This window comes from Bubalus bubalis, chromosome 9, assembly GCF_019923935.1.
Source record: "Bubalus bubalis isolate 160015118507 breed Murrah chromosome 9, NDDB_SH_1, whole genome shotgun sequence".
Classification (NCBI taxonomy): Eukaryota; Metazoa; Chordata; class Mammalia; order Artiodactyla; family Bovidae; genus Bubalus; species Bubalus bubalis.
Window position 1 is genome coordinate 79,008,256 of NC_059165.1, and position 144,179 is coordinate 79,152,434.

General features: G+C 38.1%; 1 pseudogene; it reads left to right on the plus strand.

Moving 5' to 3' along the window:
- Window positions 1–36,896: 36,896 nt before the first annotated feature.
- On the plus strand, window positions 36,897–67,105 carry LOC102389758 (annotated as a pseudogene).
- Window positions 67,106–144,179: the final 77,074 nt, after the last annotated feature.

Consider the following 144,179-nt stretch of genomic DNA (forward strand, 5'->3'; position numbering starts at 1 on the left):
GTCATTTCTAAATTCTTCTAGAAGAACAGAATGTCCGAAGGCAACAATTTATTTTTATAATCAAATTCCATCTCTCTTCCGCTACTTATGCTTCCAGCATAGTTTGGGAATCTAGTTACTTTTTAAACATGTCCTTGTTAATTTAATCTAAACACCACAATTTAAGGAGTTGAAATTTTTAGTCTGGTTGTGAATCTCTATTGCCAGAGAATGATATATGTGATGATGTCCATTTAAGGAACTGGGAAGAGTTGCTATTACTGTATGTAAATTGTAAAAATATGCAAGACCAACTAAAATATGATTCAATTTATATAAAGTTTAAAAGAATGGACAAAACTGCAAGGGACTATTTTTGTGAGTGAAGGGGGATTGGTGGAGCAGATGCCATGTCCTTTCTCTCACAGAACATTATATTCTCCTCTATTTCTCTGCCTCATTGCCCTTAGGAAAAATCAGGAAAATTCTTACTGAAAACTTAATAGGTATAATTTCTTTAATTCATTTTTAATTATGCCATGTTCCTGGTCCTGGCTTCAGTATAAAGAGAGAATAATGATACACTCATCATACCCCTTATTGTTTATACTGGTAAAGAGGATATTAAGGTCTAAGTATCTGCCTCAATGCAAGCACCTATCAGTGAAGTATGAACCCAAGAGGCTGATTTTCCCTAAATCTGTTCTCCTTGTGACATACAAGCCGTAGTATCTCTGATACACTGGCCACAGATGACTGAACCAGAAGCTGTGTCCAAATCAAGGGCAAAGAAGCCTAGGTTGGTCATGGAAAAGATTACCTTTCTCTGAGGTAGCTTGGCCTAACATTCTGTCCAGTAGGGGTGTTATATATGTGATAAAGCCTGACAGAGAAATAATCAGACAGTCCAGCATTTTTTTTCTCTCTCTCCATGACTATTTCACAGTTTAATTCTGGGAATTCTCAGTTTTAGAGTGACTAATATCTAAAAAATGGGACTGTGGTTTGTAACATTTCTTGATCCCTCATGATCCTATGCAGCTTTGTAATAAGCATTCTCACAAAGAAATGCTGGTATATATTCCTCCTCATCACCCAAAAGAGCCTAGTTAGCAAAAATACTGACAAATGTATTGACTTCTTATGATCAAAGTCCCAAAGATCGCCCTCAGTTTCAGTGATTCATTAGATGGACCCATAGGCCTCAGCATATAGTCATATTCGTCGCCATGATTTATGGTAGTAAAGGCAGATAAAATCAGCAAAGAGGAAAGGCATATGGAATGTAGTTTGGGATCAGCAGATGCAAACTATCAAATATAGGATCGGTAAACAGTAAGGTCCTACTGGATAGCATAGGCAACTATATTCAATATCCTGTTATAAACTATAATGTAAAGGGATATGAAGAAAGAATATATACATGTATAACAATTACTTTGCTATACAGCAGAAATTAATACAACATTGTAAACCAAGAATACTTCAATAGCTTTTTAAAAAAAAAAAAAGAAGAAGAAACTTCCATGCTCAAGCTTCCAAGAATTCTCTCACAGTGGAATTACAAAGATATGCTTAACATCTAACATCCAATTGTGACAACATGTATAAAATGTTGCCAAAGATGACACAGACAGACAGAAAGATAAACCATGTTCTTGAATTGAAAGAATAAATATGGTCTAAATAACTATGCTACCCAAAGCAATCTACAGATAGAAATGTAATTCCCATCAAATTACCAATGATATTTTTCACAGAATTGGAACAAAAAATTTACAGTTTTTATGGAAATAAAAAAGACCCTGAATAACCAAAGCAATCCTGTTGAAGGAAAATGCAGCTGGAGGAATCAGGCTCCCTGACTTCAGACTATGCCGCTGCAGCTAAGTCACTTCAGTCGTGTCCAACTCTGTGCGACCCCATAGACGGCAGCCCACCAGGCTCCTCCGTCCCTGGGATTCTCCAGGCAAGAACACTGGAGTGGGCTGCCATTTCCTTCTCCAATGCATGCATGCATGCTAAGTCACTTCAGTCATGTCTGACTCTGTGCGACCCTATGGACAGCAGCCCACCACTGTCCATAGGATTCTCTAGGCAAGAATACTGGAGTGGCTTGCCATTTCCTTCTCCTGACTTCAGACTACACTATTGATATAAAGCTACAGTCATTAAAACATTATGGTACTGGCACAAAAAAAACCAGAAATACAGATCAATAGAACAGGATAGAAAGTTCAGAGATAAATCCAAACACCTATGGTCACCTAATGACATAGGAGGCAAGAATATACAAAAGACAGTGTCTTCAGTAAGTGGTACTGGGAAAACTGAAGAACTACATGTAGCAGAATGAAATTAGAATACTCCCTAATGCCCCACATGGAAATAAACTCACAAATGATTAAACAATCTAAATGTAAGGCAAGTTATGGCTATATCTTTACTAGTTATATGCTAGATGGCATCACTGACTCGATGGATGTAAGTCTGAGTGAACTCCGGGAGTTAGTGATGGACAGGGAGGCCTGGCGTGCTGCAATTCATGGGGTTGCAAAGAGTCAGACACTACTGAGTGACTGAACTGAACTGAACTGAAGGAAGCATTAAAATATTATTCATGTGGACTAGAATATTTTAATGCTTCCTTAGCATATATCTTAGTTCTAGATTATTTCCTGATGGCATCAGTGCAGTTAATCCAGATGGCTAATATTAATTAATTAATTAATATGTAAATTTTTGTGAATGGGTCTGATAATAATTGTGGCTCTGAAGGGTTTTTTCAGTATTTTAATGGTGACAAATCAAGAGCAAGTACTTCCTATATACCCAGCTGGCTAAAGCTGATACCTGTTTTAATTTTCAGTTCAGTCAACTCAGTCATGTCTGATTCCTTGCAACTTTTAATTTTAAGTATACATTATTGTCACATCCCAATCTGGCCTCAAGGACATCCTACATATCTCTCAAATTATGTTTCCTTACATATCAAGTACTTGCAGGCACCCCTACAGACTTCTGGCATTACTTAAGTAGTATAAATCACTAGAATACAAATACATTACCCATGGCTTCATGACAATTAATTCTCCATGCCTGAATCATTGCCATCATACTTTAATGATCATGGCAATGATTCAGGCATGGAGAATTCTAACAAAATATTGTTTATGTAGACTAGAATAGGGCTCCCCTGGTGGCTCAGTCAGTTAAAGGGTCTGCCTGCAAGGCAGGAGACCCGGGTTCAATCCCTGGGTCAGAAAGAACCCCTGGAGAAGAAAATGGCAACCCACTCCAGTATTCTTGCCTGGAGAATTCCATGGACAGCGGAGCCTGGTGGGCCATGGAGTCCCAGTCGGACACAACTGAGTGATTAACATTTTCAGACTAGACTAGATGATGCTATGTTAAAAATTCTTGCTTGATTATCTTCTCAACTTGGAAAATCTCAACATTCCCATTTGCGGAAAATCATAGGTGTATAGCTGGGACTTAGTGGGTCATCCTGAAAGGGAGGTCATGAAGCCAAATGTGGTGCTTCAATCTGGGTTCAGGGCTTAGACCTTTATAATGCTCACTTCTCTCGCTTTTACAGCAGAACCCACTTCACACTGGTCCCTCCTGTCCCAAGCTATTTGACAATGAGTATGACCTTATAACTTCTAAGTTTATTTTTTTAAGACCTGCAGAAAAGTTGCAATTGTAATTTTGATGGTTAATAAAAATTACTTTATGAATTATTTTTATAAATTTCTTTTCCTTAATAAACGTAATAAATTAGAAATTTTTGTTCAGGCCCAGTTGATGATTACAAACATAATTATTAATTATTTTTCATGCCAATAAATTAAATGTTTTCTGAACAACTGCCAGGGATTCTATCATTACTAAATGAAGAAAAACCATTAGCAAAAGGAGCTCCTCACACTTTTCTTTTAACCTAACTTTTAGTTTAAATAATGAGAAACATCCTTAATAATTAATTACTTCAAGAGTATCTGCTAATTAAATTGGGATTTATACCCATGCATTCTTCTCTTCACTAATCAGGCTTCTCTAACAGGTTTATAATCTTTATTAGCCATAGAAATATGCTCTCCCTTATAAGAGCACAAATAAGCAGCATAAAGATAGTTAATTTTATAAAAGGACCTTAATCAAGTGACAATGACTAACAGCATTCACTAAATTAAAAAAAAACAAAACTGACTTTAATTTTGTTTCATCTCACAGCAATAATTATACTTTCAGAATGAAAGTGAAAGTTGCTCAGTTGTGTCCAATTCTTTGTGACCCCATGGGCTCTATAGTCCATGGAATTCTCCAGGCCAGAATACCAGAGTGGGTAGACTTTTCCCTTCTCCAGGGGATCTTCCCAACCCAGGGATCAAACCCAGGTCTCCCTCATTGCAGGCGGATTCTTTACCAGCTAAGCCACAAGGGAAGCCCAAGAATACTGGAGTGGGTAGCTTATCCCTTCTGCAGTGGATCTTCCCAACCCAGGAGTTGAACGGGGGTCTCCTGCATTGCAGGCAGATTCTTTACCAACTGAGCTATCAGGGAAGTCTACACTTGCAGATAGGAAAAAATTAGCTCTTATTACCTAGATACCTATATTTACTATTACAACATACTATAATAGTATATCTTTCTTAATAATAATAATATATCTTTCTTAATAGTATATCTTTCTTAAATATAGATATCTAGGTAATAAGAGCTATTTTTTCCTTTTGAAAATTTTCTTCAATAAGAAAATAATGAAGTAATCTTAAAGGGTCAATAAAAAATTCTCTAAGGTCACAACTTTAATTGAGTGATCTAAAGTTTTATAATGCCATCACTATGAATCTAACTGACTTCAGCTATTCACAGCATTAACTGGGAAATTCTCTGCCTTTCATTCAACAAACAGCAAAATTTTGAGTGCCAAATTGCAGAATCTGAAATTATTCTGAAATAACATCTAAAATCTAAATAAAGCTAAAACATGACTTGAAATTTTCTGTCTTGGTAGAAAACTTAAGAAGTTTAGAGAACAAGTGATAATCTCAATTTTGAGTTTTATATTATAATGTATATATTTATTATATATAATATATTATATTTTATATTATAAAACTTTGGAAGAGGAAGAGGACATAGCAAATGATCAACCACTACAGTCGTCAATGCTATAAATGGCTTTTCAATTTAGGAAGTGCACTAATTCACACCTCAGGTGTCTTGAGACTCCAAGTAATACCAACTCCAGAGTGCATGCTCCATAGAGGAAGAAAGCATTTTCACATACTCTAGACTCCACTTCTAAAATCTTTTCATAAACATTTAGAAATCCTCTAGCATATACAGTCTGAAAAAGATGACAGACAAACTAAGGAGAGCCTATCTTTCCACAGCCATTGTCCTCACCATAACTCATGGCTGTCACCAAATAACACTGCAGAGTGCTTGCAAACATTGCTCTGTGGCTCCAGAGCCATACAAAAGGAAAATCACTTTCCCAGGTTAAAAAAAAAAAAAAAAGTCAACTTAAAGAAAATGAAAAAAATAACTAGTTTTACAGGTAGTCCTTGAAGAACTCAAGTTTGAACTTAGTTCACTTACACACAAATATTTCTCAATAGTAAATACTATAGTGCTACGTGGTCTGTAGTTGGTTGAACCTGTGGAGAACCTCAGGTACAGATATAGAGGGCCCACGATAAATTACACAGGAATTAAGTTGTGAAATGTCAATAGTATAACTATTGCTGGAATGATTTGGTGAGTTAAACACCATGATGGAAAAATATACTTTCTTAGAAAGAAACAATATTAAAAATGTGGACAGGATGGCTCTAGATATCAGAACACCTCAGATTCACATGGTGTGTTATTCATCTAAGATTAGAAATCTTAAGGAGTGAATAAAAAGAGAACACCAAATGGTATTACTGACTTTATAAGACCTTTCTCTTTTAACTCTGTCCAGGATAAAAAGTTTGAACTTAGGAAAAAATTTCTCTTGACTTCATTACCGTTATGATAAACCCTTCCTGGAGTCTTTCTCTTCAGTCTCCAAACTAGAAATACACCACCTTTTACTTAGCTTTCAGATGGCTTTAACTATGGTTGTTTTGTTTTGCACTTTAAAACCACTACCCTTAATAGCATAGAGGCAGAATTAGAATTGAGTAGATTTTCTTTCTCAGTGTTACTGCTATGTGTCCATTTTTTTTCAAACGCAAGTGATCCAATATATATTGTTTGCTTTATTCCAAGGAGGCCTTTAAAACCAATTAAATTATTCCTGTATGACTTCCTGAAGGTTTAATTTTGGCTTTCCTTTTATTATAGTTACTAATGCCACTCATGGTGGAGAGGTCTGACAGAATGTGGTCCACTGGAGAAGGAATGGCAAACCACTTCAGTATTCTTGCCTTGAGAACCCCATAAACAGTATGAAAAGGCAAAATGATAGGATACTGAAAGAGGAACTCCCCAGGTCGGTAGATGCCCAAGATCAGTGGAGAAATAACGCCAGAAAGAATGAAGGGATGGAGCCAAAGCAAAAACAATACCCGGTTGTGGATGTGACTGGTGATAGAAGCAAGGTCCGATGCTGTAAAGAACAATATTGCATAGGAACCTGGAATGTTAGGTCGATGAATCAAGGCAAATTGGAAGTGGTCAAACAGGAGATGGCAAGAGTGAACGACAACATTCTAGGAATCAGTGAACTAAAATGGACTGAAATGGGTGAATTTAACTCAGATGACCATTATATCTACTACTGTGGGCAGGAATCCCATAGAAGAAATGGAGTAGCCACCATGGTCAACAAAAGAGTCCGAAATGCAGTACTTGGATGTAATCTCAAACCACAGATGATCTCTGTTTGTTTCCAAGCAAACCATTCAATATCACAGTAATCCAAGTCTATGCCCCAATCAGTAATGCTGAAGAAGCTGAAGTTGAACGGTTCTATGAAGACCTACAAAACCTTTTAGAATTAACACCCAAAAAAGATGCCCTTTTCATTATAGGGGACTGGAATGCAAAAGGAGAAAGTCAAGAAACACCTGGAGTAACAGGCAAATTTGGCCTTGGAATAAGGAATGAAGCAGGGCAAAATCTAATAGAGTTTTACCAAGAGAACATATGGGTCATAGCAAACACCCTCTTCCAGCAACACAAGAGAAGACTCTACACATGGACATCACCAGATGGTCAACACCGAAATCAGATTGATTACATTCTTAGCAGCCAAAGATGGAGAAGCTCTATACAGTCAGCAATAAGACCGAGAGCTGACTGTGGCTCAGATCATGAACTCCTTATTGCCAAATTATTGAAGAAAGTAGGGAAAACCACTAGACCATTCAGGTATGACCTAAATCAAATCCCTTATGATTATACAGTGGAAGTGAGAAATAGATTTAAGGGACTAGTTCTGATAGATAGAGTGCCTGATGAACTATGGACGGAGGTTCATGACATTGTACAGGACAGGGATCAAGACCATCCCCATGGAAAAGAAATGCAAAAAAGCAAAATGGCTGTCTGGGGAGGTCTTACAAATAGCTGTGAAAAGAAGAGAAGCGAAAAGCAAAGGATAAAAGGAAAGAAATAACCATCTGAATGCAGAGTTCCAAAGAATAGCAAGAAGAGATAAGAAAGCCTTCCTCAGCAATCAATGCAAAGAAATAGAGGAAAACAATAGAATGGGAAAGACTAGAGATCTCTTCAAGAAAATTAGAGATACCAAGGGAACATTTCATGCAAAGATGGGCTCAATAAAGGACAGAAATGGTATGGACCTAACAGAAGCAGAAAATATTAAGAAAAGGTGGTAAAAGTACACAGAAGAACTGTACAAAAAACATCTTCACGACCCAGATAATCACGATGGTGTGATCACTCACCTAGAGCCAGACATCCTGGAATGTGAAGTCAAGTGGGCCTTAGGAAGCATCACTACGAACAAAGCTAGTGGAGGTGATGGAGTTCCAGTTGAGCTATTCCAAATCCTGAAAGATGATGCTGTGAAAGTGCTGCACTCAATATGCCAGCAAATTTGGAAAACTCAGCAGTGGCCACAGGACTGGAAAAGGTCAGTTTTCATTCCAATCCCAAAGAAAGGCAATGCCAAAAAATGCTCAAACTACCACACAATTGCACTCATCTCACACACTAGTAAAGTAATGCTCAAAATTCTCCAAGCCAGGCTTTAGCAATACGTGAACCATGAACTTCCAGATGTTCAAGCTGGTTTTAGAAAAGGCAGAGGAACCAGAGATCAGATTGCCAACATCCACTGGATCATCAAAAAAGAAAGAGAGTTCAAGAAAAACATCTATTTCTGCTTTATTGACTATGCCAAAGCCTTTGATTGTGTGGATCACCACAAACTGTGGAAAATTCTGAAAGAGATGGGAATACCAGACCACCTGACCTGCCTCTTGAGAAACCTATATGCAGGTCAGGAAGCAACAGTTAGAACTGGACATGGAACAACAGACTGGTTCCAAATAGGAAAAGGAGTACGTCAAGGCTGTATATTGTCACCCTGCTTATTTAACTTACATGCAGAGTACATCATGAGAAATGCTGGGCTGGAAGAAGCACAAGCTGGAATCAAGATTGCTGGGAGAAATATCAATAACCTCAGATATGCAGATGACACCACCCTTTTGGCAGAAAGTGAAGAGGAACTAAAAAGCCTGTTGATGAAAGTGAAAGAGGAGAGTGAAAGAGTTGGCTTAAAGCTCAACATTCAGAAAACAAAGATCATGGCATCTGGTCCCATCACTTCATGGGAAATAGATGGGGAAACAGTGGAAACAGTGCCAGACCTTATTTTTTTGGGTCCAAAATCACTGCAGATGGTGATTGAAGCAATGAAATTAAAAGATGCTTACTCCTTGGAAGGAAAGTTATGACCAGCCTAGATAGTATATTCAAAAGCACAGACATTACTTTGCCAACAAAGTTCCGTCTAGTCAAGGCTATGGTTTTTCCAGTAGTCATATATGGATGTGAGAGTTGGACCGTGAAGAAACCTGAGTGCCCAACAATTGATGCTTTTGAACTGTGGTGTTAGAGAAGACTCTTGAGAGTCCCTTGGACTGCAAGGAGATCCAACCAGTCCGTTCTAAAGGAGATGGGTCCTGGGTGTTCTTTGGAAGGAATGTTGCTAAAGCTGAAACTCTAGTACTTTGGTCACCTCCTGAGAAGAGTTGATTCATTGGAAAATACTCTGATGCTGGGAGAGATTGGGGACAGGAGGAGAAGGGGACGACAGAAGATGAGATGGCTAGATGGCATCACCAACCTGATGGACATTAGTTGAGTTAACTCCAGGATTTGGTGATGGACAGGGAGGCCTATCGTGCTGCAATTCATGGGGTCACAAAGAGTCAGATACGACTGAGTGACTGAACTGAACTGAACTGAATGCCACTCTTTACTCCTTTGTTTTGATTATGTATTCCTCCTTCCAGTTTGTCTATATCTCACTTCAGTTATAAATTACCAAATCACTAAAGCAAAAAAAGGGAACATAATTATAAAATGAAAGAAAATCATCAAACCACAAAAGGAAAAAGAAAAAGAGGGATAGGAAGGAATACAAAATCAAGGGGAAAGCAAGTTTAAAATGGTAATAGATGCATATATATTAATAATAATAATAAATTTCAGTGGACTAAATGCTTCAATGAAAAGGTACCAAGTAGAAGATTGGATTTAAAAAAAAAAAAAAAGCCTACAATATGCTTCCTACAAGAGACCCACTTTAAGGTAAAGACACATAGTTTGAAATGAGGGGATAGAAAAAATATTTCATGCAAATGGAAATGACAATTAAGTGGAGATCACAATACTCATATGAGACAAAATAGATTATCAAAGAAAGTCTATAAATAAGAATAAAGAAGTGAAGTCATTCAGTCATGTCTGACTCTTTGTGACACCATGGACTGCAGCCCACCAGGCTCCTCTGTCCATGGGATTCTCCAGGCAAGAATACTGGAGTGTATTGCCATTTCTTTCTTCAGGGGATCTTCCTGACCCAGGGCTTGAACCAGGGTCTCCTGCATTGCAGGCTGTCTGTACCATCTGAGCCACCAGGGAAGCTTAAGAATAAAGAAGGACACTATTGAATAATAAAAGTATCAATACAAGATGATTTAATGCCCATCAACATATATGCATGCAATATGCTGCTGCTACTGCTAAGTCACTTCAGTCGTGTCCAACTCTGTGTGACCCCATAGACGGCAGCCCGCCAGGGTCCCCCGTCCCTGGGATTCTCCAGGCAAGAACACTGGAGTGGGTTGCCATTTCCTTTTCCAATGCACCCAATATAGGAGAATCCAAATACAAAAAACAAATATTGAAAGGCATAAAGGGAGAAATCAACAGAAATACAGTAATACTAAGAGATCTGTCTCATTAATATCAAAGGGCAGATCTTCTAGACAGAGAATAGATAAAGCAACAGAGATCTTAAATGATTCAACAGTTAGACTTAATTGATATTTTCAGAATATTACATTCAAAAAAAAAATAGAATACACATTCTTTTAAACTGCAAACAAACCTCAACAAATGTGAAAGTATAGAAGTTATCTCAAGCATCTTTTTTGGCCACAATAGCATGAAATTAGAAATTAACCACAGGGGCAGGGGTGGGGCACAATTACATGGAGACTAAACAACATGCTACTGAAAAAAAAAAATCAATGGGTCAATAATAAAAATGAAATCAAGGAGGAAATCTTAAAATACCATTGTCATTTTAAGAAAAATGAAAATGAAAACACAACCATAAAAAAATCTATGGGATGCAGCAAAAGCAGTTCTTAGAGGGAAGTTTATAGCAATACAGGCCTTCCTCAAAAGAAAGAAAAAGAAAAATCTCAAACAGTCTAACATACCACTTAAAAGAATCAGAAAAAAAGAATAAACAAAACCTAAAATCAGAAGAAAGAAGCAAATAATAAAGATCAGAGAGTAAATAAAATAAACACACAAAAATATAGAAAAACAATAGAAAAAAATCAGTAAAACCAGGAGTTGTTTCTTTGAAAGTAGAAACAAGATTGACAAATATCTGGCCAGGCTTACTATGAAAACAGAGAGAAATCAAATAAACAAAATACAAAATGAAAAGGGAGACAAAACAATTGATACTGCAGAAATATATATATATATAAAAAGTGAATACTAAAAATTTGACAACCTAGAAGAAATAAACAAATATCTAGAAATATGTGTGTGTATGCTTAGTCCCTCAGTTGTGTCTGACTCTTTGTGACCCTATGAACTGTAGCCTGCCAGGCACCTCTGACCCTGGGATTTCCCAGCAAAGAATACTAGAGTGGGTTGCCATTTCCTTCTCCAGGAGATACTTCCTGACTCACATATGGCCCACCAAAATTGAATCAGTAAGAGACAGATAATTTGAACAGACCAATTACTACACATGAAGTAAAATCTGTAATTGAAAAACTCCTTACAATCTCACGTACAGGACCCATAGATTTCACAGGTAAATTCTACCAAAAAAGAAGAACATATACCAATCCTTCTCAAACTCTTCCAAAAAACTGAAGAGGAGGGAACACTCCCAAAGACATTCTATGAAGCCAATATCACCCTGACACCAAAACTAGACAAAGACACCACCAAGAAAGAAAATTACCGTCCAGTATCTCTGATGAATATCTATGCAAAAATTCTCAACAAAATATTAGCAAATAAAATCCAACAATACACAAAAAATTATCATACACCACAACCATGTAGGATTTATCCCAGGTTCACCAGACTAGTTAAACATATGTAAATCAATGTGATACAGCACATAAACCACAGACAAAAACCACATGATCATCTCAGTAGACTCAGAAAATGCATTTGACAAAATTCAATATCCATTCATGATTTTTTAAAAAACTTATCAAAATGGGTTCAGAAGGAATATATCTCAAATAATAAAAGCTTCTTACAATAAACCCATGGCCACTATAATACTCAAAGTTGAAAAGCTGAAAGTGTTCCTGCTAAAATATGAAATAAGACAAGGATGCCCACCCTCACCTTTTCCATTCAACATATACATGGTAGCCCCAACCATGGCAATCAAACAGGAGAAATAAAAGGTATCCCAACTGGAAGGGAAGATGTAAAACTGTCATTATATGCAGGTCATATGATACAATATATAGAAAACCTTAAAGACTCCACATAACAACTACTAAAACTGATAAGTGAATTCAGCAAGGTAGCAGGATACAGATTAACATACAAAAATCAGTTGCCTTTCTTTGTACAAACAATGAAATATCAGAAAGAGAATGCAAAGAAACAATACCTTTTATAATGGTAATCCCAAAAATAATATACTGAGGAATAAATCTGACCAAGGAGGTGAAAGGCTTATAGCTGAGAACTATAAAACCTTAGTAAAGGAAAATGAAAATTGACTCAAAGAAATGTAAAGCTATCCCATGCTCTTGGATTAGAAGAATTAATATTGTTAAAATGGCCATACTACCCAAAACAAATCTACAGATTTAATGAAGTGAAAAGTGAAAGTCGCTCAGTCGTGTCCAATTCTTTGCAACCCCATGGACTTAGTCCATGGAATTCTCCAGGCCAGAATACTGGAGTGGGTACCCTTTCCCTTCTCCAAGGGATCTTCCCAACCCAGGGATCTAACCCAGGTCTCCCACATTGCAGGCAGATTCTTTACCAGCTGAGCCACAAGGGAAGCCCAAGAATACTGGGTATTCTATAGGGATAGGGTAGCCTACCCTATAGATAGGGTAGGGTAGCCTATCCCTTCAGCAGTGTATCTTCCCAACCCAGGAATTGAACTGGGGTCTCCTGCTTTGCAGGTGGATTTTTTACCAACTGAGCTATGTGGGAAGCACAAATTTAAAGAGAGCTCTATCAAATCATTTTATAGAGATGAAAAATGAAGACAGTTTTCACAGAATGAAAATAATCTTAAAATTCATATAGAACCATTTAAGGTTAATTAGGTCTTATTTGTTTATTTTTGCTTTTATTTCCAATATTCTGGGAGGTGGGTCATAGAGGATCCTGCTGTGATATATGTCAGAGAGTGTTTTGCCTATTGTCTCTTCTAGGAGTTTTATAGTTTCTGGTCTTACGTTTAGATCTTTAATCCATTTTGAGTTTATTTTTGTGTATGGTGTTAGAAAGTGTTCTAGTTTCATTCTTTTACAAGTGGTTGACCAGAGTTCCCAGCACCACTTGTTAAAGAGATTGTCTTTAATCTATTGTATATTCTTGCCTCCTTTGTCAAAGATAAGGTGTCCATATGTGCGTGGATTTATCTCTGGGCTTTCTATTTTGTTCCATTGATCTATATTTCTGTCTTTGTGCCAGTACCATACTGTCTTGATAACTGTGGCTTTGTAGTAGAGCCTGAAGTCAGGTAGGTTGATTCCTCCAGTTCCATTCTTCTTTCTCAAGATCGCTTTGGCTATTCGAGGTTTTTTGTATTTCCATACAAATTGTGAAATTATTTGTTCTAGCTCTGTGAAGAATGCTGTTGGTAGCTTGATAGGGATTGCATTGAATCTATAGATTGCTTTGGGTAGTATACTCATTTTCACTACATTGATTCTTCCAATCCATGAACATGGTATATTTCTCCATCTGTTAGTGTCCTCTTTGATTTCTTTCACCAGTGTTTTATAGTTTTCTATATATAGGTCTTTAGTTTCTTTAGGTAAATATATTCCTAAGTATTTTTATTCTTTCCGTTGCAATGGTGAATGGAATTGTTTCCTTAATTTCTCTTTCTGTTTTCTCATTATTAGTGGATAGGAATGCAAGTGATTTCTGTGTGTTGATTTTATATCCTGCAACTTTACTATAGTCATTGATTAGTTCAAGTAATTTTCTGGTGGAGTCTTTAGGGTTTTCTATGTAGAGGATTATGTCATCTGCAAACAGTGAGAGCTTTACTTCTTGTTTTCCAATTTGGATTCCTTTTATTTCATTTTCTGCTCTGATTGCTGTGGCCAAAACTTCCAAAACTATGTTGAATAGTAATAGTGAAAGTGGGCACCCTTGTCTTGTTCCTGACTTCAGAGGAAATGCTTTCAATTTTTCACCATTGAGGATAATGTTTGCTGTGGGTTTGTCATATATAGCTTTTATTATGTTGAGGTATGTTCCTTCTATTCCTGCTTTCTGGAGAGTTTTGCTCATAAATGGATGTTGAATTTTGTCAAAGGCTTTCTCTGCATCTATTGAGATAATCATATGGTTTTTATTTTTCAATTTGTTAATGTGGTGTATTACATTGATTGATTTGCGGATATTGAAGAATTCTTGCATCCCTAGGATAAAGCCCACTTGGTCATGGTGTATGATCTTTTTAATGTGTTGTTGGATTCTGATTGCTAGAATTTTGTTAAGGATTTTTGCATCTATGTTCATCAGTGATATTGGCCTGTAGTTTTCTTTTTTTGTGGGATCTTTGTCAGGTTTTGGTATTGGGGTGATGGTGGCCTCATAGAATGAGTTTGGGAGTTTACCATCCTCTGCAATTTTCTGGAAGAATTTGAGCAGGATAGGTGTTAGCTCTTCTCTAAATTTTTGGTAGAATTCAGCTGTGAAGCCGTCTGGACCTGGGCTTTTGTTTGCTGGAAGATTTTTGATTACAGTTTCAATTTCCATGCTTGTGATGGGTCTGTTAAGATTTTCTATTTCTTCCTGGTCGAGTTTTGGAAAGTTGTACTTTTCTAAGAATTTGTCCATTTCTTCCACGTTGTCCATTTTATTGGCATATAATTGTTGATAGTAGTCTCTTATGATCCTTTGTATTTCTGTGTTGTCTGTTGTGATCTCTCCATTTTCATTTCTAATTTTATTGATTTGATTTTTCTCCCTTTGTTTCTTGATGAGTCTGGCTAATGGTTTGTCAATTTTATTTATCCTTTCAAAAAACCAGCTTTTGGCTTTGTTGATTTTTGCTATGATCTCTTTTGTTTCTTTTGCATTTATTTCTGCTCTAAGTTTTAAGATTTCTTTCCTTCTACTAACCCTGGAGTTCTTCATTTCTTCCTTTTCTAGTTGCTTTAGGTGTAGAGTTAGGTTATTTATTTGACTTTTTTCTTGTTTCTTGAGGTGTGCCTGTATTGCTATGAACTTTCCCCTTAGGACTGCTTTTACCGTGTCCCACAGGTTTTGGGTTGTTGTGTTTTCATTTTCATTCGTTTCTATGCAAATTTTGATTTCTTTTTTGATTTCTTCTGTGATTTGTTGGTTATTCAGCAGCGTGTTGTTCAGCCTCCATATGTTGGAATTTTTAATTAATTAACCTTATTAGTTATTAATTAGTTAACCTAATTAACCTTAAAAGCTTCTGCACATCAAAGGAAACTATTAGCAAGGTGAAAAGACAGCCTTCAGAATGGGAGAAGATAATAGCAAATGAAGCAACTGACAAACAACTAATCTCGAGAATATACAAGCAACTCCTACAGCTCAACTCCAGAAAAATAAATGACCCAATCAAAACATGGGCCAAAGAACTAAATAGACATTTCTCCAAAGAAGACATACAGATGGCTAACAAACACATGAAAAGATGCTCAACATCACTCATTATCAGAGAAATGCAAATCAAAACCACTATGAGGTATCATTTCACACCAGTCAGAATGGCTGCGATCCAAAAGTCTACAAGTAATAAATGCTGGAGAGGGTGTGGAGAAAAGGGAACCCTCTTCCACTGTTGGTGGAAATGCAAACTAGTACAGCCACTATGGAGAACAGTGTGGAGATTCCTTAAAAAACTGGAAATAGAACTGCCTTATGATCCAGCAATCCCACTGCTGGGCATACACACTGAGGAAACCAGAAGGGAAAGAGACACGTGTACCCCAATGTTCATCACAGCACTGTTTATAATAGCCAGGACATGGAAGCAACCTAGATGTCCATCAGCAGATGAATGGATAAGAAAGCTGTGGTACATATACACAGTGGAGTATTACTCAGCCATTAAAAAGAATACATTTGAATCAGTTCTAATAAGGTGGATGAAACTGGAGCCTATTATACAGAGTGAAGTAAGCCAGAAAGAAAAACACCAATACAGTATACTAACGCATATATATGGAATTTAGAAAGATGGTAACAATAACCCTGTGTACGAGACAGCAAAAGAGACACTGATGTATAGAACAGTCTTATGGACTCTGTGGGAGAGGGAGAGGGTGGGAAGATTTGGGAGAATGGCATTGAAACATGTAAAATATCACGTATGAAACGAGTTGCCAGTCCAGGTTCGATGCACGATACTGGATGCTTGGGGCTGGTGCACTGGGACGACCCAGAGGGATGGAATGGGGAGGGAGGAGGGAGGAGGGTTCAGGATGGGGAACACATGTATACCTGTGGCGGATTCATTTTGATATTTGGCAAAACTAATACAATTATGTAAAGTTTAAAAATAAAATAAAATTAAATAAAAAAAAGTTAAAAAAAATTCATATAGAACCATAAAAGATTCAGAATTGTTAAAGAAATCCTGAAGAAAAAGAACAAAGCAGGAGGCATAACCCTCTCAAACTTCAGACAATAATAGAAAGCTACATTCAACAGCTTTTGCATTCCAATCCTCTATGAGGAAAAGGATATCTTTTTTTGGTGTTAGTTCTAGAAGGCCTTGGAGGTCTTCATAGAACTGGTCAACTTCATTTTTTCGACATCACTGGTTAGGGCATAGACTTGGATTACTGTGTTGAACAGTTTGCCTTGGAAACGAACTGAGATCATTCTGTTGTTTATGAGATTTCACTGAAGTACTGCATTTTGGACTCTGGTTGCTTATGAGGGCTACTCCATTTCTTCTATGGGATTCTTGCCCACAGTAGTAGATACAATGGTCTTCTGAATTAAATTCTCCCATTCCTTCAGTTTTAGTTCACTGATTCCTAAGATGTCAGTGTTTACTCCTGCCACCATCTGCTTTACTACATCCAATTTAACTTGAACCTGGACCTAACATTCCAGGTCCCTATGCAATATTGTTCTTTACAGAATTGGATTTTACTTTCACCACCTGACATATTCACAACTGAGCTAAAGAATATTGAAACTATTGGACAATTGCACTCATTTCCCATGCTAGTAAGGTTATGCTCAAAATCCTTCAAGCTAAGCTTCAGGAGTACTTGAATCAAGAACTTTCAGATTTACAAGCTGGCTTTAGAAAAGGCAGAGCACCAGAGACCAAATTTCCAACATTTGTTGGATCATAGAGAAAGCAAGAGAAGTCCAGAAAAAAATTTACTTCTGCTTCATTGACTATGTGAAAGCCTTTGACTGTGTGGACCACAACAAACTGTGGAAAATTAGAGAGATGGGAATACCAGACCACTCTACCTGTCTCCTGATGAACCTGTATGCAGGTCAAGAAGCAACAGTTAAAACTTTACATGGAACAACTAACTGGTTCAAAATTGGAAAAGAAGGACAGAAAGGCTGTATATTGTCATACCATTTATTTACCTTATATTCAGAATACATCATGCAAAATGCCAGGCTAGGTGAGTTACAAGATAGAATCAAGATTGCTGGGAGAGATAACAACAACCTCAGATATGCAGATGATACCATTCCAATGGCAGAAAGCAGAGAGGAACTAAGGAGCCTCTAGATAAGGGAGAAAGTGAGAGTGAAGCCGCTCAGTTGTGTCCGACTCTTTGCAACCCCGTGGACTGTAGCCCACCAGGCTCCTCCGTCCATGGGATTCTCCAGGCAAGAATACTGGAGTGGGTTGCCATTTCCTTCTCCAAGGGATCTTCCCAACCCAGGGATCGAACCTAGGTCTCCCACATTGCGGGCAGATGCTTTAACCTCTGAGCCACCAGGGAAGCCCTAGATAAGGGAGAAAGGGGAGTGAAAAACTTGTCTTCAAACTCAATATTAAAGAAACTAAGATCATGGAAACCAGTCCCACCACTTCATGGCAAATAGAAGAGGAAAAAGTGGAAGCAGGGACAGATTTTCTCTTCTTGGACTCCAAAATCACTACAGATTGCCACTGTAGCCATGAAAGAAGAAGAAGACACTTGCTTCTTGGAATGAAAGATATTAGCGACCTAGAGAGCATATTAAAAAGGAAAGACATCACTTTGCTGGCAAAGGTCTGTATAGATAAAGCTATGGTCTTTCCAGTAGTCATGTATGGATGTGAGAGAGGAACCATAAAGAAGGATGAACACAAAAGAATTGATGCTTTCAAACTGTGGTGCTGGAGAAGACACTTGAGAGTCCCTTACAGCAAGGAGATCAAATCAGTCAGCCGTAAAGGAAATCAGCCCTGAATATTCACTGGAAGGATGGATGCTGAAGTTGAAGCTCCAATAATTTGGCCACCTGACATGAAGAGCCAACTCATTGGAAAAGATCCTGATGCTGGGAAAGACTGAATGCAAAAGGAGAAGAGACAGCAGAGGATGAGTAGCTTGGATAGCATCACTGACTCAATGGACATGAACTTGGGCAAATCCAGGAAATAGTGAGGGGCACAGAGGCCTAGCATGCTGCAGTTCGTGGGGTCACAAAGAGTCAGACACGATTTAGCAACTTAAAAACAACAAAATCACTTATATGTGGAATCTAAAATATGACACAGATGAGCCTATCTGTGTAACAGAAACAGTATCACAGACATAGAGAACAGGCTGGTGGTTGCCAAGGGGAATAGTGTAGGAGGAGCAATGCAGTGGGAGGTTGGGGTAAGCAGATTTAAGCTTTTATATATATACGATGAATAGACAACTATTGTATAGTACAAAGAACTGTATTCAGTATCCCATGATAAACCATGATGAAAAAGAATATTTTTTTTAAAATAATGTATATAGTGTAGATACTGAATCACTTTTCTGTCTAGCAGAAATTAACACAGCATTATAAATCAACTATAATTCAATTAAAAAATGATTGTAAATTGCTAGAGAGTCCCATGCAGATACTGAAGAGTCTTTAAATGTCACTCAATATATTAAACATCACAATATATGCAATTATAATACAGAACTTTATCAAGCTAAACTTTTCTTGAAATTTCTGGTTTGAAAAGAAACTTCTTAAAATTTCCTCTTCTAAGCCATGCATTTTTTCTAACATATCCTAATCTTTTGCATTGCTCTTGTTTCAAGGTTCTATTTCTCCCTAATTCATCAATTAAGCAGATTTTCTGCACTGTTTTAAACTATGTACAGAGTATGACCTCCCCCTGTTGCCTTCTTAAAGTGGTCCACACAGTCCCCTAAGATCTCACTTACATTCTAAGCTCGACATCATGATAAACTGCTTTGTGTAAAGCACTCTAAGTCACTCCGATATATGATGCACTGTAAGCAATGAAATAGAGAAAATATTAAAATAATCATTTTCCGTTTAAGATTTGAATTCTTACCCACCCACATGAAGAGCTTTTCTTTGGAGACATTTTCCCAGTTATAAATACAAAGGGATATATATATTACAGTAAATCATTGTGTATAACTTGATTCACACATCATAGATTTTTAGTTCTGTTACTATTGCCTAGTTCTGAGTCAAATATCTTCATTGGCAGACTCTCTATTATTAATTCTAAGAATGGCTCACTCTTAACTCTTCCTTCATAGAGTGCTTCGAATTTCTCATTTATTTCTTTTCATACTGTATCAGAAGCTTCTCTTAGAGAGTTAAACTTTGATTAAGGACTAAGTCAGACTGTATTCTGTTGCAGCCTTTGTGGTATCTTTCTATCGCTCATTCAACAAATACATAATGAGTATCTATTGAGACAGTCCCTGTTCTAGGTACTGGTATCACAACCAGAGAGAAAATGACACAAATTCCTACCCTCAGAAAGCTTGCTTTTTAGTGGATAAAAAGACAACAACAAAAGACGGCAACAAGATAATAAACATATATCTAAGAAGGTGATGAATGCTCTGAAGGAAAATAAAGCAAGAGCATGAACAAGAAATTCAGCATATGTAAACTTGTGATGACAATGGCTAAGTATGACTTCACTCAGATAGTGCCACCTGAGTGAAGGTCTGAAGGAAGCAAAGGAGATTTTCAAGTCAATGTCTGAGAAAAGAATGTTTTAGACAGAGGCAAGCTCAGTTGTGTCTGATTCTGCCACCTCATGGACTGCAGCACACCAGGCTCCCCTGTCCATCACCAACTCCCAGAGCCTACTCAAAGTCGTGAACATTACGTTGGTGATGCCATCCAACCATGTCATCCTCTGTTGTCCCCTCCTACTTCCACCTTCAATCTTTCTCAGCATCAGGGTCTTTTCCAATGAGTCAGTTGTTTGCATCAGGTGGCCAAAGTATTGGAATTTCAGCTTCAGCATCAGTCTTTCCAATGAATATTCAGGACTGATTTCCTTTAATATTGACTGGTTGGATCTCCATGTAGTCCAAGGGACTCTCAAGAGTCTTCTCCAACACCACATTTCAGAAGCATCAATTCTTCAGCACTTAGCTTTCTTTATGGTCCAACTCTCACATCCATACACGGGTACTGGAAAAAACATACCTTTAACTAGACAGACATTTTTTGGTAAAGTAATGTCTCTGCTTTTTAATATGCTGTCTAGATGGTCATAACTTTCCTTCCAAGGAACAAATGCCTTTTAATTTCTTGGTTGCAGTCACCATCTATAGTAATTTTGGAGCCTAAGAAAGTCTCTTGCTGTTTCCATTGCTTCCCCATCTATTTGTCATGAAGCGATGGGACCAGATGCCATGATCTTAGTTTTCTGAATGTTGAGCTTTAAGCCAACTTTTTCACTCTCCTTGTTCACTTTCATCAAGAGGCTCTTTAGTTCTTCTTCTCTTTCTGCCATAAAGGTAGTGTCATCTGCATATCTGAGGTTATTGATATTGCTCCCAGCAATCTTGATTTCAGCTTGTGTTTCATCCAGCCACATATTTCACACAATGTACTCTACATATAAGTTAAATAAGCAGAGTGACAATATACAGTCTTGACATACTCCTTTCTTGATTTGGAACCAGTCTGTTGCTCCATGTCCAGTTCTAACTGTTGCTTCTTGACCTGCATTCAGAATTCTCAGGAGTCAGGTAAAGTGGTCTGGAATTCCTATCTCTTTCAGAATTTTCCACAGTTTGTTGTGATCCACACAGTTAAAGCCTTTGGCATAGTCAATAAAGCAAAAGTAGATGCTTTTCTGGAACTCTCTTGCTTTTTCAGTGATCCAGTAGATACTGGCAATTTCATCTGTGGTTCCTCTGCCTTTTCTAAATCCAGGTTGAACATCTGGAAGTTCACAGTTCACATACTGTTGAAGCTTGGCTTGAGAATTTTAAGCATTACTTTGCTAGAGTGGGAGATGAGTGCAATGGTGCAGAAGTCTGAACATTCTTTGGCATTGCCTTTCTTTGGGATTAGAATGAAAATTGACCTTTTCCAGTCATGTGGCCACTACTGAGTTTTCCATATTTGCTGGCATATTGAGTGTATCAATTTCACAGCATCATCTTTTAGGATTTGAAATAGTTCAACTGGAATTCCATCACTTCCACTAGCTTTGTTCATAGTGATGCTTCCTAGGACCAATTGACTTCTCATTCCAGGATATCTTGCTCTAGGTGAGTGGTCACAACATTGTGGTTATCTGGGTCATGAAAATCTTTTTTGTATAGTTCTTCTGTGTATTCTTGCCACCTCTTCTTAATATTTTTTCCTTCTCTTAGGCTCACACCATTTCTGTCCTTTATTGTACTCAGCTTTGCATGAAATGTTCCCTTGGTATCTGCTATTTTCTTGAAGAGATATCTATTCTTTGCCATTCTATTATTTTCCTCTATTTCTTTGCGTTGATCGCTGAGGAAGGCTTTCTTATCTCTCCTTGCTATTCTTTGGAACTCTACATTCAAATAGGTATATCTTTCCTTTTCCCCTTTGCTTTTAACTTCTCTTCTTTTCTCAGCTATTTGTAAGGCCTCAGACAGCCATTTTGCCTTTTTGAATTTCTCTTTCTTGGGCATGGTCTTGATCCTTGCCTCCTGTATGTACAATGTCACGAACCTCTGTCAATAGTTCTTCAGGCACTCTGTCCATCAGATCTAATCCCTTAAATCTATTTGTTACTTCCACCGTGAAATTGTAATGGAGTAGATTTAGGTCATACCTGAATGGTCTAGTGGTTTTCCCTGCTTTCTTCAATTTAAGTCTGAATTTGGCAATAAGGAGTTCATTATTTGAGCCACAGTCAGCTCCCAGTCTTGTTTTTGCTGACTGTATACAGCTTCTCCATCTTTGGCTGCAAAGAATATAATCAATCTGTTTTCGGTATTGACCATCTGGTGATGTCCATATGTAGAGTCTTCTCTTGTGTTGTTGGAAAAGGGTGTTTGTGATGACCAGTGAGTTCTCTTGGCAAAACTCTATTAGCCTTTGACCTGCTTCGTTTTGTACTCCAAGGCCAAATTTGCCTGTTACTCCAGGTCTTTCTTGATTTCCTACTTTTGCATTCCACTTCCCTATAATGAAGAGGACATCTTTTTTGGGTGTTAGTTCTAGAAAGTCTTGTAGGTCTTCTTAGAACTGTTCAACCTCAGCTTCCTCTGCATTACTAGTCAGGGCATGGACTTGGATTACCATGATATTGGATGGTTTGCCTTGGAAACAAACAAAGATCATTCTGTCATTTTTGAGATTACACGCAAGTACTGCATTTTGGACTCTTTGTTGACTATGATGGCTACTCCATTTCTTCTAAGGGATTCTTGCCCACAGTAGTAGATATAATGGTTATCTGCACTAAATTCACCCATTCCAGTCCATTTTAGTTCACTGATTCCTAAAATGTCAATGTTCACTCTTGCCATCTCCTGTTTGATGACTTCTAATTTGCTTTGATTCATGGACCTAACATTCTAGGTTCCTATGAAATATTTGTCTTTACAGCCTCAGATTTTACTTCCATCACCAGTCACAACCATAACTGGATGTTATTTTTGCTTTGGCTCTGTCTCTTCATTCTTTCTGGAGTTATTTTTCCACTGATCTCCAGTAGCAAATTGGGCACCTACCAACCTGAGGAGTTCATCTTTCAGTGTCCTATCTTTTTGCCTTTTCATACTGTTCATGGGGTTCTCAAGGTAAGAATACTGAAGTGATTTGACATTCCCTTCTCCAGTGGACCAGGTTTTGTCAGAATTCTCCTCCATGACCGGTCCATCTTGGGTGGCCCTACAAGGCATGGCTCTTATTTTCATGGAGCTAGACAAGGCTGTGGTCCATGTGATCAGTTTAGTTAGTTTTCTGTGACTGTGGTTTTCATTCTGTCTGCCCTCTGATGGATGAGGATAAGAGGTTTATGGAAGCTTCCTGATGGGAGAGACTGACTGAGGGGGAAACTGGGTCTTGATCTGATGGGCAGGGCCATGTTCAGTAAATCTTCTGTTTTTTTTTTTAATTTTTATTTTTAAACTTTACATAATTGTATTAGTTTTGCCAAATATCAAAATGAATCCGCCACAGGTATACATGTGTTCCCCATCCTGAACCCTCCTCCCTCCCTCCCTCCCCATTCCATCCCTCTGGGTCGTCCCAGTGCACCAGCCCCAAGCATCCAGTATCGTGCATCGAACCTGGACTGGCAACTCGTTTCATACATTGTATTTTACATGTTTCAATGCCATTCTCCCAAATCTTCCCACCCTCTCCCTCTCTCACAGAGTCCATAAGACTGTTCTATACATCAGTAAATCTTTAATCCAGTTTTCTGTTGATGGGCTGTGTTCCCTCCCTGTTGCTTGACCTGAGGCCAAACTATGGTGGAAATAATGAAGATAATGGTGACCTCCTTCGAAAGGTCCCATGCATGCACTGCTACACTCAGTGCCTCGAACCCTGCAGCAGCCCACTGCTGACCCAAGCCTCCACTGGAGACTCCTGGACACTCATGGGCAAGTCTGAGTCAGTTTCTTGTGGGGTCACTGTTCCTTTCTCCTGCATCCTGGTGCACACAAGGGTGTGTGTGTGTGTGTGTGTGTGTGTGTGTGTGTGTGCCCTCCAAGACTCTGTTTCCTCAGTCCTGTGTAAATTCTGGTGGTTCTATGGTGCGTTGATGGCGACCTCCTCCAAGAGGGTGTATGCCATACCCAAGTCTGCTGCACCCAGAGCCCCTGCAGTAGGCCACTGCTGACCAGTACCCTCACACGAGACACTCAGACATGGTTCTGGCTCAGTCTCTGTGGGTTGAGCATGCGTTTTGTGCCCGTCCCAGGTCTGAGCATTCAGGTGACCAAGTGCTTGGCAAGCACACTGTCCCAGGTGGACTGTGTATCTTAGTCACCTCCCCACTCTTGGCCTTTCAGTTTCCTGGGTGCGCCACGAGAGCATCATCTCAGGTGTGCCATACGTCTCCTCCAGAGAGCTGATCTCAGGCTGTGGCCCTCCTGGTGGATATCAACCATCCAGGATCTCAGGAAGACATGGTTAGCAGCTGGGAGCCTGCTCACAGTTTGGTGGAAGATGCCATCTCTGGGGCTGAGATTATAGCAGCCCCTTGCCTTCTGGCTCTGGCTGTCTTCCTCTGGGTGGGGAGGGGCTGGTAGGTTATAAAAGACAGGTAGGGGCTGGTAGGTAGCCAGCTAGCTTATAAAAGACAAAAAGAGAGTCAAACAAGTTAGGGACACAGACCTGTCCTGGGGAGGGAGTCATGAAGGAGAAAAAAGTTTCCACACAGTAGGAACCCCTCTCACAGGTGGGTCTGTGGGGAGTTTGGGAATCTCAGAAGGCCTAACCTAACAACCTAACACACAGCCTGGCCCACGCACAGAACAAAGACAGAGACAAGGACAAGCACAAAGGCCTTGAATATTTACTCTGCTTGAAATGAGTGAGGAATAGTAATGAGGTTGATATAGGTAGTGAGAAGTAAGCAACAGAGAGGGAAATGACAAAGAGCATTGTGGAGCAGAGAGGAAATATGCCAGGGTCCAGCCCCAGCTGATCCAGGGTATTCGAAGCAGGGACAGCGTCGTCGACTTATTTAAATATTAATTAGAGATATAAAGAGTAATAGAAGGAGGATAGCTCAGCAGGAAAATTCAGTGGAGAAAAGAGGCTGAGTAGCTTGGTTTACGCGGGAGACCAATAAAACTTCAAGACAAGAAGCTTGTACCACTTACGTAGGCCGCAGGCGTCCTTCCATTCTGCCGAAGGAGAGGAAACACTGAGGCCTCCCTGGTCAGATCTTAGAAGCTCAGGCATAATTAGTAAGCATGGTGGGCTCCACACTCCAGATGGAGACTCAGCCAGAGTCTGAGAGAGAGCGAGCGACATGGGGAGATCAGTCTTTCGAGGAACTGATCCCAATTCTTTATTTTTCAGAGTCTGTTTTTATACACTGAGATGTTATACAAAAGTCACATGGGGACAGCAGTTCTGACTTTTATCAAAGTCAGGTGCTTCACACAAATGTATACAGAGGTCTTAGGGGTGTTACATCATCTTCTGGCCATGGGGGCCTGCTGACAATTTATGACCTTTATGTCACAAGGAGAGGTCCTTGTGACAGCAGTCAGTCAACACTTATTTCTCCAGGGGTGATTATTCTTAAAACAGACGCCACCTTCCAAAGGTACCAGATAAATTTACATTCCTATAGGGTGAGGGTGTAGTGGGTTTTAATTAAGGAAAGAATTTACTTAGCCTAAGGTCTAACGTGATTTATATAAAAGGTTAATACTTTTTTCTTCTATATATTCATTAATGTGTATAAGGGCAGGGGATGTGGAGACTTAGCAACAAACATTGGCTCAACAAATGAAAAACCCTTCACCAATACAATTTCTAATCAGCCCACTATACTTATACTAATAGTTTCCTAACTTCTCTAAAGAACCTGTTTTTAGAAGGTTTAAAGCATCTCGTGCCTCTCACGGTTGGGAGGCTGTGAGCAATCATATGTGGCCAGACAAGCCTGTCAGGCAGGCTAGAGAACCTTCAGAGGAGTTTGTAGGTTGAAACACTCCTATCACTCCCATGAGTTATTAATAACTGGAGCTCTAAGTTAACTCCTTCTCCGAAAGAGGTGGTGGGGGACAGCCCCCCGTAAAGTCAGAGGTTAGGTGAGAGCACAAAGTAGTAAAGTAGGCAGGCTCTGGTTATGGGGGTAGATGCTCGAGGATTTCCAGGGGGACTCCTGAGGCTCGATCCTGCCTTTGCGTATGTCGAGCCTCCTTCCTCATGACCTTTGCCACAGGCGGAGTGCCTCCCGCCAGCTCCCCGCAGAAATACATTGTGCGGACCCTTCTAGGTGATTAGCAGGGATATTAGTTTTTAGTTTCATGATGTGGGAAGCCATTGCTGTATTTAATTGACATGATCTTATGTGATATTATCTAACCTACTTTTAAACAACATTACTGCTGTGGCTGTGTTAGAAATAGACCCAAAGGAGAAAGCAACAAGGTCAGTTGGATGCTACTGCAATAAGATAGGTGGGAGAAGATGGAATAGTAGCTTGGAACAGCACTTTAGCAGCAGAATTTGAAAGACATAGTGAGATATGGGATATATTTTGAGAATCAAGTAAAAGATTTTTACTGACAGAATATGGGATATGACAAACTTAGGAGAATAAAAGATGCCTCCAAAGGTTTTAGTCAAAGCAAATGGAAGAGGAAGTTGCTCATTATGGAGGGGTAGGATTTTGTAGGTGGTAGTAGAGGAGGAGCGATTATGATCTCAATTTTTGAAATCTGAAGTTTGAGACATTCTTTAGATAGCCAGCAGGAGTTATTTGGGAAATCAGTTGAATATCTGAGTCTAGAGTTGAGAGAGGAGGTACTGTAAATATACATGTTGGATTAATTACCTTACAGATAGATATTAAAAGCCTCAAGATTGATGAGATTCCCCAAAATAGTGCATGTATAAAGAAAAAGGACTGTGTGTTGTGATACTCCAACATTAAGAGGTCAGGAAGATGAGGAAAAATTGATAAAGGAGATAGAAAACTAATGGTCAGAAGAAGAGAAACAGGGGAATGTGGTAGCCTCTAAGCTAATTTTTTTTTTTTTTTAAAGAAACTATTTCAACAGAAAGGAGTGATCCACAAATATTTCAGTTACGTAAGATGAAGTCTGAGAACTTGCTACTGGATTTAACAACATAAGAGGTTGAGTTCAAATAAGAATAGGCAGTGTCAAAAGAACAGAAAACCAGATGTTGGAGCACCCTTTAAAAAATTTACAAATATTTTTTTCTCTTACTATGCAGACAGATAAATGGAGTTGTGGCTAGAGTGAGAAAGAAGTGATATAGTTTCAGTATGTTTTGGCTTTGTTTTTAAAATGAGACATAGAGCATTTTTATTTACTGATGGAAAAGTCATTCCAGAGGTGGAAAAAAATGACAGTGCAAGACAGAGGAGGGGGAATTCCTGAAACAATGTCCTTGAGTTGATGGGCAAAAATGTGACACAGTCGGGGAAGTTGGCATAAGAACGCCTTTACATGACAAGGAGAAAAGGTTAAGCATCCACTGGTGGTGATGGGAACTGGTAAAAGTTCATTTCTAATTGCTTCAATTTCTTCTCTGAAATAGACAGTTAAATGTAAAGATGGAGGAAAGCTGCTGGGTGGGGGAGGAGTTGGTCCATATGATTAGACCATCTGAGTTTCTGCTGCTAAGTCGCTTCAGTCGTGTCCGACTCTGTGTGACCCCATAGATGGCAGCCCACCAGGCTTCCCCGTCCCTGGGATTCCTCCAGGCAAGAACACTGGAGTGGGTTGCCATTTCCTTCTCCAATGCGTGAAAGTGAAAAGTGAAAGTGAAGTTGCTCAGTCGTGTCCGACTCTTCGCGACCCCATGGACTGTAGCCTACCAGGCTCCTCTGTCCATGGGATTTTCTAGGCAAAAGTACTGGAGTGGGGTGCCATTGCCTTCTCCTCTGAGTTTTCTAATGGGTGCTTATCAATGTTAAGCTCCTACCCTCCTACAGAGAATGGAAGACACGGGCCTTATATTTCTTGATGATTACATTCAAAAGGATGGTGCCCATATCATTGAGAAAGACATTCCTGGGTTTCAAAACTGGCAAGAGGCTAAGAGATTTACATCTTATAGGAACAGAGAAAGATTCTATAATTGAAAGTTTTCTAAGATAAGAAAGGTCAGGGACTTACTGTCAGGAAGAAACTTTTCTAAGGTTAGGTCAATCTGAGCAAAACATTATGGCTGTCTTGATCATACTAAAGGCCAACATGGGGTGAAAGTAAGATCCACCTGTCTAATTATGTATTTTTCTCTTACCACATTTCTATGGAATGTCAGAGATTGATTTACCTAGAACTTCTGAGTGAATATGATGAAGCAATAGAAGGACAAAGAAGATAAGGGGATATGCAAAGAAGTGATTAAAATGAAATACCATGAAATTTAAGAACTTACAATTTAGGGGGAAAAGTGAAAGTCACTCAGTCATGTTCGACTCTTCGCCACCCCAGGGACTACACGGAATTCCATTCCCCAGGGACTACATGGAAAATTCCTTTCCAGGCCAGAATACTGGAGTGGGTAGCATTTTCCTGCTCCAGGGGATCTTCCCAACCCAGGGACTGAACACAGGTCTCCAACATTGCAGGCAGATTCTTTACCAGCTGAGCCATAAGGAAAGCCCGGTGGGGGGGAAGGAGAACATGAAAAGATAAAAGGAACAGTGAAAAAGTAGTAAGCTCATTGGTTTAAAGATCCTGATAGGGTTAAAGAATTATTTGGATTGGATGTGAGTGGAAAAAGATAGAAGGTGGTGGTTAGAGGTGTGGTGCTTAAAATGGACAAGATCTAGAGAGTAACCAGAGGACAGAGTGGTTGATGGAGAGCAGGACAAGATCAAAGGAAGAAAGGAAGTTTGAACAGACAAAACATGAATATTTAATCACCACGACAGGAGTGGTACTGGAGAAAAGGAAAGTAAACAAGAAATTAAAATCTTTAAGGAGTAAGAAACAGTGACCCGGGGTAGATTATAAATTATACTTACATTAGGGGTTAATTATGTTTGTCTATTGCTGGCTGTTCCCCAGACAATGGAATGACTGGCACTAGAAAGCAAAATCTTCATTCCCTCAAATACATTCATTGAACAAAAAATTTTAAGAAAATATATTTAAATGTTTATTTCTTTGGAGAAGAAGACTGAATAGTTTGAATATTCTTATTTGTTTCTTTCTCCTTTGTTCTCATTTGTACCACAAATGGGAATGGAATCCATTTTTAATCAAGAAATAAGTAATGTAAGAAGTACAATAATCAAAAACTTCTAATATGCTTTTGTGTCTAAATTAAATTACCTTGTAGTCACAAACAGTAAATTGTTCCTTTACTTAAAGTAGAACAAAATTTTCAATACCAGTTTCCTTTCAAAGTATTTCCATTCTTTACTTCTCATGAGTTCAAGCAGGAAATTAAACAGCAAACTGTAGAGCTATGGCTAGCATGCTGTTGCTTTTTTGCAAGTCTTATTTAAAATACTTCTGTTTGAGCCAAACTGAAACAATTCCTCTCTGAGAGTCAACTGGCCAATATTTTTTTAAAAAAACTATGGGAACCATATGCTCTTGCAATTTCCAGGAAACTTTAATGACAACATGCTTAATTTCCACGAATTCATGTCACAGGACCCCAGCTTTTCTGCCTGACCTACATTTCTGGTTTTTGCAGTTAAACCTCAAGCCAATGGCTAAATGCTGTTTTTGAGAGAAATCCATAGTCTGGCATTCTAAAACCATTCTCCTGTAACTTTTTATTTAGTAAGTTTCTTTAGGCAAATTACTTAGTGTATCTTACAGTTGTGGCTCATAACTAAGAGTGTGAAAAATAAACAGCTGGAGGGCTTTTTAAATTTCTTTGAATCTGATAACATAATCTATAGTCATTCTTTTAAAAAGTTAAAACACCAATACAGTATACTAACGCATATATATGGAATTTAGAAAGATGGTAACAATAACCCTGTGTACGAGACAGCAAAAGAGACAATGATGTATAGAACAGTCTTGTGGACTCTGTGGGAGAGGGAGAGGGTGGGAAGATTTGGGAGAATGGCATTGAAACATGTAAAATATCATGTATGAAACGAGTTGCCAGTCCAGGTTCGATGCACGATGCTGGATGCTTGGGGCTGGTGCACTGGGACGATCCAGAGGGATGGTATGGGGAGGGAGGAGGGAGGAGGGTTCAGGATGGGGAACACATGTATACCTGTGGCGGATTCATTTTGATATTTGGCAAAACTAATACAATTATGTAAAATTTAAAAATAAAATTAAATTAAAAATTAAAAAAAAAAAAAGTGATGTAACAATGGTCATCCTCACTGCTCTTCCTTTAAAAATATCAGAGACTCCCAAACAAGTTAACTAAATGTTTACGTGAACACTGAGTGCCAAATTGTCTTTAGCATCTTAACTAAAGTGAGCATTACAAAATCCCAATGCATTAAACTTAAACCTGGCAGTATAACACTGACAAAGCTTTCATATGAAAGACTTCCAGGTTAGCAAGCAACTCAGCCTCATTGGCACCAATTTCAAAATGAGTTAACTCTGACACTGCTTCCCCTCTCAGCAAAGTCATCTTTTTTAGGACATTTTCTATTCTATCTCTGTGAATTGAACTCTGTGAGTTCTTCAAAAAAAATTTGCAAGCAATCATCCCATACACTGGCAAACTTTCTTTCAAGCCAAAGATGGAAGTGAGACTTGAGTATCAAAATTTTAGGTCTGAAATATTCCTGATTTTACGTCCCAACGTTATATCAACGGAATGTAAAAAAGTCAGCAAGATGTCTTCCTTACTTATGAATCCTGCTCAAAATTATGTTCTCTGATAGTAATTTCTTACCTGTTGATTGGTATTACTCTGCAAATGCTTACTTCTCCTTAATATGCTCAGTTGCATCTCATTCTTTGTGGCCCCCTAGACTGTAGCCCTCCAGGTTCCTCTGTCCATGGGATTCTCCAGGCAAGAATACTGGAGTGGGTTGCCATTTCCTATTCCAGGGAATCTTTCCGACTGAGGGATCAAACCTCAAGTCTCTTGCATCTCCTGCATTGGGAAGCAGATTCTTTACCACTAGCATCACCTGGGAAACGCACTTCTCCTTAGAAACAACCTCTAAGTTATTAAGATTCCGAAGGTAACCTAAAAATTCAGATTTTGTAACAGAACTTTGCTAAAATTAACTAGATGTCTCTGGATTATATACATTTTAAGGTTTTATAGTAGCATGATTTGAGACATTGCCAAGTTGGCATAATTTTCTTAGATTAATTGAAACTTGAAACAATACATTGTTAGTGTCCCCTAGAATACCTTGGGAGCATATTCCTCATTCATGATATTCAAGTAAAGAATATAAAGTATAAAATAGCTATGTCAAAATAGTAATTAACTTTAAATCCTATCTTAAGCCATAATTACATCTAGTAGAGAGACATCAGTATTTTCAGTAGGGAAGGATCAAGGACATAGGTTAAAAACAAGGAAATCCTGTAATTCTAGAACTTTCAGCATCACTTTTCTCTTTGCAAGAGGTGAAGACCTGAATTATCCTTCATTTGGGAAAAATGAAATCACTTTCATTTTTAATGAAAGAGCTGGTCGGAATGTAAGCAGACCTACAACAATCTGGACCATGTATCCTTAAAATAGTACTGTATTGTTTTTCCTCCCTGGATCTTTACATCATTGCTTATTGTCAGGGAGATATCTATATCTATATCTATATCTATATCTATATCTATATCTCCTTGAACATGAAGTTACTTAAAGGGGATCAGGAGCGGAGACACAAAAGACCACAGAAAAGGTCTGCTAGCCTGATCTCTATTCCAGACTGTGTTCTGCACTGGTGCTACTTCACATGGCTGTACTTCAGTTCAGTCGCTCAGTCGTGTCCAACTCTTTCCGACCCCATGAATCACAGCACGCCAGGCCTCCCTGTCCATCACCAACTCCCGGAGTTCACCCAGACTCACGTCCATCGAGTCAGTGATGCCATCCAGCCATCTCATCCTCTGTCGTCCTCTCCTCCTCCTGCCCGCAATCCCTCCCAGCATCAGAGTCTTTTCCAATGAGTCAACTCTTCGCATGAGGTGGCCAAAGTATTAGCGGTTCAGCTTTAGCATCAGACCTTCCAAAGAACAGCAAGGACTGATCTCCTTCAGAATGGACTGGTTGGATCTCCTTGCAGTCCAAGGGACTCTCAAGAGTCTTCTCCAACACCGCAGTTCAAAAGCATCAAGTCTTTGGCACTCAGCTTTCTTCACAGTCCAACTCTCACATCCATACATGACCACAGGAAAAACCATAGCCTTGACTAGATGGACCTTTTTTGCCAAAGTAGTGTCTCTGCTTTTTAATATGCTGTCTAGGTGGGTCATAACTTTCCTTCCAAGGAGTAAGTGTCTTTTAAATTCATGGCTGCAATCACCATCTGCAGTGATTTTGGAGCCCAGAAAAATAAAGTCTGACACTGTTTCCACTGTTTCCCTATCTATTTCCCATGAAGTGATGGGACCAGATGTCATGATCTTCGTTTTCTGAATGTTGAGCTTTAAGCCAACTTTTTCACTCTCCACTTTCACTTTCATCAAGAAGCTTTTGAGTTCCTCTTCACTTTCTGCCATAAGGGTGGTGTCATCTGCATATCTGAGGTTATTGATATTTCTCCTGGCAATCTTGATTCCAGCTGTACTTAAGGCCGAGTAATTCAGACTTCAGTAGATATTCTGATATAAGATTACTGTACCAGAAGGATAAGACCAGACCATATGCCTGTAGATGGTAATGAGACTTTAACTAAGGAGAGTGGATATTTGACCACTAATCATTCAATGACAAAAAGGAAAATGAAGATGTAAGCTTTGCGTTCAAAGTGCCAAAGAAACTGATTACTCTCTCAGTATCCTGGGAGCAGTTTTGAATAGAAATGGTTAAAATACTCCTTCTGGGTAAATTTACATTTTAAAAATTGAAATATACTTTTTTTCATTTTTTTTAATTTTACTTTTTTAACTTTACAATATTGTATTGGTTTTGCCATATATCAACATGAATCTGCCACAGGTATACACGTGTTCCCCATCCTGAACCATCCCTCTGGGTCGTCCCAGTGCACCAGCCCCAAGCATCCATTATCGTGCATCGAACCTGGACTGGCAACTCATTTCATATATGATATTATACAGGTTTCAATGCCATTCTCCCAAATCATCCCACCCTCTCCCTCTCCCTCTCCCACAGAGTCCAAAAGACTGTTCTATACATCAGCGTCTCTTTTGCTGTCTTGTATACAGGGTTATGCAGATGAATGGATAAGAAAGCTGTGGTACATATACACAATGGAGTATTACTCAGCCATTAAAAAGAATACATTTGAATCAGTTCTAAGAGGTGGATGAAACTGGAGCCTATTATACAGAGTGAAGTAAGCCAGAAAGAAAAACACCATTACAGTATACTAATGCATATATATGGAATTTAGAAAGATGGTAAAAATTGAAATATAATTGATTCACAATATTGTATTAGTTTCAGGTGTAAAGCAAAGTGCTACATGTATGCATATATATATACATATATATATAATTTGCAGATTATTTTCTCTTAAAGAAAGACAAATATAATATGATATCACTTAGAAGTGGAATCTAAATGAATCAATCTATTTACAAAACAGGAAAAGACTCAGAGACTTAAAAAAACAAACTCATAGTTACCAAAGGGAAAGGGAAGGGGATGGGATAAATTAGGAGTATGGGATTAAGATCTATGCACTACTATATATAAAGTAGATAAGCCACAGGGATTTACTGTATAACACAGGGAACAATAGTCAATATTGCATCATAAACTTCATTTTGTTAGGTGACACCAGGCTAGCAACTGAGCCAAAGAATATTCTGGAAAGGCTTCTGAGACTGTGTTGTATCTGGTGGTGTCTGCATGCCATCACATTCAGGAGCTGTTATAGTTAATTTACACCAGACTCCCCCTCTATTATTCCCAAACTTTCTATATTCTGCTTCCAAGTTACAATCTTAACTTCCATCTTCCTTGTAACCTGAGTAAATGAGGGAAACTGTATGCCAATCCTTGAGAGAAAGATATTACTTGGGGGAGAGAGAAGCAGCAAGTGAAGAGACATTCCACCCTGCGATGGAAGCAGGTAACCAGCAATGGAGGGTAAAGTGACCCCTGGGCATTAGTTCACAATGTGACATCAGACTGATGTGGGCAGCGACTCCCATAACTAACTGTGGGGCATCAAGAATTCCTGGTACACTCTGTAATACTAGAGGAGGAAAACCTGCTAAAAGACTAGACATCCTGCATTCAAGTATATTCAAGAATAAAGACTTTCAGTTCAGTTCAGTCACTCAGTCATGTCCAACTCTTTGCGACCCCATGAATCACAGCATGCCAGGCCTCCCTGTCCATCACAAACTCCCGGAGTTCACTGAGACTCAAGTCCATCGAGTCAGTGATGCCATCCAGCCATCTCATCCTCTGGCATCCCCTTCTCCACCTGCCCCCAATCCCTCCCAGCATCAGAGTCTTTTCCAATGAGTCAGCTCTTAGTCATTTTTTATTTGGACACAGGCTTCAGTATAACACACACAATTAAATAATTAAGACCAGGAGCTGACTGTGGCTCAGATCATGAACTCCTTATTGCCAAATTCAGACTTAAATTGAAGAAAGTAGGGAAAACCACTAGATCATACAGGTATGACCTAAATCAAATCCCTTATGATTATACAGTGGAAGTGAAATAGATTTAAGGGCCTAGATCTGATAGATAGAGTGCCTGATGAACTATGGAATGAGGTTCGTGACATTGTACAAGAGACAGGGATCAAGACCATTCCCATAGAAAAGAAATGCAAAAAAGCAAAATGGCTGTCTGGGGAGGCCTTACAAATAGCTGTGAAAAGAAGAGAAGCAAAAAGCAAAGGAGAAAAGGCAAGATATAGGCATCTGAATGCAGAGTTCCAAAGAATAGCAAGAAGAGATAAGAAAGCCTTCTTCAGAGATCAATGCAAAGAAATAGAGGAAAACAACAGAATGGGAAAGACTAGGGATCTCTTCAAGAAAATCAGAGACACCAAAGGAACATTTCATGCAAAGATGAGCTCGATAAAGGACAGAAATGGTATGGATCTAACAGAAGCAGAAGATATTAAGAAGAGGTGGCAAGAATACACAGAAGAACTGTACAAAAAAGATCTTCATGACCCAGATAATCACGATGGTGTGATCACTGACCTAGAGCAAGACATCCTGGAATGTGAAGTCAAGTGGGCCTTAGAAAGCATCACTATGAACAAAGCTAGTGGAGGTGATGGAATTCCAGTTGAACTATTTCAAATCCTGAAAGATGATGCTGTGAAAGTGCTGCACTCAATATGCCAGCACATTTGGAAAACTCAGCAGTGGCCACAGGACTGGAAAAGGTCAGTTTTCATTCCAATCCCAAAGAAAGGCAATGCCAAAGAATGCTCAAACTACCACACAATTGTACTCGTCTCACACACTAGTAAAGTAATGCTCAAAATTCTCCAAGCCAGGCTTCAGCAATATGTGAACCGTGAACTTCCTGATGTTCAAGCTAGTTTTAGAAAAGGCAGAAGAACCAGAGATCAAATTGCCAACATTCACTGGATCATAGAAAAAGCAAGAGAGTTCCAGAAAAACATCTATTTCTGCTTTATTGACTATGCCAAAGCCTTTGACTGTGTGGATCAAAATAAACTGTGGAAAATTCTTCAAGAGATGGGACTACCAGACCACCTGGTCTGCCTCTTGAGAAATTTGTATGCAGTTCAGGAAGCAACAGTTAGAACTGGACATGGAACAACAGACTGGTTCCAAATAGGAAAAGGAGTACGCCAAGGCTGTATATTGTCACTCTGTTTATTTAACTTATATGCAGAGTACATCATGAGAAACGCTGGACTGAAAGAAACACAAGCTGGAATCAAGATTGCCAGGAGAAATATCAATAACCTCAGATATGCAGATGACACCACCCTTATGGCAGAAAGTGAAGAGGAACTCAAAAGCCTCTTGATGAAAGTGAAAGTGGAGAGTGGAAAAGTTGACTTAAAGGTCAACATTCAGAAAACGAAGATCATGGCATCGGGTCCCATCACTTCATGGGAAATAGATGGGGAAACAGTGGAAACAGTGTCAGACTTTATTTTTCTGGGCTCCAAAATCACTGCAGATGGTGACTGCAGCCATGAAATTAAAAGACACTTACTCCTTGGAAGGAAAGTTATGACCAACCTAGAAAGCATATTGAAAAGCAGAGACATTACTTTGCCAACAAAGGTCCGTCTAGTCAAGGCTATGGTTTTTCCTGTGGTCATGTATGGATGTGAAAGTTGGACTGTGCAGAAGGCTGAGTGCTGAAGAATTGATGCTTTTGAACTGTGGTGTTGGAGACTCCTGAGAGTCCCTTGGACTGCAAGGAGATCCAACCAGTCCATTCTGAAGGAGATCAGCCCTGAATCTCCAGTACTTTGGCCACCTCATGTGAAGAGTTGACTCATTGGAAAAGACTCTGATGCTGGGAGGGATTGGGGGCAGGAGGAGAAGGGGACGACAGAGGATGAGATGGCTGGATGGCATGACTGACTCGATGGACATGAGTTGAGTGAACTCCAGGAGTTGGTGATGGACAGAGAGGCCTGGTGTGCTGTGATTCATGGGGTCGCAAAGAGTCGGACATGACAGAGGGACTGATCTGATCTGATTGAGGTTTTTCTTTCTTGTATTTCATTTTTTAATGATTAAATAGAAGACCCAAAATGGCTATCCTTAGAAAGGCCCACTTTCAAAGTTGGCCCTTGGCTGTCATATGGGACTTCAGGGAGCATGGGACACAGAAGCACATATTTGATTTCCAAGTAGTAAATGTGATATACAGTGTTCAAAGTGGCATTTTTCTCAACTCAGAGTATACGCATAAAATGAGAATGGTAGGGACAATGGCACAACCTTAGCATTCTAGGCTTATCAATGTTCATTTCTTCATTGAAAAGTATGTATTAAGCCTCTCAAGTGTCAGGCACTGTTATAGGCACTAGGTGTAGCATAGTAAACAAGACAAAGTCTTATTTAATAAAAGTCCAACAATAAAAAATACCTAAAGAAAAAAATATAATGTTTGGTATCAACAAGATCTATGAAAAAACCTAAAACAGGGTGTGGAAGAGGCAGCTGGGCAGACAGTATCTGGCAAGGAAGGGTGGCTGACTAGGGACATGTGTTAACAGCTGCAGCTTCCTTCAGTTCTCTGTGGACAATGAACATCTATGAGGGAATCAGAAGAGGAGAACAGGACAGAACAGTCTTTGAGCACATGCATGGTATCCAGGGAACCCCAGAAACTGGAAGGACTCTGGGAGAGTATTGGTGTCCTGGCTGTGTATATAGGAGTCACAGCCACTGAAATCTGAGTTATTACCATTAGTGTGAATTCATTTGCATCCAGAATCAGCTAAGACATAGAGATATTCAGATTATGCAGTTAACGGCACAACTGGCAAATAAAGGGATTGAGAAAGACAAACAGAACCGTGGAACTGGTACAAAGGTTGGAGGTCACATCTGACTAGATACATTTCAATCTCATACAAACAGTGGTTAAATCAACAACAACAAAAAAACAGTGTATCAAGACAAGCAAGGGGACTTCCCAAGTGGCTCTAGTGGTAAAGAACCCGCCTACCAATGCAGGAGACACAAGAGATGCAGATTCGATCCCTGGGTTGGGAAGGTCCCCTGGAGGAGGGCATGGCAATCCACTCCAGTATTCTTGCCTGGAGAACCCCATGGACAAAGGAGCCTGGAAGGCTGCATCCATGGGGTAAGACTCAAGACATGACTGAAGTGACTTAGCACGCACTCAAGACAAGCAAGAATCAAAGCTAGAGTCTTGAGAAATGTTCACATTTAGATTCAATCAGAAGAAACAACAGAAAAAAGACATTACTTTGGGGGAAGCAAAATAGAGAAAGAACAAGAATACAAAAAAAAAAAAAAGAGCATTCAAAAACAGCTAAGGGTATTCCATAATGCCAAATTCTACAGAATTTTTTTTCTCCAAAAGAGAAATCTGTTTACAGGATAGATAGAAATTACAAAAGGTAAGCATCATTAGTGTGATAGAATACACAGTTAAATTTTATGGCGCTATAAGGAATTCAGATGAAACAATTTTGATCAGTTACCGCAAGCATTGAGCCAAGAAAGGAAAGAGAAGACTAGGGTGGTGCTAACAGATGTGCCAATCACAGAGCTAGCAATTAAATAGGCACTTATTTTTAAATAAATGAATAAATAGCAGGATGAGAGAGAATGATAGTTTACCTTTGCTTTTTTTTAATGAGGGAAAGCAGAGGGGAGGAGTCTAGAGACAGAAGGGATAATGATGAGGGTAATATGCATAGATAGATAGATAGATATATAACTCTTTTGATGTTTAAAGATGAAGTTAAGCTATATATAGGAGTAAGCACTTGATAACTTTAAGCTTCTCCAAGAGAATGGGGGCAAGGAAACTAGCAGCACTTGTAGGGGCTATAGTGTACCAAATCTGGAAATAACTCAACTTTCTCAAACTTTGATAAAAAATTGTTAGCCCTCCCAAGGCAGGGACATTCTATTTTCAGATCTATCCTACCTATCCTTCTTAATCTCCCATCCAAACATTCTGTTAAAAGACTAGGGACCCAAATACAAATACAGGAGAGTTTACAGATTTATATGAAGCTGATGTTAAGCAGAAAATATGTCTGGATACGGCTGTGCAGGTGTGGGTAAATTTTTGGTTACTGATGGTATCCAACTAGAGAGCTCTGATAGGTTCCTACCTTCAGATTATTAATTACCACACAGAATTTTATCAAAATTGATAGGTATTCAAGGCATTTGTCAGGCTTTGTTTGGCCCTTTTAAACTCACACAAATTGTCCTGCATATTGTAGTAAGATGGTAAAAGCAACCCTTAAGTGCAACATTAAATTACCGATGTTCTAAGCAAAACATTCTAATGTTAAATTACATCAATGTTTTCTTAGGTCAGTCTCCCAAGGCATTAGAAATAAAAGCAAAAACAAATGGGACCTAATCAAATTTATTAGCTTTTACACAGCAAAGGAAACTGTAAACAAAATGAAAAAACAAAAACAGCTTACAGACTGGGAGGAAATGTTTGCAACCAATACAACCAACAAGGGGTTAATTTCTAAACTATACCAACAGCTCATATAACTCAACAACAACAAAATAAAATAATCCAATCAAAAAATGGACAGGAAACCTAAATAGACATTTCTCTAAATAAGACATACAAATGGCCAATCAGTTCAGTTCAGTCGCTCAGTTGTGTCTGACTCTTTGCAACGCCATGAATCACAGCACGCCAGGCCTCCCTGTCCATCACCAACTCCTGGAGTTTACCCAAACTCATGTCCATCGAGTCGGTGATGCCATCCAGCCATCTCATCCTCTGTCGTCCCCTTCTCCTCCTGCCCCTAATCCCTCCCAGCATCAGGGCCAATAAGCATATAAAAAAATGTTCAATAAGTATTAGATGCAGTGCAAAACTACTGGGTTGGCAAAAAAGTTCTTTTGGATTTTTCTTTAAGAAGTTATGGAAAAACCCAAGCAAAGTTTTGGGACAACCCAGTATAACTAGGCACCACCTCATAACAGTCAGAATGGCCATCAATAAAAAGTCTACTAATAATAAATGCTGGAGAGGGTGTGGAGCAAAGAGATTCTTCCTACACTGTTGATTGGAATGTAAATTGGTGCAGCCACTATGGGAAACAGTATGGAGGCTCCTTGGAAACTTCTGTGCATATATCTGAAGAAACTATGACTTGAATAGAAACACGAACCTAATGTTCACAGCAGTGCTATTTACAATAGCCAGGATGTGTCCATTGACACAGGAATGGATAAAGAAGATGCGGTACATATGCATCTGCAGCAACATGGATTCAACCAGAGACTGTCATACCGAGTGAAGTGAGAAAAAGAAAGACAAATACCCTATGATGTCACCTATATGTGAAATCTAAAATATGACACAAATGAAATTATTTATGAACCAGAAAACAGACTCACAGACATAAAAAGCAAACTTAGGGGGTTTTATTGTGGTTTATTACAGGATATTGCATATAGTTCCCTGTGCTATTCAGTAGGACTTTCTTGTTTATCTATTTTATATGTAGTAGTTTATATCTGCTAATCCCAAACTACTAATTTATCTCTTTATCCCTTTTCTTTTTGGTAACCATAGGTTTGCTTAATGCCATAAACTAACATAACATTGTAAATCAACTATACTTCAATAAAAATTAATTAAACTGCCTATGTTCCACTATCAATAAAAATTTAATGAGTATATTTTAAATTGAATACCTGATAATATTTACATGTGTTTTTCATTTATCTTAAATAACATATTTTACCTCAAATTACATTTATATCCATCACACTTTCACCATGGAAAAAGTCTAATAACCTATATTTTTAAACACAAAAATGCAGAATTTCTTTGGCAATTACAGAAGGGATAGGGCATGTGAGAAACTGCCACCTGGGGTTCCCTTACATCCAAACACAGGAAAGTTGAAAACATAATTTTAAAGAAACTGAAACAACCAAGATCAGATTGTATTCAACGTCAGATTTTTATTGTTACCGTGACTAAAGTTGACATAGAATATCTCTATATTGTCTTTCTTCATAAGCAATCTTATTTCTATTCTATAGCATTTTAAACAGGAGCTAGCTACAGAGAGAAACTAAATTTGAGGCAAATAATTGGAAGCCTCACTTCTATTTAAACATTTTAAGAACAAATAATAAAGAAACGCAAAGACCATTAGTTTTGACTTGGCATCTATCTTGTCCTGCATCAACAAAACTGATATCTAATTTCATCTCCTGCTAACTGCTGTTATTATTAATGGAGTACAGATATGGATCAAAGATAAAAGGTTGATCCTTGAATAACATGGCAGTTGGGGCACATAGTTGAAGTGAAGTGAAGTCGCTCAGTTGTGTCCGACTCTTTGCGACCCCACAGACCGTTGCCTACCAGGCTCCTCTGTCCATGGGATTTTCCAGGCAAAAGTACTGGAGTGGGGTGCCATTGCCTTCTCCAGAGGATCTTCCTGACCCAGGGATTGAACCCGGGTCTCCCGCATTGTAGGCAGACGCTTTACTGTCTGAGCCACCAGGGAAGCCACATAGTTGAAAATCCACCCATAATTTACAGTAAGCCCTGCCTATTCACAGTTCCTCTCTATCTGTAAATTCACCCAACCATGGACTGTGTTTTCATGTTGTATTTACTATTTTAAAACCTGAACATAATTGGACTCATGCAATTCAAACTTGTATTGTTCAAAGGCCAATTTTCTTAACAAAGTTAGATAAAATAAAACAAAAAATTTCAAGCAATATCTGACAAATAAATAAGCCCAGCACTTTGGTAGGCAAAGGGCAGATGACTAAGCCTCTCTGTATGCATCTGTTTCTTGTTTAACCTGAAACTAAAATTCACAATTAAATCATACTTAACTGCATTTTAGGTATCACATATGAACTTTAATTTCTCATTACTTTTAACATAACTTTTAACCAAACTATGCTAAAATAAACTTTTTTAAGAGAAAGTATTAAGAAATCACTTGGGAGAAGTAGTCCACCTTTTTTCAAAAATTACATTAGGATGGAACTAGTTTTAGGAAAGATAAAACCATTAGTTCTCAAGCCTATATATCACCTTAGTGACTTTTTAAAGATACCTAGTATTCAAATTGTTTCTGAATATTGTTATTTTTGTATTAAAGTAAAACAATTTCCCTTTATTGCTGACTAGTTTTTTGAAAGTTGATCAACTATTTTTTGTTGAAATGTTCATATCATAGTCAGATAATTAATGTTGCAATATAAGATGTTTCATAAAATAAAGATAATTTTGTGAATGGAAGAAAACAGTACACATTGTACACATTTTTTCAAATCTCACATAATTAATCATTACTAGCTCTTCTGCATTCTGAAATACATACTTTGGTTGCTAACATAATCGTAATTCAAAACTTAAGAAGAGCTAAAGAAAATCTAGGGAAATAATGGGAGCTATGTCCTTTAAAAACTAATTAAAACTATAATTACAGATGAAAAGCAATAAAGGCAGGTCAAATAAACCTTGCCTGGTCACTGTTGGTGGAATTTATAACAGTTGTTACCATCACTTTAGAACGTAATTTTAATGTCCTGAAGGATTAATTCAATTTGTGAGATTGCCCATTTTATGTGATGTTCATTATACAAGTCTCTTCAGTTGCAAAACTTGCATATCTATACCAATTAGCTGAATATCTGTAAATATTTAATGTCCATGCAAATATCCCTAATATCCCTCTGTGGCTTATTGCTAGTACCTTATCCTATTTTATCAGGTCCTTTGTCAGGAATTCTCACATGAACAATTGAGTATTCAAACATTAACACCAAAGCTGAAATAAAAAGTCAAAGTAATTCCAAAGTAAACAAGCAAAGCTTGTCAAAGACTACATAAAAGTAGTGTTGGAGAATGAACTTGAATCATATAAAAACTCTTCATATAAGGACGATCTAACCAAGCTGTACTGAAAAAGGAACTCAGCAAGAAAGGTGAAAGAAGTGTTTTCAAATAGTGATTTGAGGATCTAACAATCGCTAGTGGTCTTTACGAGTATTAATAAAACTCAGATTTTTTTTGTTTTGGCATAAATTGTATTCCCTAAGGTCACAGAGCAAAATCAAATGTGAAATACAGAAATTAGTAGTGTGTAGTCAACTTATCAGAAAAATTACATTCAAAGTTCATCATTAGAATTAGGGCGGGTGAAACTTTGGTTTATACATAATAGATATGCTTCCTTTATTTTTAAAAGTATAATCCAAATTAAGTAGTCTTCATTAGTCACCATGAAATTTTCATTTCCATTTTTAATGGATTCTGTTGGTGACAGAATTATTCTTAGGTAACAAGGGTTTTCTTTATGTCATTCACTTTCACCAGATAAATCAAAACCCCTTTTGGGTTATTTTTTGTTTTGTCTGAGGGCAAATAAGGCACAAACAATCAGAAGTTTAGTGTGCCTACATGTTTTTCCATTAATACAGTTCAGTTTAAGTTTCTCTTAGTTAACCAGGACTTCTATTCATCAGAAATTATTTAAGTTCATGGTGGCTACATAGTAGTAAGAACTAATATCAACATATATGTATGTATAATATTATATGTCATAACACATGTATCAACATATACATTATTTTAAATGCATATGTGCATTATGACTCAGACTCTGCTTTAAATATATCATATTTCTGTGGGAGTCAAAAGTGTGTGTGTAAATAGTAACAAAATTTAGATGTGTAGCATGTTGACAGAGGTTTAAATAGGATGAAAGGAAAATATTAAGTAAGGAATTTTTATAGGACTCAGAAATCCATTTCTTTTTGTTTTATCAATTTAGTTTTATTGCTATCACTTGTCTGAGAGCAAAATGGTTACTTGGTAAATCCCCCAAATTAAACAAACATGACCAGATAGATTATAATTTTCCAGACTATATATATTTATAATTGACACAAGTGAAAAGTGAAAGTGAAAGTCACTCAGTCGTATCTGACTCTTTGCAACCCCATGGACTATCCAGTCCATGGAATTCTCCAGGCCAGAATGCTGGAGTGGGTAGACTTTCCCTTCTCCAGGGGATCTTCCCAACCCAGGGATCGAACCCAGGTCTCTCGTATTGCAGGAGGATTCTTTACCATCTGAGCCAAAAGGGAAGCCCAAGAATACTAGAGTGGGTAAACTTTCCCTTCTCCAGGGGATCTTCCCAACCGAGGGATCGAACCCAGGTCTCCCGCATTGCAGGTGGATTCTTTACCAGCTGAGCCACAAGGGAAGCCTATATTTGACACAAGACTTTTTTAAATTTGTGGGACATTTATTAATCTTCATAGACTATAAACATATACTTTTGTTCATTTATTAATTTATCTGTTTTCATGTAAGAACCAATAACCAAAGTTCTGGTATAACATGAAGCAATTCTGGCCAATCAGGGGCTCTCACATAAAGCTCAATTGCCTTAATCATCTAGAGAAAAGGGGTGCTCTCATCTCTGAGACAAGGTTATCTGTTTTCTGAAACAAATTTCTGAAAATCAGCATTTTACAGACATGCTTCATTTTTCTCTCATTTCAAGCAGGCAGTAGCAATTTAAGAAAAACATAAGTAGACCCAGAATTTCTTATTTTCTTCCAACTTAGTGAATAAAGTTTCTTATTGCTGACTGCGCTAAATCTGATCTTTTTCTCTATAGGTCTCTGGCAAAACAGCTTTCTAATAATTTTGTTGGAAATATGTAATCAGAGCTTGCTAACATGCATGATAAACAAGGATACTGAGTTTAAAAGGCACTGGTTGAACCCAACTTGACTATCATATGCAAATCACAGAAGTTTATTTTAAGGAAACTGTACAGTAGTGTTTTTTAGCGCCTGACTAAACAAACAAGTAAAGGATTAGCAGCCAGAGGGGACTGACTGAGAAACCTCACATGCCCTTAAGTTTGGGAATTTATGTTACTTCCAAAATTGGTCTAGTTTTAAAATTATTTGAAGGAATGTAAAAAAATAAAAAAAAAACCTACAGTATTGCTACCTTGCTGAATTACATTGGCAGTGGATGTGACTGGTGATAGAAGCAAGGTCCACTGCTGTAAAGAGCAATATTGCATAGGAACCTGGAATGTCAGGTCCATGAATCAAGGCAAATTGAAAGTGGTCAAACAGGAGATGGCAAGAGTGAATGTCGACATTCTAGGAATCAGCGAACTGAAATGGACTGGAATGGGTGAATTTAACTCAGATGACCACTATATCTACTACTGCAGGCAGTAATCCCTCAGAAGAAATGGAGTAGACATCATGGTCAACAAAAGAGTCTGAAATGCAGTACTTGGATGCAATCTCAAAAACGACAGAATGATCTCTGTTTGTTTCCAAGGCAAACCGTTCAATATCACAGTAATCCAAGTCTATGCCCCAACCAGTAACGCTGAAGAAGCTGAAGTTGAACGGTTCTATGAAGACCTACAAGACCTTTCAGAACTAACACCCAAAAAAGATGTCCTTTTCATTATAGGGGATTGGAATGCAAAAGTAGGAAGTCAAGAAACACCTGGAGTAACAGGCAAATTTGGCCTTGGAATACGGAATAAAGTAGGGCAAAGAGTTGCCAAGAATATGCACTGGTAATAGCAAACACCCTCTTCCAACAACACAACAGAAGACTCTACACATGGACATCAACAGATGGTCAACACTGAAATCAGATTCATTATATTCTTTGCAGCCAAAGATGGAGAAGCTCTATACAGTCAGCAAAAACAAGACCAGGAGCTGACGGTGGCTCAGATCATGAACCCCTTATTACTAAATTCAGACTTAAATTGAAGAAAGTAGGGAAAACCACTAGACCATTTAGATATGACCTAAATCAAATCCCTTATGATTATACAGTGGAAGTGAGAAATAGATTTAAGGGACTAGATCTGATAGATAGAGTGCCTGATGAACTATGGACAGAGGTTCGTGACATTGTACAGGAGACAGGGACCAAGACCATCCCCATGGAAAAGAAATGCAAAAAAGCAAAATGGCTGTCTGGGGAGGGCTTACAAATAGCTGTGAAAAGAAGAGAAGCAAAAAGCAAAGGAGAAAAGGAAAGATATAAGCACCTGAATGCAGAGTTCCAAAGAATAGCAAGGAGAGATAAGAAAGCCTTCCTCAGTGATCAATGCAAAGAAATAGAAGAAAACTACAGAATGGGGAAGACTAGAGATCTCTTAAAGAAAATTAGAGATACCAAGGGAGCATTTCATGCAAAGATGGGCTCGATAAAGGACAGAAATGGTATGGACCTAACAGACGCAGAAGATATTAAGAAGAGGTGGCAAGAATACACAGAAGAACTGCACAAAAAAGATCTTCAGGACCCAGATAATCACAATGGTGTGATCACTCACCTAGAGCCAAACATCCTGGAATGTGAAGTCAAGTGGGCCTTAGAAAGCATCACTACGAACAAAGCTAGTGGAGGTGATGGAATTCCAGCTGAGGTATTCCACATCCTGAAAGATGATGCTGTGAAAGTGCTGCACTCAATATGCCAGCAAATTCGGAAAACTCAGCAGTGGCCACAGGACTGGAAAAGGTCAGTTTTCTTTCCAATCCCAAAGAAAGGCAATGCCATAGAATGCTCAAACTATCACACAATTGCGGTCATCTCACATGCTAGTAAAGTAATGCTCAGAATTCTCCAAGCCAGGCTTCAGAAATATGTGAACCGTGAACTTCCTGATGTTCAAGCTGGTTTTAGAAAAGGCAGAGGAACCAGAGATCAAATTGCCAACATCCGCTGGATCATGGAAAAAGCAAGAGAGTTCGAGAAAAACATCTATTTCTGCTTTATTGACTATGCCAAAGCCTTTGACTCTGTGGATCACAATAAACTGTGGAAAATTCTGAAAGAGATGGGAATACCAGACCACCTGACCTGCCTCTTGAGAAATTTGTATGCAGTTCAGGAAGCAACAGTTAGAACTGGACGTGGAACAACAGACTGGTTCCAAATAGGAAAAGGAGTACATCAAGGCTGTATACTGTCACCCTGTTTATTTAACTTCTATGCAGAGTACATCATGAGAAACGCTGGACTGGAAGAAACACAAGCTGGAATCAAGATTGCCAGGAGAAATATCAATAACCTCAGATATGCAGATGACACCACCCTTATAGCAGAAAGTGAAGAGGAACTCAAAAGCCTCTTGATGAAAGTGAAAGAGGAGAGTGAAAAAGTTGGCTTAAAGCTCAACATTCAGAAAACGAAGATCATGGCATCCGGTCCCATCACTTCATGGGAAATAGATGAGGAAACAGTGGAAACAGTGTCAGACTTTCTTTTTTTGGACTCCAAAATCACTGCAGATGGTGACTGCAGCCATGAAATTAAAAGACGCTTACTCCTTGGAAGGAAAGTTATGACCAACCTAAATAGCATATTCAAAAGCAGAGACTTTACTTTGCCAACAAAGGTCCGTCTACTCAAGGCTATGGTTTTTCCTGTGGTCATGTATGGATGTGAAAGTTGGACTGTGAAGAAAGCTGAGCACCGAAGAATTGATGCTTTTGAACTGTGGTGTTGGAGAAGACTCTTGAGAGTCCCTTGGACTGCAAGGAGATCCAACCAGTCCATTTTGAAGGAGATCAGCCCTGGAATTTCTTTGGAAGGAATGATGCTAAAGCTGAAACTCCAGTACTTTGGCCACCTCATGCAAAGAGTTGACTCATTGGAAAAGATTCTGATACTGAGAGGGATCGGGGAAGGAGGAGAAGGGGGAAACAGAAGATAAGATGGCTGGATGGCATCACTGACCTGATGGATATGAGTCTGAGTGAACTCCGGGAGTTGGTGATGGACAGGGAGGCCAGGTGTGCTGCGATTCATGGGGTTGCAAAGAGTCAGACACGACTGAACGACTGAACTGAACTGAACTACCAAATGTAGAAATGTTAAAGACCAGGAGGTTATGACAGATTAAAAAAAAATAGAATTTCTTGTTCTCAGTGGCAAAGGAAATAGAGTTCATGGAAGCAGAATCTTATACTCTACAACAATATTTCACTTGCAACAGAAATGAATTTATTAGTGACAAGGTAAATTTTATGAAACAAGGCATCAGAACTGGTAAGTTAAAGTAAATCTCCTGAATTTTATATAGTTTTTCAAATGTAATCAAGTCCTCTGGAGAGAATGTAACACAAAACAGATTTTTGGAGAAGAGTATCTATAATAAATGACAACTATCTCTTGGTTTGATAAGAGACAAACTTTTTTCCACAAGTCATAATTGAAGTATTTATGGAAACAATTCCTTGAATCTCTACAATCACCCAGAAAAAATTATTACAAAGGAGAATTTTATGCTCAAATTGTACTATGTAAGTTGTGTTGTTTGCATTTTGGGAAAAAGATTTCTGAGCGAATTTTTTCTTAGTAAATTAAAAAATAATGACCACAATTGTTACCAACAAATCTGAGATGGTGCTCGAAATCTGAACACATTATCCTCCTCATATCTGTCATGTAAAGAAAAGTTTTTCCTTCCCTACTTTTTTTCACAAACCACTGAATAACCTAAACAGGCTACTGTGCTGTGCTTAGTCGTTCAGTCGTGTCTGACTCTTTGTGACCCCAAGGACTGTAGCCCACCAGACTCATCTGTCCATGGAGATTCTCCAGGCAACAATATTGGAGTGGGTTGCCATGCCTTCCTCCAGGGGATCTTCCCAACCCAGGGATCGAACCCAGGTCTCCCCCATAGCAGGCAGATTCTTTACTGTCACATTCTCCATTATCAGGGTGATCACTAAAGTGTGTGTATAAGAAACATCCCCTGAATATCCCTTTGGCAGATTCCTGTCATTTCTTTCTTTACCATTCTGCATGTAAGATTAAAACTGAGACCCTTAAAAAAAAAAAAAAAAGACTCAAGTATGGAAGAGAGGGAGCAAGAACAGTGGGTAGGGAGTGAAAAACCACTGGGGAGAGAAATTGTTTTCTTCCACTAAAAAAACAGTTGCTAAGATTTTTTTTTTTTTTTTTTTTGATGCCACAGCTCCTGCTGCTTGTCTATGGGAAGAGGGAATCTGTCTCAACAGGAAATCAACAAAATCAAATGCAGACTATTCCCAAACAGGAGTCCCTTCTCTGAGGTTGGACCAGAGGGCAATGGAACATTTTCCTGAGTCTGTAGGTTAATTTGTGTTTGTCTGTCTTTTCACAAGGTTCAATGAACAGAAATCTACTACTCCTGGGAACTTCCCCATAGGGGAATGGAAGGCTGCCCAGTTTGCTATGGGACATCCAGCCTTTTCACCTGTGAATTTTCCCATTCTTCAGTCTCCCTTCTACCCCTCTCCTGCTCACTCCCTTCTTTTCTTCTCTCCTTTGCCTGGTAGGCTGCAGTCCATGGGGTCGCTAAGAGTTGGACAGGACTGGCGACTTCACTTTCACTTTTCACTTTCATGCATTGGAGAAGGAAATGGCAACCCACTCCAGTGTTCTTGCCTGGAGAACCCAGGGCAGGAGAGCCTGGTGGGCTGACATCTATGGGGTCACACAGAGTCAGACACAACTGAAGTGACTTAGCAGCAGCAGTCCTTCCCTTTCCTGCTTTTGTGAAGGTAAAATGACCTAGCATTCAAATCCTTAGTACACAAAGATCAAATTTCCCTTGTTTAATATTAAAGAGGAAGGAGACAGTTGGTTCCCTACCCCTACTCAGAGTGTTCTCTAGAAAATGTAAGATATACAATCTTTTGATTTTCACTGTAAGATCAAGACCTCATGACTACTGTAACTGTGCTCAAAGCTGAGATTAACCGTGAAGTCTCATGAAATATATAGGAGACAATCACAAATCACATCTTCTTGTCCCTCAAGGAGATAAGAGAAACCTTAATTTTATGTATTACTGTATAAATTAGTATGAAATTCTGTCCAGATTTTATAATTAACTTCATGCAAACTTAGATGCTTCTAAATCTGAGAATGCTTACTCAATATTAAATTATGTTCTCTCATCTATATTGCTATAGAGGTGGTTTTATTTCCCCAATCCTTCCTCATCTCCTTTCTACCATTTTTTTTTCTTTCCACAAATATTTACTAAGCACAGATAACAATAAATAATAAGTACAATGAATAATAAGTACGAAAAGACTTAGACCAAAACTAAAGGTTAAAAACAAGACAGTCCCATCTGCTTCAGTATCTTTGACTTCAGTTTCAAGATTTCAAAACACAAGTTTTGTTTTTCTTGGTAAATTAGATATAATTTTAGTTAACTTCCAATGTTTTGTTTTGTTTTGTTTTTACTGCAGCTACCCATTAATTGTTTATTCAGAAAATATTCTTTTGCTGCCTGAACTATTTTGATAGTTGCAAGAATTCTGACAAAGTGTCTGTAATTCTGTTGTTTTCACATGACTCATGGTGCATTGTCTAATATTAATGATGCATGAGGCTTATAAATACCTGTCCTTGAAAGGGGAAGGATTCGATTCTGTCAAAAAAGTTGAACATTTCATTGCCATTAATCAACTAAGTCAATGCACTTCCCTTGAGTGCAAGCTTTCTTATTCTTGAAGCTTTTTCTTTTTAAATTATAATCAAAGATAGCTTTTTAAACACAGGATAACAGAAATATATTTAAGTCTTTATAGCTTATTACAAAAATTAGAGTACTTATTGTATTATAGTCATGTTTGAGGGGCTTCCCTGGTGACTCAGTGGTAAAGAACCCACCAGCCAATGGAGACAATGTGGGTTCAATCCCCGAATTGGGAAGATCCCCTTGAGAAAGAAATGGCAACCTACTCCTGCATTCTTACCTGGGAAATTACATGGACAGAGGACCCTGGTGAGATATGGTCCATGGGGTCCAAAAAAGTCAGACACAACTTCTAGACCAACAACACATACATATTTATACATATTTTATATGTATTTATACACACACATGAGCTTCCCTGGCAACTCAGCTGGTAAAGAATCCACACGCAAAGCAAGAGGTCCCAGTTCATTTCCTGGATGGGGAAGATCCCCTGGAGCAGGGATATGCTACCCATTCCAGTATTCTTAGGTTTCCCTGGTGGCTTAGATGGTAAAGAATCTGCCTGCAATGTGGAAGCCTGGGTTCAATCTTTAGATTGGGGACATCTCCTGGCAGAGGGCATGGCAACCCCCTCCAGTATTCTTGCCTAGAGAATCCCCATGGACAGAGGATCCTGGAAGGCTACAGTCCATGGGGTTGCAAAGAGTTGGACATGACTGAGCAACTAGGCCCAGCACAGCACATACACACACATACTCACATACACACAAACTAACGTAACACAAAGAGCAACCGTAGAGCCTCTGCAGCTTTGGAACTGAGTTACCCAGAAGTCTTCTGCCACCCGTGAGCAAAAAGAAGCTGCTCAAAGAGAAAGTGATGTCGCTCAGTTGGGTCCGACTCTTAGCGACCCCATGGACTGCAGCCTACCAGGCTCCTCCATCCATGGGATTTTCCAGGCAAGAGTACTGGAGTGGGGTGCCATTGCCTTCTGCATGGGAATGGGTAAAGAGTCAAAAAACAAAAACAAACAAAGACAATCATTGCTAACTGATTCTCTTTCACCACAGGAAAAGCCACAGGAACAAATATGCTTCTGTCTCAGTCTCCGTCTCCTCCCAGGAGCCCCTGACTTCCCAGACCCTCACAGGCTGACTTGATAGTGAAGCTGCAGGCAGACTCAGTCCTTTCCTAGTTCATAGGCAGATTCTTGTTCATTTATGTTTAGATCAGGATTTTCAGTCCCCCCAGATTAACTGATATTATTGCCCACAGACCCAGTATCCATTGTTCTAAGAATAAGCACTGAGGGCTTGTGTGCTCTTTGTACATTAATACTTCCTATTTCCCTCATTACTAATTGGAATATTATGGAGAAATTTAATTTATGTCTTGGTTTCCTTCCTAGTATTCTTATTCACTGCTGAGACTAGAGCTGTGCATAGAACTCTAAACCTTGCAGCTACATTACTGGGGACCCATTGTGAATAGACTCCTTGTCTGGATTATAACAGTATGTGACAAAACACTGTCTTTGAGTTTCTCTTGTATCTGCTTCTGTTCTGTCAGTCTGTCACTCCCACCTGACACTCCATAAACAAAGTTGCTTCATTGGAATTCACAATGACTTTCTGATGTAGTTAACTGAACAAAACCAATAAAACTTCCCTCTGAAGTTAGATTATTTTCATGGCCACCTTTCTGCCCTACACATCTCTCAATCCTGTTGCTTGTAATACAGTTTGCTTGAAGTATAACACAAAAATATAAAGAATACAAACAGGTACTGATGAAAATACACGCTTTTTTGTAAGCTTAATATTTTGTGGGCATTACATGTACATTGTCTAATATAATAACAGCCATCCAACTTGGGTACCATTATTCTCATTTTACATGTGGGTAATCTGAGTTTGCTGAGAAGGTAATGGCACCCCACTCCAATACTCTTGCCTGGAAAATCCCATGGACAGAGGAACCTGGTGGGCTGCAGTCCATGGGGTCGCTAAGAGTCAGACACGACTGAGCAACTTCACTTTTCACTTTCCTGCATTGGAGAAGGAAATGGTAACCCACTCCAGTGTTCTTGCCTGGAAAATCCCAGGGACGGGGGAGCCTGGTGGGCTGCCATCTATGGGGTCGCGCAGAGTCAGACATGACTGAAGCGACTTAGCAGCAGCAGCAGCAATCTGAGTTTAAGCTTCATAAGAAAATCAATTGGCTAAGAGATCACAGTCAGTAAATGCAGGAGCTGACATTCAGATACAAGGCTAGATTGGACACGTATCTTAAGCTCTTTCTGTTGTGTCAAGAGACTCAGATGTTCATTGCTAAGAATTAGCAGAGTCTTGTCAGAAGGAAAATATCCAACCCCCAAAGTGGCAGATACAATAAAAAAAGGCAAAAGCACTAGGAACCAGAATACCTGGCAAATTAGTTGTGTGACCTTGAAAAAATCATCCAGCTATTTGGAACAGCAATTTCCTCATCAACTGAATAGAGAATTAGCAAAGTTGGTGATCTTACACATCCTTTATAAATTAAAAATTACATGGTCCTTTCTGAATGCTAATTGCAATCTAAGATATTTCTTGTAAATATGCATCTAAAAAGAGGTCTTATTGCCATTTTCTCTGGAAACTTTGGAGATATATAGTCCCACATCATTCAAGATAAAGTTAGAAAACTTGAGAAAAGAACATCTTTCCATGTGACCTTAAAAAAATACTTCAAAGTCCTCAAACTTTCTCCATTTATCCATGTAGTAGAGAGAAAAATAAAAATGTTATTCACCTCAAATTTGGTGTCAGAACGGCTATCTCTCTCTTCTTCCTGTCACATCCTTTGAGTGCCTTGGCATGAATTTGAGAAGTAGCTTTTCTTGCTCTCCAGCCAAATTGCTGTACTGGAGGGAGAAAAATCCATAAATCCCAATACTTAGCTCACAATTTACCTTCCACCTGCCCACCTAATAGTTTTCAAATTGAAAAACATTTTGTTTCCACATTCCCCTGGGCTATGAGAAGCCATTAAAAATGACAGGGATTGCTAGAAATGGAGGAAATATATAGGATCAGCGTACGTTTGGCAGACAAAGCAAAACTACTTTCGCTTACATGTGTTAGAAAATCTGCTTGCAAAACTGATCTGCGATGGAGAGCAGAAGTTGAAAGGAAGTCAGCCGATGCTGGTTGGCTACCATGCTCATTCAGATATGCCGATGATAGCCTCAGAACCATTCTGCTGTCCAACTCCAATTCAACTAACACTTACTGAATGCCAGGGAAGCACACAAGAATTTTGTAGATGCCAGTAGGACTTACACAAAAAAGCAAATTCAAATTTCATGTTTATTGTGATACACTAGCATTGTTGTTCCGGAGAAGGCAATGGCAACCCACTCCAGTACTCTTGCCTGGAGAATCCCAGGGATGGTGGAGCCTGGTGGGCTGTCGTCCATGGGGTCGGACACGGTTGAAGAGACTTAGCAGCAGCAGCAGCAGCAGTAGCATTGTTGTTCAGTTGCCCAGTCATATCCAACTCTTTGCAACCCCATGGACTGCAGCACACCAGGCCTCCCTGTCCCTCCCCATCTCTTGAAGTTTGCCCAAGTTTATGTCCATTGCATTGGTCCACTAGCATTATCCCAAATAAACTTGTGTAATTCTTTGCTTCCATTACAAAATCAAGAGAGATGCATCCTCTTTAACTTTGCTAATCACTGACTTTATCTCTACCTATTAACTTAAATATTAAGTGGTTAATAATAATCCTACAACCTTCTACAAATTAGTCAAAAGCATACTAAAGGCGAGATAATTCTCTGAATATTACAAGCAGTTTTTCTTCTATTTCAAATATATATGTATTTATGTAAGTAACAGAGAGAGACAGAATGTGAAATAGAACACATGTGTACAAGCCAATTAAAATATAAGTCTGCAGTCTAGTGGTTTGAATGTTGTATGAAAATGTACTCTTATTCTGATTCAAAAGAAATGGGACAGCAATCACAAATCGGAAATTCTCGCTAGACGAACTTATTTGGCCTTTGGCAAGAAGTAGATAATTTTTAAGGAAAATATCTTTGCAATTGTAGGACTCAAGAGTGAGTCTTATTATCAACAGTCTTTCAGTTATGAATTTTAGCTGAACTTCTACCAATCTAAAGCTTATTCTATTAACATAATCTTTAGAATGGCCTTAAACTCTAGGTTTATAATTTCAATTGAATAACATGTGTTCTATTCTGACACACTTTTTACAAAAGATATGTTATAGCTGCAATTTCAAAAACAATGATTGCAACCCAATCAAGGCAAATGATATAATAATTTTAAAAAACTATTGCAATCCTTAAGCTTAAATGTGCAATCATATAAAAAAATCTATATTAAAAATTATATGCAATCGTATAAAAGAGATGCCAAAACATTCTCAAGGAACTAGTACAATAGGAGTTTAAAATGATAATCTTTCTACCTTGCCTTCAGAGAAGGCCTCCAAGGCTGATAACTATAGACTATATGCCAAGTACTCATATATCCTAGAGTGAGACGTAGTTCACCAATGCCAGAACATGAGAAACATTTGAGGTTCTACAAGGTTAGCCACCTCACCTAATTTTTTTTTTTTAATTTAAAGCTTAATCTTCACAGAGAGAATTGCCTTGGAAAGTCATGCCAGTGAGCTAGTATTACCCCATGGCGATGGGGAGAGAAGGCTTCCTTCTACATTAAATCAAAGGAAGAGGCTTCTCAAGGACATTCTACATAGCTTCCATAATTTAGTTGATGCAGAAGACTGGTATATGAAGCACACCTCAGGAATTTACAGCTAAGAAGCTATGCCTATCTGGCTGAACAAGAGTTTGGGAAAGTCAAGGAAGATCATAGTTTGGTAGCAGGATTTAAAATATATTAGTAATTGCAATAAATGTAGTCAGTATTCCAATAAAAATACAAAGATTTTCAAACTGTATTAAAATGCATTTGATATATTAACAGCACAAAATTAGAGAAAAACTGAAACTGAAAAAAGGAAATCAGGTATATCATGTAAATATTAATCAAAATTATTAATTACAAACAAAAGGACTTTAAGAGGATAAAATGAAGTAAAAAGACTCAGCTCACCAAAACGATACCGAACAGTCTTTTGGACTCTGTGGGAGAAGGGAAGGGTTGGATGATTTGGGAGAATGGCATTGAAACATGTATAATCTCATATATGAAACGAGTCGCCAGTCCAGGTTCAATGCACGATACTGGATGCTTGGGGCTGGTGCACTGGGATGACGCAGAGGGATGGTATGGGGAGGGAGGAGGGAGGAGGGTTCAGGATGGGGAACACATGTATACCTGTGGCAGATTCATTTTGATATATGGCAAAACCAATACAATATTGTAAAGTTAAATAAAATAAAATTAAAAAAAAAATCTTCCCACAGAATAACATGGTCTCAAAACATACAAAGAAAAAATGAAAAAAAAAGCTACAACAAACAAGTACAAAAACTGCAAAGAGAGATTGATATATTTCATTCAGTAACTGATAGAACAAGCTGACAAGATGGATTGTGAATTCCTGAGAACAAAGGCTGATGTTGGGACAGATTATCACTCTGAATAAGAATTTTTTAAATGATTATATGATCTTAAAACATTGAACAGACACCAGGCTCAGGATCTATTTCTTCCACAACTTTCCAACGATTCATATACACTGTTACATACCAAAATAAATCTAAGATTCTAAATCTGTTCAGAATTTTTTAAAAGGATATTCATCTAGGTAAAATATATAAATATAGGTAATCTTATTTTGCTAGCCAGAAAAATAATCGCTTTCCAGTATTCCTGCATTCATGACAGAAGTAGGAGTAGTCTTATAAGAAAAAAAAAGACAATGAGGGAAACAATTTATCAGAAACTCTAAGAAACAATAATATTTCTCCTTGGTCAGAAACATATTTACAGAAGTTACACAGGGTGTGGAGAAAGAGAGGCATTATTTGACCTACTTTTTCAATTCCCTAGTATCAGTATGTGAGTGTGTGGGGAAACAGGCACTCTCAAATGCTGTTAGGAATACAAGTGGCTTGGAAGTTGGAAGATACGTGGCTATTTCAAACCTCTTTTAGTAGATGGATTGCCATTCACCAATATTGAGTTTTCCTTTCCTGGGGGAAAATTATCCTTCCTTACCCCCTGGAAGCCAGTAATAGTCATGTGACTTGCTTTGGGCAATGATATATGAACAGAAAGGATGTGTGTCACTTCTAGTCTTTAAGAACAAATGCAAGCTATAGTCAACAACTTACAGTAGTTCTGTTCTATAAAATCTCTATGGGGAACACATGTACACCCATGGCTGATTCATGTCAGTGTATGGCAAAAACCACTACAATAGTGTAAAGTAATTAGCCTCCAATTAAAATAAATAATTTTTTTTTAAATCTCTATGAATAGTGAAGTAACAAATCCTACATCACAGCTCCTAGGAGAAATACATGGTTAGGTTCCTTTCTATCAACTGATCAATACAACTAATAATACATGTTTTATATATGTTTCTGCCTAAAGATATTCTGGAATATATATTTCTTATAAAATTTAAATGCAATTTTTCTTTATAGTAAAATAGTAGTAGCTAAATTGAGTGTTTTCACTACTGGATAACATGACTGTAAATTATCTTATTTTTCAGCCTTGTAACAATACTATGCAATATTCTTTTTTTTAAATTGATTGTCCTCTCCTGAGTCCACAAATTTAACTATTTTTCATCTTTCTTTTAGCTTCAGATGTTACCATATAGCTTGAATCTTAATACTGTAGGTGTTACTTTAGCTCTTTCTGGAGCAGGCTCACATACAGATATGTAAACCTCTTTTTCTTTTCCTGGATGTACTGTGCTGTTGATTCAGTAACACTGCACTCACAGCCAACAGCACTATAACGCAGGCCTGAATAAAATTTATCAAACATTATTTTCTCTATAAAGCACATCACAGCCTTCTCATGCTTATGAACATTAGAGAGCATTTCAGCACTAGGCTTGTGGCCATCTTAAAAAGCAAAATCACTAACAAAGCAAAAAACAAAAAAAATGGCACTAAATAGATTTCATTAAAAGTCAATTGTTTACAGTATAAGACTTGAACAAGAGGGCACTGCATCACCTTGTTTGATCTCAGCTGGAAAACATGTATGTTGGGCAACCTGATTTTTTTTGCCATTCTGTGCATGTCTGAATGGCTGCAACAGTCCCATGGGTCTTGGTGGTTGGATACAAATAAATTTGAGCAAATAGGGAAATTTGCAAGAGAGTTCCAGAAAAACATCTACTTCTGCTTTATTGACTATGCCAAAGTCTTTGACTATGTGGGTCACAATAAATTGTAGAATTTTTAAAGAGATGGGAATGTGAGACCACCTTACATGCCTCCTGAGAAATCTGTCAAGGTTAAGAAGCAACAGTTAGAACTGGACATGGAACAATGGACTGGTTCCAAATTGGGAAAGGAGTACATTGAGTCTATGTATTGTTACCCTGCTTATTTAACTTACATGCAGAGTACATCATGCAAAATGACAGGCTGGATGAAGCACAAGCTGGAATCAAGACTGCCAGGAGAAATATCAGTGTAAAGCTGACTTAAATCGCATTATTCAAAAAACGAACATCATGGATGGCATCCAGTCCCATCACTTCATGGCAAATAGATTAGGAAACAATGGAAACAGTGACAGACTTTATTTTCTTGGGCTCCAAAATCACCACACATGGTGACTGCAGCCATGAAATTAAAAGACGCTTGCTCCTTGGAAGAAAAGCTATGACCAGCCTAGACCACATATTAAAAAGCAGAGACATTATCTTGCTGACAAAGTTCCGTCTAGTCAAAGCTATGGTTTTTGCAGTAGTCATGTATGGATGTGAGAGGTGGACCATAAAGAAGGCTGGGTACCAAAGAATTGATGCTTTTGAACTGTAGTGTAGGAAAAGATTCTTGAGAGTCCCTCGGACTGCAAGGAGATCCAACCAGTCAATCCTAAAGGAAATAAGTCCTGAATATTCAACTGGAAGGACTGATGCTGAAGCTGAAGCTCCAACATTTTGGCCACCTGATGCAAAGAACTGACTCATTGGGAAAGACCCTGATGCTGGGAAAGCACAGGATGAGATGGTTGGATGGTTTCACCGACTGGATGGACGTGAGTTTGAGCAAGCTCCAGGAGTTGGTGACGGACAGGGAAGCCTGGCGTGCTGCAGTCCATGGGTTTGCAAAGAGTCAGACATGACTGAGCAACTGAACTAAACTTACTGAGGCAAATTTGCAGACCACAGACTAGAAATAGAAACCAACTCCACAGCTGAATGTTCCTGACACTGGCTGCTTCATCACTTCAGGCTGCATGGAGACCTCAACTGACCGTAAATGAACATGTAACATGAGTCAAAATTAAACTTTGGTGTTTTATGTCTCTTACACTTTGATATTATTGGTTACTGTAATGTAACTTACCCTACCCTGACTTAAACACCCTTGACCTAGAAATCCACTGCAAAATCATTTAACAAATATATTTACATATCTGAACTAAGATGCATGAAGGATTTTTATAGAATATTTATAGGATACACAATAAGCCAACAACTCTGATCATTGCTGATAATCAAGATCAGAAAACTGAAGTGGCACTGTTTTCACTGGGGATCTTCAACTGTTTTAAATTGCATATATTTTTTAATAAAAAGACAAATATAAATAAAAATTTAAACAATAAAATTGAAATAATGTATGCATTTTTTCCCTAGAGAAGGAAATGGTAACCCACTCCACTATTCTTGCCTGGAGAATTCCATGAAAAGAGGAGCCTGGTGGGCTACAGTCCATGGGGTCACAAAGAATCAGACACGATTGAGCAACTAACACACATAAATGCAGTTTTTTCAAAAAAATTAGCCTTCAAAATTTTTCTTAAAAATAGGGAGAAAGTGTTAGTCGCTCAGCCATGTCCAACTCTTTGCAATCCCAAGGACTGCAGCCTGCCAGGCTCCTCTGTCCATGGAATTCTCCAGGCAAGAATACTAGAGTGGATAGCCTTGCCCTTCTTCAGGGGATCTTCCCAACCCAGGGATTGAACCTGGGTCTCCTGAATTTTAGGCAGATTCTTTACTATCTGAGCCATAAGGGAAGACTTCAAAATTAGGGAAACACATATTATATTAGACTGCAAATTTCTAGGAGGCTTAGAAATTGTTATCTTTGTCAATGGATTCTTTTATTGTTGGAACAAATTATTTCATTACTTATGGGAAAGGTGGATTTGAGCTATTTTCATTCATTTTTCATCACCCAAATTGTTATTTATACCTGGGGACAAGCAGTTTCATTCTCTTTCTTTGGACCCAAAGTGTCATTGTGGAATATGGCAGCAGAATAGTTAAGCAGCCGCCACAGCCCTGTTTCCTGGAGGAGTCAGTACATTAATTGTGAACCCAGTTTGCTCTCAGGGGGCACCTCCTCCAGAGGATCATTGGGACATGACTAAAAAGTATGAGAGAAGGAAATGGTTTTCTTCTAAAAACAATGACCCATAATCTTTTGATAAACATGAGAATGCTATCTCTTTGAAAAAACATTCTTCAGAATAAAAATGTATCTCATTTGCAGATTTTTTCCTCATAAGTTTTACAGTAGCTATTCATTAAACTGATTAAAAATTTAAGATGACAAAAGTATTCTAGAAATCATTTTGAAAATCAAAACTCCCATGACTTCTCTAACTTCACACCCATTTGAAGTTTTCTATAAAAAATATTATCTTTATTATTATAATATTTCTGTCATATCTATATAAGTATGCATAGAATTACTGAGTACAACTTGAGGCCACATATCTTTTTTTCTACATTACACTTTAGTCTAACTTGATTCTAAAAGAAAAAAATTGTCAAAAAGTTTATTGCACAATTTTCCTTACAGTTTACTTTGATAATATTCCATATTAGTGAGTCAGTGCCATACTGTTCAAATATGTTCTCTCAAAATCAAATTTATGTACGCTGCTGCTGCTAAGTCGCTTCAGTCGTGTCTGACTCTGTGCGACCCCATAAACAGCCTCCTACCAGGCTCCTCTGTCCCTGGAATTCTCCAGGCAAGAACACTGGAGTGGGTTGCCATTTCCTTCTCCAATGCATGAAAGTGAAGTCGTTCAGTCATGTCCGACCCTCAGCGACCCCATGAACTACAGCCTACCAGGCTCCTCCGTCCATGAGATTTTTCAGGCAAGAGTACTGGAGTGGGGTGCCATTGCCTTCTCCGAAATTTATGCATATTTATAGAAGAAGAATAGCTGTATAAAAACAATTTATTTAGACTTGTATAAGGAGACTAGAAAATAGCATACTTTCAGGTAAATATATTTTTATAGAGAAATATTATATACCATGTGTATATTTTATATGTGTAAAGAGATTATATAAATAGACATGTATAGGTACATATGTGTATATACATACATATATATATATATACACACACATATAGTTAACATATATGGTGACAATAGTCAATAAATATATACAAAATTATTTCTTTTTACATGTGGAAAAAAAAAATCTACTCAGCACCAGTTTATAAAGTTTGAAGAAATAACTTCTATGTTTGCATATATAAATTGAGTTGAAAATTCAAGTTGAATTTGGTTGTTTGGCACATTTTAAAATCACTTTTGAACTGCTATCAGCAATTATGCCCTCCAACCTGGGCTATTTTGGCACACAAACCAAATTTGATGACACTGGTATAACTTAGTCAACAAATAAAACTGTCCTTGTATTTTGCTATGCATAAAATCATCATTATTTATTTAAATCATCACCATGTACATAGAAAATGCCACCTGATACCTTATTCTAGCCATAAAATTATCTATTATTTTCTGTTTCCCATATATCCTGTTCAATTATGAAGGTTCATTTCTAATTCAAGAGGAAGAGGGAAAGACTAATAAATAGGAGATCTTGTTTCAATTTGTTTAAATATATAGTGTTCAAAAACCAATTCTCATAAGGCATTAGAGGAAGCAGGAAATTTAATCCCAATTTGACTTTATATTAGGTAAAGTCCCTTCAGTTGAAAGTATTAGGAAAAAAGGTATTTAGTGCTTCAGGTAACTGAAAAATTAAAGATGTAGTGACCCAATAATACTAATAAGCTCTTGATTTCATTCTGACCCTCCATTCTTTTCCACAGTATATATTTTATCTAAACATGAATATCCTTGTACTTTTAGGTTAGATAGCTTTGACAAGAGTTACATGTCTCTTATAGGAAGGCGGAAATATTTTCTCTTCTTGCAAACCCCACACAAAATCTTGAACTTCCTTGAGCCAACCCTTCCTTTGTCAACCTCTGATTGTGAGGATCAGGGGAATGTGATCCTCTGTTTTGGTAAGGTGATTGTGTGGATTTAATCCCACCCATATCACATGACTGGAAAATTTTGGGATTTTCTAGAAAAAGAGAAAAGGGAGAAAGAGGAGACAAGATCATGGGGCAGAAGGACTTAAGCTCACCTATTCTCATAAAAACACCAAAATCACAACTAACTGCTGAAAAAAACATTCAAAAAAGGACAGGAACCTACCGCAAAAGGTAGTTAACTTCCAAAGACAAAGTAGAAGCCACAATGAGATGGTAAGATACAATCAAATCCTATACCCACTGGGTGGGTGACTCACAAACTGGAAAACAATCATATCGGGGATGGAATGGGGAGGGAGGAGGGAGGAGGGTTCAGGATGGGGAACACATGTATACCTGTGGCGGATTCATTTTGATATTTGGCAAATCTAATACAGTTATGTAAAGTTTAAAAATAAAATAAAATTAAAAAAAAAAAAAAAGACACAAAAAAAAAAAAAAAAAAAAAGAATGAAACAGAAATAAACAATAGAAAAGATCAATAAAACTAAACTCTGGTCCTATGAAAAAAACAAACAAAATTGATAAACCTTTAGCCACACTCATCAAGGAAAAAAAAACAGAGAAGGCTCAAATCAAGAAAATTAGAAATGAGAAAGGAGAAGTTACAATAGACACCACAGAAATACAAAGTATCACAAGAGTCTACGAAAAAGAATTTATATGCTAATAAAATAGACAACCTAGAAGAAATGGAAAAGTTCTTAGAAACATACAACCTTCCAAGTCTGAACCAAGAAGAAATAGAAAACATGAGCAGACCAATCACAAGCACTAAAACTGAAACTGACTAAAAATCTTCCAAAACACAAAAGTCCAGGACCAGATGGCTTCACAGGCAAATACTATCAAACATTTAGAGAAGAGTTAAAATGTATCCTTATCAAACTATCCCAAAAATTAGAGGAAAGAACACTCCCTAACTTATTCTATAAGACCACCATCACCTTCAAAATCAGACAAAGATACCCCACACACACACACACACACAAATTACAGATATCACTGATGAACATAGATGCAAAAACCCTTAAAAATTAATCCAATATATTAAAAGGATGATACATCATGATCAAGTTGGATTTATCCCAGGGATGTAATAATTTTTTCGATATTTGCAAATCAATCAGTATGATATACCACATTAACAAACTGAGAATAAAAACCATCTGATCATCTCAACAGATGCAGAAAAAGGTTTTGATAAAATCCAACACTTATTTAAAATAAAAACTCTACAGGAAGCGGGCATAGAGAGAGCATGCTCCTGCTGCTAAGTCGCCTCAGTCGTGTCCGACTCTGTGCGACCCCATAGACGGCAGCCCACCAGGCTTCCCCGTCCCCGGGATTCTCCAGGCAAGAACACTGGAGTGGGCTGCCATTTCCTTCTCCAATGCATGAAAGTTAAAAGTGAAAGAGAAGTTGCTCAGTCGTGTCCAACTCTCAGCGACCCCATGGACTGCAGCCTACCAGGCTCCTCCATCCATGGGATTTTCCAGGCAAGAGTACTGGAGTGGGGTGCCATTGCCTTCTCTGAGAAAGAGCATAATTCAACATAATAAAGGTCATATATTACAAACCCACAGCTAATACTATACTCGACAGTGAAAAGCTGAACGCATTCCCTCTAAGATCAAGAATAAGACAAGGATGTCCATTGTCATCACTTCTATTCAATTTGGTTCTGGATGTCCTAGGCCAGCAATCAGAAGATAAAGAAGAAAAAGGAATCCAAATCGGAAAAAAAAAAAAAGTAAAACTGTCACTGTCTCCAGATGATGATACTATAGATAGGAAATCCTAAAGATGCCACCAGAAAACTACTAGAGCTAATCAATGAATCTAGTAAAGTTGAAGGATACAAAATTAATACGCAGAAATATGTTGCATTCCTATACACTAACAATGAAAGCTCAGAAAGAAATTATCTGATTTCTTTGATAATTGAGAGGAAACAACCTCATTTGCCATCACATCAAAAAAAAAAAAAAAAGTAGGAGCAAACCTATCTAAGGAGGCAAAAGTCTTATACTCTGAAAACTGTAAGACACTGATATGACCAAAATTGAAGATGACACAAACAGATGGAAAGATATACCATATTCTTGGATTGGAAGAATTAGTATTGTCAAATAACTATACTACCCAAGGCAATATACAGATTCAGTGCAATGCCTATCAAATTAACAATGGCATTTTTTGCAGAACAAGAACAAAAAGTTCAAAGTTAGTATGGAAACACACACACACACACACAAACCCAAACAGCCAAAGCAACCCTTAGTGACGGAAAAAAGGAGATGGAGGAGTCAGTCTCCCTGACTTCAGCCTATACTACAAAGCTACAGTCATCAAAACAGTATGGCACTGACAGAAAAACAGCAATATAGATCAATATAACAGGATAGAAAACCAAGAAATAAACCCATGCACCTATGGTCACCTTAATCTATGATCAAGGAGGCAATAATGTACAAGAAGAAAAAAGTCCCTTCAAAAAGTAGTGCAGAGAAAATTGGACAGCTGTAAAAGAATTAAATTAAAATTTTAATACCATACACAAAAATAAACTGAAAATGGATTAAAGACCTAAATTAAGACTGTATACTACAAAACTCCTAGAAGGAAACATAGACAGAACACTCTTTGATGTACACCACAGCAGTATCTTTTTGCATCCACCTCCTAGAATAATGAAAATAAAAACAAAAATAAAAAATGAATGGGACCTTATTAGGCTTAAAGGCCTTTGCCCAGTAAAGGAAACCATAAACAGAACAGAAAAACAACACACAGAATGAGAGAAAATAATTGCAAATGATGTGACCAACAAGGGATTAATCTCCAAAATGTATGAACTGCTCATGCAGCTCAAGATCAAAAAGCCAAATAACCCAACCCCCAAATGGGCACAAGATCTAAAAAGACATTTCTATTAAAAAAAGAAGATATACACTGGGCAGCTGGCAGGGTGGCTGAGGGCCAGAGCTTGGGCAAGAGTGGTCTCTTTGCCTCATTTGTGACCTAGCATCACCAGGAAACTGTACTGGCCACCATCACCTTGAAGATCTGGACTTCAGAGCACGTCTTTGACCACCCATGGGAAATTGTTACAACAGCTGCAATGCAGAAACACCCAAACCCTATGAACCCGAGTGTGGTTGGAGCTGATGTACTGGAAAGACACATATACACCTCTGGAAGGTTGCACAGCCATAGACTTCTCAGCAGAGTGGGGACTGCCTTCCATTGTGAAATCTATTATTGGTGCAGCAAGAACCAAAACATATATGCAAGAATATTCTGTAGTGGATCCATAATGGAACTTAAATCTACAAATATTTCATTTACAAATATGGTTTCAGTAGATGAGAGACATATATAAACCACATCCTCAAGACCCAGAAAAAAATACTTGATTCGAGAAGCCATAATTACCGTGAAAGAGATCAGTCTCAGCAGTTACCTTGAAGGGCTGATGGCAAGTACGATATCATCAAATGCTAACAAAGAAAAAGAAGATATTAAGAAGAGGTGGCAAGAACACAGAAGAAATGTACAAAAAATATCTTCATGACCAAGATAACCACAACGTTGTGATCACTCACCTAGAGCCAGACATCCTGGAATGAGAAGTCAAGTGAGCCTTAGGAAGCACCACTACAAATAAAGCTAGTGGAGGTGATGGAATTTCAGTTGAGCTATTTCAAATCCTAAAAGATGATGCTGTGAAAGTGCTGCACTCAATATGCCAGCAAATTTGGAAAACTCAGCAGTGGCCACAGGACTGGAAAAGGTCAGTTTTCATTCCAATCCCAAAGAAAGGCAATGCCAAAGAATGTTCAAACTACTACACAATTGCACTCATCTCACATGCTAGCAAAGTAATGCTTTAAATTCTCCAAGCCAGGCTTCAACAGTACATGAACCGTGAACTTCCAAATGTTCAAGCTGGATTTAGAAAAGGCAGAGGAACCAGAGGACAAATTGCCAATATCCACTGGATCATCAAGAAAGCAATAGAGTTCCAGAAAAAAACATCTATTTCTGCTTTATTGACTATGCCAAAGCTTTTGACCATGTGGATCACAACAAACTCTGGAAAATTCTTAGAGAGATGGGAATATCAGACCACCTGACCTGCCTCTGGAGAAATTTGTATGCAGGTCAGGAAGCAACTAGCTAGAACTAGACATGGAACAACAGACTGGTTCCAAATCGGGAAAGGAGTACGTCAAGGCTGTATACTGTCACCCTGCTTATTTAACTTATATGCAGAGTACATCATGAGAAATACTGGGCTGGATGAAGCACAAGCTGGAATCAAGATTGCCAGGAGAAATAGCAATAACCTCAGATATGCAGATGCCACCACCCTTATGGCAGAAAGTGAAGAAGAACTAAAAAGCCTCTTGATGAAAGTGAAAGAGGAGAGTGAAAAAATTGGCTTACAACTCAACATTCAGAAAACTAAGATCATGGCATCTGGTCCCATCATTTCATGGGAAATAGATGGGGAAACAGTGGAAACAGTGTCAGAATTTCTTTTTGGGGGCTCCAAAATCACTGCAGATGTTGACTGCAGCCATGAAATTAAAAGATGCTTGCTCCTTGGAAGAAAAGCTATGACCCACCTAGAAAGTACATTAAAAAGCAGAGACATTACTTTGCCAACAAAGGTCCATCTAGTCAAAGCTATGGTTTTTCCGGTGGTCATGTATGGATGTGAGAGTTGGACTATAAAGAAAGCTGAGTGCTGCAGTATTAATGCTTTTGAATTGTAGTGTTGCAGAAGACTCTTGAGAGTCCCTTGGACTGCAAGGAGATCCAACCAGTCCATCCTAAAGGAAATCAGTCCTGAATATGCATTGGAAGGACTGATGCTGAAGCTGAAACTCCAGTACTCTGGCCACCTGATGGGAAGAACCGATTTATCTGAAAAGACCCTGATGCTGGGAAAGATTGAAGGCAGGAGGAGAAGGGGATGGCAGAGGATGAGAGGGTTGGATGGCATCGCCGACTCAAAGGACATGAGTTTGAGTATATCCAGGAGTTGGTGATGGACTGGGAGGCCTAGCGTGCTGCAGTCCATGGGGTCACAAAGAGTCAGATACAACTGAGAGACTGAACTGAACTGAATAAAGGCTGAGAATCAATGGAGTGTGTAATACATAAACTAAATGCTGAAATAGAGGAACTGACAGCTTTGGCAAGACAGACACCAATGGCAGCAGCAGCATTTGTGAAGAAATGATAATGAAAGTTGATACATGGCACCCAGTTCCCCAAGTCTCTACAAGCTGGCAGTATATTTATTTGTTATTTAAAAAATACAACTCTATTTTAGGTAGAATTCTTTTTAATAAGCTAAAGCTATGTGACATGATCAAACCAAAGAGGTCAGGGTTTCTAAATAAAAGGGATCAGCTGAAATTCATATGGTCAGAAATGACTGATTTTGAGAATTCAATACATGCAAAATTTTAACAATTTTTGAAAAGTATGTTTGGAAATTGGTATTGGCTGGTGAAACCTCTTTAAGGCAGAATTTTAAAGCTTTTCATTCATTGGAATTCTATCTGGCTTTGGACCAACCTCAGAAGCAAACAGAGCCCCCTCTGTATATGCACAACTGCCCTGTTTCAGTAATCTTGGATAGCTTACATGAGGGAACTCACTTTTAAAGGAGAAACTGTATCATTTTAAAAAGACATTAACTGCATAAAATAATTTGCTCTGCTATAAACCACCATTAAAAATCATTATGTTTTCATTTCATACCCAGATAACATTATTTTGGAGTAAAAATTATCACAAAAGTAATAAATGACTCCAACAAAAGTACATTATATTGTGTTAAAGAGTACTGTACTGATTTGCCAAAGTTTTGTAACTTAGTAAAGGTATTACCTTACTTGGATTTGTACTTTAGGATTTAGTATGCTGTATCATGGGTTGGTTATGTTAACTGAAAAAATAAAGTCATTACCAGAAAAAAAAAAAAAAAAAAGTGGGATATATAGATGGCCAAAAAGCACAAGGTGCTCAACACTACCAACAGTGCTAATTATCAGAGAAATGCAAATTAAAACGACAATGAACTATTTCCTCACACTAGTCAAAATGGCCATCATGAAAAAGTCTACAAACAATAAATGCTGAAGAGGATGTGGAACAAAGGGAACCCTCCTACACTGTTGGTGGGAATGTAAATTTCCCAACCACTATGAAAAATATACATATGGAAAACTAACAACAGAACTACCATGTAATCCATCAATCCTATTCCTGGGTATATATCTGGAGAAAATTATACTTTGCAAAGACACATGCAACCAATAATTATTGCAGTACTATTTGAAATAGCTGACATGGAAGCAACCTAAATGCCCACCAACAGAGGAATGGATAAAGAAGATGTGATACATGTACACAGAGGAATATTACTCAGCCATAAAAACAATAAAATAATGCCATTTCCATCAATATAGATGAATCTAGAGATTATCATACTAAAGGAAGTCAGAGAAAGACAGATATCATATGATATCACTTATATGTAGAATCTTAAAAAATGAAACAAATGAATTTATTTAGAAAACAGAAACAGACTCACAGACCTATAAAATAAACTTATAGTTACCAAACAGAAAATGAGGGGGTGGGGGAAAATTAGAGGAGGTTGAGATTAATACTAATACACAAAAAAAATACATATAAAATAGATAACAATACCCTACTGTATTGCACAGGAACCTCTACTCAATACTCTGTAATAACCTACATGAAAAAGGAATCTGAAGAATATATGTGTGTGTGTGTGTATATATATTATATATATGTAAAATATATGTGTATACACACACACACACGTATAACCTGGTAGCTCAGACAGTAAAGACCCAGGTTCGATCCCTGGGTTGGAAGCTTCCATGGAGAAGGGAATGGCTACCTACTTCAGTCTTGCCTGGAGAATTCCATGGACAGAGGAGCCTGATGGGCTACAGTCTGTGCAGTCGCAAAGAGTTGGACATGATTAAGTTCTTTGTATGCAGATAACTGTATCACTTTGCTGTATACCTGAAACTAATACAACACTGTAAATCATATTGCTAATTGCCAAGTCGCTTCAGCCGTGTCCAACTCTGTGTGACCCCATAGATGGCAGCCCACCAGGCTTCCCCGTCCCCGGGATTCTCCAGGCAAGAACACTGGAGTGGGTTGCCATTTCCTTCTCCAATGCATGAAAGTGAAAAGTGAAAGTGAATTCGTTCAGTCATGTCCAACCCTCAGCGACCCCATGGACTGCAGCCTTCTAGGCTCCTCCATCCATGGGATTTTCCAGGCAAGAGTACTGGAGTGGGGTGCCATTGCCTTCTCCGGTAAATCATATACTCTAATATAAATAAAAACTTTTTAAAAAGAAGATATTTGAGGCAGAAAGTTGGTTATGCAGGAAATGGGATATGAAGGGGAATGTCAAGGCAGCCCAGATCAATAACTACAGAAAGCCACTCCCTCCCCAGGGCTGAGGAACAAAATATGAGGGGAGGTGAATCCTCATCAACATGGGGGCTTAGGATGGGCCATCCCTAAAAATGCCAAAGTGGCATATTATGTCAGGTTAAAACTACATAATAATGGCCTATGAAAGAATGACACCCTGACTCTCCTCTCTTGTCTCTGTAAAAGCCAGAAATGAATCCCCGTGTGAAAGGTGCCCTCCCTACATCTTGCGGTAGAAGGACACTCTTACTGCCAGAGCTGGGAATTCAGTCAAAGAGGTCAAATAAACAAACCATGTTCCTTCTTTATTTACTGCCTCAAGCCCAAACTGTTTCGATTCTTCACTAAATATGCACCAAAAGCCCAAGTTTCTCGATCCTGCCACTTCCTCAGAAATTTGTGGTTTCTTTGTTTAAAAGCAATATGTGAACTGTGAACTTCCAGATGTTCAAGCTGGTTTTAGAAAAGGCAGAGGAACCAGAGATCAAATTGCCAACATCCACTGGATCATGGAAAAAGCAAGAGTTCCAGAAACATATCTATTTCTGCTTTATTGACTATGCCAAAGCCTTTGACTCTGTGGATCACAATAAACTGTGGAAAATTCTGAAAGAGATGGGAATAACAGACCACCTGACCTGCCTCTTGAGAAACCTGTATGCAGGTCAGGAAGCAACAGTTAGAACTGGACATGGAACAACAGACTGGTTCCAAATAGGAAAAGGAGTACATCAAGGCTGTATATTGTCACCCTGCTTATTTAACTTATATGCAGAGTACATCATGAGAAATGCTGGACTGAAAGAAGCACAAGCTGGAATCAAGATTGCCGGGAGAAATATCAGTAACCTCAGATATGCAGATGACACCACCCTTATGGCAGAAAGTGAAGAGGAACTCAAAAGCCTCTTGATGAAAGTGAAAGAGGAGAGTGAAAAAGTTGGCTTAAAGCTTAACATTCAGAAAACGAAGATCATGGCACCTGGTCCCATCACTTCATGGGAAATAGATGGGGAAACAGTGGAAACAGTGACAGACTTTATTTTGTGGGGCTCCAAAATCACTGCAGATGGTGACTGCAACCATGAAATTAAAAGACGCTTACCCCTTGGAAGGAAAGTTATGACCAACCTAGATAGCATATTGAAAAGCAGAGACATTACTTTGCCAACAAAGGTCCGTCTGGTCAAGGCTATGGTTCTTCTAGTGGTCATGTATGGATGTGAGAGTTGGACTGTGAAGAAGGCTGAGCACCAAAAAATTGATGCTTTTGAACTGTGGTGTTGGAGAAGACTCTTCAGAGTCCCTTGGCCTGCAAGGAAATCCAACCAGTCCATTCTGAAGGCGATCAGCCCTGGGATTTCTTTGGAAGGAATGATGCTGAAGCTGAAACTCCAGTACTTTGGCCACCTCATGCGAAGAGTTGACTGATTGGAAAAGACTCTGATGCTGGGAGGGATTGAGGGCAGGAGGAGAAGGGGACAACAGAGGATGAGATGGCTGGATGGCATCACTGACTCGATGGACGTGAGTCTGAGTGAACTCCAGGAGTTGGTGATGGACAGGGAGGCCTGGCGTGCTGCGATTCATGGCGTCTCAAAGAGTTGGTCACGACTGAGTGACTGAACTGAACTGAACTGTCTAAAAAGTATAAAAGTGCTTTTTGCCACTTCTTAGGTCTCCTTTTTTTTAGAATTCATGTGTAAATTAAAACATGTTTTCTGTTTAAAATAAAATTTTCCAATACCTATTTAATAAACAAATTTTTGTGCTTAAATAAAGCATCTGTTATACTGTGTGCTTAAAATGCAATGATGAATAAGATTATATTTGCACTAGAGGACTCACATCACTTGTATTTATTCCTCCTTCTACATTTCTATTGCTGCTAAACCAGTCTTAACTAGCTCATTGACTCTATTCTCATTCATATCCAATTTACCTTCACAGTGCTGCCAGATTAATTTCACTATAAAAAAAAAACACTTTGCATATATTACAATCTTTTTAAAAACTTGTGATCATTCTACATTTTCTAGCGAACTATGTTATATGTTTTTAACAGGTAGTCAAGGCAGTCAGCAATATGTTCTCCATCCTAGTTTGAAGCTCTCTGTTCACTCCCCCAAGCCCTCTGTTCCTTCCAAACTAGTCTACACACTACTCCTACACAAGCCATATATATCCCTACTATCAAGCTTTAGTTCACACCATTCTCCTTGCCTGGGATGTATACTTCCTGCACTAAATGTATCTAAGTAGAAAAATTCAATTTCAAGTATACAAAATATTTTCACAACTTTAGAGATATCTTTTAAAAAAAATATCAGTTACTTGTTGAAAAAAACTATGGATATGTAACTTTTAAGAATATATTCTATTTTATCTGTTAGGTGGTACATACCTGAGCTTCCTTTTTTGAGGTATGTACCACCTAATTGGAGAAATAGAATATATTTACTTAAAAGTTAAGTGTGTGTGTGTGTGTGTGTGTGTGTGTATACACACACACACAACTCTCTGCCTCTGTACACAACATGCGGTGGTAGAACAAACTTAAAACATTTACAACAGAACTTTAAAATTCACACAATACATTATTTTATCATAAACGAGTTTTCCTATATTTTATACTGAAGGCTTTTTTGAGCTTGGCTTTGAGTTAATTATGTAAGATTAAGTTATTACTCTGAATTAGTATCCTTACCACAGTTCCATCATTACTCTCAGACTTGTAGAATTTTGAACTGTAAGAGGCTTGATAAATACTCAAGACTGTTTCTGAAGGCATGTAGTTATGAAATGAAAGTATTTCATCTGGATCTCATTTCTTAGCTGTCCAGGGTTTTTGCTACAACATCCAGAATCTAAGTTGCCAACTACTCCAACATATATGCATTGTAGGAAATGAAATTAAGAAATATTAATCACTAACTTTCTTCATAACTAGTCCAAGATACATGTAACAACATGCCACCAATTTAAATGATAATGCATATTTTTCTAAAGTTATTAATAATGATGAGAATTTCAGTGGTGATTTATTTGGACAGTGAGAAGCCTCTGGTCTCTTATAACCTCACCTCTTTTTTTCTTTTAACCTTGATATGTTAGAACAAACACTTTATAAGTTAATCCTAAAGTAAGTTTTTTTTTTTTAAAGCAAATTTTGAATTGCCAAGAATGAGTTCCTAAATTTGGCCAACCAATAGCTTTATATAGAATAACAGTAGTAGCAATAACAATAATAAAAATAATGATAATATTAACTGGCAGAATGCTTATATGTGGCAAATTTTTCTAAAAACTTCAAATGAATTGATTTATTAAAAATCATATAGAACTATAGGTGGATTCTGTAGAGATGAGAAATATGAAGCTTCAAGGTTACTAAACTTGTTCAAGGGAACAAAGTATCTTCTAACTCAAACTACTGCCTCAAAGGATTGTTTTTATCCACTATACCATCTCTCAGAACTGCAGTCTTACTTCTATGGGAGCATCTGATTTGTATTTCTAAAAATGGAGAACAGAGTAGATAGTTTATCATTCTTTAGTCCTCAAATATTCTCTAAAAAAGTTGAAAATATCTGGAGCTAATTGTCTTTAAATATATTTTATAATAACGAGATAATAGCAGATTTGTAAAATCCATCAGTCCCCTTTTTGAACTAGTTCAGATTTAATAACATAAAATATGCTAGTAATTTTTCCTGAATACTTATTTAAATAATGTCATAGTTTCATTTGTCTTTTTTGTTAGCTGTTAATTTGTCATTAGACAAATTGTAATTTCTCAGGTTTCACTTTCCTGCTATGCCATGATTTATCAAGTTTTTTTCTGAAGATAGACGTTCAATCCACCAAACATTATTTTCTTTGCAGTATTTCATCTGATAAATGGAAATGATGCCAACACAATGGAAAAATATCTCTAACACTGAAAATGTTTCTGTCTCATATTGAAGGTTTTGATAGAAGAGATACAGTGTACAGTTAATTGTATGATTGACTAACCAACGGCTTTTTATTAAAAGAGAAAATATGTAATAAATAGGACTGATAAATGTAAGTCAGTGTAGAGTCACATTTTGACAGTCTCCAAGGCAACCTTCATTTTTTAAAACTTGTTCATGATTTATGTTTTGGAAAAGTGGGAATTTCATTAAAAATAATTGAGTTCCACGGTGTTTCTTCAGATACAGAAACTTGATGATAGTTATCAAGCTTTTATGTGGGGTCTATAAGTATGCTAGACATAGGATTCCCCTAAGAATACATGGAACTTAATTTGTCTATCAACTGCTTACTATCTTTACATTGCATAACATTCAACCTTCTTTACAGCCTTGTCTACCTAAGGAGGTGCCCCATAAGAGGTCAAAGAAAATGTAGCAGTAGATTGAGACATTTTTTCTCTTTGATAATAACAATAACCAGCCTTTTTGAATACATATTACATGGAAGAAACTGGCTAAACATCTTTCATTTAATCATCAGTCTATTCTCAAGCAGCCCTTATAAGACATGTGTTATTTTTAATTCCATTTTTTTAGATAAAACAGACACAAGGAAGTTAATTTACCCAACTAAGAAATATTAAGAGTCAAGTTCTAACCAATATGTATGAGTCTGTTCATGATTTATCAACCCAGTGAAAGCCTCTCTCTCTCCTTACTCCTGGCCTAGAGCCACAGGAAGTGAACAAAACCCATCTGTGGTCCATCTTAAACTGGGCCACCATATTATATCCATCTGCATATTAAATGTTGAAAGATAAAAAGTAAATATGCAAAAGAGTGGGAAACCACACACCCAAGGCCACTTGGAATCAGAACTCTGTGGTGTGGGAAAAATAGAGACCAGACTGGCAGTAGGGATTCTCTCCTAAGATTCCAGAGAGATGGGCCCAGAATTTCTGTCTTCCTCTTTGGCCATCTCATGCTGAGATATAAATGAAAAAGTTTGATGACCTGGACTTCTGAGTCTCAATTTCATTGCAGAAGCCATAGAATGCTTAACTCTTCAGTCCTCTCCTAAGAGCTACAAGAAGACATCTCCATGAGTATACTTCCATGACTTCATGGAGGCACTGTCAATAAAGAAAAAAATCTCTCCCATTTGTAAAGATTAAAATCTAAATTTATCAACAAGTCAACCCAAAATTAAGATGCAGCACTCCAATGGGAAACTCTTCCAAAACCACTCTCCAGCTTGACTCTACCCTTCCTATCACCCAATGAATGAATCATTTGCTTTGGACCATCTTATCCTTTTATCAATAACTAGGATAATTTATTACATGTTCTTAGACTAATCACCAAGAAACTGGTTAAGATTTAAAATATTACCATGCATAAATTGATTGTGTTAAAGCTGTGTCTCAAGAAGTCTGTGTTAGTTGCTCAATCAAGTCCGACTCTTTGGGACCCCATGGACTGTAGCCCACCAGGCTCCTCTGTCCATGGAATTCCCCAGGCAAGAATACTGGAGTGGATTGCCATTTCTTTTCAGCATACATCTAAATAGGTTTTAAATTGCTATTAGAGCTACCATAACTGTGCAATCTCCCTCCTGGGCACATACCCAGAAAGAAAAAAAAAATGATCCAAAAGGATACATGCACCCCAGTGTTCATTGCAGCAGTATTTCTAACAACCAAAACATGACATGGAAGCAATGTAAATGTTCATCAGGAGAGTAATGGATAAAGAAGATGTGGTACATACATACAATGGAATATTACTCAACTATTAAAAAGAATGAAATAATGCAATTTGCAGCAACATGGGAAGACCTGGAGATTGTCATGCTGAGTGAAGTAAGTCAGAGAAGAAGATATATCATATGATATTTCTTATATGTGAAATCTAAAAAGAAATGATACAGATGAATTTATTTACAAAACAGAAACAGACACAGAGTTAGCGATGAATTGATGACTGTCTGGGGGAAGAAATGGAGGAAAGAGATAGTTAGGGGTTTGAGGACATGTACATACTGGTATATCTAAATGGATAACCAACAAGGTCCTAATAACACAGGGAGAGAATGGATACATGTACATGTATGGCTGAGTCCCTTTGCTGTCCACCTGAAACTATCACAACATTGTTAACTGGCTATACTCCAGTATAAAATAAGAAGTAAAAATGAAATTGCTATCATGTTAGCCAAACACAAATAAGCAACAAAAATCGTTGGTGGTGGGGTTTTTCTGTGACTACACAAGTATATTATTAAAGAGATACCAAATGGCTTATTATCTATTTTACAAAAACAAGTATAAATGAACCCAGAGGGCTGAAATTTGACATTTGAGAACTGAAATGGAAAGCAAATATGAGAGCTCAAGTGAAGAATTTTGAACCAAAGATCACATTTGATTTCTTTCTTGTGTGGGGCATCATTTCAGCTTTTTATTACGTAAAACCATTGGTTCAGTTTGATAATACAGGAAAGCTACTTGACACAATTCACAAATTAAATTCACTGTTTGTATCAAACATTAATTATATTGTAAAATACACTTAAACCTGTACAAGCTGTAATTGGTTATCTGAAATGGGCTGATGTCCTAATGACCACACAGCCAACTGCCTCTAATGCCCCATAAAAGTACCATCTGCCTGTGGTCCTGCAGCTCCTGGGACTTCTCCAGCTCTGTCTGCCACCCTTGTCTACTCTCACTCTAGTCTGGTTTCCATGGTTCCCAACCATTGCAGCCTATATGGAATCTGCCACTCTGTAATAATAGCACAGTTGGACTGTCTGCTGGGCTTTGGTTTCAGCTTCCTCTGGCATGCCTCCAGGCAGCCTTGCTTTATACGTTGCCCCTAGGAGGCAAGTCCCTTCCTACCAACAAAGTTCCCTGGTCTGCATTCCCAAGCCTGATGCACTCACTGTTTCAAAAGAGTGGAGGAAAACTGACAGTGATGAGCAAATGTTGGTGCAAAAAATTTTTTGCCAGTTTCCAACTTCCTTCAGCATTTTAGAGTAAATAAAAGAAATAATAATTCAACTGAAGACTCAGAAGGATAATTTTACATCAAAATATTTGAAACATAAAATCTCTGACCAAGACATAAACTGTAGACTACAGCTATTCACAAATTTAGATCATATAATTGATATGTTTCAAATATTCTTAAGAAAAAAATTAAGTACCAGGTGCATTTAACTTTGGGCTTCCCAGGTGGCGCTAGTGGTAAAGAACCGGTCTGCCAATGCAGGAGACATTAGAGACAGGGGTTCAGTCCCTGGGTAAAGGAGACCTCCTGGAGGAGGGCATGGCAATCCACTCCAGTATTCTTACCTGGAGAATCCCATAGACAGAAGAGCCTGGTGGGCTACAGTCCATAGGGTCGCAAAGAGACAGGACTGAAGTAACAGCAGACACACACATTCACAGTATTGTATATACTGACACTAATGTATTACAATAGCTTTATTAGTGGTATTTGGCATGAAGTCCTTTTATTACAAACTTCCTCAGGACTCTACACACACAAAACAAGCTACAAAATGGAAAGCACTTTAGAGAAGAGCTGTCCGATAGAAATATAATATGAGCCACATAGGTAATTTTAAATTTTCTAGTATACATAAATAAATAAAAATTCAGAGGTGAAATTAATTTGAAGAAAAAATTATTTGACTAAATATATTAAAAATACTCCTGCAAATAAACATATAAATTATATATAGATATAATAACTATATAAATGTAACAAAATATAAAATTATTGAGGTAATATAAAATTACTGAAATAATTTGCATTGATTTTTAAACGAATTCTTTGAAATCTTAAACTTTACAGCACATCTAATTTTGGACTAGCCCATTTCAACTGTTCAATACATGTGGCTAGTGGCTAACATATTGAAAGTGTAGCCTTAGAGGAATGAATATTTGCAATCAATTTCCTATAAAAATAATTATTTCTATAATGAAAATATATTCTTGAAAGAAAAAAGACAAAGTTTATGCTTATTAATATCTGAAAATAATTTAAAACACTTTAATTCTTACCAATACAAGTTTATATACTCAGTTATCCAGTATAAACATGTAGTCACAAGCTGTAGTTTTGAATTCCTATGGCTGTCAGATAAAAATTTGAGACCTCTCATTCAAGGCATCTAGCTGGCTGCATATTCTACTTGAAGATGTCCCAATCCTCTCAATGGAAATAAGGCTCCGAGACGAGACGAGACAAGCTAATGAAATAGTACATGCAATGAAAAGAATATACAGCAACAGGGCATAAGAATTAGTGTTATTTTCAATCCCATTTGCAATTTCAAGGATGACATACCATTTCCATAAATTTGTATTTCCTTAATTAACTTTTTTATGCTCTCTTCTCTCCTTATCTCTTGAGAGACTCTACAAACTTAATGAGGATTGATCTCATCATACAAATTTAAGGAGAAAAACTCAACCTTTTAAAAGGCAGTTTCAGAAAAACCTTTAAATCTGTAGGAAAAAATCTAGCATTTTTATTTTAAAAAGCCAAAAACCAACACCAAAAATGACCTCCTATAATTTATTAATCAATACCACAGGTATGCCTTCACTCAACCAGCATCTTTTGCACAGACATTACATGCCGTATGTTGCACACAGAGAACAGAAATAAGAACAAAGAAGATCCTAGCTCCTGCCTAGTAGTTCACACTCTATTGAAGAGACAGACTGTGCACTCTTTGTACTCATATCAGAAATGCACAAGAAGCTCTGAGAAAAGTATACACAGGCCATTGAGAAGGCACCTAACCACATTTAAGTGCCAGATAGCTCTGAAGGAAGAAATAGACAAGCTCAGCCCTGAAGGGTGTTAAGGCCAAAGTAAGAGAAAGCAGGAATAAAACAAGCAGTATTATGTGAAAGAAGAAAGGCTCAAATGAGGCTGTCTTTCATAGAGCTTCAGGAAAGTTTGTCTAATGAGTCTGTAAATATGAGGAAAATGTGGCAAGAAATGATGCTGGGGAATTAAGTAAACAGAAGTCATATTTTGAAGAGCCTGGTGCACCCATTCCAAGGATGAGGAGCCACTGAAGGAACTTACATAGAAAAGTGACTTATCACACTACGCATTATAAAAGTCATTCTGGCTGCCTGTGGATATGACAGGGGATATGACAATATGTCTATTGTTGGGGAACAATAGTGGACTGAGGAAAACTCACTGAGAGAATAGTACACCTTAAAAATCACATCAGTGATTAGAAGGAATAAAAAGAGAATGTGGTAATGATTTCCTGGTTTCTTGCTCTGGCAATAAATAGCTGGTTGTGCCAGTTGTTAAGGCAGATCATAGTAAATGCTAAATCAAGCACCTGCTCTGTACCAGGCATTGTACTTGTTTTTTGTATTAAGCGATTTAACCTTTAAAACAACCATATGAAGCAAGTGCTGTAACTATCCAACTTAACTACTGCAGCAACAAAGACGTGGAAAGTTAAAGAATTAAGATCACACAACTATATAGGTATTGGAGCCCAGATTTCAGTACAAGCATCTGTCTCCAGATATACTAATCTTGGCCAGTATATTAAAAATACACTGGAAAGCCTACTTTCCAATATTTTGTTTTGGTCCATGATGGTTTCAGAGAATGTTAAATTGGAGCTGTAATTTCTATACCATTCTTGAGGAGAGATGCACACCCAAAGGTATTTGTTTCAAGAAACTTTATCAGATTCATTTAGAAATCTCCTTGCTGCATTGGAATCATTGCTCCACCAGCCAATATGATTCTCTTAGAACTTTCAATACAAAATTCATAAAACATATCCATCCTTAAAGGACTTTATCATTAAAAACATGCATTTATGGAAGGAATTTCCATTTGGAATTCAGCATCATATTATGGGGATTCTCCAGGCAATAATACTGGAGTGTGTTTCCATGCCCTCCTCCCTGGGATCTTCCCAACCCAGGGATCAAACCCACATCTCTTATGTCTCCTGCATTGGCAGGCAGGTTCTTTACCACTAGCGCCGCCTGGGAAGCCCTATTATTAAGGTTACCACAGCCCCAGTTTGCCAAATACAGCAGTAGTTTATGCTTCTTATCAGCATTTAACTATTAATAATAGTCCCTTTACTATCTGTTTAACTCAGATATTTTGGCTTAGAAGATAAATTGATTATTTGATTTGGGCATGCACAAAGAAGAGAAATTCCAATAATCTTGATACTGTGCATATATATGAATGTGTATGTGTGTGTGTGTGTGTTACTGATCATGGGATTCCTTCCAATCCATACCTCATCTGCTTTGCCATTCCACCCTTCTCAGTCTATATAACTACAAGTGACTATAAAACCAAAAGTGGAGACTACAAATCCTCTTTTTCAAAGCTTAAAAACTATCAGATCAAGTATGGAACTAAAAGGTTCAAAACAACATAGAGCAAACTTTCCCTCTTCCTGATTTTGGAGGCCAGATTTTTAAAATATCCCAAGAAAAGGTGAAATAGAGGAAGGAGAAACCACATATATAAGAAACAGAGAGAAAGAATCCAATAGCATCAACCATATCAATGGCAGGAATGCAAGCAGAATCCATACTGTGTGACTTCACACATAACTTTCTGGTACGAGCAACTGCCAACAGCAAAGCATGGTTCATCGGTTGACTAGTTTGGGACTTTCAGCCATCCCACATGCTCCATCAGACCCATCCCAGTGTGCTATCCAGAGAACCAAGACATTTGAACAACTTAGACTCCTGGAGGAAAGGTGATTACGTATAGGAAAAATCTTTCCCTTGACTAAAGTGACATTAAAATGCTATGAAATATTTTACTTTGAGTTTCATTGAGAGTGTTATTTTATTTCATTTCCAGGCATTTTTCAATAAAAGATAAATTTACCTAACGCTTTGACTCCCTGTTTACTCCTACCTCTGAGTGGGGCAAAACCTTCATGACAATAGAAAGGAGAATAAGAAATTTCAGCAACAAATTGCCTGGATTGCTATAAAACCAAACCAACCTACTCAGGACACTAGGGAGTTCAGTTCAGTTCAGTCGCTCAGTCATGTCCTACTCTTTGCGACCCCATGGACTGAAGCATGCCAGTCCTCCCTGTCTATCACCAACTCCCAGAGTTTACTCAAACTCATGTCCATTGAGTCATCGATGCCACCCAACCATCTCATCCTATGTCGTCCCCTTATCCTCCTGCCTTCAATCTTTCCCAGCATCAGGGTCTTTTCAAATGAGTCAGTTCTTCACAGCAGGTGGCCAAAGTATTGGAGTTTCCACTTCAATATCACTCCTTCCAATGAATATTCAGGACTGGTCTTCTTTAGGATGGACTGGTTGGGTCTCCTTGCAGTCCAAGGGACTCTCAAGAGTCTTCTGCAACACCACAGTTCAAAAGCATCAATTCTTTGGTGCTCAGCTTTCTTTATAGTCCAACTCTTATCCATACATGACTACTGGAAAAACCACAGCTTTGACTAGATGGACCTTTGTTGACAAAGTAATGTCTCTGCTTTTTAATATGCTGTCTAGGTTGGTCATAACTTTTCTTGGAATAAGTCTCTGTTTTTCTAGACCATGGTCCTACCAGAAAGAATGGGACCTTCATTTCCACTCAGTTTCAGCTGGGCACAATGAATGAATGATCCATTCATTTCAAAAATATTTATTGAGTGCCTCCTCTGTACCAAGCACTGACATAAACATTTAGAATGCATTGGTGAACAAAACTATGACAGATTGTATTCTCCAAATATTATTACACCTACATTTTTCATCCCACATGTTTTCTTCCTGACTCTTGATAGGGCTCAAGAGTCTAGGGACTCTGATATCAAAAGGTCTGTTGTGTGTCTTTTGGGACTTGGCAATAAATGATATCCTCTAGTTTTCTCTGTCTTGAAATATACACCAAAGTAATCCTGAAAAATCTGGCTGGTTAGCCAGACTAAGGCAGCCATACCAGACAATTCATGGGGAGTGACCACTTAAAGATACCTGAAAACCTCACTTATTTCAGCTCTAAGTCCAACTACATTCTTCACCAAGACAAACTTCTTCCTCCTAAGGAGGAATACCACTTTTAAAAAGTAGAAATTGGAATTGAAGAGTCCAGAAAACATTAAATATTTGGTTATAAATATAACAAAATGTATGTAATATATTATGTAATATGTATGTATGAACTACACATTAAAAACTAGAGAACACATGAAAGAAATTTTAAAAGTCTAAACAGTACAAATAAATGATCATGGATTACAAGACTTAATATTATTAAAATGTCAATTCTCTAGACACTATAGATTTAGTAATTCCAATTAAAGTATCAGCAGCATTTTTTGGTGGAAATTGACGAGCTGATCCCAAAAATCTGGAGAAATAAAAGAAGTGGAATAGACAAAATAATTTGGAAGAAGACCAACAAAGATGGTGAAATTGCACTGGATTTCAAAACTTAGCATAAAGTTAAAATTATCAACACAGTTTTGTATTAGAGAAAAAAATGGACACACACATCAACAGAATAGAAGACAGACTGCATAAATAGATCTCTACATTTATCATCAATTGACTCTGTATAGATGTGCAGTTTAAAGGAAAGAGGGTATTCCTTCCAACAAATAATGCTGGACAACTATCAATACAAGCAAAATTGAGTTTAATCATTATCTTGCACCATCACCAAAAATTAGCTCACAATGTAGATGGACCACAATGTTAGTTACAAAACCCAAAACTATAAATATTGGATAAAATATTAGGAGAAAATATGTTTGGCCTTGGGTTACATAAAGTGATTTTAAGTTAAGATGTCAAAAATACAATTCATAAAACTAAAAAGAGACAATGTTGCTATAAATTGTTATACATATTAATTTATTAATATTGTAGGTATAAATAATTGAATTTTATACAAAGATTGTTATCTATGTTGTATTTGTAGTATGGGAAAGTAGGTCAGACGTTAGACCTTTAATATTAATTGCTCTTTGTCTCTAGCTGAACTGTCCTGTTAAACTGCTAATATAATTATTTTTCAAAGAGGCTTACCCTTGTTTTTCTACATTAAAAACATTAATATCCTCCAAAAAATCTACAAAATAAAATCCATATTTGTTTAAATATGTCACTCAAGGTATTTCCCGTCTTCTCCAGTCTTATGCTCCATTATTCCTCACATCTTGTACTGTACATACCAGCAATACCCGGCATTCTTGGATTATCTCTCGTCCTCTGTCTTTGGATACCATTCTTTCTACCAAAAATAACAAAATAGAGTCATTTTTTGTTATGTATCTAATAATAACAGTATGTCTGGGCTAACCACTATAATATACTAGGGGAAGTTATCTTTGAAAAGGGATAATTGACTCTGTTAAATGAGAAATTCCACTTCTTGGTACTTAACCAAGAGACATGAAATAAACATGAAAGTTAACAAAAACACTCTAAAAAATGTTTTTAGAATCTTTAATCATAATACCCCCAAACTGGAAAAGGTCAGATATTCATCAACAGAAGAATGGATGAAAAAGTTGGGCTATACTCATCTCACACGCTAGTAAAGTAATGCTCAAAATTCTCCAAGCCAGGCTTCAGCAATATGTGAATTGTGAACTTCCTGATGTTCAAGCTGGTTTTAGAAAAGGCAGAGGAACCAGAGATCAAATTGCCAACATCCAGTGGATCATGGAAAAAGCAAGAGAGTTCCAGAAAAACATCTATTTCTGCTTTATTGACTATGCCAAAGCCTTTGACTGTGTGGATCACAACAAATTGTGGAAAATTCAGAAAGAGATGGGAATACCAGACCACCTGATCTGCCTTTTGAGAAATCTATATGCAGGTCAGGAAGCAACAGTTAGAACTGGACATGGAACAACAGACTGGGTCCAAATTGGAAAAGGAGTACGTCAAGGCTGTATATTGTCACCCTGCTTATTTAACTTATATGCAGAGTACATCATAAGAAACGCTTGACTGGAAGAAACACAAGCTGGAATCAAGATTGCTAGGAGAAATATCAATAACTGTTGGGGGCCGGCGTGAGGCACTCTGCCCGTGGCAAAGATCATGAGGAAGGAGGCTCGACATACGCAAAGGCAGGATCGAGCCTCAGGGGTCCCCCTGGAAATCCTCGAGCATCTACCCCCATAACCAGAGCCTGCCTACTGTACTACTTTGTGCTCTCACCTACACCTCTGACTTTACAGGGGGCTGTCCCCCACCACCTCTTTCGGAGAAGGAGTTAACTTAGAGCTCCAGTTAAAAACTCCTGGGTGTGGCAAGAGTGTTTTAACCTAGAAACTCCTCTGAAGGTTCTCTAGCCTGCCTGACAGGCTTGTCCGACCACATGTGATTGCTCACAACCTCCCAACCGTGAGAGGCACGAGCTGCTTTAAACCTTCTAAAAACAGGTTCCTTAGAAAAGTTAGAAAACCATTAGTATAAGTATAGTGGGCTGATTAGAAATTGTATTGGTGAAGGGTTTTTCATTTGTTGAGCCAATGTTTGTTGCTAAGTCTCCACATCCCCTGCCCTTACACACATTAATGAATATATAGAAGAAAAAAGTATTAACCTTTGATATAAATCACGTTAGACCTTAGGCTAAGTAAATTCTTTCCTTAACTAAAACCCACTATACCTTCACCCTATAGGAACGTAACTTTATTTGGGTGGCGTCTGTTTTAAGAATAATCACCCCTGGAGAAATAAGTGTCCTGGTTGACTGACCGCTGTCACAAGGAGAGGGTCATAAATTGTCAGCAGGCCCCCTGGCCAGAAGATGATGTAACACCCCTAAGATCTCTGTATACAGTTGTATGAAGCACCTGACTTTGATAAAAGTCAGGACTGCTGACCCCGTGTGACTTTTGCATAACATCTCAGTGTATAAAAGTAGACCATGGAAAATAAAGAATTGGGATCAGTTGCTCGAAAGACTGCTCTCCCCATGTCTCTCTCTCTCTCAAACTCTGGCTGAGTCTCCATCTGGAGCGCGGGACCCGCCATGCTTACTAATTATGCCTGGGCTTCTAAGATCCGACCGGGGAGGCCTCAGTGTCTCCTCTCCTTCGGGAGAACGGAAGGATGACTGTGGCCTATGTAAGTGGTGCAAGCTTCTTGTCTTGAAGTTTTATTGGTCTCCCTCGTAAACCAAGCTACTCAGCCCCTTTTCTCCACTGAATTTTCCTACTGAGCTATCCTCATTCTATTACTCTTTATATCTCTAATTAATATCTAATTGAAACTATTGTATCCTGAACCTCACCGATGCCATCCCCACTTTGAATACCCTGGATCAGCCGGGGCTGGACCCCGGCAAATAACCTCAGATATGCAGATTACACCACCCTTATGGCAGAAAGTGAAGAGGAACTCAAAAGCCTCTTGATGAAAGTGAAAGTGGAGAGTGAAAAAGTTGGCTTAAAGCTCAATATTCAGAAAACAAAGATCATGGCATCTGGTCCCATCACTTCATGGGAAATAGATGCGGAAACAGTGGAAACAGTGTCAGACTTTATTTTTCTGGGCTCCAAAATCACTGCAGATGGTGACTGCAGCCATGAAATTAAAAGACACTCCTTGGAAGGAAAGTTATGACCAACCTAGACAGCATATTAAAAAGCAAAGACATTACTTTGCCAACAAAGGTTCGTCTAGTCAAGGCTATGGTTTTTCCTGTGGTCACGTATGGATGTGAGAGTTGGACTGTGAAGAAGGCTGAGCACCGAAGAATGATGCTTTTGAATTGTGGTGTTGGAGAAGACTCGTGAGAGTCCCTTGGTCTGCAAGGAGATCCAACCAGTTCATTCTGAAGGAGATCAGCTCTGGGATTTCTTTGGAAGGAATGATGCTGAAGCTGAAACTCCAGTACTTTGGCCACCTCATGCAGAGTTGACTCATTGGAAAAGACTCTGATGCTGGGAGGGATTGGTGGCAGGAGGAGAAGGGGACGATAGAGGATGAGATGGATGGATGGCATCACTGACTTGATGGACGTGAGTCTGGGTGAACTCCGGGAGATGGTGATGGACAGGGAGTCCTGTCGTGCTGCAATTCATGGGGTCGCAAAGAGTCGGACACAACTGAGAGACTGAACTGAACTGATACCCATAAAACAAGAGTAACATTCAGTAATACAAGGAACTCCCAACATACCATAACACAGAATAATCTCAAAAATAGGCCAAAGGAATGAAGCCTTTTATAAAGGTTTATAAGTTTTATTTTCCATTTATATGAAGTTCTAAAATAGGTAAATTAACCTATTTTACCTGGAGAAAAAATTTAAGAAGAAATAGCTATTTCTGTGGGTCCGGAGGATTATCAGGTGATTTTCTAGACTGACGACAGTGTTCTATACAGAAGCCATACAGAATGTACTGGATAGAGGTTTCACTTACATAGGTTTGTGCACTTCTCAAAACACATAAAATGTTATATTTAGATTTTGCATTTCATTTAATGTAAATTTTACCTAAAAACAGGATCAGTAAGTGAATATCTAAGTGTAGTTAATGATATGTGTGCTGAAATGTTGAGGAGTTAAGCATATAGATGTTTGCAATTTACAATGATACACATTAACAGAAGTTCAATATCCAAAACATAAAACCTCCTGCAAATCAACAAATACTTCTGCAAACCTGTAAGAAAAAAAGAAGCAATTCTATAGGGAAATGGGCAAAGTTAAAAACATGTGCTTTCTAACAGAGGGAGAACACTCGGGCATACCTCACAGCAAAGTCCTCTAACCTATCTCCTATAGTAATGGAAATAAAAACAAAAATAAACAAATGAAACATAATTAAAAGTTCTGCATAGCAAAGGAAACTATAAACAAGGTAAAAACACTCAGAATAAGAGAAAAATAATAGCAAATGAAACAACTAACAAAGGATTAATCACCAAAAATATACAAGCAGCTCATGCAGTTCAACATTCAGATCAGATCAGATCAGTCGCTCAGTCGTGTCCAACTCTTTGCGACCCCGTGAACTGCAGCACGCCAGGCCTCTCTGTCCATCACCAACTCCCGGAGTTCACCCAGACTCACGTCCATCGAGTCAGTGATGCCATCCAGCCATCTCATCCTCTGTCGTCCCCTTCTCCTCTTGCCCCCAATCCCTCCCAGCATCAGAGTCTTTTCCAATGAGTCAACTCTTCGCATGAGGTGGCCAAAGTACTGGAGTTTCAGCTTTAGCATCATTCCTTCCAAAGAAATCCCAGGGCTGATCACCTTCAGAATGGACTGGTTGGGTCTCCTTGCAGACCAAGGGACTCTCACGAGTCTTCTCCAACACCACAGTTCAAAAGCATCAATTCTTCGGCGCTCAGCCTTCTTCACAGTCCAACTCTCACATCCATACGTGATCACAGGAAAAACCATAGCCTTGACTAGATGGACCTTTGATGGCAAAGTAATGTCTCTGCTTTTCAATATGCTATCTAGTTTGGTCATAACTTTCCTTCCAAGGAGTAAGCGTCTTTTAATTTCATGGTTGCAGTCACCATCTGCAGTGATTTTGGACCCCAAAAAAATAAAGTCTGACACTGTTTCCACTGTTTCCCCATCTATTTCCCATGAAGTGATGGGACAGGATGCCATGATCTTCATTTTCTGAATGTTGAGCTTTAAGCCAACTTTTTCACTCTCCACTTTCACTTTCATCAAGAGGCTTTTGAGTTCCTCTTCACTTTCTGCCAGAAGGGTGGTGTCATCTGCATATCTGAGGTTATTGATATTTCTCCCGGCAATCTTGATTCCAGCTTGTGCTTCTTCCAGTCCAGCGTTTCTCATGATGTACTCTGCATAGAAGTTAAATAAACAGGGTAACAATATACAGTCTTGACGTACTCCTTTTCCTATTTGGAACGAGTCTGTTGTTCCATGTCCAGTTCTAACTGTTGCTTCCTGACCTGCATGCAAATTTCTCAAGAGGCAGATCAGGTAGTCTGGTATTCCCATCTCTTTCAGAACATTAGAAAGACAAATAACCCAATCAAAAAATGGGCAGAAGACTTAAACAGACATTTCTCCAAAGAAGACACACAGACAGCTAACACACACATGAAAAGATGCTGAACACCGCTTATTATTGGAGAAACACAAATCAAAACTACAATGCAGTATCACCACACACAGGTCAGAATGGCCACCATCAAAAAAATCCACAAACAAATGTTGGAGGAAATGGAAGCCTCCTGCACTGTTTGTAGGAATATAAATTGATACTGCCTCTATGGAGAATAGTATGGAGATTCCTTAAAAAAACTAGGAATAAAATACCATATAACACAGCAATCTCACTACAGGGCATATACCCTGAGAAAACCATAATTGAAAAAGACACATGTACCCCAATGTTCATTGCAGTATTATTTACAGTAGCTAAGACATGGAAGCCACCTAGATATTCATTGACAGATGAATGGATAAAGAAGATGTGGTACATATATACAATGGGATATTGCTCAGCCATAAAAAAGGAACACATATGAGTCAGTTCTAAGGAGGTGGATGAATCTAGATCCTATTATACAGAGTAAAATAAGTCATAAAGAGAAAGACAAGTATCATATATTAAAGCACATATATGGAATCTAGAAAGGTGGTACTGATGAACCTGTATCAGGGCAGCAATAGAGATGCAGCCATAGAGAAAAGACTTGTAGACACAGTAGGGGAAGGAGAGGGTGGGACAAACTGAGACAGCAGCATGGAAACATGCACATTACCATAGGTAAAACAGATAGCCAGTGGGAGCTTGCTGTATGATGAAGGGAGCTCAAACCTAGTGCTCTGTGACAACTAGTTGGGTGGGATGTGGTGGGAGAGAGGTTCAAGAGGGATGGGACATATGTATACCTATAGCTGATTCATGTTGATGAATGGCAGAAACACAATACTGTAAAGCAATTATCCTCCAATTAAAAATACATACATTTTAAAAAATTCACTTTTTGAATAAGAAACTTGAATTGCAATAAACATATATAAAAGATGGACAGCCTCATCATTAAATAAGATAATGCAATTAAAGCAACAACGGGATACAATTTCAAACATATTAGAGTAGTAAGTCAGAGTAGGCAATGGCAGCCCACTCCAGTACTCTTGCCTGGAGAATCCCAGGGACGGCAGAGCCTGGTGGGCTGCAGTCTATGGAGTCACACAGAGTCAGACACGACTGAAGGGACTTAGCAGAAGTAGCAGCAGCAGAGTGGTAATAAGAACTATAATCAAATTTAGTAAATAATAAGAACTATGCTCAAACTTGGAAAAATTCTTGCTGAATGGCTTTTAAATTATACCACTATGGACAGTAATAACAAATTAGAAATAAAAAATTATAATATATGCATGCCCTAGATTTTCAGATATATAATATGGAGAAACTCCTGGGTTATGTTCATCAGAGGGTATATAAAAGGATGTATATTAAAACACACATTAGTAGGAAAAATGGACAGATAAACTGTAGGGCATTTTTATAGAATTCTAGATAGCAGGTAAATTGAACTTGATCTACATGAAATTAACATATTTGAAAATAAAATATCAGGATAGCAAAGCAAGTGGCAAAAGCAAAGACACAGCATGCTTCTGCTTATGTAAATACTGTAAATACAGAATACTGTGTGTGTGTATATACATATATATATATAATACAGAATACTGTGTGTGTGTGTATATACATATAGATAGATAGATAGATAGATATTTGTGTGTATCACAGAAGCAAGGCAATTGATAGAAACATACCAAACACAGGCAAATTACAGGTTTCTTTAAGGAAGTAAAAGTTATGAGAATTTATATCTTGAAAATTACTGTTCAAAACAAAAGCTCAAAAGCATTCTTCCTATTTGAAAGAAGCTACCCTATACCCTAAGTCACCATGAAATCACTCTATTGCCAATAAAACCAGTGAATACGATGAGTATTTAAGAAGGCTCCGTGATTCTCATGAGGGCTTTTATAACCTTTTGGCTCCACATGACTTTTTCTGGAAAAATCTGCCCAAGTGGTAAAAGTAATGATAACAACCCTAGTTTGTTTTAAAAGGTGACTTTTAGGTGACTAAAAAGTCAATTACACAGGTATATCCCCATTAGGTACACAGTATAGGTACCTGAAATCTATTCCATACACATAGTAAAAGTTAAAAAAATAATAAAAAATTAAATTTATATAAAAATGGCCATCGAGATGGCTGCTGTTCATTCCATTTTCAGTGGAATGAACAGTAGCCATCTTGAAAGCTGTATCTGAACTGCCAAGGATTTAACCCACTCCATTAGTGGGTAAATGCAAAAGAATTACTGTAAAATAGAAAGACCTGAAGTGGACTACCTAACAAGAAGTCTCAGAACTGACCAGAAATGGCTCCCTTCCAGGCTGACAGGACCTAATACCAAGAAGAAAATGCTGGGAGTAAAATCAAAACTGCAAGATAGCCACACTAACCAGGATGGCTCTTAGTTTTATGCTGATATGAAGTGGAAGCTCCAGAGACCCCCCAGAATGACCAAGGATAAGTAAGCCAAGATAATTTACAGATATTTGTGTCCAAAAAGAAAATCTGTAATGCTGTAAGAAGCATTTTAATATAATTGCAATGCTGGTCCTGAGGAACACATTCATGAACATCCATATGAAAATTCAGTCTAGAAGAAGAAAGGAGTTCCATGGTGTCCTTCACCTTGTCTCTTCTTAAAAAAATATTTCAAAAGTTGCTGATAATATAAGCTACTTATCTATGTGACAGAGTTCTAGGGATTCTTCATTAACTACTACAGCAAAGAATTTCCATCATTAGTCAGCTTTCAGATCTAGACTGGTCTACACTGAAAGAGATTAGCCACATTCAAAGACACTGGGACTGTATAATGGGAAAACATACCCATTCTAGATTGAAATAAGTAATTCTCTAAATCCTCTCTGAAATCAGTCATTTGCTTCTATCTATCTGCATATTTGCACATGTATTTCTAATATTTAGGACTCAAATGATGCTCAAAAATAATCTCTCTGAACTTTTAAATAATATTGGTTTATAAATTCTCTTTAAAGTGCTTAAGTTATGCATGTAATAACACAGATACTAGAAATTAACACCCAAGTGTTATTGGATGACTATTTAAGGCCCTTATAATACCACAAATATACATAAACAATACTATTTGCTATGACCATTCTTACATTCTCCTGGAAGAACAGCATCCAATCCTAGTACTAAGAATAAAAAGTAAAAATTTGAGTTAGGTAAGATATGCTTTGATTCCCAAGATATGTTTTCTCAAAGCAACAATAAAGGATTGTTTTCTTTGGTTTTATTTTTTAGAAAAAAAGGGGAAAGAGAAAGGAAGGAAAAAGAAGGAAAACGTGCTATACCTTTCAACTACAAATACAAATGAAGTGAACTGAAGTGAAAGTCCCTCAGTCATGTCCAACTTTTTGCGATCCCATGGACTATACAGTCCATGGGATTCTCCAGGCCAGAATACTGGAGTGGGTAGCCGTTCCCTTCTCCATGGGGTCTTCCCATATCCAGGGACTGAACCCAGGTCTCCTGCATTGCAGGCAGATTCTTTACCCGCTGAGCCACAAATACAAATGAAATAATGATATTTTGGTGAATTCCAGTAAAGCTCAACTCATCCAAATTCTAAGATGCAATGATGATAATCTGTTACCTGGAACAAGAAATTAGTTGATTATACTCATAAAAGTTCTAGAAATTCAAGGGAAAGGGTTGGCTTTCAGTTATATGGAATAAATAGGAATGAGATTTTTTTTTTATTACTCTGTAACTTCAGATTTCCCCATAAATATTTTCCAATTTCCAGCTTTTAGTACCCATATTTTATACTCAGTCACTTTATGAATTTACTTCTCTTGACAAGCATGTGTATTTGATCACAGCACTCATTACACATCTTTATCTACCCAGCCATATTGCCTTTTGGCCTGACTTGATTTCACATAAATATCTGAATGTTTGTTTCAGAAAGTGGGCTTCAGAAACTAATAACAGAAACCAGGAATGCCTGATAGTTCAACTAGGGACACAAAACTACAAAGGCCAAGTGAGCAAACAGCTCATTTGCTGCTGGAAGTGTATTCTTTCCAGAACAATAGACTGTGAGTCCCTAAAAGGCATGAATGATAAACTGTATCATTTTACACCTTCAGTGTTTAGTGCAGTGCCTGGCACACAGTAGGTACCAAACAAAATATGCTGAATAAAAAATAATGGAAAAGTATAAAACACACATATGCTTTCCACAAACAGGAAAAGATTTCAGACCTCAAAATCTTGAATGATCTTAAATAAGTTAAATAAGTTAGTCTCAAGAATCACTGAAATAATTTAGTATTGAAGAAAGATACTAGAGAAGGTAAATAGATATTTCCCTCTCCTCCACCCATTTCTTTCTTCATTTTCTTTTTCCTCCACTGCTTTTTTTCTTTCTCCTGCAACTTGGTGATGCACAATTTTCTTGTATTACTTTATTTTTGTTATAGCAAAGAAAATATATTAGTTAAAATCAAAAATTTTCAAAGTAAAAGAATAATTTTACAGTTGAGTCCCTATTATGCCAGGCATCTTAAATACATTATATAATTTAATCTTCATAAGCACAACCTAAAATGTGATTATTACAATTTTTTAGGTAAGGAAACTACAAGGCAAATGATTGATCACAAGTGAAACAATGGAACAATGGAATAGTACATAATACAAAGCCTTTTGACTTCAAATCTCATGTTCTTTCCATACTAACCTATCTTTTACAAAGTAACTAATTTAAGGCTATACTATTTATATTGTAAAATATTCTTTTAAATAAATTTATAACAGATTTCCTTAAACTCCCTAAATATATAAACAATGTTAAATTCATATAAAATCAATTTAATAAATGAGTTTTACAAAACACAGGTTGTTTAAAGTCCACTACAATTAGATATCTAGTATTAATGACAGTTCAGTAATACATATTTAGAAGAAAGTGAATTGCAAGTAAGGAATCTAGCATCTATTTTAATCTTTGCCATTGATTTATGTGTGACACGTAATCACATTCTCCTAGTGAATCCATCTGTTTTCAAATTTTAGAATATAAAAAAAAATGCTGACCACCAAACTGGGATATTTGAAAACTAGCTATCTCCTCAGCTAACTTGTTAATTTCTTAAAAATAATAATAGTATAAATATGTAAAACAATCCAAATTGATCTAAAAGCAAAGGATGTTAAAGACAGAGATAGAAAAGCAGCTTCAAGAATTTCCTCTGATAGGCACAGAAAAACAATTCACACACACACACACACACATATATACCCACATATATATACATATATATATTACAAATGACCATTTTAGTTGCTTTTTAATTGTATGTTGTGCTATCATAGTACTTCACTAGAAAACTGCTAGATGAGTAATTTACCAGAATAGAAACCAAAGTAATTCAGATTTTTTTCTAAAAGCTTAACTTCAAATATTTTGTGAACTCTAGAAGAGTAAAATGGGTCACCTATAAAGACTTTTATTTTTATTTATGGTAGCTTTAGCAATGAAAAATGCCATAAAAATTCAACCTAGAATAATATCACTACATTTGTTACCCCAAAATCTATTCCACTCATTCATTATTCAATATTTTTACAAAGTTACTAAGAGCTACCACTGGTAGAAATGGTGGGGCTATAGAGGAGAATAAAAAAGGTATAGTTTCTGCTCTCATGGAGTTTACATTGCATGGGAGGTAATTAATTAGCTAAAGAAAGCCATATCAAAACAAATTCAGAGATTAAAATTTAAGGGAAATTTTTAAAAATAACTATGTATATGGTGCATTTATATAATTGATGCTTGCATGCATGCTCAGTCACTTCAGTCGTGTCCAACTCTTTGTGACCCTGTGGACAGGAGCCCCCAGGTTCTTGTCCATGGGATTCTCCAGGCATGAATAGTAGAGTGGGTCACCATGCCCTCCTTCCAGGGATCATCCTGACCCAGGGATCCAACCCCAGTCTCTGGCATCTCCTGCATTGGCAGGTGGGTTCCTTACCACTGGTGCCACCTGGGAAGTCCATATATTATCAACACTATGTATAAAATAACTAATGAGTACCTACTGTATAACACAGGTAACTCTACTCAATGTACTATGGTGGCAAATGGGAAGGAATTCCAAAAAAGAGGGGATATATGTACACACATAGCTGATTCACTTTGAATTTTGTGGGTGGTCTTCTCTGCATCCATATCCCCTTTCTTCTGCCAACAGAACTTTTAAACAACATCACAGCATACACCTAAACCAACTCCCTGCTCCAGTGGACAATTTTCCATAGTTTAAGATAATCATATCTCCATTTTCTTAGCCACAATGATTGGTACAAGAATGGGGATATTAAGTTATTCAGAATCCAATGGATTTGGAGAGACATTTTGTGTGGATTAAATTTTTTCCTTCCTTATCAAAAAGTATCCCAATGGCTGTATTCTTTTCTGCTGGTTCTAAATGTACAATGTAGCTCCTGGCACTTCTATAAACCAACTATGGAGTCAGAAGTAGACAACCAAATTGAAAATAGTATTAATTTTCCTTAGTGGGGAAGCAGGAAGCAAGGCAAAAAAAAAAAAAAAAAAAAAGTCGTCTCCAGCACCACAATCCGAAAACATCAATTCTTTGGCATTCAGACTTCTTTTTTTTTTTTTTTAATTTTATTTTATTTTTAAACTTTACATAATTGTATTAGTTTTGCCAAATATCAAAATGAATCCACCACAGGTATACATGTGTTCCCCATCCTGAACCCTCCTCCCTCCTCCCTCCCCATTCCATCCTTCTGGGTCGTCCCAGTGCACCAGCCCCAAGCATCCAGTATCGTGCATCGAACCTGGACTGGCAACTCATTTCATACATGATATTTTACATGTTTCAATGCCATTATCCCAAATCTTCCCACCCTCTCCCTCTCTCACAGAGTCCATAAGACTGTTCTATACATCAGTGTCTCTTTTGCTCTCTCGTACACAGGGTTATTGTTACCATCTTTCTAAATTCCATATATATGCGTTAGTATACTGTATTGGTGTTTTTCTTTCTGGCTTACTTCACTCTGTATAATAGGCTCCAGTTTCATCCACCTCATTAGAACTGATTCAAATGTATTCTTTTTAATGGCTGAGGAATACTCCATTGTGTGTATGTACCACAGCTTTCTTATCCATTCATCTGCTGATGGACATCTAGGTTGCTTCCATGTCCTGGCTATTATAAACAGTGCTGTGATGAACATTGGGGTACACGTGTCTCTTTCCCTTCTGGTTTCCTCAGTGTGTATGCCCAGCAGTGCAATGGAAAGAATAAAATACTTAGGAATATATCTACCTAAAGAAACTAAAGACCTATATATAGAAAACTATAAAACACTGGTGAAAGAAATCAAAGAGGACACTAACAGATGGAGAAATATACCATGTTCATGGATTGGAAGAATCAATATAGTGAAAATGAGTATACTACCCAAAGCAATCCATAGATTCAATGCAATCCCTATCAAGCTACCAACAGCATTCTTCACAGAGCTAGAACAAATAATTTCACAATTTGTATGGAAATACAAAAAACCTCGAATAGCCAAAGTGATCTTGAGAAAGAAGAATGGAACTGGAGGAATCAACCTACCTGACTTCAGGCTCTACTACAGAGCCACAGTTATCAAGACAGTATGGTACTGGCACAAAGACAGAAATCTAGATCAATGGAACAAAATAGAAAGCCCAGAGATAAATCCACGCACATATGGACACCTTATCTTTGACAAAGGAGGCAAGAATATACAATGGATTAAAGACAATCTCTTTAACAAGTGGTGCTGGGAAATCTGGTCAACCACTTGTAAAAGAATGTAACTAGAACACTTTCTAACACCATACACAAAAATAAACTCAAAATGGATTAAAGATCTAAATTTAAGACCAGAAACTATAAAACTCCTAGAGGAGAACATAGGCAAAACACTCTCTGACATACATCACAGCAGGATCCTCTATGACCCACCTCCCAGAATATTGGAAATAAAAGCAAAAATAAACAAATGGGACCTAATTAACCTTAAAAGCTTCTGCACATCAAAGGAAACTATTAGCAAGGTGAAAAGACAGCCTTCAGAATGGGAGAAGATAATAGCAAATGAAGCAACTGACAAACAACTAATCTCGAGAATATACAAGCAACTCCTACAGCTCAACTCCAGAAAAATAAATGACCCAATCAAAAAATGGGCCAAAGAACTAAATAGACATTTCTCCAAAGAAGACATACAGATGGCTCACAAACACATGAAAAGATGCTCAACATCACTCATTATCAGAGAAATGCAAATCAAAACCACTATGAGGTACCATTTCACACCAGTCAGAATGGCTGCAATCCAAAAGTCTACAAGTAATAAATGCTGGAGAGGGTGTGGAGAAAAGGGAACCCTCTTACACTGTTGGTGGGAATGCAAACTAGTACAGCCACTCTGGAGAACAGTGTGGAGATTCCTTAAAAAACTGGAAATAGAACTGCCTTATGATCCAGCAATCAGACTTCTTTATGGTCCAACTCTCACATCCATACCTGACTACAGGGAAAACCATAGCTTTGACTATATGGACCTTTGTCAGCAAAGTGATGTCTCTGCTTTTTAATAAGCTGTCTAGTAAGGCCAGGAGAAGTTATGGTTTTAAATGGGTGATCAGGGAAGAACTCTTTGTGAAGGTAATATTTAAACAAAGTCTTGAAGAAGTTAAGAAGCTAGTGATGTCAACATCTAGGAGGAAAGCTTTCTAGATAGAGGGAAGGACAAGTGCAAAGGTCCTGAGACACTTCTTTATCAATTATCATTTTAGAATCTTATCAACATTAACTCCAAAAACCTCTAAATTTCCTTTCAGTGTTAGATGGGTCTTGCCACAAATATAAGATTCATATCGTGTTTACAGCCAAAACTGTGTACTCACAGTTACAGCCTGTAACTGTGAGTCTGTCATTGTGAGTGTGCATGACAGAATAATTTGGGGTAAAGGAAGACTTGAAATTACATTTTGTCATTTTGTTAATCAGTTCCTTTCAGCCAGTGTAAATTATCATACAGAGCACCAACGTGAGACTCTGGCTGACCCAGGTTTGAACTTGAGCTCTGCCACTCTGAAGACTGGAGCCACTTACCTGATCTCCAGGCATAAAAGGATGAAATAATACCCATCTGAAGCATCTTTGTGAAGACTGGGTGAAAATACAAATTCAAGTCTGTGTGTCCTTCAATAAAATTAATTTTTTTTTCTTTAAACAAAAAGAGAGAAATGTGTTCTGGTCAGATCTTTAAACCCTGAATCAAATTATTCATTTGATTTTCTTAAATTGGATTGTACAACATTTTCTAAAAAATCCTAAAGCGCCCATAGATAACAAAATCAAAATCAGAATATACAATGTCCTCTTCAAAACTTTGCACCAATGTCCTCTGAATCTTTGATCCAGAAGACATGGCATCAAAGCAGTTCCTACTTTATAATTACTCAACTCTCTCTCTCCCACTTTTGTTTTGTCTCACTCTCCTCAGACCTCAAAATGACTGTAGATGCAGCATCCCACAGCAGTATAAAAATGCAGTCCAAGGGACTCTCAAGAGTCTTCTCCAACACCACAGTTCAAAACCATCAATTCTTCGGCACTCAGCTTTCTTCACAGTCCAACTCTCACATCCATACATGACCACAGGAAAAACCATAGCCTTGACTAGACGGACCTTTGTGAGCAAAGTAATGTCTCTGCTTTTTAATATGCTGTCTAGGTTGGTCATAACTTTCCTTCCAAGGAGTAAGCGTCTTTTAATTTCATGGCTGCAATCACCATCTGCAGTGATTTTGGAGCCCCAAAAAATAAAGTCTGACACTGTTTCCACTGTTTCCCCATCTATTTCCCATGAAGTGATGGAACTGAACTGAACTGAAGACAGCATATTGAAAAGCAGAGACATTACTTTGTCAACAAAGGTCTGTCTAGTCAAGGCTATGGTTTTTCCAGTGGTCATTTATGGATGTGAGAGTTGGACTATAAAGAAAGCTGAGCACTGAAAAATTGATGCTTTTGAACTGTGGTGTTGGAGAAGACTCTTGAGAGTCCCTTGGACTGCAAGGAGATCCAACCAGTCCATCCTAGAGGAGATCAGTCCTGGGTGTTCTTTGGAAGGACTGATGTTGAGGCTGAAACTCCAATACTTTGGCCACCTCATGCAAAGAGCTGACTCATTGGAAAAGACCCTGATGCTGGGAAAGATTGAGGGCAGGAGGATGAGATGGTTGGATGGCATCACCAACTCTATAGAATGGGGTTTGGGTGGACTCCAGGAGTTGGTGATGGACAGGGAGGCCTGGTGTGCTGCGGTTCATGGGGTCGCAGAGTCAGACACGACTGAGTGACTGAACTGAACTGAATTGTAATTTTTCACGTTAATACATAGTCTGAATAATTATTTTCATGGCTTCATAATGTTTCATTAAGTGAATGACAAAAGGTATATAATGTCCTACTATCACCTTTTAGAGGAAATACATATTTAACTTGTCATCAATTCCCTGCAGAACATAATTTCAGATATTTTTTAAAATGTTTTGATGGAGACATTTTTCTCTGCAGAGTACTTACCTTTGCCATCTATTGAAGAATGCAAGGCAATCAAACTATGTCAGTTTTACATTGGGTCAGATTATTCTGTGCCAACTCAGGAAGGCTCATGCATCTATTTCAATATAGAATGTCAATTTCTCAGTTGAAGGCTCAGCGGTCTCTCTCTGCCTACTCTCTTTAAATTGACTATGAGAAAATGGTAGATTACCCATCTTAGTGTCCAGCTGCTTGCTATATACCTGGTCTAAGCATGCAGATATATCCTTGGTCTGGTAGTGGCTTTAATACTTAAAATTACAAAACTCATTCAGATCTTTGAGTTTACCAAATTTAAACTTTGGAATTTCTTACTTTTATTTTACTTCTCCAAAACACTTATAATAAAGACTCATCTCTCACACTTTCCAATTTACTTTTTTACAAAATCAAATTTTCCCTTCCTAGCAGTTCTCTGTGTGAAATTGCTTACTTTTGGAAGCATGACCTCAAGAGAAAAAAAAAAAAATCCAAAGACCTATTTAGTAGTAAAGACTCCTTATACTCTTTAAAACTTGAAACCACTAATAGGAGAATAAAATTATTACAGCTAACATTTATTATGGACTATTAACCAAGCATTTAATTAACCAACAGTTAATTAATAATTAACCAACAGTGTAAAATGCCTTATATATTTTTTAATTTGATCATTATAAAATCATTATGAAATAGGTAATATTAGCTTCATTTTATTAGGGGAGGACATGGAGTGTTTAAGGTTTATGAAAAGCTTATTCAACATCACATTATGTGTAAATGTTGCTATTGAGAAAGGAATGATCAATTTTATTTAACTTAGACATCAAAGATAAAATAATTAAACAACATCATCATTCAGAAAAGATGAGATAGAGCAAACCTCGTGAAGGAAGGAGAGAGTGGGATGAATTGACAGAGTAGCATTGAAACATATATGCTGCTGCTGCCAAGTCGCTTCAGCCTTGTCCGACTCTGTGCGACCCCACAGACCGCAGCCCACCAGGCTCTGCCGTCCCTGGGATTCTCCAGGCAAGAACACTGGAGTGGGTTGCCATTTCCTTCTCCATTGCGTGAAAGTGAAAGTGAAGTTGCTCAGTGGTGACCGACTCGTAGCGACCCCATGGAATGCAGCCCACCAGGCTCCTCCATCCATGGGATTTTCTAGGCAAGAGTACTGGAGTGGCTTGCCATTGCCTTCTCCCAACATATACACTGCTGCTGCTGCTGCTAAGTCGCTTCAGTCGTGTCCGACTCTGTGCGACCCCATGATAGCCAATGGGAATTAGATGTTTGAAGCAGGGAGCTCAAACCCAGTGCAGTGTGCTATGTGACAACCAGAAGGGTTATACGGGTGGGAAGTGGAAAGGAAGTTCAAGAGAAAGGGGATATGTGTGTACATGTGGCTGGTTAATGTTGATGTGAAGGAAACCAACACAACGTTGTAAAGCAATTATCCTTCAATTAAAAATAAATTAAGAGAAAAGAGCTTTACAATTAAATGAAAATAGACTATGTATCTCCCGAATATACTTCTGTGAAGTATGGTATAAGAAAGAAAGATAGCAGTAAGTTGGGTCTGACTCTTGCAACCCTATGGACTATAGCCTGCCAGGTTCCTCTGTCCATGGCATTCTCCAGGCAAGAGTACTGGGGTGGGTTTGCCATTTTCTTCTCCAGGGGATCTTCCAGACCCAGGAATCAAACCAGGTTCCAAGCATTGTAGGCAGATTCTTTACCAACTGAGCTACGTGGGAAGTGAGGTATGCTGCTGCTGCTGCTAAGTCACTTCAGTTGTGTCCGACTCTGTGCGACCCCATAGACGGCAGCCCACCAGGCTCTGCCGTCCCTGGGATTCTCCAGGCAAGAACACTGGAGTGGGTTGCCATTTCCTTCTCCAATGCATGAAAGTGAAAAGTGAAAGTGAAGTCTCTCAGTCGTGTCCAACTCTTAGCGACCCCATGGACTGCAGCCTACCAGGCTCCTCCGTTCATGGGATTTTCCAGGCAAGAGTACTGGAGTGGGGTGCCATTACCTTCTCCGGAAGTGTGGTATACCCCCTTGTAATTATGCACATGCCCATGTGCAATAGGCAGACCTATAATGACATCATGTCTAGATGAGGCTTTAGAACCTTCCTCATAAGAGTGCTCTAGGCAGCCACCACCACTGATCATCTGTGGCAGACTCAAGAAACAAATTTGACGGCCATCCTAGGAGACTGATACAGGCCCACTGACTGAACTCTTTCAGAAGAGCTGCTGTGGTCTGTGTACTAAATAAAGACAGTGGCATGATAGTATCATCAATTCATAAAACTGACAGCTTTACGCGAGCCAACTGTAATACCATGAATTATCCTGAAAGCTTTTTTCAAATTAACAGTTAAGAAAGTGGTCAAGAACACTATTTCTTCTCTCATTGTCTCAAACTGTGCCAAGATAGTTAATACTATCCTAAGATAAAATTACCGGATTTTCAAAAAAGATCTGTCTTTGAACAATTACTTTAGAACTTAGCCACAATTTTAAGTTGGTAATAATAAACAAGTAATAATATATCATCTGATTTTTTTTATATTCCTGTCAAAACAAGCATAAGGCTTATTCTACCAGCAAATTTTAAAAATAAACTTTGGCTGGAACATTCCTATCATATAGCACAGCTTTGATTCTGAAAACAAAATTTTACTATTCTATAGGGGATCAGAGAGCAAAACCAAAGAGACTGGATTAGAAATCTGTAATGCTAGACCTAGTTATAGATAAGACACTAGCTTCCATGATTAGACCAGTTAGAGAACTTCAAAGCAGGAGCATACTTTTCCAGAGCTAGGCAACACAATCATTCGAACATAGGAAGAAAATATTAGGAAAAATTATGTAAAATAAGTTAAAAAAGAAATATTTTATGGACACTTAGTGAATTGATGGTAGCAAATATATGTATGAAACATACACATTGAAAGTTCAAATTAAAACCATTTTTGATAGAGATATATCATCGTAAAGTTTAGAGGTCACCAAACAAGATACTGGAGAACCTCTCCTACTTTGAGATTTTATAACTTGTTATAAGGTAGGCATTTAACTTCTCTGATGGAAAGAAACTGGGGCATTAACAGAGCAAAGCTTCCAAAATGCCTTAGAAATAGTAGATAAAAGAAAGACTCGAGCGGCCAACAGAGGCAATAAGGATTGGTGATAAACTATAGAGCACTCACCTCCCCTAAATGGAATTATTCACTCCTCAGCTAGAAGAGATGAAAAAGCTGGCTCAAAACTCAACATTCAAAAAATGAAGATCTGGTCCCATCTCTTCATGGCAAATAGACAGGGGAAAAATGGGAGCAGTGGCAGATTTTATTTTCCTGGGCTCCAAAACCAATGCAGATGATGACTGCACCACAAAATTAAAAGACCCTTGCTCCTTGGAAGAAAAGCTATGACAAACCTAGACAGCATATTAAAAGCAGAGACATCACTTTGCCAACAAAGGTTCATATAGTCAAAGCTATAGTTTTTCCAGTAGTCATATACGGATGTGAGAGTTGGACCATAAAGAAGGCTGAGTGCTGTGGAATTGATTCTTTCGAACTGTGGCACTGGAGAAGATTCTTGAGGGTCCCTTGGACTGCAAGGAGATCAAACCAGTCAATTCAATCCTTAAAGAAATCAATCCTGAATATTCATTGGAAGGACTGATGCTGAAGCTCCAATATTTTGGCCACTTGATGAGAAGATCCGACTCATCAGAAAAGACTGATGCTGGGAAAGGTTGAGGGCAAGAGGAGAAGAGGGTGAGAGAGGATGAGATGGTTGGAAGGCATCACTGACTCAAGGGACATAAGTCTAAGTAAACTCCAGGGGATAGTGAAGGACAGAAAAGCCTGGCGTGCTGCAGTTCATGGGGTTGCCAAAAGTCAGACACAACTTAGCAACTGAAAGACTAAATGCTCAGCTAACAGCTCTATCCCTAACAGTTTGTTTGATTTGGCTCAATTCCTAATCTCACTAATCATACTTCCTGATCTATAAAATGAGAGTAGCAATAGAACCTGCCTCATTGGGTTCTTGTGAGGATTAAACAAAAAATGCATACAAGGTACTTTAGCAATATACCTAGTACACAGTAAGTACTCAACAAATTTCAGTTATAATAACAATTAGGTTTTCATTATGTACCCAGAATCTTAAATTATTTTTTATTAAATCCTTTCACAAACCTATGAGAACAATATTATCTGCAGTATAGAAGAGAAAATTGAGGCTCAGCAAAGAATAAAATATGTCCAAATTCATTATCTTACCCAAGGCCAGAGTTTCAAGCTCTTTGTATCAAGTTATTCTTATCACACACAGATTCTCATCAGTAGAATCGCATCCTCTGTGCTAGAGAAACAATTGGGTGGTTTCAGACTGTTATTTCTTAATTCTATTTAGAATATAAAACCAAATGATATAGTTTCTCTGATGGCTTATGATATGTAAACCTCACATAACAAAATTTCTCTGTGTTCAAAATTTTGTGTTATACTGAGCCTAAATTTTGATTAATTCATGAAAGAGAATTAAGGATATCTCAAAGAACTAAACAGGCCATGACGACCATGAGACATAATTATCAGCATTGCCAAATTAATTAAATACCCTTCATTCTGTAACCTCATTTCAGATTAATATCATTAAGAGAAAAACATAAATTTATTTGCATAAGAATGGGGACTGCCATTAAATATTTATGTAATAGACATATAACTTCAAATTTATTAAGAAAGAATAAATTTATTTCAAGGGTCACCGGTTCTTCATCATGTTAAAACCAATTCCTTGCAAAATCTTAACACTAATCTCCATGCAAAGAAATGAAAATTAAAATAAGGCTATCCACTCAATGGAATTCAACCTCCCAATTTACAACATTCAATTTTATTTTGCATACTTTAGCCTAGGAGTTTTCAAACTATGACCTATGAGCCAAAATCTTGTCTTCCCTCTGTTTTTGTACATAAAACTTTATTGGAACATAATTGTTATTCATTTATGCATTACTATGACTGCTTCTACATTAACAGACAAAACTGAGTAGCTATGACAGACCATAAAGCCAACAAAGCCAAAAATATATACCACCTGGGCCTTTACAGAAAGACGGCTGACTTGGCAGGTCTGCAGTAGTCAAACACTGTAACTTTCAAAGAAAGATGTGGCCCTTGACTGGCTCCTGGGTGGTAACATCTTCCCTTAGAATATCCTGCCTGCTAAAATTGTCTTAGTTTATCTGGGGCCTTGGGCCATACCAGACAGTTTATGCTAACAATATGATTTATGATGTCCTTAGGTCACAAATTATCCATCTGAAACCTCTAGAGTACTTGGAGACCAATCACAATAAAAACTCTGAATATCAAGGCTTGGGTGAGCTTCACTGGTTATCAAGACTGCATACATATTGTCAGACATTATTGTTGCAGAAATTAAGCTCTGTACATTCAATTCCACTGCTGCTGCTGCTGCTAAGTCACTTCAGTCGTGTCCGACCCTGTGCGACCCCAGAGACGGCAGCCCACCAGGCTCCCCCATCCCTGGGATTCTCCAATTCCACTAAGAGAAGAAAACTGGAACCTTGAGCATGGTTTCTACTGGACTCTGTTCTGCCACATGCACATTTTACTTCTGCCAATATTAATACATATTATTTCACTGTAATGAACTATAACTGTGGGTGTAATAGTTTTTCTGAGTTCTGTTGGTAGTTTAATTTAGTGAATCATTAAATCAGAGGGTGATCAGGACTTTTCAGCTTATTGTCTCCTTAGATAAAGTTTGCCAACTTCAAACATCAAAAGAACAAAATTATTATACTTAAGCTGACAATAGAAAGTTGTTCAGGGTTCATATTATCTCTTCTAACTCATTAGCAACCTAACAAAAAAAAATTTTGTTAGAAATTTTGATTCCTGAAACAACACCATTCACTCGGTAATCAGCATGAAGCCAATCAATTTTCCTTAACCTGACCAAGTTCTCAGTTGTAAATACTTTCAGATATAATATTTATTTGGAAAAACCATAAGAAAAAGTAGTAGTATGCATTCTAAAATGCAAATGTATTCTATACAGTAGTCAGCTGCTGCTGCTACTGCTAAGTCGCTTCAGTTGTGTCCGACTCTGTGCGACCCCATAGACGGCAGGCTCCTCCATCCCTGGGATTCTCCAGGCAAGAACACTGGAGTGGGTTGCCATTTCCTTCTCCAAAGCATGAAAGTGAAAAGTGAAAGTGAAGTTGCTCAGTCGTGTCCGATTCTTCGCGACCCCATGGACTGCAGCCTACCAGGCTCCTCCATCCATGGGATTTTCCAGGCAAGAGTACTGGAGTGGGGTGCCATTGCCTTCTCTGACAGTAGTCAGCAGTAGCTGCTACAATTTAATCTTATCAAAAATAGTTAGGAAGAAGCAAAACTGTCCTTGGAACAGTCTTTATTTTCTCATTTTAAGCTCATGCAAAGACCAAGACAAATTATAGGACAACAAATCCATGTACTGTATTTTCTTGTCTTCAAGTAATACACAAATGAATTTTCAATGACACACTTATAAAATAAAAAAAAAATTCAGGGAACTTTCCTAGTGGCTCAGTGGTTAAGACTCTGTGCACCCCACCTATGGGGCTTGAATTCAATCCTTGATTGGGAATTAAGGAATATGCTGCACAGCATGCCAAAAAAAAAAAATTCAAGCTTAGCTAAGGAGAGACTTTATATATTAAAAATATCAATAAGGGGAGGAAGACAATTCCAATAGGGAGAAATCTTTCACCTAAGATTTTCAAGACTCTCAAAAGTTAAACAGAAAGGTCTTTTATAAGGAAGAATAAATAAACTGAGAAAGAACCAGAGATGCTAGATTTTTCAGGATGTCCCAGAGAAACAGAACCAATATGATAGATATAGCTATATAGGTATGTGTAAGAGTAAGCTGGAGAACCAGGAAAGCCAGTGGTGTGATTCATTCTGAATCAGGAGGATTAACAATCATGTGGTCTCTGTTACAAGCTCTGCTGATTCAAAATCCCAGGAAACAGGAGCACTTACATCCAAGGGCAGGAGAAGATGGATTATCTCAGCTCAGAGAGACAAATTCACTTTTTTGTTCTATTCAGACCCTCAGTGGGTTGGATGATGTCCACCTGCATTGGTGAAGGCAGTCTCTTGTACTCAGTCTACTGATTCAGATGCAAATCTCTTTCAGAGACATCCCTACAGATATACCCAGAAATAATGTTTTACCAGCCATCTGGCCTGTAGAAATCTATAATAGTATCAAATCACAAAGAATGGGTGCCAACAGAGGGGAAAGGTAGCTATTGCTTGAGCATTAACCACTTATCTCAGGTTATAAGCTCAGAATAAGAAATTCCTAAAGTATTTAGCCTCTAATTAAAATAAATAAATTAAAAAAAAAGAAATTCCTAAATTTCACATAATGTTCCTGTATTATGTTTCATTATATTCACAAAGCAGAGGAAGCAGCCAGAGAATTTTAGTAATGCCAGTAATGAGTAAATCTTAGAATTCAAGATGATGTATCATATTTCTGTTTAATTTAGATTAAGCTTTGACCCTTTGCTCTTGAGTCAGGTATTAGTAATATGTAGTAGTGGTAGACTGAGGAGAAAAACAGGTAAAGCCCTGACCTCATGATGCTTCATTTCCAGTGGGGATGATGGATAAAAAGGGGGGGAAAGTAAATAAAGAAGAGGACCATATTATTTTAGATTCTACTAGTTGTTATTGATAGTTGAATTGTGTCCCCACCCTGAAAAATTCTGATGTTGGAATACAAATTCAGAATATGACTACTCTCAGATATATGGACTTTAAGAGTTAATTCAACTAAAATCTGGTCATTAGGGTGGGCTCTAATCCAGTTATTATTGTTTCTTTATAGAAAGAGGAAATTAGGACATAAACACCGAGGGAAGACTATATAAAGACAAAGGAGATGGCTATCTACAAGCCATGTAGTTCTCAGAAGGAATAGTTCTCAATAATTCTCAGAAGGAATTATCTCAAACTTCTTAGCCTCAAAAACTGAGAAAATAAAAGTATGTTAAGTTTCCTCAGTCTGTGGCACTTTTTTATGGCAATGCTATCAAACAACAGTGATAAGTGTTATATGGAAATAAAAACTACAACTTAATAAAGTGTGACTGGTGAAAGGAGCTTGGCATGGAAAGCTGCACAGTTTGGTTAGAGAAGTCAGAGAAGAACTGTGTGAAGAGATGACATTTTGATTTGAACAAACCTTATCAAAACCGAAGGTAACCACATTTATGGCAGAGAATGTTTAGTCACTAAGTCATGTCTGACTCTTTTTAATTTATTTATTTTAACTGGAGGCTAATTACTTTACAATATTGTATTGTTTTTGCCATATATCAACATGAATCCTCCACGGGTGTACATGTGTTCCCCATCCTGAACCCCCTCCCGCCTCCCTCCCCATCCCATCCCTCTGGGTCATCCGAGGGCACCAGCCCTGAGCATCCTGTATCCCGCATCAAACCTAGACTGGTGATTCATTTCACATATAATATACATGTTTCAATGCCCTTCTCCCAAATCATCCCACCCTCTCCCTTTCTCACAGAGTTCAAAAGACTGCTCTATACATCTGTGGCTCTTTTGCTGTCTCACATACAGGATTATCATTACATCTTTCTAAATTCCATATATATGGATTAGTATACTGTATTGGTGTTTTTCTTTCTGGCTTACTTCACTCTGTATAATAGGCTCCAGTTTCACCCACCTCATTAGAAGTGATTCAAATGTATTCTTTTTAATGGCTGAGTAATAATCCATTGTGTATATGTACCACAGCTTTCTTATCCATTTGTCTGCTGAGGGACATCTAGGTTGCTTCCATGTCCTGGCTATTATAAACAGTCCTGCGATGAACATTGGGGTACACGTGTCTCTTTCCCTTCTGGTTTCCTCGGTGTGTATGCTCAGCAGTGGGATTGCTGGGTCATATGGCAGCTTTATTTCCAGTTTTTTAAGGAATCTCCACACTGTTCTCCATAGTGGCTGTACTAGTTTGCATTCCCACCAGCAGTGTAAGAGGGTTCCTTTTTCTCCACACCCTCTCCAGCATTTATTGCTTGTAGATTTTTGGATCGCAGCCATTCTGACTGGTGTGAAATGGTACCTCATTGTGGTTTTGATTTGCATTTCTTTAATAATGAGTGATGTTGAGCATCTTTTCATGTGTTTGTTAGCCATCTGTATGTCTTCTTTGGAGAAATGTCTGTTTAGTTCTTTGGCCCACTTTTTGATTGGGTCGTTTATTTTTCTGGAATTGAGCTGCAGGAGTTGCTTGTATATTTTTGAGATTAATTCTTTGTCCATTGCTTCATTTGCTATTATTTTCTCCCATTCTGAAGGCTGTCTTTTCACCTTACTTATAGTTTCCATTGTTGTGCAAAAGCTTTTAATTTTAATTAGGTCCCATTTGTTTATTTTTGCTTTTATTTCCAATATTCTGGGAGGTGGGTCATAGAGGATCCTGCTGTGGTTTATGTCAGAGAGTGTTTTGCCTATGTTTTCCTCTAGGAGTTTTATAGTTTCTGATCTTACATGTAGATCTTTAATCCATTTTGAGTTTATTTTTGTGTATGGTGTTAGAAAGTGTTCTAGTTTCATTCTTTTACAAGTGGTTGACCAGTTTTCCCAGCACCACTTGTTAGGATAAGAGCTGATCTTGAAACTCTTCAGGCCAGAAGAGAATGGCAGGACATACTTAAAGTGATGAAAGAAAATAAACTACAGCACAGATTACTGTACCCCGCAAGGATCTCATTCAAATATGAAGGAGAAATCAAAAGCTTTACAGACAAGCAAAAGCTGAGAGAATTCAGCACCACCAAACTAGCTCTTCAACAAATGCTAAAGGATCTTCTCTAGACAGGAAACACAGAAAGGGTGTATAAACTCGAACCCAAAACAATGAAGTAAATGGCAACGGGATTATACTTATCAATAATTACCTTAAATATAAATGGGTTGAATGCCCCAATCAAAATACAAAGACTGGCTGAATGGATACAAAAACAAGACCCCTATATATGTTGTCTAAAAGAGACCCACGTTGAAACAAGGAACACATACAGACTGAAAGTTAAGGACTGGAAAAAGATATTCTACACAAATAGAGACCAAAAGAAAGCAGGAATAGCAATACTCATATCAGATAAAATAGACTTTACACAAAGGCTGTGAAAAGAGACAAAGAAGGACACTACATAATGATCAAAGGATCAATCCAAGAAGATATAACAATTATAAATATATATGCACCCAACACAGGAGCACTGCAATATGTAAGACAAATGCTAACAAGTATGAAAGGGGAAATTAACAATAACACAATAATAGTGGGAGACTTTAATACCCCACTCACACCTATGGATAGATCAACTAAACAGAAAATCAACAAGGAAACACAAACTGTAAATAATATAATAGACCGGTTAGACCTAATTGATATCTATAGGACATTTCATCCTAAAACAATGAATTTCACCTTTTTCTCAAGTGCACATGGAACATTCTCCAGGATAGATCACATTCTGGGCCATAAATCTAGCCTTGGTAAATTCAAACAAATTGAAATCATTGCAAGCATCTTTTCTGACCACAATGCAGTAAGATTAGATCTCAATTATAGGATAAAAACTATTAAAAATTCCAACATATGGAGCTGAACAACATGCTGCTAAATAACCAACAAATCACAGAAGAAATCAAAAAAGAAATCAAAATATGCATAGAAATGAATAAAAATGAAAACACAACAATCCAAAACCTATGGGACACTGTAAAAGCAATGCTAAGGGGAAGGTTCATAGCAATACAGGCTTACCTCAAGAAACAAGAAAAAAGTCAAATAAATAACCTAACTCTATGGACCTAACAGAAGCAGAAGATATTAAGAAGAGGTGGCAAAAGTACACAGAAGAACTCTACAAGAAAGATCTTCACGACCCAAATAATCACGATAATGTGATCACTCACCTAGAGCCAGATATCCTGGAATGTGAAGTCAAGTGGGCCTTAGAAAGCATCACTACAAACAAAGCTAGTGGAGGTGATGGAATTCCAGTTGAAGTGTTCCAAATCCTGAAAGATGATGCTGTGAAAGTGCTGCACTCAATATGCCAGCAAATTTAGAAAATTCAGCAGGGGCCACAGGACTGGAAAAGCTCAGTTTCCATTCCAATCCCAAAGAAAGGCAAGGCCAAAGAATGCTCAAACTACCACACAATTGCATTCATCTCACACACTAGTAAAGTAATGCTCAAAATTCTCCAAGCAAGAGAGTTCCAGAAAAACATCTATTCCTGCTTTATTAACTATGCCAAAGCCTTTGACTGTGTGGATCACAATCAACTGCGGAAAATTCTGAAAGAGATGGGAATACCAGACCACCTGATCTGCCTCTTGAGAAATTTGTATGCAGGTCAGGAAGCAACAGTTAGAACTGGACATGGAACAATAGACTGGTTCCAAATAGGAAAAGGAGTATGTCAAGGCTGTATATTGTTACCCTGTTTATTTAACTTATATACAGAGTACATCATGAGAAATGCTGGGCTGGAAGAAGCACAAGCTGGAATCAAGATTGCAGGGAGAAATATCAATAACCTCAGATCTGCAGATGACACCACCCTTATGGCAGAAAGTGAAGAGGAACTAAAAAGCCTCTTGATGAAAGTGAAAGAGGAGACTGAAAAAGTTGGCTTAAAGCTCAACATTCAGGAAATGAAGAGCATGGCATCTGGTCCCATCACTTCATGGCAAATAGATGGGGAAACCATGGAAACAGTGTCAGACTTTATTTTGGGGGGCTCCAAAATCACTACAGATGATGATTGTAGCCAAGAAATTAAAAGACGCTTACTCCTTGGAAGGAAAGTTATGACCAACCTAGATAGCATATTCTAAAGCAGAGACATTACTTTGCCAACAAAGGTTCGTCTAGTCAAGGCTATGGTTTTTACAGTGGTCATGTATGGATGTGAGAGTTGGACTGTGCAGAAAGCTGAGCACTGAAGAATTGATGGTTTTGAACTGTGGTGTTAGAGAAGACTCTTGAGAGTCCCTTGGACTGCAAGGAAATTCAACCAGTCCATTCTGAAGGAGACCAGTCCTGGGTGTTCTTTGGAAGGAATGATGCTGAAGCTGAAACTCCAATACTTTGGCCACCTCATGTGAAGAGTTGACTCATTGGAAAAGACCCTGATGCTGGGAGGGATTGAGGGCAGGAGGAGAAGGGGACAACAGAGGATGAGATGGCTGGATGCCATCACCGACTTGATGCACATGAGTTTGAGTGAACTCCGGGAGTTGGTGATGGACAGGGAGGCATGACGTGCTGCAATTCATGGGGTCACAAAGAGCCAGACACGAGTGAGTGACTGAACTGAACTGAACTGAACACCTAAAGCAACTTGAAAAGGAAGAAATGAAGAACCCCAGGGTTAGTAGAGGGAAAGAAATCTTAAAAATTAGGGCTGAAATAAATGCAAAAGAAACAAAAGAGACCATAGCAAAAATCAACAAAGCCAAAAGCTGGTTCTTTGAAAAGATAAATAAAATTGACAAACCATTAGCCAGACTCATCAAGAAACAAAAGGAGAAAAATCAAATCAACAAAATTAGAAATGAAAATGGAGAAATCACAACAGACAACACAGAAATACAAAGGATCATAAGAGACTACTACCACCAACCATATGCCAATAAAATGGACAACTTGGAAGAAATGGACAAATTCTTTGAAAAGTACTACTTTCCAAAACTGAACCAGGAAGAAATGGAAAATCTTAACAGACCCATCATAAGCACAAAAATTCAAACTGTAATGAGAAATCTTCCAGCAAACAAAAGCCCATGTCTGACTCTTGCAACCCCATGGACTGTAGACCACCAGGCTCCACTGTCCATGGAATTTCCCAGGCAAGAATACTAGAGCCAGTTGCCATTTCCTTCTACAGGGAATCTTTCCCTCCCAGGGACTGAATGCACATCTCTTACGCTGGCAGATAGACTCTTTACCACCAAGCCACCCAGAAGCCTGACAGAGAATACTGAATCGCAAAACTCCCAAAGGACATAAACGAGGCCAACAGGGTTTAAGACAGTAAGAATAGGATAGCGTGGTTTGAGATGGAGAGGTCTTGGAGAGGTCATACTTAAATTTGGTTCCTTGATATTTGGAATAGATGAAACACAGGGAGAATATACCAAAGCCTAAAGATCTTGGTTCTACATGCTTCTCACTTTTGGAATACATATAAGTAATCTTCTAGGCTATCAAAGTCAGGAATGAGGCAGAAAGTTAACTGAGAGTTTACGACCTACACTTTATTCTCAAACTGTAAATGATAATAAAAACCACATTGAGAATTTGACAGGTTTCATCACCCAAATAGTATCTTATATTGTCCATCATAAGTTGATTATCTTTGAAAGATATAGAAAATACAGTGCCATATGGAAGAAGCACAAAATAAAAATTGATTCAGGGAAGTAGAGAACAGAGTCATAAAAACACTAAATTAGGCAATTTGTGCTGAAAGGCATGTTTCCAAAATTGTGTTTATGATCTCAAATAACATAAGGGAGTTAATGGTTAAAAGAAGAAGAAAAATAAAACAATGACACAAAAATGCTTTCCCATCACCTCAACTCCCACATCAACAGGATTAAACACACTGTGAAAACCCAACCAAACTGCATGTGTAGGAAAACTTTCAGCTGTAAAACATTTTTCAGAGCAGGCATATGAAATGCTTTCTGATTATCAGAAGAAATGAAATTTATACCAATATTATATATAAACTATCTCAAGGATGGAAAATTAAGGACAGGTATTCCTCTTCTCCATTTCTCTCTGAAACTCATGATAACCATCACTGATCACTCCTGACCTTCTAATATCCCACTTCATTTATCTCAGTGGAGGTGCTCTCAGATTTTGTAAGGTAGGGAATATTTTCAGAATTATTTAAATTATGTTTTTCTCTTTTGTATCTCTAATGACACCCATCAAGTCAGCCTAAGGCTTCTGTCTAACTAAATGGAGATGGAGAGAGTGTTAATAGTTTGCCATAGTAAGAATATAAACAGAAAAGGATCATCCATTTCTCTCTGATATAAGATAACATGTTCAAAAGCCTATTACAGAAAAAGAATGTTCTAAATCTCTTTATCACCATTTTGTAATAAGGATACTGACTTGGTGGCCTTGATAAGGAAAGGAAAGTGAAGTCGCTCAGTCGTGTCTGACTCTTTGCGACCCCATGGACTGTAGCCTACCAGGCTCCTCTGTCCATGGGATTTTCCAGGCAATAGTACTGGAGTGGATTGCCATTTCCTTCTCCAGCGGATCTTCCCGACCCAGGGATGGAACCCAGGTCTCCCACATTGTAGACAGACGCTTTACCGTCTGAGCCACCAGGGCCTTGATACAGAAGCTTTATTTTAAGGAGATGCTGGCCAAATCACAAGCAGAAGATGATAAGGATTCAGTAATGAAACAACCCATGCATGATACCGTGTCTCAAGGTCAAAATCCCAGAAAGGGGAAAGTTTGGGATCCCAGAAGTTAATTTAGAGACTATACCCAAGCAAACCTAGAAGCAGCCATTCAAAATAAACTGAGTAATGAGGTAAAGGCTGGGCCTTTTAGTTCCCATGTGGCATAGAGTATAGAAACCCAGAGGTTGCCACATGACCCAAGGTCGTGGAAGATAAGTGAGTTGAGAGTTTATGAACCTGTCCTAGGTAGTCTCCTGTAGCAAAAGAGAGGGCGATCCCAAAGAAAAAAACTAAGGGTGAACATATCACTTCATTAGGGAGTTGGTTGTACCACCAGTAACCAAGGTCAGCTGGGAAAAACCTGGGAAATGCCTGGACACAATACAGAAAGGCGCTAGTTGTCATTAGTCAGGTAGTAACAAGGAGATCCAACCAGTCCATTCTAAAGGAGATCAGTCTTGGGTGTTCTTTGGAAGGAATGATGCTAAAGCTGAAACTCCAGTACTTTGGCCACCTCATGCGAAGGGTTGACTCATTGGAAAAGACTCCGATGCTGGGAGGGATTGGGGGCAGGAGGAAAAGGGGACAACAGAGGATGAGATGGCTGGATGGCATCACTGACTCAATGGACATGAGTTTGGGTGAACTCCAGGAGTTGGTGATGGACAGGGAGGCCTGGCGTGCTGCAGTTCATGGGGTCGCAAAGAGTCAGACACGACTGAGTGACTGAACCCAGATATAGCTAACTGAACCCAGATTAGCTATATCCAACAGAGATTGGCAAGATTCCAGCGGATGCCATACAAGTCAGAGGACCCTTTCCTCCCCTTTATTGCCAAGTGTCATTTGGCACATGTCATTTACCCCTCCATATGACCAGATACCACTTGAAAAAAAATGGGGAAAAGAATAAACTCTAATATGGAGCATTTATCTAAAAGTTTCTTTCATTATTATATTACACTGAATTACTATTTTGGAGTCAAATCTTCAGTTGCCCAGCCCATATATTTACTACAGTTGGTCCTCTATATCTGCAGGTTCTACAACTAAGAATTCAACCAACTGCATATTGAAAATATTCAGAGGAAAAAAAAATTCCAGAAAGTTCCAAAAGCAAGACTTGAATTTGCTGCATTTCAGCAACTATTTACATATAATTTGCATTGTATTAAGAGCTATTTGCATAGCATTTACATGGCATTAGGTACTATAATACATCATCTAGAGATAATTTAAAGTATACAGGAGAATGTGCGTAGGTTATATGCAAATACTACTCCATTTTATATAAGAGATTTGAGCACCCTTGGATTTTGGTATCTAAAACAGATTCTGGAGAGAATACCCTGAGGATACCAAAAAATGACCACATTCAGCAAGATTAAGAATTTCATGAGGAAAATCCAACTAGCTAATTTAAAAAAAAAAATTTAATAGACTCTTTTCTTGCATCTTTCAGTATAAGTAAATTTGTGAAGTCAATAAATAACAAAATGGAAATACAAATTGAAAATTTGTGGGCCAAGTCTTTTTCCTGGACAATGCTAATGTGAAGACTAAAAACTTCACGTGTCTCTTGTAACTTTTTCTTCTAGGTATATTTAGTTGATTCATCTCCAAAGCCACTTCAGACTGACACAATCTATCTGTAAAATGTTCCTTGAGATATTATATCAGGTCTTGCAGCTTGGGAGACATAAAAAACACTTTTAGGCATACTTTTCCTAATACCTACAGTGTTGCATAAAAGTTTAATTCTCAAAAACCAATCTACTTCCTTCATCTCAGAGTGTTTGTTGAAGGTGGGGTGGGAAGGCAAAGGATACTTCCAGATCTACATCAATATTTATCATATTGTCTTTTACTCAATCAAATTAAACTTATTTACAAAAGTAACTTACAAATGATACTCTTAAAATAAGCATTAAAATATACAGACTGGTTATGATTTATAAAAGTACCTTAAACAACTCTTTCCTTGGGACTCCAAATTTATAATGCTCTGGTTCCTCTCTCTTTTTCTTTTAGTATATCTATCACTCCTTCTCTTCTCCCCTCTCTCACTGGCATACACATTTTCTCATTATTTTTCTAACTGGATTCCATTTTCATCTTGTGGACACCAAAATCCTTCCATGGGTAGATAGGATTCACTTTGACTTTCACTTTTATCTCTGATTTCAAAAGAAGTTGTTCATGATGAGAAAAGACAACCACGTGTGCTTTTATGTGGAGTAACAAGTTCCTATAATTCTGAAAATAGATGGCATAATTTAACATTATGAAAATGTATGCTCTGTTCAGATATTGATGGTTTCTCTGAGCAATGCAATTCTTACAAAGCAATTCATATTAGTTTTCCTAGTGGGCTAGTAATAGACCTTACAAAGGGAAAAACAAAAACTATCTAAGAACTTCTTCAAAGTAATGCATCTTTTGAAGTTACACTGCAAAAGCCTGAATGGATAAGAAAACTAAAAATGAGAAGTGACAAATATAGAAATGCCTTTGAAAAGTTTGCTTAGTATACTTTCCATTTTAGAGACAGTGCTATAAATTAATTTATAATTTCATTTATTACTACACATAACTTGTACTTTTGTCCTTAAGTATTATTAAAGTCATTTATTATCACATTATCCTAATCATTATTTTTGTTGTTGTTGTTCAGTTGCTAAGTTGTGTCCAACTCTTTGTGGCCACATGGACTGCTGCACACCAGGCCTCCCTGTCCCTCACTATATCGTGGAGCTTGCCCAAGTTCATGTCTGTTGAGTTGGTGCTGCCATCCAACTATTTAATTCTATGCTGCCGTCTTCGTTTATTGCCTTCCATCTTTCCCAGCATCATTGTCTTTTCCAATCATTATTATTATGATATTATTATAATCATTATTAAGGTCATTTATTATTATCAAATTATCTTAATCATAAAAATATCATATGTTAGTTTCTTTTGATAAATAAAAAGAAAGAAAATATTTACTGAATGCCTTTCAGGAACAAATTACTTAAACCAATTAGCATGATCATTCAGTTTCATGAAGTAGAAAGAACAGTTCATGGTCCTGAGTACTATTCCTTCAGATTCAGTTCAGTTCAGTTCAATCACTCAGTCGTGTCCGACTCTTTGAGACCCCATGGACTGCAGCACGCCAGGCCTCCCTGTCCATCATCAACCTCCAGAATTTACTCAAACTCATGTCTGTTGAGTCAGTGATGCCATCCAACCATCTCATCCTAGTCATCCCCTTCTCTTGCCTTCAATCTTTCCCAGCATCAGGGTCTTTTCAAAAGAGTCAATTCTTCACAGCAGGTGGCCAAAGTATTGCATTTTCAGCTTCAGCATCAGTCCTTCCAACGAAGATTCAGGACTGATTTCCTTTAGGATTGACTGGCTGGATCTCCTTGCAGTCCAAGGGATGCTCAAAAGTCTTCTGCAACACCACAGTTCAAAAGCATCAATTCTTTGGCATTAGCTTTCCTTACAGTCCAACTCTCACATCCATACATGACCAATGGAAAACCCATAGCTTTGACTAGATAGACCTTTCTTGACAAAGTAACGTCTCTGCTTTTTAATACTCTGTCTAGGTGGGTCATAACTTTTCTTCCAAGGAGAAAGCGTCTTTTAATTTCATGGCTGCAACCACATCTGCGGTGAGTTTGGAGCCCAAAAAAATAATAAAGTCTCTCACTGTTTCCACTGTTTCCCCATCTATTTGCCATGAAGTGATGGGACCAGATGCCATGATCTTAGTTTTCTGAATGTTGAGCTTTAAGCCAACTTTTTCAGTCTCCTCTTTTACTTTCATCAGGAGGTTCTTTAGTTCTTCACTTTCTGCCATAAGAGTGGTGCCATCTGCATATCTGAGGTTGTTGGTATTTCTCCTGGCAATCTTGATTCTGGCTTGTGCTTCTTCCAGCCCAGCGTTTCTCATGATGTACTCTGCATATAAGTTAAACAAGCAGGGTGACAATATACAGCCTTGACATACTCCTTTTCCTATTTGGAACCAGTCTGCTGTTCCATGTCCAGTTCTAACTGTTGCTTCCTGACCTGCATACAGATTTCTCAAGAGGCAGGTCAGGTGGTCTGATATTCCCATCTCTTTCAGAATTTTCCAGAGTTTGTTGTGGTCCACACAGTCAAAGGCTTTGGCATAGTCAATAAAGCAGAAGTAGATATTTTTCTGGAACTCTCTTGCTTTTTCAATGATCCAACAGATGTTGACAATTTGATCTCTGTTTTCTCTGCTTTTTCTAAATCCAGCTTGAACATCTGGAAGTTCACGGTTCACATACTGTTGAAGCCTGGCTTGGAGAATTTTGAGCATTACTTTACTAGCGTGTGAGGTGAGTGAAATTGTGTGGTAGTTTGAGCATTCTTTGGCATTGCCTTTCTTTGGGATTGGAGTGAAAACTGACCTTTTCCAGTTCTGTGGCCACTGCTGAGTTTTTCAAATTTGTTGGCATGTTGAGTACAGCACTTTCACAGCATCATCTTTCAGGATTTGAAATAGCTCAACTGGAATTCCATGTCTTCAGATAACCTTGTTTTATTTGCCACTGACCAAGTAGCTGCCAGTGGTATTCTCATGAAATGGGCAAACTGGACTTTACCTCCTAGTCCCTGCCTAAGTCTGCAGACTTGACTATTTCAGACTTTTGAATACTATGAAAAGGTATCTAAATAGGACCAGAGTTGGTTATAATGTGAGTCAGAAGAAATCAAATTGTTTTCACTTGGCTTCTAAACTTGAAGCTATATGCTTTTTTTAAATATATAGATTTACATGGATTACCCAGGTGGGCTCTAGATATAATGATATAAAGAAAGAGAGAGAGTTTTGAGACAGATGCATAGAGGAAAAGACACACAAAAAAGGATGACGTGTTGTAACCACAGAGGCAGAGACTAGGGTGATGTGGCCGCACGGCAAGGAAGATGGATGGAAGAAGCCAAAAATGGGGTCACCAGAAAGTGGAAGAAGCAAGGACTTCTTTCTGCCCTAGAGCATCAGACTTTGGCCTCAAGAATTGTAAGAGAACAAACTGTTACTGTTTTAAGCCACCTAGTTCCTGGTAATTTGTGACAGCAGCCTCAGGAGACTAATGAAGATGGGTTCCTCGAGAATTATTCATTGTACTGCCAGTGAAAAAGACTTCTCTCTCGCTTGACCTCAGAATGGGGTTCTCTTCAATGAGCTGAAGGCAAGTACAAGGAGCTGCAATGGCAGTTTTCTGGTCCCCACTCACATTCTCTTCCCAGGCTTATCTATTTCTGCTCACTCCTGGTTCAGTTTCTGGTTTTGTCCAAAACAGCAGCCGTTACGTATTATTTTCAGTGGCTTATTATTCAGTAATGTTAAAAGATGCTAAAGGAGTTTCCGAGCTTTCTAGAGAAAAATTTCAGAAAACTAGCAGTTAAAAGTTACATGTAATAATTCACGCTTCAAAAATTTTGAATTAAAACAAAGCATTTCCCAAGTTTCTTAAAGAAAATCTCCAAGTGCTACTCCTATTGACCCTTACCTACTGATCTCTTAATTCTCAGGCTTGCTTTTGTCATTCATTCCTCATGCCTAAGCCTTAGAAGGCGGGTGGCCTTAGAAGGCGGGTGGTGGTGGAGATGGTATAGTTGCTAAGTTGTGTCCAATTCTTGTGACCCCATGGACTGTAGCCCTCCAGGTTCCTCTGTCCATGGGATTCTCCAGGTAAGAATGCTGGAGTGGGTTGTCATTTCCATCTCTAAGGGATCTTCCCAATCCAGGAATTGAACCCGGGTCTCCTGCATTGCAGGTGGATTCTTTACCAACTGAGCTACAAGGGAAGTGGCCAAGCCTTAGAATAGACAACTGCAGTACTTTAAGTTAAAAAAAACAGGATTTATAACATAATTTGATCTTCTCTGGGCTACAGTCCACAGGGTCGCAAAGAGTCGGACACGACTGAGCAACTTCACTCACTCACTTGATCTTCTCATTAACTGGTTCCTTTTACCTGCTTGAATATTGATATTTATTATATTATTACTTTCCTTTACTAGTAGCATAAACTTCAATTAACATGCAGACAAATACAAAACAAGAAATTCAGTCAGGTTTTCCCAAGACAGTTCATATAAAATAGTTCTACGTAAATAGGCATAAACTTGGCTAGCTGAAAGAACCACACAGATAGAAGTATACAGATAGTAAAGTACACAGAAAAACCTTTTTCTAAGGGCTCAAGAATCATACTGATGCTCATTTCTTAGAAACTGTTAGCCTCAAGTTGTTACATCAATAAAGCCACAATTCATCTCTGGATAAGTATTCCCACTCACCCCATTACCAAGTAGTTTTTCTAAGAGTGTTCAATATACTACACATTTTGAAAGTTACTTTCTTACTCAAAAAAATAAAAAGTCTTTCAAACACATCAGATATGAGATGTTTTCAATTAGTTTGTTTATATTTGGTTTGGGCTGGGAGGAACAGAGCAATTCTTAGCAATCTAATCTCATTAATCTCCAAGTTATTTGAGAGAGAAAAGCTACATAGCAAGCTATTTATTTTCTGTTCAGTGAATTCTTTTGTCATTCTCTTGCAGTTTAATGAACAGTTTCTCCAAATCCTCAGAGCAGTTGAAGTGTTTATTTCAGCAAATAATGTGTTTGCAGAAGCGTAAATCATTACCGAAGTCTTTCCTAGGAAACTTCCCTTGTGACATATTGTGGCCTCTATTCCACTGTGCAAAAGAAGGTCATAATAAAGCACGTTTATACTTTGCCCAACGCTGCAGCCTTCTTCACTGGTAAAAAGTACTAAAATCTAGCAAAGCTCTTCAATTTTTTAATTACCAATTTTTTTTTAAGTATTAGTTTTATTTCCAGGTAATTTTGAATTAGTTTGTTACTTTTTATTGGAGAATATATATATTTTAAAAGTATCCCTGGTAGCTCAGCTGGTAAAGAATTCGCCTGCAATGCAGGAGACTTCAATTCAATTCCTGGGTCGGGAAGTTCCCCAGGAGAAGGGATAGGCTACCCACTCCATTATTCTTGGGCTTCCCTGGTATCTAAGCTGGTAAAGAATCCTCCTGAAAATCAGGAGACCTGGGTTCAATCTCTGGGTTGGGCAGGTCCCTTGGAGACGGGAAAGGCAATCTACTCCAGTATTCTTGCCTGGAGATTCCCTAAGACAGAGGAGCCTGGTGGGCTACAATCCATGGGGTTGCACACAACTGATCGACTAAGCACAGCACAGCATAGTGTTCTATGAACCTTCACAAATTACCTGCATTTGTGCAATGCCCAGATCAAAAGGAGACCATGACCAGCACCTAGAAGATGCTCTCATGCCCTGCTTCCAATCATTGTCTCTAAGTTTACCACTATGCTGACTTCTATCACAATAGATTATTTTGTTGTATCGGACCAGGAGCTGACTGTGGCTCAGATCATGAACTCCTTATTGACAAATTCAGACTTAAATTGAAGAAAGTAGAGAAAACCACTAGAAGATTCAGGTATGACCTAAATCTAAATCAAATCCCTTATGACTATACACTATAAGTGAGAAATAGATTAAGGGACTAGATCTGATAGACAGAGTACCTGATAAACTATAGATGGAGGTTCATGATCTTGTATAGGAGACAGGGATCAAGACCATCACCAAGAAAAAGAAAAGTAAAAAGGCTAAATGCCTGTCTGAGACCACCTTACAAATAGCTGTGACAAGAAGAGAAGTGAAAAGCAAAGGAGAAAAGGAAAGATATAAGCATCTGAATGCAGAGTTCCAAAAAAAAGCAAGGAGAGATAAGAAAGCATTCCTCAGGGATCAATGCAAAGAAATAGAGGAAAACAATAGAATGGGAAAGACTAGAGATCTCTTCAAGAAAATTAGAGATATCAAGGGAAAATTTCATGCAAAGATAGGCTCAATAAAGGACAGAAATGGTATGGCCCTAACAGAAGCAGAACATTTTAAGAAGAGGTGGCAAGAATACACAGAAGAAGTATACAAAAAAGATCTTTATGACCCAGATAATCACAATAGTGTGATCACTCACACTCACCTAGAGCCAAACATCCTGGAATGTGAAATCAAGTGGGCCTTAGGAAGCATCACTACGAACAAAGCTAGTCAAGGTGATGGAATTCCCGTTGAGCTATTTCAAATCCTAAAAGATGATGCTGTGAAAGTGCTGCACTCAACATGTCAGCATATTTGGAAAACTCATCAGTGGCCACAGGACTGGAAAAGGTCAGTTTTCATTCCAATTCCAAAGAAAGGCAATGCCAAAGAATGCTCAAACTATCACACAACTGCACTCACCTCACACGCTAGTAAAGTAATGCTCAAAATTCTCCAAACCAGGCTTAACAATACGTGAACCGTGAATTTACAGATGTTCAAGCTGGTTTTAGGAAAGGCAGAGGAACCAGAGATCAAATTGCCAGCATCTGCTGGATCATTGAAAAAGCAACAGTTCCAGAAAAACATCTATTTCTGCTTTATTGACTATGCAAAAGCCTTTGACTATGTGGATCACAACAAACTGTGGAAAATTCTGAAGCAGATGGGAATACCAGACCACCTGACCTGCCTCTTGAGAAACCTATATGCAGGTCAGGAAGCAACAGTTAGAACTGGACATGGAACAACAGACTGGTTCCAAATAGGAAAAGGAGTATGTCAAGGCTGTGTATTGTCACCCTGCTTATTTAACTTATATGCAGAGTACATCATGAGAAACGCTGGGCTGGAAGAACTACAAGCTGGAATCAAGATTGCTGGGAGAAATATCAATAACCTCAGATATGCAGATGACTCCACTCTTATAGCAGAAAGTGAAGAGGAATGAAAAAGCCTCTTGATGAAAGTGAAAGAGGAAAGTGAAAATGTTGGCTTAAAACTGAACATTCAGAAAACGAAGATCATGGCATCTGGTCCCATCACTTCATGGGAAATAGATGGGGAAACAGTGGAAACAGTGCCAGACTTTATTTTGGGGGGCTCCAAAATCACTGCAGATGGTGACTGCAGCCATGAAATTAAAAGACGCTTACTCCTTGGAAGGAATGTTATGACCAACCTAGATAGCATATTCAAAAGCAGAGACATTACTTTGCCAACAAAGGTCCATCTAGTCAAGACTATGGTTTTTTCTGTGGTCATGTATGGATGTGAGAGTTGGACTGTGAAGAAAGCTGAGCGCTGAAGAATTGATGCTTTTGAACTGTGGTGTTGGAGAAGACTCTTGAGAGTCCCTTGGTCTGCAAGGAGATCCAACCAGTCCATTCTAAAGGAGACCAGTCCTGGGTGTTCATTGGAAGGAATGATGCTAAAGCTGAACCTCCAATACTTTGGCCAACTCATGCGAAGAGTTGACTCATTGGAAAAGACTCTGATGCTGGGATGGATTGGGGTCAGGAGGAGAAGGGAATGACAGAGGATGAGATGGCTGGATGGCACCACTGACTCCATGGACATGGGTCTGCGTAGACTCCGGGAGTTGGTGATGGACAGGGAGGGCCTGGCATGCTGTGATTCATGGGTTCGCAAAGAGTCGGACATGACTGAGCAACTGAACTAATACTTTATATAAAAAGAATCACACAGCACATATTTTGTATATGACTTTTCTTTCAACATTATGTTTATGAGATTCTTCCATATTCTGTATTATAGATCATTCATTCTCATTCTATACATAGTATTCCATTGGATGAATATGTCATCACTTATTTATCCATCATCCCATTGATGATTAGCTGGATAGCTTTCAGTTTGAGATTATCACAAATTGTGCTTTACTGAACATTCTTATATTCTATCAGTGAATATAAGTATGTGTTTCTGTTGGATGTTTGTCAAAGAGTAGAAGTGCTGAGTTATAGTGTATGCATGTTCAAAATCAGTGAGTAAAACCAGTTTAAATGGGCTTAACAGGTGGCACTAGTGGTAAAGAACCTGCTTACCAATGCAGGAGACATAAGATTCACAGTTTCAATCCCTGAGTCAGGAAGATCCCCTGGAAGAAGAAATGGCAAGCCACTCCGTTATTCTTTCCTGGAGAATTCCCATGGACAGAAGAGCCTGGTAGGCTACAGTCTATAGGGTCTCAAAGAGTTGGACATGACTGAAGCAAAATGTGAGAGTTGGACTGTGAAGAAAGCTGAATGCTGAAGAATTGATGCTTTTGAACTGTGGTGTTGGAGAAGACTCTTGAGAGTCCTTTGGACTGCAAGGAAATCCAACTAGTCCATTCTAAAGGAGACCGGACCTGGGTGCTCATTGAAAGGACTGATGCTAAAGCTGAACCTCCAATACTTTGGCCAACTCATGCGAAGAGTTGACTCATTGGAAAAGACTCTGATGCTGAGAGGGATTGGCGGCAGTAGGAGAAGGGGATGACAGAGGATGAGATGGCTGGATGGCATCACCGACTTGATGGATGTGAGTTTGAGTGAACTCCAGAAGTTGGTGATGGACAGGGAGGCCTGGCGTGCTGTGATTCATGGGGTCGCAGAGTCAGACACGACTGAGTGACTGAACTTAACTGAACTGAAGCAACTTAGCATGCATGCATCAGTTTAAAAAATTGGTTAAATCAATCTTCACTCTCAAGTAGTTGATTGAGTGTTCTAGTTGCTTTACATGCTTATCAACACTTCATGTTATTTTTTAGTCATTCTGCCAGGTATACAGTGGTATGGCATTGCAGTTTAAATAGTGTTTCTTTGATAACTGAGCTGGAATACTTTTCCTGGGTTAATTTGCCATATTTTTGTTGTTTCAAGTGTTTTGTCAATTTTCCTATGGGGTCATCCATCTTTCTCTTTAATTCATAATAATTTCTTAAAAATTATGGCTATAAGTACCTTATAGATAAACGTCATCAATATTAAAGTATCTTTTCCTATTCTGAGTATTATCAGTCCCTTAATATTGTCTTTTGATAAATAGAAGTTGTTTAATTTTACTATAGATCAATTTATAAATTCTTCTATCATGGGCACTTTTTGGTGTCTAATTTAAGAAATTCTTGCCTACAAAGGATCCTGAAAGTGTTTTCTTGTGTACTTATAAATCTTCAGTGGTTTGCCCTCTGCATTTAGATTGCAAGCCATCCAAAATTGATTTTTGTGTATAGTATAATACAGGAATAAAGATACTTTTAAACTATAAATATCCAATCAATCCAGAAATATTTATTGAAAATCTGTCCTTTTTTCCACTATATGTCCAAACTTTTTTTAATGATACTTAACCTGGTAATAATCTAGCATCTTCCTTTTAAACTTGTCTACAATCACAACTTTAAACTCTTAATTTGGAAAAATATAAACCCACTGATACATAAATAATACATTTATTAAATATCAAATTTCAAAAATGGAAACAGGATTTTAAGATTAATGGAAAGAAGTCATTGTTCCCTTTCTGTTTCTTTCTATGTTTCTGTATTTTTTAAATATAGTTTTGTTATTTAAAATGTCCTTGCTTTCAAAATTCCTTTATTCAAAACTCCATTTCTCTCTTATTTCCCAATGTATTGATATAGCTTATTTCAAAATGATATTTAGCAACTTTTGCCTTAGCATTATCAGTGGAAACTTAGCCAACATTTATTGAAAGTCTATTATGTCCTAGGTAGTGGTAGTTTTCTCTTAACATAATATTTCTTGTATGTAGATCCAGACATCCCCAAAGAAATAATTTCTTAGTTCTACAACTAGAATACTTATTAATATTTTTAAATAGGTAGAGACTTCTTTGAGAATCTGATAAAAGCTTTAGCTTTTCTCTTCTGAAAATATGGACATACACAACATTATACATAAAATTTCAGGGATTCCAATGTCAGGAGAAGCCACAGTTTGAGAACATTTCCACTATACAAACTCAGAAATTATTTTGTTATAAGAATGATTCTCTATGAGCATTTTTGTTGGCAAAATATCACAGAGGGTACAATATGTTGCTTTATTGAGGGTAATTTTATGGCTGCTCTAAGGGCTGAATAAATGATTCCAATATAAAATACATTAAACTGAATATAATAGCTATCTATTTTTAATTCTAGATCAATTTAGGACACTCCATTTGGCACTAATAAGTTTATAAAAATCGCCTTTCAAAAAGAAGTGTCATTAGGAAAAGACATTTCCACCTTTATAATAAAACACTTAGAGTTTGCTCCCTTCATCCTATTCCTAAGCCACTAGCTAAGAGAAAGACAAATGCCTTGTTACTAGCTTTTTTCAAATAATAGAACAAAACAATTGTTTTTGTGTAGTTATAAAAGAGCACAGCTGTTGATCCTTTAAAGAATCAAAAGGTATTTAATCAATTTATGTTACAAAATATACCAATTTGTTATGACATTCAGAAGTTTCACATGGAGGACTATGGAGTAGCCCATCTGAGCACAGGCGCACACACACCAAGTCTCCCACATCCGAACACTAGACCAGAACGCAAAGCCTGCGTGTGACAGCATGGATCCAGCTGTGTGCTGCAGTGAGCGGCAACTTCACCACTTCATCCTCAAGCATCCTCTCACGTAAAAACCTGCTGTTTTTATGTCTCCCTACTGCTTCACAGATGATAGAACTCAGGGCTGACAGCTCTCACTAGAACAAACATTTTTTGTTTCATCAAAAGAAAATCAAGCTCCAGGAAATAACACCCTGCTTAGATGTGACACATCTAAGAACCAGTGGATTGATCTCCTTGAGCTGGAAGATTCTTCAGCATGCTCAAGTTGCCTTCATGAGTCATGATTTTTTTAAAAAAATCAAAATGTATTTTTCAGTCTAAAACTGCTACACTTCATAGTTCCTAAAAGAACCTAATTTCATGAAACATCTTCATAATTCTTATACTCTATCGAATGTAAGAATTTCCTGAGTGACCTTGTCAACACATTGTAGAGTCCTCAGTCTACTGGACAGGAGGATACTGAGCTGAATTTAGGCACTGTCTGCTAGTAAGATTAATGTCTACTTTTGATTTCAGAGGGCACTACACAAAAAGAAAGAAATTAAAGGTTATAAAATTATGTTAAACACATTGCATTGCACTGCTCAGTTGCTCAGTTGAGTCCAATTCTTTACAACCCCATGGACTGTGGCCTGTCCTCCATCCATGGGATTTTTCAGGCAAGAATACTGGAGTGGGTTGTCATTTCCTCCTCCAGGGGATCTTCCTGACCCAGAGACTGGACCCATGTCTTCTGCATCTCCTACATTGGCAGGTAGACTCTTTACCACTGAGCCACCTGGGGCTTACAATAAGTACATTGGAGAAACACAAATTCTCTTTTTTACCTAAGTAGGTTTCCCATGGTTAATCATTTTATTTACCTTCTCATTCACCCTCAACATCTCCATTACTCTTTTGTATTTCAAACTCAAGCAGAAAAACTCCAATTAAGATTAACTCCAGCTCTGATGACTTTGATCTTGTTCCTGTGGCTAGAACAAAGCCACCTAACCTTTCTGACTTAAAGACCATGAAATTTGAGTAGATGTTTAAACTGCCCTGACACTCCCTTATTTTTTTTTTTCAGCCAATCCATACTGCCTCTCTCAGAGTGGACCATTTACTCTCTCTTCTTATCCATTCTATTTCCCAAAGCCTCCTCCCTCTCAACAGACACTATTAAATATTTCGATGTGTGTGCATGCTCAGTTGCTAAGTTGTGCACAACTCTGCAACCACATGGGTTGTAGCCCACCAGGTTTCTCTGTCCGTGGGATTTCCCAGGCAAGAACACTGAACTGGGTTGTCATTTCCTCCTCCAGCGGATCTTCCAGACACAGGGATTGAGCCTGTGCTTCCGGAATTACAGGAGGATTCTTTACCACTGAGCCACCTGGGAATCCCAAGTATCTCAATGATAAAATATAAACAATTGAAAGAGAATTTCTGTATCTTTCCATAGGTGGTCTTCACTTCTGTCACAGTGTTTAAAAAATAAGCTCTCTACTTTAGCAATAGGTCCAATCCTTACTGGCTTATTCAAGGACTTCTGCAATTCATTACTTTCTCCTGCAACATCACCTTTCCTATTGATAGGATTATTTCCATCAATATACAAACATATTGTAATACTGCTTATCTAGGAGGAGGAGCTAAGATGGCAGAGGAGTTGGACGGGGAGAACACTTTCTCCCCCACACAATCATCAAAAGAACATTTAAACGCCGAGTAAATTCCACAAAACAACTTCTGAATGCCAGCAGAGGACATCAGGCACCCAGAAAAGCAACCCAAGTCTTCAAAAGGAGGGTGGAAACCAGACACTGAAGAGACCAGCAAACAGAAGAAGCTATAACAGAGGGAACAGCCTTGGAAGCTACAGGCAATAGATTAAAACCCTGTAATGTTTTATCAATGGTGCTGTATAGAAGGAGAAGTTTTGAAACTACTGTAAAAATAAGACTGATAACTGGAAGCAGGAGGCTTAAGTCCAAACCCTGACTCCAGGGAACTCCTGACTCTAGGGAACAGTAATTGACAGGAGCTCATCAAACGTGTCCATACCTACACTGAAACCAAGCACCACACAAGGGCCAACAAGTTCCACAGCAAGACATATCAAGCAAATTCTCCAGCAACACAGGAACACAGCCCTGAGCTCCAAGATACAGGCTGCCCAAAGTCACCCCAAAACCATAGACATCTCATAACTCATTACTGGACACTTCATTGCACTCCAGAGAGAAGAAATCCAGCTCCACCCACCAGAACACCGACACAAGCTTCCCTAACCAGGAAACCTTGACAAGCCACCTGTACAAACCCACACACAGTGAGGAAACGCCACAATAAAGAGAACTCCACAAACTGCCAGAATACAGAAAGGACACCCCAAACTCTGCAATTTAAACAAGATGAAGAGACAGAGGAATTACCCAGAAAGTAAAGGAACAGGATAAATGCCCACCAAACCAAACAACAGAGGAAGAGGTAGGGAATCTACCTGATAAAGAATTCTGAATAATGATAGTGAAATTGATCCAAAATCTTGAAATCAAAATGGAATCACAGATAAATAGCCTGGAGACAAGGATTGAGAAGATGCAAGAAAGGTTTAACAAAGACATAGAAGAAATAAAAAAGAGTCAATATATAATGAATAATGCAATAATTGAAATCAAAAACACTCTGGAGGCAACAAATAGTAGAATAATGGAGGCAGAAGACAGGATTAGTGAATTAGAAGATAGAATGGTAGAAATAAATGAATCAGAGAGGAAAAAGGAAAAACGAATTAAAAGAAATGAGGACAATCTCAGAGACCTCCAGGACAATATTAAACGCTACAACATTCGAATCATAGGGGTCCCAGAAGAAGAAGACAAAAAGAAAGACCATGAGAAAATACTTGAGGAGATAATAGTTGAAAAACATCCCTAAAATGGGGAAGGAAATAATCACTCAAGTCCAAGAAACCCAGAGAGTCCCAAACAGGATAAAGCCAAGGCGAAACACCCCAAGACACATAGTAATCAAATTAACAAAGAACAAATATTAAAAGCAGCAAGGGAAAAACAACAAATACACAAGGGAATTCCCATAAGGATAACAGCTGAACTTTCAATAGAAACTCTTCAAGCCAGGAGGGAATGGCAAGACATACTTAAAGTGATGAAAGAAAATAACCTACAGCCCAGATTATTGTACCCAGCAAGGATCTCATTCAAATATGAAGGAGAAATCAAAAGCTTTACAGACAAGCAAAAGCTGAGAGAATTCAGCACCACCAAACCAGCTGTCCAACAAATACTAAAGGATATTCTCAGATAGGAAACACAAAAATGGTGTATAAATTCGAACCCAAAACAATAAAGTAAATGGCAATGGGATCATACTTATCAGTAATTACCTTAAACGTAAATGGGTTGAATGCCCCAACCAAAAGACAAAGACTGGCTGAATGGATACAAAAACAAGACCCCTACATATGCTGTCTACAAGAGACCCACCTCAAAACAGGGGACACATACAGACTGAAAGTGAAGGGCTGGAAAAAGATTTTCCATGCAAATAGGGACCAAAAAAAAGCAGAAGTAGCAATACTCATATCAGATAAAATAGACTTTAAAACAAAGACTGTGAAAAGAGACAAAGATGGTCACTACATAATGATCAAAGGATCAATCCAAGAAGAAGATATAACAATTATAAATATATATGCACCCAACATGGGAGCACCGCAATATGTAAGACAAATGCTAACAAGTATGAAAGGAGAAATTAACAATAACACAATAATAGTGGGAGACTTTAATACCCCACTCACACCTATGGATAGATCACCTAAACAGAAAATTAACAAGGAAACACAAACTTTAAATGATACAATAGACCAGTTAGACCTCATTGATATCTATAGGACATTTCATCCCAAAACAATGAATTTCACCTTTTTCTCAAGCGCACATGGAACCTTCTCCAGGATAGATCACATCCTGGGCCATAAAGCTAGCCTTGGTAAATTCAAAAAAATTGAAATCATTCCAAGCATCTTTTCTGACCATAATGCAGTAAGATTAGATCTCAATTACAGGATAAAAACTATTAAAAATTCCAACATATGGAGGCTGAACAACACGCTGCTGAATAACCAACAAATCACAGAAGAAATCAAAAAAGAAATCAAAATTTCCATAGAAACGAATGAAAATGAAAACATAACAACCCAAAACCTGTGGGACACTGGAAAAAAGTCAAATAAATACCCTAACTCTACACCTAAAGCAACTAGAAAAGGAAGACATGAGGAACCCCAGGGTTAGTAGAAGGAAAGAAATCTTAAAAATTAGGGCTGAAATAAATGCAAAAGAAACAAAAGAGACCATAGCAAAAATCAACAAAGCCAAAAGCTGGTTCTTTGAAAGGATAAATAAAATTGACAAACCATTAGCCAGACTCATCAAGAAACAAAGGGAGAAAAATCAAATCAATAAAATTAGAAATGAAAATGGAGAGATCACAACAGACAACACAGAAATACAAAGGATCATAAGAGACTACTATCAACAATTATATGCCAATAAAATGGACAACGTGTAAGAAATGGACAAATTCTTAGAAAAGTACAACTTTCCAAAACTTGACCAGGAAGAAATAGAAAATCTTAACAGACCCATCACAAGCACGGAACTTGAAACTGTAATCAGAAATCCTCCAGCAAACAAAATCCCAGGTCCAGACGGCTTCACAGCTGAATTCTACCAAAAATTTAGAGAAGAGCTAACACCTATCCTGCTCAAACTCTTCCAGAAAATTGCAGAGGAAGGTAAACTTCCAAACTCATTCTATGAGGCCACCATCACCCTAATACCAAAACCTGACAAAGATCCCACAAAAAAAGAAAACTACAGGCCAATATCACTGATGAACATAGATGCAAAAATCCTTAACAAAATTCTAGCAATCAGAATCCAACAACACATTAAAAAGATCATACACCATGAGCAAGTGGGCTTTATCCCAGGGATGCAAGGATTCTTCAATATCCGCAAATCGATCAATGTAATACACCACATTAACAAATTGAAAAATAAAAACCATATGATTATCTCAATAGATGCAGAGAAAGCCTTTGACAAAATTCAACATCCATTTATGATAAAAACTCTCCAGAAAGCAGGAATAGAAGGAACATGCCTCAACATAATAAAAGCTATATATGACAAACCCACAGCAAACATTATCCTCAATGGGGAAAATTGAAAGCATTTCCTCTGAAGTCAGGAAGAAGACAAGGGTGCCCGCTTTCACCATTACTATTCAACATAGTTTTGGAAGTTTTGGCCACAGCAATCAGAGCAGAAAAAGAAATCAAAGGAATCCAAATTGGAAAAGAAGTAAAACTCTCACTGTTTGCAGATGACATGATCCTCTACATAGAAAACCCTAAAGACTCCACCAGAAAATTACTAGAACTAATCAATGATTATAGTAAAGTTGCAGGATATTAAATCAACACACAGAAATCCCTTGCATTCCTATACACTAATAATGAGAAAACAGAAAGAGAAATTAAGGAAACAATTCCATTCACCATTGCAACGGAAAGAATAAAATACTTAGGAATATATCTACCTAAAGAAACTAAAGACCTATATATAGAAAACTATAAAACACTGGTGAAAGAAATCAAAGAGGACACTAACAGATGGAGAAATATACCATGTTCATGGATTGGAAGAATCAATATAGTGAAAATGAGTATACTACCCAAAGCAATTTATAGATTCAATGCTATCCCTATCAAGCTACCAACAGTATTCTTCACAGAGCTATAACAAATAATTTCACAATTTGTATGGAAATACAAAAAACCTCGAATAGCCAAAGCGATCTTGAGAAAGAAGAATGGAACTGGAGGAATCAACCTACCTGACTTCAGGCTCTACTACAAAGCCACAGTCATCAAGACAGTATGGTACTGGCACAGACAGAAATATAGATCAATGGAACAAAATAGAAAGCCCAGAAATAAATCCACGCACATATGGACACCTTATCTTTGACAAAGGAGGCAAGAATATACAATGGATTAAAGACAATCTCTTTAACAAGTGGTGCTGGGAAAACTGGTCAACCACTTGTAAAAGAATGAAACTAGAGCACTTTCTAACACCATACACAAAAATAAACTCAAAATGGATTAAAGATCTAAACTTAAGACCAGAAACTATAAAACTCCTAGAGGAGAACATAGGCAAAACACTCTCCAACATACATCACAGTAGGATCCTCTATGACCCACCTCCCAGAATATTGGAAATAAAAGCAGAAATGGACAAATGGGACCTAATTAAACTTAAAAGCTTCTGCACAACAAAGGAAACTCTAAGCAAGGTGAAAAGACAGCCTTCAGAATGGGAGAAAATAATAGCAAATGAAGCAACTGACAAACAACTAATCTCGAGAATATACAAGCAACACCTACAGCTCAACTCCAGAAAAATAAATGACCCAATCAAAACATGGGCCAAAGAACTAAATAGACATTTCTCCAAAGAAGACATACAGATGGCTCACAAACACATGAAAAGATGCTCAACATCACTCATTATCAGAGAAATGCAAATCAAAACCACTATGAGGTACCATTTCACACCAGTCAGAATGGCTGCGATCCAAGTCTACAAGCAATAAATGCTAGAGAGGGTGTGGAGAAAAGGGAACCCTCTTACACTGTTGGTGGGAATGCAAACTAGTACAGCCACTATGGAGAACAGTGTGGAGATTCCTTAAAAAACTGGAAATAGGACTGCCTTATGACCCAGCAATCCCACTGCTGGGCATACACACTGAGGAAACCAGAATTGAAAGAGACACGTGTACCCCAATGTTCATCGCAGCACTGTTTATAATAGCCAGGACATGGAAGCAACCTAAATGTCCATCAGCAGACGAATGGATAAGAAAGCCATGGTACATATACACAATGGAGTATTACTCAGCCATTAAAAAGAATACATTTGAATCAGTTCTAATGAGGTGGATGAAACTGGAGCCTATTATACAGAGTGAAGTAAGCCAGAAAGAAAAACACCAATACAGTATACTAACACATATATATGGAATTTAGAAAGATGGTAACAATAACCCTGTATACGAGACAGCAAAAGAGACACAGATGTATAGAACAGTCTTTTGGACTCTGTGGGAGAGGGCGAGGGTGGGAGGATTTGGGAGAATGGCATTGAAGTACGTATAATATCATATATGAAACAAGTCGCCAGTCCAGGTTCGAGGCATGATACTGGATGCTTGGGGCTGGTGCACTAGGACGACAGAGGGATGGTATGGGGAGGGAGGAGGGTTCAGGATGGGGAACACATGTATACCTGTGACGGATTCATTTCGATATTTGGCAAAACCAATACAATATTGTAAAGTTTAAAAATAAAATAAAATTTTAAAAAAAATACTGCTTATCTAACAAAATAAGTAAACAATCTTGACTTTATGCCTTACAAGTGACTCCTTCATTTCTCTTACTTCCAAATACTAATAGCAAAAATCTTGTAAGAATTAACAATTGTTCTGCACTTCTTCTTCCCTATTGTCCTATTCCTCTTCAACACTTCACTAAAAGTTCTTACAAAGATCACCACTGATCTCCATGTTGCCAAATCCATAATTACTTATCTGTCTCATCTTCCTCCATCTCTCAGTGTTTTTAGCACAGTCATTATTTTCCCCTTGAAATTGTTTCTTAAAATGACTTTCTAGACACCACACTTTCTTGATTCTCCTACTTTGCCAGCTGTTTCTTTATAGTCTCCTTGACTTCACCCAAGAATTTAATTCTTGACCTTCATCTCTCATCTCTTCTCTTATTTACACTTATTCCCTTTGGGATCAGATTCATTCCAGTTTTAAAATCAGTCTCCACACTAAAAACTTTATTTTTATCACTGGTCCTAAGCTCTTACCTGATCTCTGTCCTGTATATCCAAAGGTTAATTTGGTATCAACCTTTGATGTCTAACAAGCACAACAAAAACATAAATATCCCAAGTCAACTCCAAATCCTCAAATCTTCTCTTCTCCAAATTGCCATAGATTCTTCATCATAGACTCTTAGCTAAGGACTAATAGTCTAAGGACTGCTGCCATAGACTCTTAATCTGTTTCAGCCTACATATGACACAGAAGCCAGAAATAATTATGATGAAATAATCAACCTAAATAATCATTTAAAATTAAGATCTTATCATTCTTATACATAAAATCTTTCAACAGCTTCCCTTAACACTTAAACCCACTCTTAACCTTGATCTACAAAACCAAACGTGATCTAGTCTCTGTATACTTCTTTGGTTTGTTCTTTGATAATTCTCACACTTCCTTACAACGTTTTAATAATGAGAATCTAGGAAACCCTGGTACACTGTTGGTGGGAATATAAATTGGTGCAGCCACTGTGAAAAACAGTATGGAATTTCCTCAGAAACTAAAAATAGAGCTACCATGCATGTGTGTGTGTTCAGTCATATCTGACTCTCTGCAACGCCAGGGATTTTAGCCCACCAAGCTCCTCTGTCCATGGGACTTTTCAGGCTAAAATACTGGAGTAGATTGCCATTTCCTTCTCCAAGAGCTACCTTATGCCTTAGTAATTTCATTACCAGGTATATATCCCAAAACCGCCAAAACACTAATTTGAAAAGATACATGAACCTCACTGTTTACTGTCAAATATTTACAATTGCCAAATATGGAAGCAATCTAAGTGTACATCAGTAGACAAAAGGATAAAGAAGATGTGGTGTACATATACAATGGAATACTGAAAGTGTTAGTCATTCAGTCATGCCTGACTCTGCAACCCACGGCCTGTAGCCCACCACGCTTCTCTGTCCAAGGAATTCTCCAGGCAAGAATACTGGAATGGGTAGCCATTTCCTTCTAGAGGGGATTTTCCTAACCCAGGGATTGAATCTAGGTCTCCTGCATTGCAGATTGATTTTTTACCATTTGCCACCAGGGAAGTCCACAATGGAATACTAGTCAGCTATAAAAAAAGAATGAAATTTTGCCATTTGTAACAACATGGATGGACTTCGAGGGTCTTAAGCTACGTGAAAGAAGTCGGGCAGAGAAAGACAAACACTATGTCATTCATATGTACAATCTAAAAAAAAAAATAAAACCAGTGAATAAAACAAAAAAGAAATAGACTCACAGATACAGAGAACAAATGAGTGGTTACCAGTAGGGAGAGGGAAGAGGGGATGGGCAAGATATAGCGGATTAAGAGGCACAGATTACTATGTATAAGATAAATATGCTATAAGGATATATTGTACATAATTAAATGTACATAATTTAAAATTAAATAGACAAGTCATGTGGCTCATAAGAGAAGGTTTCTACTGTTAATACAATAACTGAATGTCCCCAGTTTCTGGCTGCTATTGTTCAGTTGCTCAGTCATGTCTGACCTCCTAGCGACCCCACAGACTGCAGCATGCCCAGATTCTCTGTCCTTCACCATCTCCTAGAGTTCATTTAAAATCATGTCCATTGAGTGGGTGATGCCATCCAACCATGTCATCCTCTATTGTCCACTTTTACTCCTGCCTTCAATTTTTCCCAGCATCAAGGTCTTTCCCAATGATTCAGCTCTTCACGTCAGGTGGCCAAAGTACTGGAGCTTCAGCTTCAGCATCAGTCCCTCCAAGAGAATATTCAAGGTTGATTTCCTTTAGGATTGACTGGTTTGATCTTGCTTTCCCCAGTTTACCTCTGTTTAAGTCAAGAAGCTATAATATTCATTTAATCACCCAACCCCAAAACACCTGCCTAATATAAGCACCCTTTTCATAAGTGGCAAATGACATACAGAGACTCAGTCTTATCAACAGAACAGCTACAAAAACATAATCATCTCTCAATTTGTGCTTTCTGAATATTTGATTCATCAGGCACAGGTGCAGCTACTGAGGACTGAAAAAGGTAGACAGAAATAAGAAGAGTCCAAAGGACATACCACAGTTTGGGTGTTTGCAGTAAGAAAGGCTGTCCTTCACACAACCTGCATATAACACAGTTTGGGGAGGTATTTATCTTGGAAGCCAGGGAAAGAAATGACGAGCCAATGTGAAGATACTGCAGTAGTGACTTAGATAATCTAGTCAATAGAGAAAGAGTTTAGAAGAATGCAGGATAAAGATGTCCAGAAGTCAAATAGAAGGGTAAAAGTAGTCGATCAGAAAGGGGAGCTTTAAAAATTATTACCATCCAGTTACATGGAAAGTAACAATTATGCTTCTGAGGCCATATTTAAGTCTTACATTTAAAAACTTTGTAATTCTCAACTCAATAATTGGACTAATGTTTTTCTCTGAAAATGTTCCAAGACTTACAGATATCACTCTCTTCCATTTTCCTTTCCCTCAAAATCACTCCAAATAATAAATGAAGAAAACCAAAGTATTTCATTGACAAATTACTATTGTTAGCAATTTAGAACTGTATTTCTTGGCCTCTAACGCATATTAATAGAAGCAGAATGGTCATCTTTACTACATGTAATCAATCTGCCTTTACATTTTTATGGGAGGATACTTCTATGACACACATAAAATTAATTATGGGTAACTGTCATGTTTCATAGAAACCAGAGTTCACAGCTACTATAAGGAGAATACAAACAGTAAGAATAATCAGAGTTGTGGGTATTTCTCCTACAATAGTTCAGGGAATTTCTCAGGCTTTTCCATTGGTTATTTTAAAGTCAATTCTGTTCTCATATTTATAAGACAATACAGTACTCAAGCTGATATGTAAACATATTTTAAAAGCCTATAGCAAACACCATACACAAAAATAAACTCAAAATGGATTAAAGACTTAAATGTAAGACCAGAAACTATAAAACTCTTAGAGGAAAACAAAGGCAGTACACTATTTGACATGCATCACAGCAAGATTCTCTTTGACCCACCTCCTTGTGTGTGTTCTCAGACACTCAGTTGAGTCCAACTCTCTGCAACCCCATGGACTGTAGCCCACCAGGTTCCTCTGTCCATGGGATTCTCCAGGCAAGAATACTGGAGTGGGTTGCCATGCCCTCCTCCAGGGGATCTTCCCCACCCAGGAATCAAACTCATGTCTCCTGCACTGGCAGGTAGGTTCTTTACCATTAGTGTCCCGCCCCTACCCCAAGTAATGGAAATAAAAACAAAAATAAACAAATGGGACCAAATTAACAAAGAAAACAATAGACAAGATTAAAAGACAACCCTCAGAATGGAAGAAAATATTTTCAAACAAAACTGACAAAAGATTAATCTCCAGAATACAAAAGCAGCTCATACAGCTCAATATCAGAAAAACAAAAAGGCCACTCAAAAAAATGGGCAGAAGAACTAAACAGACATTTCTCCAAAGAAAATATACAGATGGCCAATAAATGCATGAAAAGATGCTCACCATCACTCATTATTAGAGAAATGCAAATCAAAACTACAATGAGGTATGACCTCAAACCGGTCAAAATAGCCATCATCAGAAAAATCTACAAACAAATTCTGGGCAGGATAAGAAGAAAAGAGGACCCTCCTACACTGTTGGCAGGAATGTAAAGTGATACAGCCATTATGGAAAACAGTATGGAGATTCCTTAAAAAACGAGGAGGGAGGAGGGTTCAGGATGAGGAACACCTGTATACCTGTGGCGGATTCATTTTGATATTTGGCAAAACTAATACAACTATGTAAAGTTTAAAAATAAAATAAAATTAATAAAAAAAAATTAAAAAAAAAAAAAACTAGGAATAAACCTACTATATGTCCCAGCAGCCCCACTACTGGGCATACACCCTGAGAAAACCAGAATTCTAAAAGAGACGAGTACCACAATGTTCACTGAAGCACTATTTACAACGATCAGGACACGGAAGCAACCTAGATGTCGACAGATGAATGGATAAAAGATGTGTGGTACATATTATATGTACAATGGAATATTACTCAGCCATAAAAAAATCACAAATGAGTCAGTTCTAGTGAGGTAAATGAACTTAGAGCCTGTTATAGGGTGAAGTCAGAAAAAAAAATATAGTAAATTAATACATACATATGGAATCTAGAAAACTGTTATTAACCTGTTTTCAAGGAAGGAATGGAGAGACAGGTGTAGAGAATGGACTTGTGGACACAGCTGGTGAGGGACTGAATGGGAGGAATGGAGAAAGAAGCATCAACGTATAGACACTATCATGTGTAAAATGAATAGTTGGTGAAAAGTTGCTATATAACACAGGGAGCCCAGTCTGGTACTTTGTGATGACCTAGAAGGGTGGGATGGGGGAAGGGAGGAAGGATCAAGAGGGAGGGGATATATGTATAATTATGGCTGATTTCCATTGTTGTATGGCAGAAATCAATACCTTGTAAAAAAAAAATTTTTTTTAATGTTTAAGAGTTGGACACGACTGAGTGACTTCACTTTCACTTTTCACTTTCATGCATTGAAAAAGGAAATGGCAACCCACCCCAGTGTTCTTGCCTGGAGAATCCCAGGGCCAGGGGAGCCTGTGGGCTGCCGTCTATGGGGTTGCACAGAGTTGGATACAACTGAAGTGACTTAGCAGCAGCAAGCCTATAGCAGTATACTGGAGAAGACTCTTGAGAGTTCCTTGGACAGCAAGGAGATCAAGCCAGTTAATCCTAAAGGAAATCAACCCTCAATAATCATTGGGAGGACTGATGTTGAAGCTCCAATACTTTGGTCACCTGATGCAAAGAACCAACTCACTAGGAAAGACCATGATGCTGGGAAAGACTGAAGGCAGGAGGAGAAGGGGACAACAGAAGATGAGATGGTTGGATGGCATCACTGACTCAATGGACATGAGTTTGAGCAAATTCTGGGAGATGACAAAAGACAGGGAAGCATGGTTTGCTGCAGTCCATGTGATCGCAAAGAGTTGGACACAACTAAGCAAATGAACAACAAATAGCAGTATTTACAGGTGTCTTTCATGGAAATTTTCTGTTCAACTAAATTTAAAAACACTATATCAGAGCAGTTGACGTGCCCAAGAATTTAATGAATTTAAAAGGTAACAGATTCTACAGAGTTTCATATCTATTTGATCAGGAAACCATGACCATGAGCATCCATCCAGTGATATCATTTTGGTAACTACTGTTTACTTATTCATGAAAGAGATAAATCCAAAACAGGTAAAAGTACAATGGCAAACCTACACAGTCTTTATTCCTTACATGTTGTAAGAGATGGTGAAATAGAGTAGCTCTACTCTTAATTGGGCTTTCTTGGTGGCTCTGACAGTAAAGAATCTGCCTGCAATGCCAGACACCAGGGTCAGAAAGATCCCCTGGAGAAGGGAATGGCTACCCACTCTAGTCTTCTTGCCTGGAGAATTCCATGGACAGAGGAGCCTGGTGGGCTACAGTCTATGGGGTCAAAAAGAGTCAGACACAACTGAGTGATTCTCACACACACACACACACACACAAACACACACATTTAATAATCACACAAAATGAAAGGTCTTTGGTCCAAACATGTGGAAATGCAATTATACTCGGCAAGTTGATGAAAACTAATTGATGGCGGATTCTTTCAACAAAGACAACTTAACTTTTTGCCCAACAGTTTCTGTAGATAGATATGAAAAGGATTTATGGGCCCTCTAATCCACATATTTGTACAAAGGAAAAGCTAAGAGGAGTACAGTAGAATTTTAGATTTTATGATTGTGTTTGGGGTCATAGTTTTATTTGGAGTGAAAGCTTATTTGGAAAAATGCAATATAATACAGTTTACTGAGCATTTTAAAATGATTCAAAGTCATAAAATGAGAGGCGTTAAATAAGCCATTTATTTACATCTTTACGTTTACAAGTCACCTTGGAGATGTTAAAAAAAAAAATTAGTTAACATTCAAAGTATACCCTGTTACTTACAAGATTTGTCTTCACATTTAGAAGACATTTAACAACACAAAATACAGGCTCCGGCAAGCACAATGTATCTTCATATATTAGCCTCCAACCTAAATCACTTACTAGCTAGCTTGTGACCTTAGAGAAAGTCCTTAATGTCATGTGTATCTCAGAGTCCTCATAAGTAAAATAGTAGAACTCTGGAGACCCATATGGAAGCTATGGCAATAAACTAGACAAAAAGTGTGACAGAGGTCTAGATTAGGGTGGAAAGAGTGGAGATAGAGGGAAGTGAGCGCATTCAAGTTGAAGGTAGAGCTGACAGGACCTTCTCCTGGGTTTGATGTTGGGGAAATAGGAAAGGAGAAATCAAAAATGACATCAGATTACCAGCTTGAGCAATAGGCTGAATATTTCTCAACAGGTAAGACTAGGCAGAAACAGATTTCAGAAAGGAAAATTAGAGGCTTAGTCTTGGCTATCTGAGTTTGAGATGACATGAAGATGTCAAATAAGCAAATATATACTTTGAATCCTAGCTCAAACAAATGGTCTGGCCCTGTAATAAGAGTCATCAGAATGTGTTCGTAATTACCACCATGCCAGAGGATTTAATGAGATCACCTGACTGTTATGAGAAAATAATATTGTCTCTGGTTTACCTAGATCATTTTTATATAAATCAACTGAGTTGTAAAACAAAAACTTACATATTTCATGTCACAGACTCCTTTGGTAGAATGATGACATCTCTGGACACACTTTTCATAATAATTTTTCTTTATGTATAAAATAAAATGCACAGGATGACAAGGAAACCAATTACTCTGAAATACCCTTATCCAACTATAAAAATTAAATTTAAAATAGTTATTTATTTTTAATACACTAACTATGGAGGTAAGTCTAGAAACGACCATAAATTCCAAGTGCTGACAAGCATAAATGATATTTTGTAGTATCTGTAACAACTGGAATATGGCAGGAAAAAAAATGTTATTTCTGCTAATGACAAAGACACAGATGCTCTCATCCTATTGTGTATCTATACTCAAAATGAAAATAATACAAACGGTTAGTAGTGAGTACCTGCTCCCCTCAAGGAGGTCACTGTGTTGGTAGTATTAGGAGTAGGGAAGGGTAGAGTAGAGAGCACACACAAGTCATGAAACCACTGAATTATGGTGTGAGAACATTTATGAAAAATGAATGTTCACTGAGGGATAGGAGCACACAGGAAGGCCGTACTAAGTCTTCTCACATATGTATCTTTAGCCATGTAGGTGACGAAGTGTGCATTTGGCTTTTCATATGAAGAAACAACATGAAAATGCATAAGGAATCTGAGAGAGCAATCAAGTGCAGCAGCAGCATAGTTCCTCTGTATTGTCCTAACCCTCTGTGTTATTTCTTTTCTCAAAAAGGCAGGAGAAAATCCAGGTATCTCACACCTGTTATTTCTTTCAGTCTCTCAAACAGCATCCTGATCTGTTCAACAGAATCAGGGTACAAAGAATCCTTTGAACTTGCTAATCATTCTATGTGGAACCTACTTCTCCTAGATCATTGCATGGTTTGGTTCCACAGTTGATTCAGGTATCTGCCAACATGACCTTGTATGAAGGCTTCTGTCAACACCAAATACAAAATAGCCCCTCTTCTACATCATTCTCTGCCTACATTTTTAAAATAGCACTTACAACTGCTTGAAATTATATTCTGGAGAGAAAAGACTAGTTTACTGTCAGACTTCTCCATCCCAAGGTCAGCTCCTTAAGGGCTGTAACACAGCCTTGTTCATAGCTGTCTCTCCACAGGCCCTAGATAAGCAATTGGCACATGGTAGTAGTCAGTCCCTAAACATGTGCTGAGTAACTCAGTTAATCCACATATTGTTTAAGGATGTATTTATCACTGGGTTGTAGCCAAGACTGCCACTCTGTTTCAAATGTCCTGGTGTCCCTCACGATCCACCTTGTATACGTAACACAATGCATCCCTTGCCCTTACATATGCTACACAGACATCCATGTGGCTACCTCTTCCTTTACCATCCCCACCTTTTGTTAATGTTCCCTGTTCTCATCCATTGACATGCTGACGACAGAGTAGAAACTCTTAGATGTTGCATTCCAATATAATATCCTGCCTATCGCTAAAGATAGTGACACTATCCCACTCTACATCCCTGTGCCAGGCTAGAAGGGACTTTGTCTCCCAAAGCTACTGACAATGTGGCAGAGAAGTCCTTTGGTGACACCAGGCTAAGGCCTCTAAACACCACCTGGTCCTGCCTCTCCCCTGCTTCTTCTCTTCCTGCAGCTGACTCCCCTCCCTGCCTTTCCTCTAATTATATCTCCTCTCTCAGAGTACTAGCACAATAATGAATTAATTCCTTAATGTTTTCCATGTTTAAATTTCTCAACATAGTGGTATAGGCAAGAAAATGAGAATCTGCCAAGGCAGCCAGCTGATACAGAATATGAATTAAAGAAAGTATTGGGGAGGTGAGGTGTACATGGATGAAAGAATATTAGGTAACATGCTGATAACAGTAACAGATTAAATAAATAACATAGCTGAACATCTTCTAATGAATAGATAAATCTAGTTTGGGATATTTACAATGCTAAGTGCCACTGGTACAACTAACTATAATAGATATGTTGAAAAAGCAGTTAAGAATGTGAATTAAGGAGCTGGGAACCATGAACATTTGGGAGGCCATAAATTAAGCCATGAATATGGATCATGGCTCCCAGGAAAATTAAAGAACAGATAGCAGGGTGTCAAGTATAGGATGCTAAAAAAAAAAAAAAAAGTTCAGCAGAATGATGATTTTGTTATTAAAATTCAAAGTTTTGTGTAATACAAAAGCAGAAATCTCTGAAGAAAACAAAATTTGATTTCAAGCAGTTACCATTATTATTTTTTGGCCCTCAAGTGTGATTCTGTATAATAGGATAGCTATTGAAGTGCTACATTACCCTTTAAAAATGAAACTAACCTCCAAGCTTCAGTCACGGCACAGTTAACAAATAGAGGAGGCGGCAGAAACTGCCCCCTTCTCATCAACCAACTCCCTTCACCAAATCTGAACATGGAGCCAACTGCATTACAGCACTCGTCGCTCAACACTGATTTTTAAATCTTGCTTCTGACAGGTTACAGTGCCTAGCAAGGCAATTCTCCAAATTCATGAAAGAATAGGTCACTTGCCTGCCTGCTGCCAGCTCCTTCCCAGGCCATCCTCGCTGCTCCTCCTCCTCCGATGCCTCAGTCCCCAGTCATGCTCCATGCCCTCACTGGACTCAGTGGGCTGCAGGGCTCTCGCCTGGCACTGGCCTATGGCTGCAGCGCCCTGAGTGGGAAGTGAGGAAGAGAAAGCCCAGGAGTGGCGGGGGAGTTAGTCCAACCCCCGGCGCTTCTCCAACCCTCCTCCACCCCAGCTTGCTCCCTAACAATTCAGGGTCCCCCAGAGGGCCTGTTCTTGACTTGTGCCCCTTCGAACTTGAGAAGTCAGAGCTTTAGGGCCAAAAGTAACTTATTTTACACAGTAATTTGAGAGACCAACCTCGTTCTTCCTGCAGCATCCATACAAACAATGCGTAATTTTCCATAGTATGCAGACAGTGAGCAATACCAATACGAAGGGTAGAGGACTGGTCTAAGATTAGTCTTTCGACCACAAGATTAAATCTGAGCTCTCCTGACCACTGCCAGGGACTTATTTGGATCACTAAGCCTTCTTCTGAGAAGCTGAAGACTCTGCTACCTCTTACGGAAGTCTGGAAGACTCCGTCCTGTGGTTGGCAGATTGGGCCTGCCCCTGGCGGGTCGGGGGTTAACAGTGTATGAGTTGGCCTGAGACTACTTAAGCCTAAGCTATTTCTAGCCATCTTCTAAAGCAGGAATTATCAAACTCTGGTGTGTGTGTGGGAATCACCTGAAAGCTGATAAAGAGACAGGTTCATTGAAGGACCCAAGACGTTATTTTTACCAAGTGCCCCAAGTGATTCTAATACAATAGAAGTTTGAGAAACCAGAAGATGCCTACATTGCGTCTTAAGTTATCACACCCAAAAGGGAGATGATTATTGAAAGAGATTCCAAATTTCCTTGTTTTGTCTTTGACCTTCAGATCAGTGTATTGTGCATTGCGTTCTTTTGAAAAATACATATACAAATAAGTATTAAAAAAAAATCAGGAGACAGCTGAAGCTGATCATTCCAAGATTCTCTGGTGCGCTCATGCATTTGCACAGGTTTCGTTCTGCATGGAACCTTTTCTCTCGCCACTCTTTCGTCCCTTACCCCCTCCACAGCTGGGCTGAACATTTCTGTTTTGTCACCCACAGGCCTACTTCTGATCTTTGCTCATTCATCCCACATTACTGTTTATCTGTCCCTGACCTCGGAGTCTCGTGTTTTCTGCCATCATCTATGAACTGTGGCAGGAAAACTTGTTAACTGGCAAGCAGAGTAAAATCTCAGACCCTTCATGGATCTTGACAGAAAAAAAGGACCATCAAGAGGAACCTGACTTGCCTCTTGAGAAATCTATATGCAGGTCAGGAAGCAACAGTTAGAACTGGACATGGAACAATAGACTGGTTCCAAATAGGAAATGGAGTACATCAAGGCTGTATATTGTCACCCTGCTTATTTAACTTATACTCAGAGTACATCATGAGAAACGCTGGACTGGAAGAAGCACAAGCTGGAATCAAGATTGCCGGGAGAAATATCAATAACCTCAGAAATGCAGATGACACCACCCTTATGGCAGAAAGTGAAGAGGAACTAAAAAGCCTCTTGATGAAAGTGAAAGAGGAGAGTGAAAAAGTTGGCTTAAAGCTCAACGTTCAAAAAACTAAGATCATGGCATCTGGTCCCATCACTTTGTGGGAAATAGATGGGGAAATAGTGGAAACAGTGTCAGAATTTATTTTTGGGGGCCCCAAAATCACTGCAGTTAGTGATTGCAGCCATGAAATTAAGAGATACTTACTCCTTGGAAGGAAAGTTATGACCAACCTAGAT